The sequence below is a fragment of the Papaver somniferum genome, chromosome 6 (assembly GCF_003573695.1).
Source record: "Papaver somniferum cultivar HN1 chromosome 6, ASM357369v1, whole genome shotgun sequence".
NCBI classification, from domain to species: domain Eukaryota; kingdom Viridiplantae; phylum Streptophyta; class Magnoliopsida; order Ranunculales; family Papaveraceae; genus Papaver; species Papaver somniferum.
The window spans coordinates 54,995,258-55,139,436 of NC_039363.1; the positions used below are offsets into that span (position 1 = coordinate 54,995,258).

The 144,179-nt window shown below is 38.5% G+C and overlaps 1 long non-coding RNA gene across 7 annotated transcripts; it reads left to right on the forward strand.

The window, feature by feature from the left end:
* The first annotated feature begins 45,207 nt into the window (after positions 1-45,207).
* On the forward strand, positions 45,208-48,978 carry LOC113285674. 7 transcript variants are annotated; one of them, XR_003328861.1, is made up of 7 exons: positions 45,208-45,496; positions 45,578-45,627; positions 46,271-46,338; positions 47,702-47,777; positions 47,880-47,954; positions 48,370-48,452; positions 48,568-48,978. It is a non-coding gene; the product is annotated as an uncharacterized LOC113285674 (long non-coding RNA). The 7 variants fall into 7 exon arrangements; XR_003328857.1 differs by having other exon boundaries at positions 45,578-45,614; positions 45,696-46,338; XR_003328858.1 differs by having other exon boundaries at positions 45,592-45,808.
* The last annotated feature ends 95,201 nt before the right edge of the window (positions 48,979-144,179 follow it).

Consider the following 144,179-nt stretch of genomic DNA (forward strand, 5'->3'; position numbering starts at 1 on the left):
ATCCTTCTCAAAAACAAGAATAAATTCTCATAAGAAGTTTCCTAGGCATCAAGAAAAACTCGTATGCACATATAAGATGATTTGTCCTTAGAGGATAGAATCAATCTTTTTCGCCCGGATTTACACCAAGAATAGCTACCAAAGGCGTATTAAAATATTTTCTTAACAAAGAAGAACATACAAAGTCATTAACGACCATGCACCATAATTCACATATGATTGTGAACATTCAAGAATCCCATAGTAATGCGTGTTACTTCCCATTCTTGAACTTCCTTCATTGTGATTTACCAACAACATTCTTGTTAAATATACAAATGATCTTAGAAGAGTAGTACTCCACGAATAACAAGTGCCCAAGTCCAAGAGAAGTGGAACAAGTGCGACGAAACGGAGCAAAACACTCAAAAACAAGAGAAGGGACAAAAACCAATCTTAAATCATCCAAATACAATAATTCTCATATCCATTTTGAAGAGGATTCAAAGAGGAAGAGAATACAAAAAGAATGAGGTCATTCCAAGTTTGGACGAAGAAGTTACGGCCAATTTTGTTTTACCGAATATCGACGTCTACAGGCAAGTATGCATATGGGTTTGCAAGCGAATTTTCGTGACCTGGAGCAGTATGCAAACAGGTATGCGTACTTTAGTCCCTGAATTTTGATTTTAAATGATGGTATGTACACCAGGTATGTGTACCATGAAGTCCAAACATCCTGAACTACTATTTTCAAACCTAAACATTTAAGAACCTTAAACACAGATCAAGTTAGGTAGAAAAGAACGATAAGAAAGGTACGTGAATCATTATAAGTTCTCTAAGAAAATAAAAGCACAAATCTTGCTCAAGTTTATAGACATACCTTTTTAGATGAATCCAATTGAATTCTACAGCCTTACCAAACATAATCTGTGCGCCCCAATTTTCGTACTTCCCTCACCGTATACATAACAGGGCATTCCTTGGTGAGGATGCACTTAAAACACACTCAAGTTGTGTTGAGGTGAACAATGTCTTGCTCACCACAAGTAACTTTTGGATTATCATGAAAGAGATCACTTTTAGAATCTTTCACATCCAAATCCATCTTTCCAAAGAACTCTTTAAGTTCCAACATCATGGATAGTGCCATCTCCATAATCATGCAATTTTCTGGGAGATCATTCCTTTTCACACTCAAATTTTCATTTACTTTCTTTGGAACCCACTTATGAGTGCATTTAGAAACAACCTGAATCTTGTTCCCGTTACTCTCTTCAAGATTTCTCGAAAGAGGATTGGATTTACTATTCTTTTGCAAGTTAGTCTTTCTCCAACTTGGAACGTCGGATCTTGTCTTCGTCTTTACGAAGTTATCCTTTTGATAACCATTACGATTGTGAAAAGTATTTGTATGAGTTTTATAGGCAAAAATAGGTTTATCACAACACTGATTCCTTTTCCTAAAGGTTGGACAGTTACAACCTGTAGCATTAAGGGGATTAGCCTTAACATATGATCTTGGTTTCACAACTTCTTGTGATGCCCAAAGAAGAACATCATGAAGCTTCTCATTCCTCATACGGAAACGATATTTCCTTTCTAGGTGACCTTTATTTCCTCAATAGTGGCAAACATAAGGAATGTTCTTACCTCGATCCATATGTGCTGACTTTGGAGGTTGATATACTTTGCTCTTTAGAACCTTAATTGCCGGTGAAGGTATTTCACTTTTTTCATCAATGGAAACCTTTTGTTTAGAAGAATCACTAGCCTTGAAAATTTTTACCTCTTTGCTAATACTTGGAGCATCTATTCCCTAATAGCCCAATCCTCGTGTATCACGATGATTTTTACTTTCTCCTAGCATAGTGGTTAATTTGCTTGAACTAGTATTGAACTTTTCCAAGTCATCTTCCAACATCTTGATTTTATCAAGAACAACAGCTAAATGATCCTTAAAGCATTTTTCTCGAGCGAGACAAGCACTTTCTCTGTCATCAAAACTAATTTGTTGAGAGTTAAACCTTGCTTCAGATTCTGCAAGTTTCTCTTCCAACAAAAAGTACTTTTGATAAATATTATCACATTCAAGTGACTTCATACATAGGTTTTCCTCTAAATCTCTGAGGATCGATTCGTTAGAACGATTCGAAAAATAAACACCTGCGTAACATCTTCTCAATTTTTTGCTTTCTCGACTGAGAGGAGTCAGAAGAGGTGAGACATGAGAAGTTGTAATCCTATTCATATTCCACGAATCCAAAAACTTAACATACTCTGAGACTTCCTCATAAACATCTCTATCAATATCTGAATCACCTTCATAAGAAAGTTCATCCAACTGTTCTTCTAGGAGAGTTTCCCAATCAACAATTTTTACATCAAGAGAATGTTTAGATATTGACTTAGATGTGACAGTTCTCTCAGGTGAAACCAAGATTTTAGAATCATCTGGTAATTTCTGAACTGGTACTTTATTAGAGATAGACTCGTTCATAATGAGATCGCTACAAACACGTACTTATAAGGTCTTTAACGTGTTTTCCTACTCTGATACCAATTGAAAAAGCGGGGGTCTAACAATCACACCCAATATTTCACTTAGCAATCAGTATGGACAAACTCCAATATAATTTCTAGATAATCAACTAGACAGTAAGACTCAATCTAGATAAAAAGTATATCAAAGAGTTTATATGTCAATCTCTCGATTTGATATATACTCAAGAAAATAGAAATCTGCGAGTCTTTATCAAATATTAGAGAGATAACTTGGATGATACCAAAGACCAATATCCAAGTGTCAATAATTTAAATCAACAACCAAAAGGTTGGATATTCTAATTGATTGAACAACGCACAACCTGTGATATTTCAATTATATAACAAAATATAATGCGGAAAAGAAATAACACAGACACCAGAATTTTGTTAACGAGGAAACCGCAAATGTAAAAAAACCCCGGGACCTAGTCCAGATTGAACACACACTGTATTAAGCCGCTACAGACACTAGCTTACTTCAAACTAACTTCGGTATTGACTGTAGTTGAACCCCAACCAATCTCACACTGATCCAAGGTACAGTTATGCTCCTACGTCTATGATCCCAGCAGGATACTACGTACTTGATTCCCTTAGCTGATCTCACCCACAACCAAGAGTTGCTACGACCCAAAGTCGAAGACTTTAACAAAAAAATCTGTATCACACAGAAAAGTCTACAGTAATAGATAAATCTGTCTCCCCCTAATATACCTACGAGTTTTGTTCCATATTTTGATAAATCAAGGTGAACAAGAACCAATTGATAATCCAGACTTATATTCCCGAAGAACAGCCTAGTATTATCAATCACCTCACAATAGTCTTAATCGACGCAACGAGAAAAGATATTTTGGAATCACAAACGATGAGACTAAGATGTTTGTGATTACTTTTTATCTTGCATATCGGAGATAGAAATCTCAAGCCAATTATTACAATTGTACTCGTACGATAGAAACAACAAGATCAGATCACACAACTACGAAAAGTAGTATCAGTGTGGCTTCACAATCCCAATGAAGTCTTTAAGTTGTTAACGTGGTTTATAAGAAGAAACCAAAGGTTAAAGGAGAATCCACTCTAGGTTAGCACAACTAGTATCACACAGAATGTGTGATTGGATTAGTTTTCCAAGTTGCTAGAGTTCTCCCTTATATAGTCTTTCAAAGGGTTTGCAATCAAAGTTAGCTTAATAACAAAGCATTCAATATTCACCGTTAGATGAAAACCTGATTAGATTCAAGCTAATATTTATCAATTTTTAGATCAAAAACATAGATTGTTATACACAAATGAAATACACGTTCCTAGGCTTGTGTAACCGTACCCAAACTTGTACATTAGTTGGTTCAACAACAGTTAACCAAATGGTTAGCCATATGATCAATTTCATATTAACCATATTATTCTTCACCATAACTAGTTCAAATGACTCAAATGAACTAGTTGGAGAGTTGTTCAATTGCAAGGAAATATCATGTACTACACAAGACACGATTGAAGCAAAAACGATTTGATTCACTTGAATCGGTTCATGAACTCTATAGACACGGTTTGCAATTTCATTCCTTAGTTTATAAAGATAAGTTCACTAAACATCGTTTTTAGACATAACCTACTCAAGTTCGCGGACTGGGTTCCCGGATGGAGTTTACAAACTCTAGCAAAAATTCTCGGGTTTGAGAACATTGCCAGTTCGTGGACTGGGTTCGCGGACTTAGATCACGCACTACTCCGGTTCACTTGATCAACAAAGTTCGCAAACTTCGGTTTAAGTAATAAGGACTTATACATATATGTGTTTCCACAACAATGCTTATATCCTCCAAATGGTTATATAGTCTAAACTCTCATTTCAATCATTTAAACATTCTCAGAGGAGGTTATATAGTTGTTGTTCACAAACCATTTTTCGTCAGAACAATTTTCAAAGTGATTGAAACATAACATGACTTTCGTCACTAGGTAAAGATGAACTTCCCTAAAGCGAAAGCTTTACCAACACATATTTCGAGAAATAGATAGGCGAGGTAAACTCGGCTCGGAATACCAAATGTGTATAATCTAAGTCTATATAGCAAAACGACTTTTGTCTCAAGATAGGAGATAAATAGACTTTTGAGTGATAGATAAGTTCAAGTCTCCACATACCTTTTAGTCGATGAAGATCCACCAGTTCCTTGAGTAGTCCTTCGTCTTGTATGATGATTTCCATGGAGTTCTTTGGCTCAACTACACTTTCTATCCTAGTCCGAGACCTTAGCTATAGTAGACTAGAAATCAAGACTTATATATAGTTTTGATCACTAACATTGAAAAACATGCTTGAGATAGCGACGGATGCGAGTTCGACCGAGCAATGCTCTAACATCTGCAACCTTAGCTAAAAATTTCCATGCATCATCCACAGTTTTATCAATAAAATCACCATTACACATAGATTCAACCATGGATCGAGAATTAAAGTTTATTCCCTCATAGAGGATAATGACCAGCCTCTACTTCTCAAATCCATGGTGTGGACACTCAATCAACAAATTATTAAACCGTTCAAAATAATGAACAAGAGTCTTCCCATCTAACTGGACAAAACAATTAATATTTTGACGAATAGCAATGGTCCTACGATGTGGAATTTTTTTTCTGAGAAATTGATTTGTAAGTTGGTCCCAAGTGGTTATTGACTGTAGTCTCAAACCGTAAAACCAAGCATTAGCCTTTTCTTTTAAATAAAATATAAACAGACGTAATTTCAGAGAGTCTTCGGACATATTGTCAGATTGCATAGTCCTACAAATTTGTTCAAACTCTCTTACATGATAGTAGGGGTTTTCATAATCAACCCCTCGAAATTTTGGAATTATGTGTATCACGCTAGCATTCAATTCAAATGGGACATCAATCTGGGGTAAGACGATACATGATAACTGACTTGTTCTTTTGGGGTACATGTACTCATGAAGACTATAGGGTCTATTCATAATATCACCCATTGTCTCAACTTGGACAGGTGCGTCAGCAACTGAAAATGGTACTTCAAGTAGACAGTGTTGGTGAGGACTATCCAGACAATCAATTTGGTCGCGAAGATAAACAATCATAGCCTAGAAGACGTGCCAAAAACCATGTTATAACACCCAAAATTATCAACCAATGCCTAAGTCAGGCCACATATTTATGATAAACAGATTCGTGGATGTATGCAGACATAGTATTTCTTGGAGATTACAGTGAAATGAAAATTTCAGCAAGCAAGGATGTTATTACAAGTCATAGAATCATGCTCATATATACCATATGTTGCAGGGGTTTGATTAATGCTATCAACTAGTTCAACAAGCAAACATGGCAATCATTCAAGATAGAACATCAATCAAAATGTTATGGCTACCAGACAACCAAGCAATTCACAATACAGGAAGGAAATGCATGTGAGATTCCAAAGCAAGAAATATTCACATAGAATCAGTTCAGCACAGTGAAACGACAATTCCAGGTAGCACAGATGTTACTCAAAATATCACAGGGTCTAGTTCGTGGATCCCTAGATTGCACAGTTATGAAATGCTCAGGCTATCATGGTTTATCATTCACACTCTATCAAGAATAGCAAGTTTAGAAAGTGATACCGCCGGTACAGGACCGTGTTTAGGCACAATCACAGGTTGCTCCTTTCCTTTTCCTTCTCCTTTTTGGTTTGTTTTCTTCAAAAGTACCTGGTTACTCAAAAGAGAAGTTTAGTACCCAGAAAAGTAAATACCAGCAAATATAAAAAATTTACTGTGACTGATCGTGAATTGATATGTTGCAGGGAGATAAAAAGGGTGAGTGCAATAACAACTGCACGTAGTGCACTAATGGAAAGGGGATGGGATGCAAGAATGCTTGTATTGGTATAGTACAGGCTGATGACAAACTGTTAACTTCTAGCGAACTAGCAGTACCAGACTCTGTGCTACAACTATTTCTACAAATGATTGACCTACAGCTGCAAATTACATGCGATAAAAGTGAAAAATAAGGTAGGATGTTATAGCACAGCTGAAATGGGGACAAATCAGCTTTGCATGTTTGAGTTCATAATCAAGCTACCAGAATTCTACAAATTTGTAACTAGACCAAGTACTATGTAAAGCAACAAATATTAACAAGGTACAAGACACAGCTTAAACACTCCAAAGTATTTACAGGATCCTATATGACTAACTTACTGATGGAATCTACATGTGTATATATGCTTTCAAAGTATGAATTACAGACAAATGCACAAACTAAGCTACATGACTCCACTACCACTGAGGTGCTACAGAGTTAAGATACAAATAACAAATGGAAGAAACTACAAAGTTACAATGATCCTATAGATGCAAGATATTTGAAACAGAACTGCAAAAACCTAACTTATACTAAAATGCTTACACCTGCGATAACAATTTAAGTGCTAACAAGAGCTTCAGACGCACAGCAGTTTGAGAGCTACGGAATATTGATGACTATAGATGCAAATAACTTCAAACTAGTTTGGCAATGATGCAACCAATCTTATGAAAACAAGATGTTGTTATGCGATGACAGAAAGTTTAAAAGCTACAACTACTACTACAGAGGCCAGATGAAATTTATATTCATATGAAACTGATGAATAGTCACAGATGGAAATATGCGGTAAACTGAACAAATGCAAGATATATGGACATCCAGGTGACTGAAAAATTAAAGCAGACTGATGAGCTACAGGTAGAGAATTTCAAACTGAACAATCAACAGAAGACTTAATATGCTAAACAAAAATACAGGACTAAGATTATCTTGCAAGACAATGATGCTGGTAGAAAATGCACTTAAAACAGAATGTAAGTAAACTAAAAGAGAAAAACTGGAAGACGCAGATATGAACTTGAATGCAGAATGGTTGAAGCTTAAAACTACAGCTAAGATGTTACAGGTCTAAGCTACGACTTATAAGAATCAAAACTTTTACCTAGAACTAAGATGCAAGATATATATGCAAATGGATTATACTAAGGTGCAAATACATATATACAGAGCTAAAAAATAAAAACGAGTAAAGTTTACTACAGATTCAACTATGCCGCTACCAAGTCCCCGGGTGCCAAAAACTTGGTAGGTGGGTGTAGCGTTGAAGCTACGATGACCGCAAGTGCACAGTGCCAATTGTGTAAGGTGCAAATACAGTTTGATCCTCAGGGAAAAGGTGGGTGTAGCGTTGAAGCTACGATCTTACTACAACTGATTCAAACAAGAGTAATGTAAAGGGGTTTTGTTTGCCGATACGTCTAGATGTTGGTAAAGATGATGCTAATAATGCTATAAACGAAAATGAAAGCAACAAGTAATCTAAGCAGGCAGATAAATAGGGTGCTAGGGCAATCGAATTCACCGCTTAAGCTACACTAAGTCAATTCAGCTTTGATAATATTCTTGTCCCTTAAAATGGATCCCGGTGAACTTCTAGGTTCTGCCGATTATCAAGATAACGGTGAAGATTCAAGTCTGCCGTGTATCTAAGGGAAGTTTCAGGAGGATGGTTTAGTGTCACTAAGATAATTACCTAATCCTAGTATTATTTGTCCTCTCACAAAACAACTAACCGCAGATCAATCACTTAGATGATTAAACTAGTCCTAATATGGATATTCTAATCGCAACTAAGGTATCCCTCCGAAGTACTAACTGTTTGATTAAGGCACAACTAGTCAAAAGATCGAACAACACTCTGTTAAGCACGAGTTGCAACATATTCAACATAGAAGTATTTTAACTACAATGGATGCATGACATACATTGTAGAGTAAAATGATGAAGTGCTCAGATTATATTTATCCAAAACATTATAGCACAACAAGAAAAATATCAAAACTTGAATTAAACTTAACAATAGATTAATGGTTTCATCTAAAACCTAACTATGAAATCAAAATATGATAAAAATACTGAATCAAACCTAAACTGCTTGGTGCACCGGCTAATCCGGGCATGAGTTTTACATCACATTTCCTTCTCTATTTATACACAAAAATCCCCAGTTGGGTTTCAATTCAACAATAAATATCCATTCACTCACAAGTATATTCATCATCATCATCAATAGTTTACTCATCTGTTTTATTATAATCAATCTCAAGCCAATCAATCTGATTGTACTCGTACAATAGAAGATGCAAGATCATATCACACAACTACGATAAAAGTAGTATCGTTCTGGCTTCACAATCCCAATGAAGTCTGTAATTCGTTAAACTGGTTTTAGAAGAAGAAAACCAAAGGTTAAAGGAGAACCGACTCTAGTATGCAAACTAGTATCACAGTGAGGTGTGGGGATTAGTTTTGCACAATACTAGATGTATCCTTTACATAGTCTTTCAAATTAGGGTTTGCAATTAGGTTATTGTTGATGGTGGATTTTAGTTCAAGGCTAAAATTGTAAAACCAAATTTAATATGTTGACATCCTGCAAAGGATAAAGCCATTTTATAAGCGATGAGCGCAAAAAACCTCTCTGCCTTATTTATTTGAAGCAATTCAATAAATATACCAAATTCACCCAGAATGGTGCATGTAGCAACAATCCCAAATATTCTGTGAATTTATAACATTATTAATTAATGCATGATTTGCCTAGTATTTCCTGTGCGAACTCTCATTATTGGCGCGGCATGACGACTGAGTGTTTACTCTCAGCAGAGTAACATGAATCTCCAAGTGTCAATATCGAGATGTGCACGAAATACCCGTATAGGCCACACCATTCTCTAACGAATAGAATCTCGTGTCAGCGCGCTTTCATTATCCCGATCGAGCATGTTTAATTTCCTAAGGAAAATCTGGACTGTCCGTATCAGACTCAGAAACAATCACGGCCACACAAGTTGACCGCATGATTTAACCAGACTAGACGAACCCTAGCATGAGCAGGCAATCACCGTGATGACCACTGGCGGGCCCGCTTATGTCATAGCCGGTCGAACATCACGCTACACTCCCAACGCCCATTGAACACCATCCCTAAAATAGGGATGTTGCGCTGCTTTGGAAGAAGCTCGACGAGCTTAGACTGTTCAAGGCAGTCTTAAAATCATCACGACCGTCCAACTTCGCCAGCCTGGTTGGACGTCTTAGATCATCCTGCGAATGATAAGTGTAGCGCTAACGCACACGTTGGAGGACCCACTTCTCCCCTACCCGATCGATTTTCTCACGGAAAATCCATGGAGCAATGAATGTTTGCTCGAAACATGGCTGGCGTGATGCTTTAAAGGATCGCGGAAATTCCACTAGCGTCTTAAAAAGATCACAACCATCCAACTTAGCCAGCATGTTTGGATGGCTTAGATCACGCCTAGGACAATCAGGAAGGTGCACATATGTTCACCGTCAGCCCAACGTGGGCCCCACACGATCGGTTTCTCTAAAGGAGAAGCATGGCTTGCCAAACCGTTTGGCCAATGTCATGCGTGCGTGACTGTGTAAAAACCCTAATTAGGGTTTGCGGTGTTGCATACATGTCGTAGTTTGATCACGACCATCCATCTTCGCCAGCTTGGATGGAAGGTGCATATATAGACTTAATAGGTACCGAGAGTGTCAACGTGATCACAGTGGGCCCACCTTTGCATGTGGCTAGGCAGACTAGGACTCGGCATCTCGAAACGCCCCCCCCAAAGTGGCATGTCACACGGCTTCCAAATCCTTTGCGGCAATGGATTTCTGTCGCAAATCGATCACGATCACTCATCTTTGCCAGTCAAATTGAGTGTCCCATATCGAGCCTTCATGGGACGGAGAGGTACAGGCGTGCACAACAACAGGACGCCTGCATGCATGACCAATCGGTCCCACCAAAATTAAGGCCCATGCTTGAGTTCGATCAAGCCCAAGAGGGATGCTTGCGCACCTCTTAAAAACCCTAAAATTCCATCAACGGTCACAGATTTATGTCGTAAACCATCTCGCCCGTCCAACTTTGACAGCTTGGTCGGACAGCCTAGGTTGAAAGCTAGACGACCAATGAAATACCTTGATGATCACCTTCTACCACTCTTCCACATGGAGTGATCGACCAGGAGATGGCTCTCCCATGCGGCCTCCAAACGATCACTCGAAGATGGTTGGACGTGATGCTATTTTAAGACGCTTAATCAACGACTTATTCGGTTAAGACTTAAAACATCGATGATACGTACATGTTAATTGTTTTCGATGCATTACATGCATCGAGCATACACGATATTTCATGAATATCGATTTATTAAATAACTTAGTTATTTAACTTAGCACCGTATGCTACTTCCCGTGGGTCCCACGATCCACTCATTCGAGACATCAAGCATGTCACAAACAAGGGGATACTTACTGGGGTATTGGTCTCGTTTACAACGTGCAACGCGCCATTACAAGAACGTGTCAGGAAAAGTGGACGGTTAACATTGATGAGGGAAGTGGGCAAATATGTGATCGTGTGACAATCACCACTCATATACACGACCCCACTACTCCATCACTTCACCTCCTCCACTTCCTATGAGATGAGGGTTGCGCTCAATGACTTGTATAAATAGTTCCTTCACCTATTTCCAAACGACACAAGAAAAACCAAGTGTTGTCATCAGTATCCAGAAAACACCCATAACTAATAGCTTACATTGTGCAAGCCAGTTCAACATTCTGATACAAGTCATAAACAACCAACACCTTCACAATATCAACACCTTCTTCGCTTTCCTCCCTAAGATCAACCCCGTCTCCTTCACTTTGTGACCAAAGCAAGTCTGGAACGACCATTTCTTGGTTTAGGCTAGAATTGTATAGATTGATCTCTCGAATCAAAAGCACTCCCATGCAGTGCATTTGTTTAGGGTTTAGATTCGTTTCTCATCACACACACCCAAATTTACCAAAACCAGCAGAAACAGTTTTCACCCATAAACAATTGAGGACCACAGTGGGATATTAATCTCTCGTTTGTGAAGTCAATTTCTTCAATAACCTATTCCATTTGGTTGATTTCAAAATGGTTGGTCTTAGGACTTCCCCAACAACTTCAAATCCTGGTCGAAGTTCCTCCAATGGAGATACCCCTCTTCCCGATGGTGTATCTAATGGTGTAACCGGAATAATCCCAACATTGATCGAGTTAGCACGGGTGCAGCAGATTCACACGAAGAACATGGACCTGATCAAAGAAGCGATAAACGGCATACTCGATCTCCTCATCAAGATGACATCAGATATGAGCGATTCTCCTGTCACGGAGATTTTTACACTGGGGACTGATCCTCGCAACGATCCTCCTCAAGTCAATAGTTTCACTATGAACCATAGGACGGTGGATGAGTAAGTGGCTTCTCTAGTGGAAATCTTATGCGAACTTTTACATCTCTCGAAGAACCAGCAGGGGAAGACGTTTGCTGCAATAAACCAGATGGCCTGGACGTGCATTTAACTCCTTTGCGCCCAGAAGCCTCAAAAGCACCAGAGATGTCTGAGAATAATGTTACATTCACAGAAGAAGACATGATGGCGGAGGAAGGTCACAACCGGTCCCTACACGTTACTGCACGCATCAAGGATTCAGAGTTCAAGAGGGATATTATCGATACATGAGCGTCTTCGAATGTGATTACTCTCAGGACGGCCAAGGTTTTCCCAGGAAAGATCGTACGGAAGCCTACCACGATGATAGACTTTGAAGGAAACCAAACCAACACGTACGGGTATGTCAATCTAAATTTATCTGTAGGACCCGTTTAGTCAGAAGTGAAATTTGAAGTCATAGAAAAGGATACGGACTACCATAAGATATTGGGGAGACCGTGGCTTCATGGCAATATGATTGTCCCTTCGAATTATCGTCAGTGCCTGAAGACTATGCTGAATAAAGAAGTCGCTCGTATTCCTGCATCGTTGTCTCCTTACGCACCGATATGTGGAGTGGAATTATTTGAACCCAGAGAAGCTCCGCGGGAAGAAGCATACAGAGTTCATTGCATCCCACTCCCCACGTGGGCGTCAATCCAGGAGGAGGACCTACTTGCATCATTGGGGGCTAAGCCCCACAATGCATCTTTGCTGACCAGGCGTTCTTCTTCATCCGGTGAAGCCGCGACCCACGTTCACACTAAGAGGGAGCGAACTTTTATGGAGAGTCGTGATCAGAAAGGGAAAACTGTGTACCGACGCCGCTGTTAGCAATTAGCAGGGGAGACTGTTGCCCAGTCTCTCCGCCCAGTGGAATGCTACAACAACGACGAGCCACAGGAAGAGGTGTTGGATGCTCCACGACAGTTGCAAGACGGCACCAAATCCACGACTGATGAGCTCGAAATCGTTAATATCGGGAATGAAGAATCTCTCAGGCCTATTTCCATCGGCTCAACCTTGTGTACGGATGAACGCACGAAGCTCGTGGAACTTCTCAAAGAATACCGGGACATATTTGCTTGGACGTATGAATAAATGCCTTGTTTAGATGAAAAATTGGTCACCCATCATCTCTATGTCATACCTCGATCCAAGTCGGTCATCCGAAGCAGTTCATACACGAGGAAGAAGAGCAAATCAAGACTGACATTAAGAAGTTGCTAGTTGCTGGCTTCATCAAATCCATTCATCATCCAACCTGGTTGGCTAATGTGGTTCCGGTAAAAAAGAAAAATGGACAGATCAGGTGCTGTGTGGATTTCAGAGACTTGAACATATGCTGCCCCAAAGATGATTTTCCTCTACCTAACATCGACATGTTAGTTGATTCTACCAGCGGAGACGGCGGGTTCTCTTTCATGGATGGATATAGCGGCTACAATCAGATAAAGATGTATGAGCATGACGCGAGTAAGACATCTTTTCGAACTCCTCGTGTAAATTTTTATTATATTGTAATGCCATTTGGTTTAAAGAATGTCGGTGCAACATATCAACGCGCTATGACGGCAATCTTCCACGACATGATGCATAAGCAAGTTGAAGACTACGTGGATGATATAGTAGTCAAATCAAAAGATCGGGCGGCCCACACAGGAGTCTTACGACAAGTGTTCGAGTGACGTTAATACAAGTTGAAGATGAATCCTTTGAAATGCGCTTTCGACGTTTCTTCAGGCAAATTTCTGGGATTCCAAGTGACTGCTGAGGGAATCAAAGTGGACCCATCCAAGACCCAAGCTATCCTCACGATGCCGCCTCCGCGAACTGTGAAAGAACTCCAAGTCTTCATGGTCAAGGAAGCGTTTCGGAAGATTCAACGAATATTGTCATCTCCAAATCATCATAAAGGGTTCTCATATTATGTCAGCCCAGATGAGAGCGAGCACGCTACATCTTCAGATCTACTGAAGCCGTCACCTCAAGAGAGCAGCCTCAAGAAGATAACAATGTCCGCGCATTATGTCGAGAAAGAATCCGGGCGAATCACTCTGTCAGACGATGGTGCATGTCTATCGTGTTATGTTGGAGAATCTGCGCTTTTGGTCATCCTATGGACTTCGTGGAGGTGTTGAACGCTCATCTACAACAGCATGTTCCCTGCTAGAAAGAACCAGGACTGCCAGTAAAGAAGAGCCTCATGATGTTCGTGGAAGAATACATCTCACCAACAGGCAATACAACCTTCAGCCTTTCGTAAGCAGTTTCGCTGAAGCAGCAAGAGGAAAGCCACCGAGATAAAACATCCCGCGCGTCCAAAATCCCTCACTCCAACTCCAGTACCACATGCACGACTGCCATAATGATGAAACAACGTCCAAGATATTCCATACCTGGCTCGACGGCAGCAACATCAACGAGAGACGCTTTCAGAATTTTGTCTCCCGTAGGAGAAGTGGTTGCGTTACCAAAGGAGATTGCACCTGGGACTTAAGAGGTACATACAGAATCTCCATGTCAAGAAAATATTTGCATGAAGGAACTTTCCTACTCCTCAAACACACGATCCAAAGATAATAATGGCAAAGGAGTGTGACTGGGGACTGCTTAGCACTGCCCATCCCAAAGACGGTGAATTTAGAGTGATGCAAGCACGCTATCATTATGATTCCAAGATGTCCAAAGACGAGGATATACTCAAGAGAGCAGATGTATTGTCAAAGACCAGTAATGTTCCTGGACGTCTATGAAACGCAACGCAGACGTAAGGACGGCCTCATGAACCCAGCATGACAATGTCTATCAAGTCGAATGATCAATGGATGCTCGTGGGCAGAGTGATGTAATTTTGTAGTGGTAAGTAAAGTGTTCGTTTCTCAGATTTATTGAGACTGATTTCAGATTTAAAAATAGAAAACAATAAAAATAAATAAAATATATACACAAGGTTCGTTTCTCAGGATTCCACCAAACCTCATATCATGTGGTTCAAAAATAAATTCTTAGACAATTATAGCTCTTGTTTATTGACTCTAATTCTTTGCCATGGTAGATTTTAAAAAGATTAACTGTAAATCACTAGCATGATGCATCAAAAGCACTTAGACCAAGCATACATCATCATACGACTTTACAACTAATTAAAAAAAAAACGATTAAATTAATGAAAAAAGTCATAAAAATAATTAAATATAATTACCACACGCATGAAATATGGATTTCTCCGTCATCCCAGTGTTGGGGTTTAGCTCCTCATATTAATCACTTGCTCAAAATACATGTTTGTTGCTCAAAAGTTGATTAAAAGAGTGAAAGGTGTAAAGCACCTGATTTGCAACAGCGTAAAAGTGTTACAGATCTCTGGTACAAAGGGGAACAATGATTAACTGTTATATATAAACGTTACTGCTCTTCTGCTGTTGAACAACGACACTGTTCTGCGACTGTTTTCCGTGCGTCAATGTTCTTCGTGTTCTTGAGCTGTGCAGCAGCAGCAGAAACAGAGTTTGATACAACTCTGATTTCTTCTTATCTGGCCCTCCTCAGGTCCCCAAACTCCAGACACCCCTTCTATATGACCAAACAATCTATTTATATCAAAAATACCGATTAAGTCTCTCCCAAATCTTCCAAAATCTCTTCCCCTCTCTTCACGACAAAGTTGCGGCAATTTCTTGTTTTAGAATTTCTACACGTTTCTGAGCTTTCCTTTTTATTCTAAACTCTTCCTTAGATAGATACAAATCTTTGGGAAGGTTCATAGCACTTTAATCTCTCTAAAATTCCCTAAAACAGGTCACACACGTGACTTTCCATATATTTATGTTGTGATAAAAATTTGTCGATTGAGCCCAGTGTAATCGATTTCAACACCCATATCATATTCCTAGACCCATAAGGAGTCTATCCTATGAAAATCAGAGGTTTAATCGACCTCAAACTCCTCCAAATCAAGAACCCTAATATGTTCTTCACTGCAACAAATTTTCCCGCCTTTTTACCGAATTTGAATTTTGGAAGATGACCTCCCCCTATCCAGTTCCGGTTTTCCAATAGTAGTTTCCCTGGGGTCACCCCTTAGTAATTGAAGTGACCCTTATCCACACTGAGGATCCGAATAGTAATTTTCTCCCACGAGCGCAAATACCACTTTTCGAGCCAATATTCCCGCAAAAGCTTATTTCTCCAAAAACACCTACAAAGACATAAAATAACCAAATAAGTACAGAATCGAGAACTAACAATATATACAATTGAGATCAAAATAGACACATAAATGCGTCTATCACAGGGGACTGTCTCCCTATTTTTCATTCCATGAGGCAACATCAAGGGATCTATCAGTTCCATCATTATCTCCTCCATTTAATAACGAGACAAGCTCTACCACTATATGAAGACTGCCAATGCCCGAGCTTCACCATAGCAACAACCACTACGGACAGATTCAAGGACTTCTTCAACACAAGAGAGATGGTCAATCAAGGAGCATGTAATTCGCATGGGAAAATTAAACTGAAGAGGAAGCTGATTCAACGCTCGCCAGAGGAAGCCGCTTCAATGCTCTCTTCAGAGGAAGATGCTTCAACGCTCTCACCAGGGTCCTCCTCGTTCGCTTCAGAAGCTGCTTCAACACTCTCTCCAAGGTCAGCCTCGACGTTTGCTTCAGAAGCTGCTTCAACACTCTCTCCAGAATCCGGTTCGATGTTCGCTCCAGAAGCCGCTTCAACGCTCTCTCAAGAAGCCGCTTCAACACGCCTTACGGAAGCTACATCCACGTTCTCTTTGGGAGATGCTTCAATATATTTTCAGAAATTACATAAACATCCTTTCAAGGATATTTCTCATGATAGGGCTCGACCACATCAGAGTCGTGGATTATGACATAAACCGACATCATGCTAGGGTAACGCTTACCTGGACGCCTCTTGAACGTGACATGTTCCAAGGACAGGACGACCCATCTCTCCTAGTAACATCTAACTTTGTTTCATAAGTTTTATCTTTATTTGTCACCATCTAATGCCTACCCCACAATAGTGCAACTATTACGTGCTAGGCAGGAGACTTAATGTTGATGGTGGATTTTAGTTCAGGGCTAAAATTGTAAAACCAAATTTAATATGCTGACATCCTGCAAAGGATAAAGCCATTTGATAAGCGATGAGAGAAGAAAACCTCTCCGCTTTATTTATTTGAAGCAATTCAATAAATATACAAAATTCACCCAGAATGGTGCATGTAGATCGCGCATATTTGGATGGCTTAGATCGTGCCTAGGACCATCAGAAAGGTGCACATATGTTCACCGTCAGCCCAACGTGGGCCCCACACTATCGGTTTCTCTAAAGGAGAAGCGTGGCTTGCCAAACCGTTTGGCCAAAGTCATGCGTGCGTGACTGTGTGAAAACCCTGATTAGGGTTTGCGGCGTTGCATACATGTTGTAGTTTGATCACGACCATCCATCTTCTCCAGCTTGGATGGAAGGTGCATATATATACTTAAGAGGTACCGAGAGTGTCAACATGATCACGGTGGGACCACCTTTGCATGTGGACGGACGGCCTAAGAAGACTAGGACTCGGAACCTAGAAACGCGTGCGCCAAAGTGGTATGTCACGCGGCTTCCAAATCATTTGCGGCAATGGATTTCTTTCGCAAATCGATCACAACCACTCATCTTTGCCAGTCAAATTGAGTGGCCCAGATCGAGCCTTCATGGGACGGAGAGGTACATGTGTGCACAACAACAGACCGCCTCCATGCATGGCCAATCGGTCCCACCAAAATTAACGCCCATGCTTGAGTTCGATCAATCCAAAGAGGGATGCTTGCGCACCTCTTAAAAACCCTAAAATTCCATCAACGGTCGCAGATTTATGTCGCAAACCATCTCACCCGTCCAACTTTGACAGCTTGGTCAGACATCCTAGGTTGAAAGCTAGACGACCAATGAAATACCTCGATGATCACCGTACGCCACTCTTTCACATGGATCGACCAGGATATGGATCTCCCATGCGGCCTCCAAACGATCACTCGAAGATGGTTGGACGTGATGCTACTTTAAGACGCTTAATCAGCGACTTATTCGGTTAATCCTTAAAACATCGATGGTACATACATGTTAGTTGTTTTCGATGCATTACATGCATCGAGCATACACGATATTTCATGAATATCGATTTCTTAAATAACTTAGTTATTTAACTTAGCACCGTATGCTACTTCTTGTGGATCCCACGATCCACTCATTCGAGACATCAAGCATGTCATAAACTAGGGGATACTTACTGGGGTATTGGTCTGGCGGTTTACAGCGCGCAACGCGCCATTACAAGAACATGTCAGGAAAAGGTGGACGGTTAACAGTGATGAGGGAAGTGGGAAAAGATGTGATCGTGTGACAATCACCACTCATACACGACCCCACTACTCCATCACTTCACCTCCTCCACTTCCTATGAGATGAGGGTTGCTCTCAATGACTTGTATAAATAGGTTCTTCACCTATTTCCAAACGACACAAGAAAAACCAAGTGTTGTCATCAGTATCCAGAAAACACCAAGAACTGATAGCTTACATTGTGCAAGCCAGTTCAACATTCTGATACAAGTCATAAAAAGCCAACACCTTCACAATCTCAAAACCTTCTTCGCTTCCCTCCCTAAGATCAACCACGTCTCCTTCGCTTTGTGACCGAAGCAAGTCTGGAACAACCATTTCTTGGTTTAGGCCAGAATTGTATAGATTGATCTCTCGAATCAAAAGCACTCCCGTGCAGTGCATTTTTTTAGGGTTTAAATTCGTTTCTCATCACACACACCCAAATTTACCAAAACCAGCAGAAACAGTTTTCACCCATAAATAGTTAGCTTGGTAACAAAGCAATCAATATCCACCGTTAGATGAAAACCTGATTTAGATTCAAGCTCAAACTTTAGATCGAAAACTTAGCTTGTTATACACACTTGACAATGCACGCTTCTAAGTTTGTTAACCGTACCCAAACGTATGCACTTGTTGGTTCAACAACAGTTAACCAAATGGTTAGCCATATGAACATTTCATATCAACCATGTTCTTCTTCACCATAACTAGTTCAAATGACTTCAAATGAACTTGTTAGAGAGTTGTTCAATTGCAAGGAAATCTCATGTACTACACAAGAAACAATTGAAGAAAAGATGATTTGATTCACTTGAATCGGTTCATGAACTTTTATAACCACGGTTTGCAAACTGCATTCCTTAGTCTTTTTAAGTTTAAGTTCAGAAATCATCTTCATATATATAACCTAATCAAGTTCGCGGACTAGGTTCGCGGACTTAAGTTAACGGGCAGAGTTTACAAACTCCAGCAGAAATTCTCGGGTTTGAGAAGTTCGCCGGTTCGCGGACTTAGCTTCATTCAAGTAGTTTGTCAACTCCAGCAGAAATTCTCGGGTTTGAGAACTTCGGAAGTTCGCGGACTTGGCTCATGCCATTCTTCCGGTTCTCTTGATCAACAAAGTTCGCAAACTTTGGTTCAAGGAATAGGACTTATACATAAATGTGTTTCCACAACAATGCTTATGTCCACCATTGGTTATGTAATCTAAACTCTCATTTCAATCATTAAAACATTCTTAGAGGACGTTATATAGTTGTTACACCGTTTCTCGTCAAAACAATTTTCAAGATGATTGAAACATACTATGTCTTTCTTCATATGATAAAGATAAACTTGATCAAAGCGAAAAGCTTACCAACACATAGTTCGAGATATAGATTGGAGAGGTATACTCGGATCAAAATACCAAATGTGTATAATCCAAGTTTATATATATAGCATAAGACTTCTTGTCTCAAAGAGTAGGAGATAGAGTAGATAGACTTTTGAGTGACAGATAAGTTCAAGTCTTCACATACCTTTTTTTCGAGAAGTTCCACCGGTTCCTTGAGTAGTTCTTCTACTTGTATGATGAATCGCCATGAAGTCCTTGAGCTCAATTACACCTTTTATCCTAGTCCGAGACTTAGATATAATAGACTAGAAATCAAGACTTATGGTTTTGACCACTAACATTGACAAACATGCTTGAGATAGCAACGCATCCGAGTTCGACCGAGCAATGCTATAACAATCTCCCCCTTTATAAATTTTAGTGACAAAACTATCAATACATATGGAATACAAAAAAGATAAAGAAACTTTAGTAGCTCTTATTCCACATTGTAGGAGACGACCGTGCGAAGGAGACTCCTTGACCCGAGAGAAAATTTTAAACTCACACAGATGCACTGCAACAAGGGAGTGCTTTAAGCTCGAGAGATCAATCTGTAGGACTCCAGCCTAAACCAAGACAATGGACGTTCCAGAGTCAATTCGGTCACAAGAGAGGATGGGCTGATCTGTAGGAGGGAAGCTGAGAAATGTGTGAGATCAATGGTGATCGAGATTGTAGGTGTGTTATGTATTCTGCGTAAGAAAGTTCTGAATGATTGAATTTTACTCAGTTGAGAGTGATTGCTCAGACGATGAGTTCGTGTAGACGAAAGATTGTCTGTGTGAACTTGTTGAGAAATTCTTGTCCTTTCAATTAGGATTCAGAGACTTATATATTACTGAATTGAAAACACCATGGTCCCATGAAGTGTGACAGTTGTGGGATTCAAAGAGTGGGTAAGTGGAAAATCGTGTTGAAACCAGTTGCTCATCGTGCGGAAACTTGGTTAACTTTCCAACCACTACTTTGCTAACTCCTCCAACTGATTGCACGACTTGCTCACATTCTCACCGTGTGTATGAACACACGTGCCATAGACCGCCAGACCAAAACCCTAGTTAATATCCCCCCATGTGACACGATTGATTCTTGTGAATATGGAGTCTGCAAGGCAGACGTGTATTTAGTTAATAAGTTGCCGACTTTATGGGACGATGAGTCCTTTTATTGTGAGTTTAACATAATTTGCAAATGTTCTGAGACTCTTGAATTGAACATGTCTGTTGAGACAAAGATATAATTACGTTGATTGTTAAGGTGAGCAAATATTACTCGTATGAGAAAATGTTGCTCGTTTGATAAACTGTTGAACATTAATAGTCATAATTCATGGTCTGAGCAAGTATTGCTCATATGATGACTTATTGAATATTGATAGTCGAACCAATATTCATGGACTGAGCCAATGTTGCTCATCTGAGAAATTATTGATAGTTGAACCAATATTCATGGACTGAGCAAATGTTGCTCATCTGAGCCAATATTGATAGTTGAACCAATATTCATGGACTGAGAAAATGTTGCTCATCTGAGCAAACTTCAATTTAAGATGTTGACATCTGAGTCGAGCATAATTATTAAATTGTTGATTACAGGATCAACGTAAAATTATTAGTGTTTGAATCTGCTCAAAATTATGTTTTGTAGAGCTCTGGATTCGAAACCCTAATTTTGATCAAATTATCGAATTGATGATTTATTGAAAATCATTCATGAAAATGAAGTAGGGACCGGATACATGGGATGATGAACCGACCATATAGCGCCTAGATGCTCAAGTATGCAAAATACCAAAGTCTCTTGAAGATCAGTTGGTGAAAGGATGATTAAATGATGGTTTAATCATTTTTCAAATAGTGCTCGTGTGAGCGTCAGGTAGATGAACCTGATTATGGAGATATGAGAGACCGACCAAGGGATCATGAGATCGGCCCTTGGTGGTCATGGGACCAGATGATGGTCGTTTTAACAAACTCCCAGCTGTTTGGGGAGAGTTTGGACCCAGTATGAGCAATTGAGAAATTAGGTCAAAATTATTAAAACACGTGGGACCGGCTATTTTCAAGCCTCAGGGCCGGCTTTGGTATGTCAAGGAGACATGCCCGCGTCACCATAATGTCCACGTCTCAGTCCTGAGAGTTTTGATATTTTCCGGTGTGCGTTTGAGCAACATTTTGAGAAAATATGAAGAAATCAGGGATTTTGCTGAAACCGTGAAACTTGATGAGATGAATGAATAAAACTATAAAATAATGAAGGAATCATGAGGTATGGGACCGGCTAGGACAAGACATGGCCGTCCGGCCAAGGAGCCGGTCCCAAGGCATTTTTTCCTAATTTATAATATTTTCATGATTTTAGGGAAATATCATAAAAATCAAGAAGTTTGTTGAAACCAAGGAATTTGTTGAAATTAAGGAGTTTCCATGAGATGAGGGAATCATTAAAAAAAATAATAATGATAAAATAAGGGGCGTGTGGGACCGGATAGGGCGTGACCGGCCGGCTATGGCCCTGTCCCACGGGTTTCCCTAATTTTATATTATTTTTCATGAACTTGAGTGAAATTTCATGAATCCAAGGAATTTGCTGAAACTAGGGAATTTCCTTGAAGTTAAAGAGTTTCAATGGGATGAGGAAACAAATAATATTAAAATAATAAGACATGGGCATGTGGGACCGGCCATGGCTAGAGCATGGCCGGCCGAGAGCCCGGGTCCTGTGCGTTTTCTCCCTAATTATAATATTTCATGAATTGAGGGAAATATCATGAAATCTGGGAATTTTCATGTGATGAGGGAAATAATAAAATAATAAGGAGTCATGAGGTGTGGGACCGGCCACGGCTAGGGCATGGCCGGCCGGCTAGTGGACTGGGTCCCGCGACACCTTTCCTAAATTTTATTATTTCTTTGATACGAGGAAACACCATGAGACTGGGTAGTTTCCTTGAGACGAAGGAGATTTTCTCAAATCATGAGGTCAGGGAAAATAATAAAAATATGATAAAATATAAAATTGGACATGGGACTGGCCACAGCACGACCGACCGGCCGGTGGGCCCAGTCCCTAGCGTCTTGATTAATATTTTATTATTTATTATTTTCTTCCTACTTTGTATAAGTTCATCGTTCCTTCATGTTTTGGAATGCTCGTTTGCGCATTCAGGTGCCCGTTCGTGCATTATTGCTGAGTACACTAACACCATTTTGGTCAACGCTTACTCGATAGCTGCTCAGATGCCCGCATGTTGAATATTTATCACTAACCCGTGGAATTCTGCTGGGAAGAACCACAAATTGAAGTGACGAACTATTACTAAGAATCGTAGATTATTGTTGAATATTCAGTTAACGATGATAGATAATTAACTGACGGCTATATACTAGCAGACATGCTGTCTAGGAGCATTAATTATCTGATAATTGAGAAACATGAGCTTGTTGAAATGTCATATTTCCTTTATATAGTCAGGGAAAACCTTGTTGTATCCTGAAGACGTTGTCGCTCTATACTAGCAGGCACGTTGTCTAGGAGCCGTCCAATCTTTCGATTCTATATAGAAATAATTACTGATATTGCCCAGTATTCATGAGATGTGTCGTTGCCTCAGCTAGGAGACTACACATATACACATACTCTGAGAGACATCCTTCTCAGTCAGAGATTTTATGGCATGAGCTTTCATGCTTCAACGAGAGACACGAGCCTCAATACTCATCTGATTGCCGGATCAGGAGCATTTATAATTATGGTTTTACGATTTTAACCCTTGTCGAAAATCCACCATCTACATTAAGTCCCTTGCTTAGTGAGGGACAGTCATGTTCCTCAGTCAGCACTGAATGGTGATTTTCTACAGACAAAATAAGTAATTGAACTTTAATGAGAAAACCATGGCTTTAATGAAAACCCAATGGCATAATAGAGCATCATCCAACGAGCATAAATTGGTGTAGAACTATTGGTTTGGTGATGGGACCTTGATCGAATTAAGATTCACGAGCCCGACCCGAAAAGGAAATCCTTGTGAAATTAGGTTTTGGAAATAAAAATTGATAATCCCTCTTTTTTTTTCTTCCACGACCACCACCTTCATCTCGTCATCACCTTCACGCCATTAGGGAGGAGCAGAGAGATTTCCGTCGGAGCAGTCGATCGCCGGCGCCGTCCGACCGGTGAGTTTTTTTTTTTTTTCTGATTTCATGAGTTGTTCATTCTTTGATCATATTAAAATTTTATACATGTGTATATATGAGTGTGATTTTTGTTGAAAACCATTGTTTTATTAAATGTATGTCCGTTCGATCATTAGTTCAATAGACTAGCAACAATCCCTAGATTGAGAGATATTTTTCTTTTCCAGTGATAAAATTTTGTTTATGAGCTTTCATGGAAATCAAAACTTCATCTTAAAAGGTGTGAACTTTTCATAAAATCGAAATAAACCTTCGTTTCAAAGAAAGATGTTCGTACGAAGGAAAAGAGATTTTTTCTTTTTTTTTGTAAAACCGTGACCTGGTCACGAATTTTTTTTTTTTTACGTGAGTTCTTCTCACGTAAAATGTATTTTTCATGAAAAATATGTGAATAATTCGCGTCTTGTATATATATATATATAACATGCATATATATATATATATTTATGTTGACAAATAAAATATGATTTCGAGCAATCATTAAAGTAAACAATTATTTATGATGAAATATTGCTTTCATGTAAATTTTCATAACCTGGTCGTGACTGTTCACATGATGAAAATTATGTTCATGATTTTATGAAAAATCAGGTGCTAAAGTTTTTGTTCGTTTTTTGCAGATTCAAGCAAATTTTAGAGTGTTAACTCTTGCACTACCGTCACTATTGTTTGTGGAATTGTAAAAATGTAAGAGTTAAGGATTATCATTTTTGTAGTGGATTTATTATCAGCATGTCCATAATTTTATGCTCCTGGTTCCAGAAAATGGTAACTTCCAGTAGAAGCGATTATGATTATAGTTATTCCTCCAGCTCTTCCGACGAGGATTTCAAAGCTTCTGCAGCCAAATCGAAAACTAAGACAAATCACGCTGAGGAGGAAAAGCCTAACATTCTCCTTAATGACCGGAGAGTCACTTATGATGAGCTTATGAAGAGAAAAGCCGAGGATGATGAGGCGGACGACCGTCGGCGTAGAAAGGATCGAACCCGGCGCCGAATACTAGTGGCTGACGAAAGACGTCGATTTGCTGACAGTGTACCTTTCGACTCTGATGCTTCAGAAGATGAATCGGTGTGGGTTCCACGGGATCGCAAGATTAAGCCAGATCGTCGTACCAAAGAATTCAGAGAGATTGCATAACGAGTCAAGGATGAGGCGGAAGAAGACTCAGACTCGGGCGATCCTAATATTCATCCAGACTTCATCAATGGCCCTAATAGTGACTCCGACGAAGAAGAGGATACTGAGAAGGATAATGATGATGAATCTGATAAATTCGACAACTCGGATGAATCTGATGAGTAGCTTTACTCCTGGTCTTACTTAAACATTTGAATGTTTTCTTATCCTTCTTAATAGACATCTTCTTTATTTGAATAACTTCACTTCAGTATTAAGATTTTCCTTTTAAATGAGAAATCCTTTTAATAATGTCGGTTCTTCTTGATTGAATCAAACAGAGCCAATGCTCATGCACCAAAACCCATCATGATCCTTTTGGACTTGTCTTGGCGGTTTCCATCTGCAAAATATTATGGTACGCCGCACATGCTGAGAAAACATGCGACATACACAAGGCCGTGTGGCTTTGCTTTGGTCAATCCCCAGTACGTTATTTTCCTCCGCGTCTCCAGTATTGATCTTGTTTGAAACTTAGGGTTTCAGTAAAATTCGCAACTGAATTGACTACTCACAGAAGATAAGCACCTACCGTATCTCATATATATCTCCTAGACTTAGGGTTTCGCATTTACGCAAATACTTCTTCCGTTCCTGAGTTAGTTTCATTGCGCAGAGAAAATTTTGATTATCATACCTTTCATCACTATGTCTAGCAGTAGTACGTCTTCTCGAAACGAACCTCGGTCGAAGCATGAAGTGGAAGCGTCGGTCTCAGTAAGTTGTATATTTTTTTCATCTCCATTTGATCAGAGTTATTGATCATAGGAAAATAATATGTTGCAGGATAATCAGAAGAATCCATCTTCTTCTCATAATTCGAGACCCAAGCGAACTGTTAGAGCCCCTGCCTAGTATAGGTCAGCTCATAATGAAGCCAACACATTTGTGAGTATTTCTATGACTTCTTGATTGAAGTTTTACTCAACGGTTTATCCAATCTTCATCTGAAATTGCAAACTTCTTTACCACAGGTTGAGGTGCACGTTGTTGTTGATACTGGAAAGAGGAGGAACGGGGAGTCAGTGGTTGTGGTTGACGATAGTAACGATCGTGTTGACGAAGACTATAATGATTCCGTTGAGGCTGTGATTAGAGCTCGCGTTCATGAATATCCAACAACTGGACTCCCCTTTGAAGCTCCTATGATTAATACTAGCCCAAATAATGAAGTCATCAGTGGATTCGTCATTCCAAAATGTCATGCACCTATGTACACTAAAATTTGGAGACGGTACGGGCATATTGCTACGACGGAAATATGGAGAGGCTTTCTCCCAACCCTTCTGAATACGGTGGCCGGACTATTACCGATCATTGAAGAGATGAACGAGATGAATTTGCGAGATATCAAGAATCATGAACTTCATAGGTGGGATGACATGATCTCGAATTGAGAGACCCTGCGGTTCAACGTGAGTTGGCTCCGCCGTCGAATAGAGATGATTAAAATCGACAGGGCAGCGGCTGCTGCTGATGCAATTTCTACCACAACTGCTTTCTTGGAAGAGGAGAACGCACTCGCCTTAGAATCAGCAAAAGTTGAGAAAGTTTTCCAGGACTTGAAGGTGAAGACTCAAAAGTTTCAAAAGAAGCTTGACATGGCTGTCTATAAAAATTACTCTCTGCTGGATGGTTTACTCTGAGTGAGCATTTATGATTGTTGTTTTCGGATAGGTTTAGGTTTTTCTTTAGGAAGGATAATTGATCATGGTATGAAAGAATTTTTGCTCATTTATGAAATGTTTAATGATCAAAGGAGCATTTTGCATACTCTTTGGAGGAGTATAAATTACATTTTGAGGAATGCTTGAAATGATGAAAAGATAAGGGTTTTCTATGGATCAGGCATAATAAGATTTGAGCCATTTACCGTTGATGATATTTCCTTCCACTCCTCCATCAATAGCTAGGATCTTGTAATATCCACTGGACACTGCTTTGATGATGACATATGGTCCTTCCCATTTCGAGGAGAACTTAGGAGCAAACATAGCTTGTTGAATGTGTTTTTCGGTCTTTAGCACCAAATATCCTACTTGGAATGTTCGAGGTCTTACCATTTTGTTGTAAGCTCTAGAGATTTTTTGTTTGTATGCTTACACATATTTTTCTACCTTAGCCCTTCTTGACTCGAGCATGTCAAGTTCAGCAATTCTTGAATTGGACACTTCGGCTTCATCCCATTGTACTCCACTGGATATTGAGATCCTTGCTGAAGGAATATTGATTTCTGCTGGAAGTACGGCGTCAGCTCCGTAGACGAGGGAATATGGTGAAGTCCCAATCGATCTCCTTGGCGCAGTTCGATAAGCCCACAAAGCCATAGGAAAATATTCATGCCACGCTCGAGGATTATCATGAATTGTTCGGCTGAGAATCCGGATCAAAGTTTTGTTGGTGCACTCTGCTTGTCTGTTTCCTTGGGGATAATACGGTGTGGAGAAAAATTGTTTGATACCGTATCCCTCAAGCAATTCTGTCACATGTTTGTTGGCAAAAGGAGTTCCGTTATCGGTGACTATGTGTTTAGGAACACCGAATCTGCATATTATGTATTCTTTGATGAAGGCTACAATTGTGACTCCAGTAGTACTTCGAAGAGGAATAGATTTAACCCACTTGGTGAAATACTCAGTCACGGTGATGATGTATTCGTGCTTCTTCGAAGATGATGGATCGATTTTCCCGATGATATCCAGTCCCCGGCTATAGAAAGGGCATGAGCTGTTCACAGAATTCAATGGAAGACAAGGAGTGTGGATGAGATTACCATGGACTTTGCATTGATGACATATCTGAACGTGTGCATCTGCATCATCTTCCATGGTCGGCCAATAATATTTCTCATGAACTTGGAGAAATAATTTCTTCTTTTCTTGATGTTCTCCATCGTGCATTTCTTTCATAATTGTTGGGAATTCATGCCCAGTTAAACATCTTAGTAAAGTCCCGCCAACACTTTTGCGGTATAAGATTCCGTCAAGAAAGACAAATCTTTTGGCTCTCTGAATGAGCTTACTCATATCTTTCTTTTCCGACGGTAACTCATTGTCGTGAAGGTACTTGATATAAGGCTCCCTCCAGTCCCTAGCGTGATGGACTGTCAAAGCTTCCAAATGATGAGGAGGCGTATGAAAATTGGGACAAGATATTTGCAGAGCTCTTGACTAAGCCTCCATAGAAGGCCAATAGTATCCCATCCGTTGCATCTTTCTGTAAAGTGTTACCACCAACGTCTATCCGCAGATCTCTTCATGTATGCGTTTGAGTTTCTCGCCCGCTTCGTCGTTCCCGAGGCATCGTGATAAAGACCCATCAGGGTTCCGATAGTATAATGCTCCATGAAGCAAGAAATAATTCTTTAGTTCCTTGAGGCCGAATTTCCTTTCTGAAAGAGAATTGCCCAATTCATGAATAATAGGTGCCCGCCAATCGTTTTCTTTAATATCTTCGACTTGAGAAAGCCAGGTAGATGACACAGTACGCCATTGTACCGTGATTGTTTTTTATGCTCATTCGAATTGCAGTTTAGAAGCGAGGGTTGCTAGGCAGTCAGCATGCTTTTTGTTAGTTCGTCCAGTATGGACGATTGTTGCATCATCAAAATGAGCTAATATTGGCTGAGCTTCAGCTCTGAATGGGGAGAGCGTGCTTTCTTTGAGAGAATATGCTCCATTCATTTGATTAACCAGTATTTTCGAATCTCCTCTTATCTCGAGATGTGTTGCTCCTGCTTTCTTGGCCAGGGACAAACCTAATAAGAAAGCCTCGTATTCTGCTGAATTGTTGGTGCAGTGAAAATCCAGTTTGAATGAATGTGAGAAGACTTCACCAGATGGAGACACTAGCACCACGCCCGCTCCTCCAGTGTCGTTGCTAGGAGTGGCGGACCCGTAAAAGTATAAGAGCCATGTCTCTTCTTTGATAACTAAGATTAATGGAAAATCAACAAGTACATCTTCATGTAACGTTGTCATGTCTTCGCCTGGGAAAGCATCGAGTAAGTCGGAAATTGCTTGGCCTTTGATTGATCTAGGTGGTACACAAGCTATGTCGAATTTTGAAATATGAAGTAACCACTTTGCTGGTCTCCCTATCAATGCTGGCTTTGATAGTAAAAACTTTATAGGGTCAGCTTTGGAAACAACCATGACTCTGTTAGATAACAAATAGTGTCTGAATTTCTGAATTGCATGCACTAATGCTAGACATGCTCTCTCGGCTTTCGGGTACCTGAGTTGAGCATCTCTTATCGTACGGCTGAAGTAGTAGATCGGTCGTTCGATCCCTTCTTCGTCTTCTTGAGAAAGAAGTGCTCCAATAGCGACACCACTGGAAGCTGTGTAAAGTATCAGTGGCCATCCTTGCACTGGAGATTTCATGACAGCAGGTGATAACAATATTTGCTGTATTTTCTGGAACGCTTCTTGTTGGACAGTTGTCCATATAAAACTTGCCCCTTTGTTCAACATAGGGGTAAATGAAGCTATGAGTTGAGCCAGTCCAGGAATGAAGCGTCGAATATAGTTTACCTTACCCATAAAACTCTAGAGTTCTTTCACAGTGCATGTAGGAGGCATGGTAGTAATGGCCTTCGTTTTGTCTGTATCGACTTTGATTCCTTCTGTAGTGACCAGGAATCCTAGAAACTTTCCGGAGGAGACACCAAAGGCACATTTCAGAGGATTCATCTTTAACTTGTATTCTCTGCATCTTTCGAAAACTTGTCTCATAACTTCTAAGTGGGATGCTCGAGTCTTCGAATTCACCACCACATCATCAACATAATCTTCCACTTGCTTGTGCATCATGTCGTGGAATATAGAAGTCATAGCCCGTTGATAAGTGGCGCCTACGTTCTTTAATCCAAAGGGCATCACAGTGTAATGAAAATTCCCAATGGAAGTACGAAACACATTTTTTCTTTCGTCATGTTCGTACATATTGATCTGGTTGTATCCGCTGTAACCATCCACGAATGAGAACATACCGTGACCACTGGTTGCATCAACGAGCATGTCAATGTTGGGTAGAGGAAAATCTTCTTTAGGAAAACACTTATTCAGGTTCCTGAAATCAACACATCATCTGATTTGACCATTTTTCTTCTTGACAGGGACAACATTCGCCAGCCATGTTGGATGCTGAATAGGCTTGATAAACCCTGCTGCTAGTATTTTCTGACTTTCGACTTTGATTTTCTCCTCAACTTCGTGTCTGAACTTCCTAGGTGATTGTTTGACAGCTTTGGAGCCTGGAGTGATGTGCAGATGATGAGTGACCAATTTTTCGTCAAGACCAGGCATCTCTTCGTATGTCCAAGCAAAGATATCCTGATATTATTTTAACAGACTTATCAATCCTTCCCGCTCTTCTGGCGATAACGCGGAACTAATCCAGATTGGCCTTGGATCCTCCTCCGTCCCGATGTTGATCGTTTCGAGATCATCAGTAGTAGAATCCGTTCCATCTTGCATTTGTTGTGGAGCGTCTTGAATTTCTTCATCAGGTGATTGTTCACTCTGATGTGATTCTTCAGGGCGGGGAGACTTTTCATCGTTCTCCCCTGTTAATTGCTAATCTCTGCGCCGACAGTATGTGACCCTCCCCTCTGAATCGTGACTGACTATGAAGTGGGATCCCGGTATTGTGATCTGAAGTTTACAACGCTTGACCGGTGTAACAGATGAATGGATCGGTTTAGTGCCTGAAGATGATGGTTTGTCAGCAACTTTTTCAATGGATTCCTAGTCCGGGAGTGGAGTGTTGTAAATCTTCCTGTGAGGTTCAGGGATGTCCTTTTGAGATTCAAGGAATTCAGCGTCATAGACCGGAGCGTAAGGAGATGAGGAAGCCGCAATACGAACAATCTTGTTATTGAGCATAGATTTCATGCATTGATGATATGTTGAAGGAACCACTTTATTTTCATGAAGCCACGGTCTTCCAAGTATCATGTGGTAATCAGGCTCTTGTTCGATCACGTGAAATATGGCCTTTGATTGAATAGGCCCTACTCTTAGGTCTATGTATGCATATCCATATGTATGGATCTAGCTTCCTTCAAAGCCCGTCATCAAGGTGGGATGATGCAATTTTACTCTGTGGGAACTTGGCTGCTTTGAGAGTCTTCATGGTAATAATATCTGTAGAAGCGCCTGTATCGACGAGAGCCCTCTTGAATTCAGAGTCTTTGATAAAACTTGTCACGTACAAGGCTCGGTTATGGCCTTCATCTGCCATGCGTTCTTCTTCTCCAAGGTGATATTGTTGATCGAGTGCTCAGACGTTATGGACATTTCTTCGACTGCCGGAGACAATGAAGCTACATGCACATCAGACGATATCTGGTTAAGTGCGGAAATCGTGTCTTTACGCTTCTTCCTGGAAAAGTGTAAGAGTTCGCACAAGTTCTCGACTAACTGTGCAACCTCTTGGTCCACCGACTTCTCATAAGTAGTGAAGTTGTGGGTTTGAGGGTCACCATGTGACAAGTCAGTCCCCATCGCTGGGACTTCTGAAGTGGAGGTACTGCCTAACTCGGATGTCAGTCTGATGAGAAAATCGAGTATGTGGTTAATTGTATTTTTTATCAGATCCATGTTCCTGGTGTGTATCTCCAGGACCCGCGCCAACTGAGTCACAGTCGGGATCTCTCCGCCTCCCGTGCCATCAGATGTAGCATTAGCAGGAGGAATGTTTCCATTTGAAATATTCTGGATCGGGTTTGGAGTAGTTGAATTAGTCCTAAGACCAACCGTCTTGTGAAAACGTGAGATTGCAACCGAGAGATTAATCTCCCATTGTGGTCGCCAATCTATAGATGGGGAAAAACGATTTGCTGGTTTTTACGGGATTGAGGAGACGACCGTGCGGAGGAGACTCCTTGAACCGAGCGAAATGTTTAAACTCACACATATGCACTGCAAGAAGGGAGTTCTTTAAGTTCGAGAGATCAATCTATAGGACTCCGGCCTAAACCAAGACAATGGCCGTTCCAGAGTCAATTCGGTCACAAGAGAGGATGAGCTGATCTGTAGGAGGGAAGCTGAGAAATGTGTGAGATCAATGCTGATCGAGATTGTGTGTTATGTATTCTGCGTAACAAAGTTCTGAATGATTGAATTTTACTCAGTTGAGAGTGATCGCTCAGAAGATGAGTTCGTGTAAAAGAAAGATTGTCTGTGTGAACTTGTTGAGAAATTCTTGTCCTTTCAATCAGGATTCAAAGACTTATATATTGCTGAATTAAAAACACCATGATCCCATGAAGTGTGACAGTTGCGGGAGTCAAGGAGTGGGGAAGTGGAAAATCGTGTTGAAACCAGTTGCTCATCGTGCGGAGACTTGGTTAACTTCCACCCACTACTTTGCTAAATCCTCCAACTGATTGCACGACTTGCTCACATTCTCATCGAGTGTATAAACACACGTGTCCCAGACCGCCAGACCAAAACCCTAGTTAATATTCCCCCATGTGACACGATTGATGTCTCGTGAATGTGGAGTCTGCAAGGCAGACGTGTATTTAGTTAGTCAGTTGCTGAATTTATGGGACGACGAGTCCTTTTATTGCTGAGTTGAACATAATTTGAAAATGTTCTGAGACTCATGAATTGAACATGTCTGTTGAGACAAAGATATAATTACGTTGATTGTTAAGGTGGGCAAATATTGCTCGTTTGATAAATTGTTGAACATTAATAGTCAGTATTCATGGACTGAGCAAGTATTACTCATATGATGACTTATTGAATATTGATAGTCGAACCAATATTCATGGACTGATCAAATGTTGCTCATCTAAGCAAATATTGAGAGTTGAACCAATATTCATGGACTGAGCAAATGTTGCTCATCTGAGCAAATATTGATAGTTGAACCAATATTCATGGACTGAGCAAATGTTGCTCATCTGAGCAAACGTCAATTTAATATGATGACATCTGAGCCGAGCATAATTATTAAAGTGTTGATTACGGGATCAACGTAAAATTATTAGTGTTTGAATCTTCTCAAAATTATGTTTTGCAGAGCTCTGGATTCGAAATCCTAATTTTGATCAATTGCCGAATTGATGATAAATTGATGATTTATTGAAAATTATTCATGAAAATTAAGTAGGGACCGTCTATATGGGATGATGAATTGACCATATAGTGCCCAGATGCTCAAGTGAGCAAAATACCAAAGTCTCTTGAAGATCAGTTGGTGAAAGGATGATTAAATGCTAGTTTCATCATTTTTCAAATAGTGCTCGTGTGAGCGCCAGGTAGTAGAACCTGATTATATAAAGACGAGAGACCGACCAATGGATCATGAGATCGGCCCTTGGTGGTCATGGGACCAGCTGATGGTCGTTTTAATAAACTCCCAGCTGTTTGGGAAGAGTTTGGACCCACTATGAGCAATTGAGAAAATTAGGTCAAAATTATTAAAACACGTGGGACCGGCTATTTGCAAGCCTCAGGGCCAGCCTTGGTCGGTCAAGGAGACATGCCCCCATCACCATAATGTCTGTGTCTCAGTCCTGAGAGTTTCGATATTTTCTGGTGTGCGTTTGAGCAACATTTTGAGAAAATATGAAGAAATCAGAGATTTTTCTGAAACCGTGAAACTTCATGAGATGAAGGAATAAAATTATAAAATAATGAAGGAATCATGAGGTGTGGGACCGGCTAGGCCAAGGAATGGCCGTCCGGCCAAGGAGCCGGTCCCAAGGCATTTTTTCCTAATTTATAATATTTTCATGATTTTAGGGAAATATCATAAAAATCAAGAAGTTTGTTGAAACCAAGGAATTTGTTGAAATTAAGGAGTTTCCATGAGATGAGGGAATCATAAAAAAAATAATAATGATAAAATAAGGGGGGTGTGGGACCGGCTAGGGCGTGACCGGACGGCTATGGCCCTGTCCCACGGTTTTCCCTAATTTTATATTATTTTTCATGAACTTGAGTGAAATTTCATGAATCCAAGGAATTTGCTGAAACTAGGGAATTTCCTTGAAGTTAAAGAGTTTCCATGGGATGAGGAAACAAATAATATTAAAATAATAAGACATGGGCATGTGGGACCGGCCATGGCTAGAGCATGGCCGACCGAGAGCCCGGGTCCTGTGCGTTTTCTCCCTAATTATAATATTTCATGAATTGAGGGAAATATCATGAAATCTGGGGATTTTCATGTGATGAGGGAAATAATAAAATAATAAGGAGTCATGAGGTGTGGGACCGACCACGGCTAGGGCATGACCGGCCGGCTAGTGGACTGGGTCCCGCGACACCTTTCCTAAATTTTATTATTTCTTTGATACGAGGAAACACCATGAGACTGGGTAGTTTCCTTGAGACGAAGGAGATTTTCTCAAATCATGAGGTCAGGGAAAATAATAAAAATATGATAAAATATAAAATTGGACATGGGACTGGCCACAGCACGACCGACCGGCCGGTGGGCCCAGTCCCTAGCGTCTTGATTAATATTTTATTATTTATTATTTTCTTCCTACTTTGTATAAGTTCATCGTTCCTTCATGTTTTGGAATGCTCGTTTGCGCATTCAGGTGCCCGTTCGTGCATTATTGCTGAGTACACTAACACCATTTTGGTCAAGGCTTACTCGATAGCTGCTCAGATGCCCGCACGTTGAATATTTATCACTAACCCGTGGAATTCTGCTGGGAAGAACCACAAATTGAAGTGACGAACTATTACTAAGAATCGTAAATTATTGTTGAATATTCAGTTAACGATGATAGATAATTAACTGACGGCTCTATACTAGCAGGCATGCTGTCTAGGAGCATTAATTATCTGATAATTGAGCAACATGAGCTTGTTGAAATGTCATATTTCCTTTATATAGTCAGGGAAAACCTTGTTGTATCCTGAAGACGTTGTCGCTCTATACTAGCAGGCACGCTGTCTAGGAGCCGTCCAATCTTTCGATTTTATATAGAAATAATTACTGATATTGCTCAGTATTCATGAGATGTGCCGTTGCCTCAGCTGGGAGACTACACATCTACACATACTCTGAGAGACAGCCTTCTCAGTCAGAGATTTTCTGGTATGAGCTTTCATGCTTCAACGAGAGACATGAGCCTCAATACTCATCTGATTGCCGGATCAGGAGCATGCATAATTATGGTTTTATGATTTTAACCCTTTTCGAAAATCTACCATCTACACACATGTATAATCTTCAACATTCCTCGAAATCTTTGTCGCTTTTAAGTAATCCAATGATCCCAAAGGTTGTAAGTTTAGCATCATCGCTGTTGAAGATCCTTAGCTATAACAATGAGAAAGCATCGGTCTCGATCATTGTTATACAGTGTCATAGTATTATTACACAGTGTCAAAGTCCAATTGTATCACAACTTCAACAATAATACTATGGTGATATGTATCACTCCCCCTTAGTCAATACTCCATCTCACATGGAAACCACTCCCCCTTATACAATGATCCGAAAATCGTATGTATTTGTAGTGTGAACTACATATTAATTCTCCCCCTTTTTCTCAATAAAATTGGCAAAGGTACAAGAACGGGATCACAATGAAATTTTCGAAAGAGACATTTCATGACTAAAAGAAAAAATACATACCAACTAATTTAGATGCATTCATAAAGCCGAAGCTAAATGCATTCATCAAGGAGTTTAAAGATACAAGATAACCCCTCTAAAATTCAACAACCGCACATCCCTCAAGATATGACCATTAAGCACAAGTTCAAAAGAACTCTCCCCCATTTGATGTCATTCCCGAAAGAACAACAAGAGCGACCATAATTTCAAAAGAAAAGAAGGATTTTTATTGGACACCAAAAACCATGAGAATGATTTTCTATATCCAAAAACTCAATCAAATTAATCACAAGTAAACCCATGATTAATTTAATCGGAATACGCAACCAAACTAAACACAAAAAGTGATCAATTCAATTTATTGTGCTCAACATAAGAGAACTTATGGAGACACGAAAATACTCAACTAGATTAATTACAAGAGAACCCATAATTAATCTAATTGGAATACACAACCAAACTAATTACAAAAGTAATCAATTTAATTGTCATTTGTTTTGCTCGACATAAGAATACTTACGGAGCAATAACTAAATAACCAAACAAGATGATTAATTTAGTTCAATATGCTCGACATAACATATCTCATGGAACGACAACTAAGCTAAGAAAATCAACTTGGTTGTATAATGCTCAACATAAGATACATTATGGAGCCTCACAGTAATAATAAAATATGAATCAGGGATGATCAATACTGCGGAATACACAAGGATTCATTCTATATTCAATCACTATTTGCATAACGACAATATTAGACATAATCCTTGAAAACAAAAGATTTTAACCTATCTTCTATCAAATAATTGACAATATAGGCTTAACTTTTGTATTTGTCAAAAGTCCATTCATTCTTTTACCAGAAAGTGAATACCGATCATAAACGACTTTACTTTTGACAAAGTATGGGACAAACAAAGTTCACGGACATAAACACCAATATCCCATAACACATTGCAATATAACAACTCATAAAGTTTAATACTGCAAAAACATCATCCTCCAAATATTTTTAGAAAATAATACCAATACACCTAAAAACAAAAAATATGAACAATAATAGCTATGTGTAGTCACAATCATTGCTATTCAAAGCACTAGTTATTCTTCCAACTAAACCAAAAAGAAGACATACCATGCAACAATGTCTTTGAGAAATTCCTTATCATTCCCGAACTCCTTGTCGTCAACGTCCATTGGAATATAAGGTTCGTGGAGGAAGGAGTCAATACCAACAAGCCTTCTTGGATGATGATGTCGAACCATGGCCTTCTGAATTTCCAAAGATCTTAAAACGCAAGCCTTTATTTCACTAATCTCCTTTCTTACTTCCTTCAACTCATCACGAACATCATAAAACTTCTGAGAGTTAGAAGGGACAACTCTTGGCTTTCTTGTATTCCTCCTCTTTCTTTTCAAGGAAGGAGTTATTGGAGATTTCTCTTTTTCATTGATTGATGGCTTAACAATCATATTGACATCTTTTCCATTCAAAGACATGATGCTTAGAGAACAGTTATAAACAACTTTTTTTTTTGTGAGTGGAATTCTCAATCTCATCAAGCATTATTAAGATATAAAAGATATCAGAGAGGAAAAGGGAATGTACGGTTCGCAACCTTTAAACAGGTTCGTGGACACCCAACTCTAAACCCTATAAAGAGTAGAATTTTCGATAATAACCCTTTCTTTTATTTTGATAGACAAACAACTAAGAAAAGAAGAAGAAAATCTTTTCTTAAAGCCTGATATGTACACAACCTTGTCTCTTTTGATCGGGCACATGAGACATAGATTTACCTAACAACACAATCAATTTGTGTTGTGGTGAAAAACAATTTTTCCACCATTTTCCTTTAGAGAGGAATCCTCAGACTTCTGTCTATCAAAGCGATTTGACAATACTTTCTTCTCTAATGGTCTTATTTTGTCTTTGGAAACCAACTTCTTAGACGAAGATAAAATCCTACATACCTCAGCAGTCTTCTGAGCAAGTTTAAGCTTCTTGCCAATCGATTTTCTCTTCGTTGAAGTTTGTTGGCGTGCCTCACTTGATGTTTGTACTTGTAACATCTTGATAGTTCATGACCCTTCTGAGAACAAAACGAGCATGTCAAACTTGGATAGTATTCAGGCATCTGCGGTGTGAACGCAACTAGACACATAGTTGATCTTGAAACATTACAACCAGAGTTTCCAAAGGATGGGTCAATTGATTCTTCCAGCTTGATCTTTCTTCAGAGTATTCTCTCTTTCCTTCTTGCTAAGCCAATCTCCCTTTCTGATTTTACCCTTAAAGTCAAGAGATAATCCAGACTTAGTTTTAAGATGATCTTTCTGATCTTGCATCTTCTCCAGAGAAACCATTTGATCCAGACCCATAGTTCGGACAAGAAATGATCAAAATAGGAGAAGAGACTTTTTGTATTTTTCATACTTCCGAAAATATAATATTCCTAAAGATACGAATATATTAAATATCTTCAAATACTAGATATAATTTCCATAATCTACACAAAAGTCCCTTGATTTTTCTTCTTCCTCACTCAAAAATTGGCACACGAGATGAGGAAAGAATTCTAATACCGATCAAGTGGCATTAGTACGATATTCTTTCTAATTATGGAATTTTGAATAACCAGAGTGTTCTTGATCTAATATAGTATGAAAAGATCTCTTTCTATTACCCCGAACTAACGAAGTATTTTGGGATATATTGTTGCACATGCAACTTTTAGTAATTCTATTAAGACAGTTTTTGCATCTCGTCTTATTTGTCCCTTTAACATTAGATGATTTAATTACATCGGAAGACATGTCCATTCTTAAAATGGGTAAATCACTAATAGTGGAGGAAGGAATAAGATTAACAACTAATGTAACATCAGATGTTTCCTCATCTTCAGAATCGTATGACTCAGAGGACTCATCTAGAGTTACATCCAATGCCTTGCTTCCAGTGTATTTTTTTTAGATTGGGACAGTCTTTAGTAATATGACCAAACCCTTTACACTTGAAACATTGCGGATGATATTCATCACCTTTTTTCTGATCCCTTTTGACAGGAACCCGATCATGCGGTCGAGAAGATCGATAAGTATCCTTACCGAATCTCTTGTTTCTTTTCTTCAAGAGATCTCAAAACTGTCTAGTAATTAATGATAATGATTGTTCAATTTCATCATCAGAATTTTCTGCAATCAGTTCATTTGAATCATCCAACTGTCTATTCTTCTCCATATGAGCATTTGGAATTTTTGCTTTAAAAGAGATTCCTTTACTTTGAATAGACTGTGATTCATGATCAAAGATCTTTAACTTACCAACGAGTGTGCTTCATGTGAGAGTTGAAAGATCATTTTCTTCCATGATTGCATGTTTCTTAGAATCATATCTAGATGGCAACGGTCTGAGAATATTGCATACTATATCTTTTTCAGAAATAGTCTTTCCTAACGAAAAAGAAGCATTAATTATATCATAGAGCTTAATGTGAAACTCCTCAAAATTTTCGTTGTCATCCATTCGAAGGTTTTCCAACTCGGAAGTGAGGGTTTGAATTCTAGCTTCTTTCTCTGATGAGTTTCCTTCGAATACGATCTGAAGATTATCCCAAGCTTCTTTCGAAGTTTGACATGTAGACACATGATGTTGTAGTCACGGCTTACAGCATGAATAATATCATTCAAACCATCTGAATTCTGCTTTGCAAGTGCCTTTTCTTCGTTCGAAAACTCTGCTAAATGTTTGAGTTCGGTTTCTGAATTTTCTCTCTTTGGAAGAGTATAACCATCGACGACTAATAACCAAGTATTAAAGTCTCGTGATTGAAGAAAAGATCTCATAGCATATTTACACCATAGATAGTTTGTTCCGTCAAATATTGGCGGTACGTTAATTGAAGTCGATTCATGAGAACTCTAGTTCATTATTATAGGTTGGATCGCACCAAAACACAGATTGTTATATATTTTCGTGTTTGCCTGCTCTGATACCAATTAAAAAGGAGAGTTTACCCAAATATACCTCAAGCTAAAACTTTTCCTACCTATAAGTCCTTTCTCCGATAGTGATTGTCTATGGACTGAGTCGAGACAATACAACTAATCTGTTCACACTTCGTGTGATCGTCTATGGATACGATATCGATACAATACAAAAACGAAGTATGTTTACTTGATATAAAGGTTCAGACTTAACCAAACACAATAGGATTGCTTATCAAGTAAATAAGAATTAACGTTTGTGTAATTTACTTTAATTATAATAAAACAATTATAATGCGGAAAATAAAAGTAAATGACACAACAATATTTTGTTAACGAGGAAACCGCAAATGCAGAAAAAACCCCGGGACCTAGTCCAGAATTGAATACTCTCAGGATTAAGCCGCTACACAAAATTACACTTAACTTCATATAGTTGAGACCAAGTAACTAACCCTATAGTTCACCTAGTTCCGTCTGTATTCCCACGCCTCCGACTTATGAATAAGTCACGTACTTGGAACAATCCCTTTGGTTCGTATTCCAAACAATAAAGGAACAAGAAATCTATTTGGTATCAACTCTATTCAACCAAGTGATATGAGTCGTACAAAGGCTCTTCCGTTTATCTTAACATAAACTCCTTCGTCGGGTCTAGATCTATCTTCTGTTGAATCACCCAAAGGTAATCGATTAAGATTAAGCCAACAACACCTTTAATCCTAAGAACCATGTTGATGCCGATCTACTCAATTAATCAATCCAATCTACCACAAGGATAAACCGATTATTAATTGGATCCTCTTTTATCCAAACAAGTAGTGTGCACATCAAAGATTATAAAACCCAAGTCAGATCTTCAATATCTTCTTTATCTTCAAATCTTCTTAAATCTTCAATAAAAAACCCTGCACACAATCACTTGAATCTCTTGTGATCAATCACGCACAGAACGGAGTCTGTTAACAATGGATTATCACAAGATCGTCTTTAGAACTAACAACAGTCTAAAGATCCCTGTCGAAACTCTGAACTAGTTTGAGTAAATCTTATATCAGAAGAGAAGATTCTCAAGAATACAAAAACTAGGTGCAATCAGATTTCAACCACCGTTAGTCAATCAAATCAATCGAAAACAAAGATAAACCGCAATTATCTAGTTTTCCACCAACGGGTGGTGCTAGAGCTTCTCAATCCCAAAGAAGACTTTAAAACGAGCGGCCGTAAGAGATTTCACCTAATTAGATTACTCTCCTCTCCGATAGGCGGTTACACCAGTAACAAAGACAAAAGAAGAAGTCTGTTGTTACGAAGGATTAGTTTGCTAGAAAGGTAAACTTTGTGTATTTATAGACAAGGAAGTTTGGACACCAAGGAATTTCCAAAACCGAAAATATTCTCAAGATATTCATAAAAGCACAGATTCGGTTTTCATAATTCCTGGAAATGCTATGTGCAAAAATAACAATCGAAATCTCTCGGAATATCTAATTATTAAATGCACATTACTAATTCTGTAATTTCCCTACAAAGTGAAATTAATAACCTTAATTAAAAGATTATTAACTTACTTATGTTTCGATCCTGGGATTCTCTTCCCTTAGCCGTTAAGGAATATCTTTGAACAATTATAGAAATAAACATTCACAACACGTGTTCAAAGTTTGTCGACATCTTTACTTTGTAAGTTCTCTTTCACACTTACAACCTTGAAACCGATTTGCCACACTTCCAAACAAGTTTAGAATTGGTTCATCTGACTTTCAAGAACTATGTGATTGATCAAACCAATATTCAATCACAATCATGGGTTTACGGTTCTACCAAAACAAGTTTCGGTTCTACCTCCATGTGAGTACTGCGCATAGTCACACTAGATTCCCAAAGATTCGGTTGACTAGGTACTAGGATCGGTTCCCCATATATATATGGTATCTAACTTATATGTGTTTCACATGTCCATAGGATCGGTTCCCCTTTCTGCTATAAACCTTGCTGCAACCCATACAAGGATCGGTTCCCCTTGATGTACTGCACCCATTACAAGGATCGGTTCTCTTTCCCTTACTAGGATCGGTTCCCTTTCCTTTACTAGGATCGGTTCCCTTTCCCCAAGGAAGACATAATCCGATCATACCACAGCTGATTACTTAAGATTGGTTTTACTAATAAAAGTTATACCAATACAAAAGTCAGGACTTTGTGAATAGTTTGTACCAAGAACACAACAAGTTGTGAGCGGTTATACTCTATCACACATATTGGTTGTTTATAAGATATGCAATGAATAACAAAACCAATAACTCCTGGCAATTTCCTTTTCGGTCCACAAACAAGTTTATGAACTTACTTCCTTAGAACACATGTAAACATTGTTCCCTAGGATGAAATCCTCACCTCATACCCATACATAATCACAATAGCATTCAAATGATTATGACGATGTCTTATCTACAAAGTTTAATGGTTAAGCGATAAACCTCGTATTGTATTCCTTAATACTATGTCTATCTATATGCTTCGCAATTATGTTTTCAATATGCAAGACTTGAAATATACGTTAGGGAATGAAACAGTCACTAACCTCAAGTGGAAGGATGATTGTTGTCGTTGTAGCTCCTTGCTTCTTCACATATTCAAGACTTCGTAATACTTGTAATGTCTCATATCATAATGCTTTAAAGCTAACCTATACGAAGTTTAACTCTAGTACATAATCAAGCGACTCTGAACATGAGTTTTGATTCACTAAAATATGACAGCCAAACTTGACATACCAACGCTTGGTGGGTTCAACCGAGCAATTCTCTAACAATCTCCCCCTTTGTCAATTTTAGTGACAAAACTCTTACATCATATGGATAAACAAATTACAAGAATTCATTATACTCCGCTTGATTCCCGATTCAACAACACAGTAAAACTTCTTACATCCAATCCTTGAAAATGCCGTTGTTGACATTATAATAACAAAGCTAATACTCCCCCTAAGGAAGATAGGTAGATATTCAATACACACGTCTTTGTTATACCAATCAATATGACATGTTACTCCCCCTTAGTCTGTGCTCTCACTCTTTCGTTAGATAAAATATTCAAGTACCAATGTTCTTTTCCTTAGTGATACCAATTAATATATAATCAATGCCAGTATCACTTGTTTAATCCATATATTTTTCCCCCTTTTTGTCACAAAAATGACAAAGAAACGAAAAAATAAAGGACAACACGAAAAGAATCTTACAAATCTCAGAATAGACTTGCAAACCTGTAGAGTTAGGCATGAGGGTTCCATACATCATGTTCTGATAACCAATATCAAAACCAAAACTACAAGTAGTCTTATTTTCATATGTTACCAAGGAAACAATTGCCCGAAACAATTTTTCCCATTTAGTTTAGCAAACCAAAAACAACTAATCACATTAGTTCCTTTGCTAAACTGATTGTTCAAAAACAACCGCTTGATTCGATAAGACCAAAATAAAGATAACTCCATTTTTCTTATCAGGTTCTAATTGTCCATAAACTTAGACCTTTCAATTTTAAACAAACCAAATACTAGGTTAGTTAACTAGAATTTCCTTGTTTAGGCATTCGATTAGACTTGAATAACCGAAACCTCTTTGATAAGATAAACTAAGATCAGAATTAACTTAGTTTCTTATCCGGAATCGAATTGGACTAAACAAATCATCTGGTACACATATTATTTCGTTAAGCCATAAATAATTCATACAAACCAACATAAATCAACTTGCATAATTATTCACCTCAACCGGAAGCAATTGAAACAACATAGACATTAAAAGCACCGTAATTTTGTAAGCCTAAACCATTGAAAATATACAAAAGCAAGATAACAATAGTTTTTCTTAATCGGAACCAATTGAATCACACACACATCAATTGTAGCGAAATTTTGTAAGCCTAAAGCAACAAATATATAATATAAACTCAGGCTTTTCTTAAACAGGAAAATAATTAACTAACAAGATTGTTACCTCAAATTTCGCATCCACTTCTCCAATATGATAGCATCTTCTTCCAGGGAGAATTGATATCAAAATATCACCACGTTGTCATCCTTATGCATAAACAAAAGAATAACAACACACCTCAACCTTTACCAGAGAAAGATTGAAAACCGGTTTTAACAATTGCAAACAAAAGTTGAAAACCGTCGAAACACGTATGCTTTTATGCTAAACCAAAACCGATTCAACATATTGTGACTTTTTCACATACTGTTTCTATTAGAACCCCTCATAATCCTTTGATCAAGCCTACCTACTATGACTAGAACTTAATCCCGCTAAATCAAAAAGTCACCCAAACCACGAGGGTTCACCATATGAGATCGAATATTAAGGTAGTAAAACCGAAATCAAACATCCCATAAACATACATAACAATAAGATAAAAGAAATTAAGCACAAGCTATGTAAATCGAAAACTATCACAAGAAAAATTACTAATCAAATAATTTTATTTATAATAGTTTTATTCATAATATACCAATACAATCAATGAAAGAAATCAAAAAATTAATGTCTATTATTCCTTGCAACCTAGTCCTTCATGTCCGAGCTGAATGAAGGTGGATTACTACTATTCAGCTTTTGAATTTCTTTAAGTAGAAATCCTTGTTTCTTGACCAGAATCGCTTGCAGATGAGAAATTTTCGTGAAGGATTCTGCACGAGCATGTAATTCTGTCTTTGATTGAACACAAAAATGTGTCAATGCCTCAATACACTGATCTTTATTCAGAGTATTCTCTCTTTCCTTCTTGCTAAGCCAATCTCCCTTACTGATGTTACCCTTAAAGTCAAGAGATAATCCATACTTAGTTTTAAGATGATCTTTCTGATCTTGCATCTTCTCCAGAGAAACCATTTGATCCAGACCCATAGTTCGGACAAGGAATGATCAAAATAGGAGAAGAGACTTTTTGTATTTTTCATACTTCCGAAAATATAATATTCCTAAAGATACGAATATATTAAATATCTTCAAATAATGGATATTATTTCCATAATCTACACAAAAGTTCCTTGATTTTTCTTCTTCCTCACTCAAAATTGGCACATGAGATGAGGAAAGAATTCTAATACCGATCAAGTGGCATTAGTATGAAATTTTCTCTCATTATGGAATTTTGAACAACCAGAGTGTTCTTGATCTAGTATAGTATGAAAAGATCTCTTTCTATTACCCCGAACTAACGAAGTATCACTACACCAAATATGGGATTTAGCAACTCAGATTTGCAACAGCTTTGAAGCTTTTGCGAATTTTCAGTTGCTCATTTCAGTTGCAAAAATTCGCAACAGCTGAGAACAGTTACGAAACTCGGAACTGTTTGACTTTGTTGCGAATCACAATAAAATTCAGTTGTACGCGTGCGACTTGTGTATGTGCTGCCCACACTTTCAAGCTGACTCGGTTTCATCCCATTCAGATACTTGGAGTCAGCTTCAAAACTGACTCGGTCTTTATTGTTATCGAGAACATCTTTTCTTATCTTCTCCTGTACCTTTCATTCTCTTCTCCGTTCCTCTCTCGTTCTCATCTGTAAATCTTTGCTCATTTCATTCTCTTCTACCTTCTTCTATCGTTCTCTCTACTACAAGCCTCATCGTTATCAACATCATAAACCCCCAAATCCTTTTCCTTCTTTCTTTTCGAAACCCTAGAAATCTCTTTATGATTTCCCTAAACTTAAATCTCCACTGAAAACCCTAGATTTGGTCATGACCAAATTGAAAGCTTCATCTTCTTCACGTTTGAATGATTTTGATTCTACTTTATCTTCTTCGTTATGGATTCCACGAATCAACATCAGTAAGTATCGTTAGGGTTTTCAAAGTTAATTTTTCCATGTTTCTCTTTTTGATTTCAAGGTAGAAATTAATTTCTTTTCAGTTCCTTTTCAACAGGATCTCAGCATCATCCGTAGGATGTAAGATATTTTGGTATAATCTTATAATACTACTTCTTATTCAAATCTTGATGATTCCTCATATTTCTGTGGTTATTGCAGCTTGTTTTAATAGTTTCATTTTGATCATAAAGTCGTGTATTCAACGATGAATTATCAATTTTGTATGTTCCCTGGATGGCCTCATGGCCTCAACTATCAATTTTGATTGCAAGGTAGAAATTAATATCTTCTGTCATTCTTTTACTGGACTTCCAGATTCTTACGACAGCGTTTCTTATAAGCTTGGGTTAAGGAGATTTTAAACTCAGGGTTATGGTTTCACCTTGGGCTCATTTGTGTTCGTCGTAATCGACTTGTTGAGCATGTCTGAAGAGAACTACTAGTTTGTTATTGTAGTGTAATTTATGGTACACATGCATTTTATGGTGTTCATATTATCTGGTTTAGAGTTCAAGTAGGTAAAGACGATGATTATTGTGATGGACAACAATTCAAATGGTTTATTTTTCTTATTTTATTGCTATTTTTACTTTGATTTGGTGATCATATCCTATTCAAATGGTACCTTACATATGTTCATTATTGGTATATGTTTCTGTTCAGTAAGTATTCATAGACTCTTTAACTCCTCAACTCACCTAATTACTTACTCACATGTTTATCTTCTCTTACAGACAATATCAATCTCATATCCTAAGACTAAATGCATTCGATCGTCATAAGAAGTTCTAGAAGAATTATGGTGAGAATAAACTCTTTTTTTTCCTTCTGATTATGAATTTTTGTCTTAGTTGCATTCTCGGTTAAATCGTTTTTGTGATTGTAGTATTTGAAGTTTGTTGCAATATCAGAAATTATCTGTGCAAATATTGCGTGAGAGAAATCCACTTGAGCAGAATTTTTTGCCATGTTGTAAACAAAATCTTAATATCAGGTAGAGGTTTATGAACAATATTATGTCCAGAAATTTCACATGAGGGGTTGAGATACTAAACATGAGGCAGCATGAGAATTGCATTACATGGTGCTTCCCAGAAAGCACTGCCCATGGTGCTTCCCTAAGCAAATTTTTAGTTTGTCTCTTAGTTCTTTGGTTACCCTCTACCAGTAAGTATGCGTTCCTTTATGTCTTCAAGAGCTTTTACTTCAGTGCTAGAGAATTGAATTGCGTTAGTCTACCTAGTAAAAAATGGAGACTGAGAAAGCATGAAGATAATGAGATTTTTATTTGCTGGATCTCAGTTTCCTAAAGCAAAAGGATGGTGAACAATCTCCTTCATCCAAGAAGGAAGGGGGCTACACACATCCTTACATTCATATTTGTGCTTCGATTATAATAAGATTACATTAATAAAGATTCATAGGTTGAACTCTATTTAGTTTTTTCATGTGACCACGGATTTCCACTTTCTCTTGATCTCTATTTTACCTCAAGTATGAGTAAACTATGAACAGTAACCGGATTAATGATGAGATTACTCTCAACAAGGAAATTTGAATTTTAGTTACAGTTCCAGGTCTAGGTTTCCAAATATGTGCTCGTCATTTGCAACTTTGCTATTATTGTATTGATAGGTGCCTTATCACAAATTTGTGTTTGAAAAGAAATTAGAACAGACAAGTGCCAAGTAGTACAGTTGGTGCCTGGTGGTGTAAACTGTGAATAACAGTTTGGTCAGGGTTCAATCCTTGATAGGATCAGAGTTTGTTGACCTCTTAAATTCTTTACTGGTCCCTCAGAAAAGAAAATTGACCTAAAATTTTGATTCATTGTTAGTGAACTAGATAGACGAGTATCATATTTCAAACAGATATTGGAAAAAATCTCGTAAAAAAAAATATTGACCTAAAATCTCAGTATCATATTTTAATTATCTGCTATGCCTTATAAACTTGCCAATCTCGTAAAAAAATATGTTATATTCTACTTTTTTCCTCGTATGCGTAACCACACTGAAGCAAATTATATGATTCTATGAGATAAGTTTTTGTGGTCTAATTACTGGCACCTACATGTTCTGTTCCTTATAAAATTTTAAATACCTTCTTATTAAGTCCCTGATGATTTTATGTTTAGATACAATTGTTGTGTTGTTCTTTTGCAGTTGATTTTTACGGTACTGGAAGAAAAGTAGACTGTCCTTCTAAAACTAATCAAGATACTTTTGGAGAAGGTTACAGGTTCGATTATCTTGTCACTTATTTGTAATAGTACTTGTTCATTGGTTGAAAAACATAAATTTTGTCATGATTTGTTGTTTCAATTGTATCATGTCTTCTTAGAGATGAAGTGGACATGACTGTGCTGAGGAGGAGGAAACTAATGCCATCTAGAATCTAAGACAAACTAAATAATGAGTACGTCCTTCCTGACTGTCTATGAATTGCATAACCTGATTTTAGGGCCGAGGTATGTATTGGGTTATGTTGACCTAATCGTGGAAGAGATTTCTTATTGCATCTTTTAAGAATTGTTGATCGCTATGAGTCCTGAAATGTTTTTTTAAAATGGTAGTTATTAATGTGCATGTGATGATCTGTCCTGGTTCAGTTGAATTATCTATAATTTTTATCTGTTATGTATGAGCTGACTAATATGTATGAGCTGACCTCCATCTGATATCTCTGAGTCACCTATGAGCTGAGTAAGCTTAACTTTTTTATTGGTCAAGTTCAACAGAATTTCACATATAGGGTTCCGTAGTAAAGCTGCTGGCTATTTTTATATTTGGCTTTAACAACCATAAGCTTAACTTTTTTATTGGTTTTGCAGGCTGATATCTGGGAATGGATCATCATAAGGTGAATATTTTCCCGCAGTCGTGGTTAAAAAGATGGGCATGAGAATATGATGAGGTATACAACTGGTAGCCCCATAAATTTAATTATGTGCATATGATCAGTATACAACTGGCCCTACACCTAGTTTTTCACGCTCCATAAATTTAGGTTTGATCTCTACTTTGAACAGGCAAAACGAAGGGAAGATGAAATAAATAACCTTGAGGTATTTCACGAGGCCGGAATGAAAAGGTTGGAGGTAGTTGCATCTGCGAAAGATCTCAGATGAGGTGCACCTCTTGTAGGAAAATGAGGAATATCTGAAGAGATAGAGGTTCTCCATACCCAGGTGGATAGGAACCTTGAAGTGACTAGATTTTCCATGGAACTTCTTCGTTTGAAAGAAGAAGTTAGAAGGCATGTGTTTCTTTCTTCATCTCAATCTGAGTTTATACTCTTTGCACTAAAAATTATGCTACTCTTTGTCATGTGATGCTAGACTTTGTACTCAACATTCATATGATTTTTGTGGTATGCTTCATGATTTTGTGTATATGGAGTTTTTCATGGTATATCATAGTGAATCAACTCTAAGAACACTTTATTGATACTTTTGTTGGATTAATTTGTTTTACGATTAAACAGGGAAACTTGATTTTGTTACAGGGAATTTAATTTCTGACTTGGTTCAGTCAAAACCACTATTTCTTTGGTGTTGCGAAATTTCGCAATTGCTGTAAGCTGTTGCGGAATTTCAGTTTCGTAACAGAGATAAACTGTTGCTACCTCCTAGTTTCGTAGGAGATTGAAAAAGTTGCGAAATTTTGACGTTGCAACAGTAGTAAACTGTTGCGTCAGAAAATTCGCAACGGCTTTGAAGCTATTGCGAAATATTGCAACATTGAATTTCTTAACAGAGTTAAACTGTTGCGATCCCGTTTTATAACTGCCAATTACCGTTTTGAAACACTAAATTTGGTGTAGTGTATCTTGGGATATACTGAAATTGCACACGCAACTTTTAGTAATACTATTAAGACAGTTTTTGCATCTCGTCTTATTTCTCCCTTTAACATTAGATGATCTAATAACATCGGAAGACATGTCCATTCTTAAAATGGGTAAATCACTAATGGTGGAGGAAGGAATAAGATTGACAACTAATGCAACATCATCTGTTTCCTCATCTTCATAATCGTATGACTCAGAGGGCTCACCTAGAAATACAACCAATGTCTTGCTTCCAGTGTATTTTTTAAGATTGGGGCAGTCTTTAGCAATATGACCAAACCCTTTACACTTGAAACACTGCGGATGATATTCATCATCTGCTTCCTGATCCCTTTTGACAAGAACCGGATCATGCGGTCGAGAAGATCGATAAGTATCCTTAACGAATCTCTTGTTTCTTTTCTTGAAGAGATATCGAAACTGTCTAGTAATTAATGATAATGATTGTTTAATTTCATCATCAGAATTTTCAGCAATCAGTTCATTTGAATCATCCAACTGTCTATTCTTCTCTATTTGAGCATTTGGAATTTTTGCTTTAAAAGCGATTCCTTTACTTTGAATAGACTGTGATTCATGATCAAAGATATTTAACTTACCAACGAGTGTGCTTCATGTGAGAGTTGAAAGATCATTTGCTTTTATGATTGCGTGTTTCTTAGAATCGTATCTAGATGGCAATGATCTGAGAATCTTGCATACTATATCTTTTTCAGAAATAGTCTTTCCTAACGAGAAAGAAGCATTAATTATCTCAGAGAGCTTAATGTGAAACTCCTAAAAATTGTCCTTGTCATCCATTCGAAGGTTTTCCCACTTGGAAGTGAGGGTTTGAATTCTAGCTTCTTTCTTTGATGAGTTTCCTTCGAATACGATCTGAATATTATCCCAAGCTTCTTTCGAAGTTTGACATGTAGATACATGATGTTGAAATTCAAGGCTTACAGCATGAATAATAGCATTCAAACCATCTGAATTCTGCTTTGCAAGTGCCTTTTCTTCGTTCAAAAACTCTGCTAAACGTTTGAGTTCAGTTTTTGAATTTTCTCTCTTTGGAAGAGTATAACCATCGACGACTAATAACCAAGTATTAAAGTCTCGTGATTGAAGAAAAGATCTCATAGCAGATTTCCACCATAGATAGTTTGTTTCGTCAAATCTTGGCGGTACGTTAATTGAAGTCGATTCATGAGAACTCGAGTTCATTCTTATAGGTTGGATCGCACCAAACACATATTTTTAGATCTTTTCGTGTTTTCCTGCTCTGATACCAATTGAAAAGGCGAGGGTACCAAAATATACCTCAAGCTAAAACTTTTCCTACCTATAAGTCCTTTCTCCGATAGAGATTGTCTATGGACTGAGACGAGACAATACAACTAAGCGGTTCACACTTCGTGTGATCGTCTATGGATACGAGATCAAGACAATACAACAACGAAGTATGTTTACTTGATATAAAGGTCCGGACTTAACCAAACACAATAGGATTGTGATAGACGCATTTATGTGTCTATTTTGTCCTCAATGTTCAGTATTGTTAGTGCCGATTATGTAATAATTATGGTGTTTTATGTGTTTATAGGTATTTTTAAGAAATAAACTTTGGTGGAAATTTCGGCTCGAAAAGTTGATTTTGGCACCCAGAGGACGCGTGTTATTCGGACTCCTAAGTTTGGATAAGGGGCAGCTCATTTTGTTAAGGGGTAACCCAATTACTATTGACACCCAGCTGTTGGATAAGGGATATCCTCTTCTCCAATGTTTGAAATGGTTTTTGGAGGGAAAATGGAGCAATAAACTGGCAGAGTTTAGATTCACGAATTGGACGTAATTTCATGAGACTCAATGGCTGGTTTTTGTTGCGTAGGCTTAATTCAGCATGACAGGGGTGTTATGGGCTTTGGACTCAGCTAAAATTGGATGGATAATCAAGAAAACAGGGAACATGAGAATACCCGAGCACGAAGATATCTGGTTTGATTCCTAGGAATATTCGGTGAGACTTTTTCGTTCCAATCAGTCAATACCACTGTGTTACGTTGAAACAGGGATGGTAAATCTTGCGGAATCAAGAAAACAGGCATGTAACGTATCTTTTGGACTAAACAGAGCATGAGATATTCTCGATATTCTGTTGAACGAGTTTGTGAAGATTACGTGTTTGGAGTGTGTAGATATTCCCCTTTTACGAGCTTAACTCAATTATAGGCGAGCTTATGGCATGTTTGGAGTGTGCAGATGACAGGAAGACACGTGATGGAGGTGCAAATGGAAAGATATTCCCGTAACTGCATAGAGAATAATTATCTTCACTGTCCAGTTACCGGAGATCTTTTGGAGTTATGAGGAGTAATCCTTGGTCCTGTAGAGTATATATAGGGTTCTGGGGAATCACAGAGGGATATGGAGAGTGAGGGGTGAAGTGCTGGTTCGTAGAAGAAGTTGCAGACGAGTTCTGCACTTTCAGGAGAAGAAGAAGAGGAAGAACACAAAACAACATATTTAGACAGTCGCAGAAACCGTTGCCTATACATTCAAATATTTAGCATGTGGTTTACCCATGCTATAATACCCAGATTGATTTTTTTTTTCCCACCAAAGATTTTTTTTTTCCAATTGTGGGAACGTATAAGTTTCAGATGTGTCAATTATTAAGTTTTGAGACTAAACCTAATTACTTTAGGAGATTAGGGTCGACATATTTGTTTAAGGAAGACCACCATTCTTATTGTGGTCAGCTGTGTAAGTCAAATCTGATTGACTTAGAGGATCCTCAATTATTCAGGTTATTATTATGTGCTTCTAAGTTTTTATTTGAGTTTTTCCAGACTCTAGAACCTGAACATTCGGATCTAACTTATGAGGAAACGCAACCCATGGAAATATTTTATCTAGACCCAGTTATAGAACCTGAACCTGAACCACAGCTTGATGTAGTTGTCTTAAACAGGAAACTAGACAAGGGTGTGCTCTATTTGTTAATTTTCTTGGCATGTTGCAGATTCCATTTACTTGAGATAGCTCTATTTGGTTTTGATGACCCACATATATTCTAGCTATTATTTTATAAGGTGACTAATCCTTTCTTGGTATGGCTGAAGACGTTAAACTTAGCACTTCTTGGGAGGTAACCCAATCTCATGCAACACGGTAATATCTTTCCTTAACTCTTTTGCTTCAAATGGTAACAGTTTCTCCTTGTTCATGCTTTTAATTTTATCTTTAGAACATTGAGGACAATGTTAGATTTAAGTTTGGGGGTATGGGAGAAACTTTTTAGTTGCAATAAATAAACTCCAGAGCCTAGAAATTTATGTTTATTAAGGATGGCACTAACCAATTTAAATGGATGGAAGCATCTTGGTTGTGGGAGTTGAGGAACCAATCTGAGTTGAATGGAAACATCTAAATAAAGTCTAATCATAAAAGCACAGAGCTCAGGTGTTAGGGAAAAAATACATGGTAGTTTCGCCATATCTCGTTGAATCCTTTTCACTTCTGTTTTTATTTTATTTTAAACATGTTTCTAAGTGATTTGGTGGGGCACACGATTTAAGTTGTTACCACTGCTAGGGTGAAATAAAGTGATTGAGATACAAAAAAAAAGAAGAGAAATTGAGACCATACCAACCAGAATAAATTCAATAAAGTCGACCACTGGTGCCCTTGTATATGTCAGTTGTGTTGACCTAGAGTTAGGATTATCACCCGCTGGTCCCCTTGTATATTCCAGATGTGTTGATATTATCCAGACCGGTATCTCAGTCCATTAGGATAGGTTCATCCTAGTAGCGGCCTTCAGACAGATATGGTAAACACCGTTTACCTTAGTCAACATCAAAACCATCTACGTTTTTCTCTACATACATCTTCTTAATCTATCCATGTGATTGGTTGACTCCGGTTATGATGTCCAGGAACTATCTGAGTAGAGATCTGTCACTTATATATGAATTTTAGTATGTTTGAGTGCAAACTCGTGTACAGTAATTGGAATTTCGCATCAGGGTACTTCCTAATGTAGTCAATGAGAGTATACCAACCAAGGAGATTCTTTAGTGCCTTCCAAGGTTCTGCGTAGATAGCTAGGGTCTGGAGTAAAGGTTTTGTGGGTACACCTCTGGTAAACCCTCTCGAGACTATATCTCGGTCTCTAAGGCCACCTAGTGAGTTAAGATTTTATTTTCTAGATTAGAATTGCTCGAGGACTAGCAAATAATAAGTTTGGGGGTATTTGATAGACGCAATTATGTGTCTATTTTGTCCTCAATGTTCAGTATTGTTAGTGTTCGATTATGTATTAATTATGGTGTTTTATGTGTTTATAGGTATTTTTAAGAAATAAACTTTGGTGGAAATTTCGGCTCGAAAAGTTGATTTTGGCACCCGGAAGACGCGTGTTATTCGGACTCCTCAATTTGGATAAAAGGCAGCTCATTTTTTAAGGGGTAACCCATTTACTATCGACACCCAGCTGCTGGATAAGGGCTATCCTCTTCTTCAATGTTTGAAATGGTTTTTGGCGGGAAAATGAAGCACTAAACTGGCAGAGTTTAGATTCACGAATTGGACGTGATTTCATGAGACTCAATGGATGATTTTTAATGCGTAGGCTTAATTCAGCTAGACAGGGATGTTATGGGCTTTGGAATCAGCTAAAATTGGATGGATAATCAAGAAAACAGGGAACACGAGAATACCCGACCACGAAGATATATGGTTTGATTCCCAGGAATATTCGGTGAGACTTTTTCGTTCCAATTAGTCAATACCACTATGTTACGTTGAAACATGGATGGTAAATCTTGCGGAATCAAGAAAACAGGCATGTAACGTATCTTTTGGAGTAAACAGAGAACGAGATATTCTCGAGATTCTTTTGAACGAGTTTGTGAAGATTACGTGTTTGGAGTGTGTAGATATTCCCTTTTCACGAGATTCACTCAATTATAGGCGATCTTATGGCATGATTGGAGTGTGCAGATGGCAGGAAGTCGCGTGATGGAGGTAAAAATGGAAAGATATTCCCGTAACTGCATGGAGAATAATTCTCTTCACTGTCGAGTTACCGGAGATCTTTTTGAGTTATGAGGAGTAATTCTTGGTCCTGTAGAATATACATAGGGTTCTGGGGAATCACATATGGATATGGAGAGTGAGGGGTGAAGTGCTGGTTCGTAGAAGAAGTTACAGACGGGTTCTGCACTTTCAGGCGAAGAAGAAGAGGAAGAACACAAAACAGCATATTTAGACAGTCACAAAAACCGTTGCCTATACATTCAAATCCAATAACTTTGTAACAATTTTTGTAACAATTATTTCGAGTTCGCAACAGCCTGTTGGTGTTTCTCTGTAATACTAAGTTCCGTAACAGTTATATCTGTTACAAACGCACTGATTTATACTCTTTCCTCTTGCAAACACCTTTTTGAGCAATGAAATCAACTTTTGAGTGTATTTCCAAAATGAGGAGTTGAACCCAACATTGGGACAACGGGCGAAGATGGATTTCACCATTGGGGTAACTTAATTAATTGTTTATTTACTATTTGCATTGATTTTTAATGAATTATGATTTCTATTAACTACTCGTGACTTTGTTTGATGGAGCATGCTTAGTTCTAGGTAATTTTGATGCGCGATGCTTATGACCTACGTGTAATATATTATGAAATCTACTTTGGAAAATAATAGAGTTGATATTTCCTTTGTTTTGAGATATAAATGTCTACAATTAATTTTTGAACCCCATGAACATGAAAAACAGTGGAATCCTGAGGCTCCTGTCACCATATTTGTATATATTTTCCTTATTTTCCTTATTTTCTTTTAAATTCTTAAAACAAATTCTCAACAAGTCTGAGTGAACGACAACCTTTTACCACTATATGAAATTCGATCAATTTTTGGGGCCGCCAACGCGGACTTGTGTATAGATTTATTTTTATTTTATTTTTTATTATTATTTTTGCTTTTTTACGCCTTTTGGTATTTCTTGTTTGTTTCCAGATTTGGAACTGAGGTAAATAAAAAGGGAGAAAGTGCTGAAAACAAAAGCGAAGCCAAAGAAGGAAAGAAAAAAGGAATCCAAAAGGACTGAAGAAGAAGGTTTTTTGTATATAGATATTTTATTTTATTTTTAGAAACTATAAATAGTGTTTTATTTTTGTAATTTTTTATTTTTGAACTTTTTGAACTTTATTTTTGGAACATTGGACATTAATATTTTTAAAACCCTAAGGAAGGGTGAATTAAATAAAACTGCTACAGGGAAGGACGACAGTTACGATACTGTTTCGGCCCCTCGAGGTTCGTATACTGACATCGGAGTCAGTGGCCTGAGTCGACTTCAACGGTTCATCGCCCGTCTGGTACGGGAGGTAAGACTCTATCCTCCCACGAATCCCCTGTCAGTGGGTTTTATTTTTGCTGAGAATGTCAAACTGGTATTATAATAGCCAATACAATGAATATCCAACTGAGCAACATGAACATTATTCCTATTATGACCATAATGTGAATAGTGGTTGGGAACGCCAACCTTTTCAAGGTTTTGGGTCATACCATGGTGAGCTCAATTACTATCCACACACGCATCAGTCTTACGATCAAGAAGATTATAATACTAGTTCTTCGTATTTAGAGGATACAATCAAACTATTGAAAAGTAGTCTTTTTATGATCCTTCAGTTCCCATTCCTTCTCTAGAAGTGTCTCTCAGGAATTTAGCTGAGTCATCACGTAAGTTAGCTGAATCAACATACAAATTAGATGAGGTGAACAACGTAGTTATGGACGAAAGAACTGCAACAATGACTGAATCTTCTTTGGAAGATATCCTCAATAGGTTAAGTAAAAACTTAAATCCAACACCTAGGGATCTTTCTTTATAAGAGACCCTTGAGAGGATAGCTGAGTCGACACGTAGACTTGAGTTAGATACGAATGAAAGTATTGCTCGACATGACTTGAATTTCCAATGTAGTGTATCCAATAATACCCTTGAAAATGAGGATAGTTATTTGCATAATCAAGATAGTGAGGTTATAATTGGTAACACTCCTTGTGTAGATGAGGTTCAACCGTTTTCATGTTATTATAATGATGTGGACAATGTTGATGAAGAATTTGAAGTATTTAGGCATGGTGATCAGGAATTTGTTACTCCAATTGAGCTTTATAATGATAATGATATTTCTGGTTCAAATCCCGATAATTTTAATTATTATTCACCTATTCAAAAGGATAGGGATTTGACTAGAGATAATATCATTTTAGACGAAGTAGTACTTCCTTTTGATTTCGAAGCCAACAATGATTTAGAACTAGTTTATCCTGAGAATATTGTTTCTGAGTCTAGAAATTTAGAAACTCTACTCTTAGAAGAAGATAGACTCGTAACAATGAGTGAGGATGCACCTGGTTACAACTTAGAAGAATCAATCGACCATTTTCATGAATCTAATGATTTAGAAATTAGGGAAATTGTGACTATTCTACCTAGAGACACTGAAAGTTTGGGGGTGATTATCATTCTCTATGTGCCTTACCTTTAGCTCTCATAAAGTTCCCATGCGTAGGACTTAACATCTGTGCCTCAACCATTTTACAAGATCATCTTCATACTCTTTTTCTTGAACCTAGTTTTGTCCATACAGAAGTTCAGTTGTTAGAAACCCATCCTCTGGTTGATGTGGTTTACCCATGCTATAATACCCAGATTGATTTTGTTTTCCCACCAAATATTTTTTTTTCAATTGTAAAACGTATAAGTTTCAGATGTGTCAATTATTAAGTTTTGAGACTAAAGCTAATTACTTTAGGAGATTAGGGTCGACATATTTGTTTAAGGAAGACCACCATTCTTATTGTGGTCAGCTGTGTAAGTCAAATCTGATTGACTTAGAGGATCCTCAATTATTCAGGTTATTATTATGTGCTTCTAAGTTTTTATTTGAGTTTTTCCAGACTCTAGAACCTGAACATTCGGATCTAACTTATGAGGAAACGCAACCCATGAAAATATTTTATCTAGACCCAGTTATAGAACCTGAACCTGAACCACAGCTTGATGTAGTTGTCTTAAACGGGAAACTAGACAAGGGTGTGCTCTATTTGTTAATTTTCTTGGCATGTTGCAGATTCCATTTACTTGAGATAGCTCTATTTGGTTTTGATGACCCACATATATTCTAGCTATTATTTTATAAGGTGACTAATCCTTTCTTGGTATGGCTGAAGACGTTAAACTTAGCACTTCTTGGGAGGTAACCCAATCTCATGCAACACGGTAATATCTTTCCTTAACTCTTTTGCTTCAAATGGTAACAGTTTCTCCTTGTTCATGCTTTTAATTTTATCTTTAGAACATTGAGGACAATGTTAGATTTAAGTTTGGGGGTATGGGAGAAACTTTTTAGTTGCAATAAATAAACTCCAGAGCCTAGAAATTTATGTTTATTAAGGATGGCACTAACCAATTTAAATGGATGGAAGCATCTTGGTTGTGGGAGTTGAGGAACCAATCTGAGTTGAATGGAAACATCTAAATAAAGTCTAATCATAAAAGCACAGAGCTCAGGTGTTAGGGAAAAAATACATGGTAGTTTCGCCATATCTCGTTGAATCCTTTTCACTTCTGTTTTTATTTTATTTTAAACATGTTTCTAAGTGATTTGGTGGGGCACACGATTTAAGTTGTTACCACTGCTAGGGTGAAATAAAGTGATTGAGATACAAAAAAAAAGAAGAGAAATTGAGACCATACCAACCAGAATAAATTCAATAAAGTCGACCACTGGTGCCCTTGTATATGTCAGTTGTGTTGACCTAGAGTTAGGATTATCACCCGCTGGTCCCCTTGTATATTCCAGATGTGTTGATATTATCCAGACCGGTATCTCAGTCCATTAGGATAGGTTCATCCTAGTAGCGGCCTTCAGACAGATATGGTAAACACCGTTTACCTTAGTCAACATCAAAACCATCTACGTTTTTCTCTACATACATCTTCTTAATCTATCCATGTGATTGGTTGACTCCGGTTATGATGTCCAGAAACTATTCGAGTAGGGTTCTGTCACTTATATATGAATTTTAGTATGCTTGAGTTGAAACTCGTGTACAGTAATTGGAATTTCGCGTCAGGGTACTTCCTCCTGTAGTCAATGAGAGTATTCCAACCAAGGAGATTCTTTAGTGCCTTCCAAGGTTCTGCTTAGATAGCTAGGGTCTGAAGTAAAGGTTTTGTGGGTACACCTCTGATAAACCCTCCAGAGACTATATCTAGGTCACTAGGGCCCCTAGTGAGTTAAGATTTTGTTTTCCAGGATTAGATTTGCTCGAGGACTAGCAAATAATAAGTTTGGGGTATTTGATAGACGCATTTATGTGTTTATTTTGTCCTTAATGTTCAGTATTGTTAGTGATCCATTATGTATTAATTATGGTGTTTTATGTGTTTATAGGTATTTTTAAGAAATAAACTTTGGTGGAAATTTCGTCTCAAAAAGTTGATTTTGGCACCCGGAGGACGCGTGTTATTCGGACTCCTCAGTTTGGATAAGGGGAAGCTTATTTTGTTAAGGGGTAACCCATTTACTATCGACACCCAGCTGCTGGATAAGGGCTATCCTCTTCTTCAATGTTTGAAATGGTTTTTGGCGGGAAAATGAAGCACTAAACTGGCAGAGTTTAGATTCACGAATTGGACGTGATTTCATGAGACTCAATGGATGCGTAGGCTTAATTCAGCTAGACAGGGATGTTATGGGCTTTGGACTCAGCTAAAATTGGATGGATAATCAAGAAAACAGGGAACACGAGAATACCCGAGCACGAAGATATATGGTTTGATTCCTAGGAATATTTGGTGAGACTTTTTCGTTCCAATCAGTCAGTACCACTCTGTTACGTTGAAACATGGATGGTAAATCTTGCGGAATCAAGAAAACAGGCATGTAGCGTATCTTTTGGAGTAAACAGAGAACGAGATATTCTCGAGATTCTTTTGAACGAGTTTATGAAGATTACGTGTTTGGAGTGTGTAGATATTCCCCTTTCACGAGATTCACTCAATTATAGGCGATCTTATGGCATGCTTGGAGTGTGCAGAAGGCAGGAAGTCGCGTGATGGAGGTGAAAATGGAAAGATATTCCCGTAACTGCATGGAGAATAATTCTCTTCACTGTCGAGTTACCGGAGATCTTTTTGAGTTATGAGGAGTAATCCTTGGTCCTATAGAATATACATAGGGTTCTGGGGAATCACATAGGGATATGGAGAGTGAGGGGTGAAGTGCTGGTTCGTAGAAGAAGTTACAGACGAGTTCTGCACTTTCAGGCGAAGAAGAAGAGGAAGAACACAAAACAGCATATTTAGACAGTCGCAGAAACCGTTGCCTATACATTCAAATCCAATAACTTTGTAACAATTTCTGTAACAATTATTTCGAGTTCGCAACAGCCTGTTAGTGTTTCTCTGTAACAGTGAGTTCTTTAACAGTTATATTTGTTACAAACGCACTGCTTTATACTCTTTCCTCTTGCAAACACCTTTTTGAGCAATGAAATCAACTTTTGAGTGTATTTCCAAAATGAGGAGTTAAACCCAACATTGGGACAACGGGCGAAGATGGATTTCACCATTGGGGTAACTTAATTAATTGTTTATTTACTATTTGCATTGATTTTTAATGAATTATGATTTCTATTAACTACTCGTGACTTTGTTTGATGGAGCATGCTTAGTTCTGCGCCATGCTTATGACCTACGTGTAATATTTTATGAAATCTACTTTGGAAAATAATATAGTTGATATTTCTTTTGTTTTGATCTATAAATGTCTACAATTAATTTTTGAACCCCATGAACATGAAAAACAGTGGAATCCGGAGTCCCAACCTCTCTTCACCCTGTCACCATATTTGTATATATTTTCCTTATTTTCTTTTAAATTCTTAAAACAAATTCCCAACAAGTATGAGTGAACGACAACCTTTTAAAACTATATAAAATTCGATCAGATTGCTTATCAAGTAAATAGGAGTAAACGTTTGTATAATTTAATTTAATTATAATAAAACAATTATAATGCGGAAAATAAAAGTAAATGACACAACAAGATTTTGTTAACGAGGAAACCGCAAATGCAGAAAAACCCCGGGACCTAGTTTAGAATTGAATACTCTCAGGATTAAGCCGCTACACAAAATTACACTTAACTTCGTATAGTTGAGACTAAGTAACTAACCCTATAGTTCACCTAGTTCCGTCTGTATTCCCACGCCTCCGACTTATAAATAAGTCACGTACTTGGAACAATCCCTTTGGTTCGTATTCCAAACAGTCAAGGAACAAGAAATCTGTTTGGTATCAACTCTATTCAACCAAGTGATATGAGTCGGACAAAGGTTCTTCCATTTATCTTAACATAAACTCCTTCGTCGGGTCTAGATCTATCTTATGTTCAATCACCCAAAGGTAATGGATTAAGATTAAGCCAACAACACCTTTAATCCGAAGAACCGTGTTGATGCGGATATACTCAATTAATCAATCCAATCTACCACAAGGATAAACCGATTATTAATTGTATCCCCTTTTACCCAAACAAGTATTGTGCACACCAAAGATTATAAAACCAAAGTTAGATCTTCAATATCTTCTTTATCTTCAAGTCTTCTTAAATCTTCAATAAAAAACCTGCACACAATCACTTGAATCTCTTGTGATCAATCAAGCACAGATCGGAGTCTGTTAACAATGGATTATCACAAGATCGTCTTTAGAACTAACAATAGTCTAAAGATCCATGTAGAAACTCTGAATTAGTTTGAGTTAATCTTATATTCTCAAGAATAAACAAACTAGGTTCAATCATATTTCAACCACCGTTAGTCAATAAATTAATCGAAAACAAAGATAAACCGCAATTATCTAGTTTCCCACCAACGGGTCGCGCTAGAGCTTCTCAATCCCAAAGAAGACTTTAAAACGAGTGGCCGTAAGAGATTTCACCTAATTAGATTACTCTCCTCTCCGATAGGTGGTTACACCAGTAACAAAGACAAAAGAGGAAGTCTATTGTTGCGAAGGATTAGTTTGCTAGAAAGGCAAACTTCTTGTATTTATAGACAAGGAAGTTTGGACACCAAGGAATTTCCAAAAACGAAAATATTCTCAATATATTCATAAAAGAACAGATTCGGTTTTCATAATTCATGGAAATCCTCTGTCCAAAAATAACAATTGAAATCTCTCGGAAAATCTAATTAGTAAATGCACATTGCTAATTATGTAAGTTCCCTACAAAGTGAAATTAATAACCTTAATTAAAAGATTCTTAAATTACTTATGTTTTGATCCTGGGATTCTCTTCCCTTAGCCGTTAAGGAATATCTTTGAACAATTATAGAAATAAACATTCACAGCACGTGTTCAAAGTTTGTCGACATCTTTACTTTGTAAGTTCTCTTTCACACTTGCAACCTTGCAACCGATTTGCCACACTTCCAAACAAGTTTAGAATTGGTTCATCTGACTTTCAAGAACTATGTGATTGATCAAACCAACATTCAATCACAATCATGGGTTTACGGTTCTACCAAAACAAGTTTCGGTTCTACCTCCATGTGAGTACTACGCATAGTCACACTAGCTTCCCAAAGATTCGGTTGACTAGGCACTAGGATCGGTTCCCCGCATATATATGGTATCTAACTTATATGTGTTGCACATGTCCATAGGATCGGTTCCCCTTTCTACTATAAAACTTGCTGCACCCCATACAAGGATCGGTTCCCCTTGATGTACTGCACCCCTTACAAGGATCGGTTCCCTTTCCCTTACTAGGATCGGTTCCCTTTCCCCAAGGCAGACATAATCCGATCATACCCCATGTGATTACTTAAGATTGGTTTTACTAATAAAAGTTATACCAATACAAAAGTCAGGACTTTGTGAATAGTTCTACCAAGAACACAACAAGTTGTGAGCGGTTATACTCTATCACACATATTGGTTGTTCATAAGATATGCAATGAATAACAAAACCAATAACTCCTGGCAATTTCCTTTTCGGTCCACAAACAAGTTTATGAACTTACTTCCTTAGAACACATGTAAACATTGTTACCTAGGATGAAATCCTCACCTCATACCCATACATAATCACAATGACTTTCAAATGATTATGGCGATATCTTATCTACAATGCTTAATGGTTGAGAAATAAACCTCGTATTGTATTCCTTAATACTATGTCTATCTAGAGTTCATATATGCTTCGCAGTTATGTTTTCAATATGCACGACTTGAAAGATACGTTAGGGAATGAAACAGTTCAAGTCAAATATCACTAACCTCAAGTGGAAGGATGATTGTTGTCGTTGTAGCTCCTTGCTTCTTCACATCTTCAAGACTTCGCAATACTTGTAATGTCTCATATCCTAATGCTTTTAAGCTAACCTATACGAAGTTTAACTCTAGTACATAATCAAGCGACTCTTAACATGAGTTTTGATTCACTAAAATATGACAACCAAACTTGACATACCAACGCTTGGCGGGTTCAACCGAGCAATGCTCTAACAATTATCCTCTTCACTGAAACCATCAAGGTTGATATATGTATTGCTACAATTATCAAAATTATTGTTTTCACATAGAAGACCAACACTTGATTTCTTGTCTTCATCAGAATCATAGATCTCAGACATCTCATCAAGTTTTACAGCGAGACCTTTGTTCCCAGTGTATTTTCTACGATTTGGGCACTCGTTTTCAAAATGACCAAAACCTTTACACTTAAAGCACTGTGGTATGTCCTCGTCATCAGCCTCGTCAGCATCCTTATTTTTAGGAGGAACGCGATTGTGAGGTTTATCTGATGACCTAGGTTTGTCTCTTGAAAACTGTTTACTTCTCTTCAATAGAAGATACCTAAACTGTCTTGTTATCAAGGAGACTGATTTGTCAAGATCTTCATCCGAAAAATCATCCTCAGACCGATCATCCTCAGAGACATAAACACTTTTACCTTTATCAAGTAATTTAGTGTTCTTCTGTGCTTTAAAAGAAACATCCTTTCCGATTTTGGATGTTTGATCATGATCAAAGATCTTTAGCTTTCCAACCAATGTATTTCTGGAAAGATTATCAAGGTTATTTCCCTCAACGATGGCATGCTTCTTAGACTCGTATTTAGATGGCAGCTATCTGAGAATTTTCATCACAATGTCCTTTTCAGGAATAGTCTTACCCAATGCAAAAGATGCATTAACAATTTCAGACACTCTGTGATTAAACTCATCAAATGTATCTTCATATGCCATACGAAGGTAATCCTAATCAGAATTAAGGTTTTGAAGCCTAGATTCCTTTTCACTGAAGTTAACTTCAAATACGGTTTCTAAGATATCCCAAGCATCTTTAGACCTAGTGCAATTTGACACATGGTGCTGAAGATTTGGGGTAATGGAATGTATGATGACATTCAAACCGTAGGAATTTTGTTTTTGCAGCACGACAAGATTATATTCACCAATATTCTTGGGAACATTTACATCTCCAACTGCCACAACGGGAGCATCATAGCCATTAACAACATATACTCATGATTGAAAATCACGTGCTTGAAGAAAATCTCGCATAACAATTTTCCACCATAAGTAATTAGAGGCATCGAAGACTGGTGGTACGTTAATAGAGATAGCACCTATGTCCATAGAGTCAAATCGCTAAAAACACAGACTTGTAAGGTCTTGAACGTGTTTTCCTGCTCTGATACCATTTGAAAAAGCGGGGGTCTAACAACACCACCCAATATTTCTCTTAGCAATTTGTATGGACTAACTCTGAAATACTTTCTAGAGAATCAACTAGACAGTCAGACTTAATCTAGGTAAAAGTATCTCAAGGAGTTAATATCTCTCTCTTGTTTTGATTTACTCGAGCTAATAGAAATCAGCGAGTCTTTAATCAAACACAAGGAATAACTTGGATGGTACCAAAGACTATTATCCAAGGATCAATCAATGACAATCAACAACCAAATGTTGGATTACTCTAATTTATGATCTAACGCACAACCTGTATTATTTTAATTATAAAGATAAAACAATATAATGCGGAAACAGAAATAACACAGACACCAGAAATTTTGTTAACGAGGAAACTGCAAATGCAGAAAAAACCCGGGACCTAGTCCAGATTGAAAAAACACTGTATTAAGCCGCTACAGACACTAGCCTACAAGCTAACTTCGTACTGGACTTTAGTTGAACCCTAATCAGTTTCCCACTGATCCAAGGTACAGTTATACTCCCTACACCTCTGATCCCACCAAGATACTGCGCACTTGATTCCCTTAGCTGATCTCACCCACAACTAAGAGTTGCTACGACCCAAAATCGCAGGCTTTGACAATAAACAAATTTGTCTCCCACAGACAAGTCTATCAAAGGATCAATCTGTCTCCCACAGATAAACCCTAAAGGTTTTGTTCCGTCTTTTGATAATAATCAAGGTGAACATGAACTAATTGATAATCCGGTCCTATATTCCCGAAGAACAGCCTAGAGTTATCAATCACCTCAAAATAATCTTAATCATATGGTAGCGAAACAAGATGTTGAGGAATCACAAACAACGAGACGAAGATGTTTGTGATTACTTTTTATATCTTGCCTATCGGAGATATCAATTCAAGCCAATCAATCTGATTGTACTCGTAGGATAGAAGATGCAATATCATATCACACAACTACGATAAAAGTATTATCCGTCTAGCTTCACAATCCCAATGAAGTCTTTAAGTCGTTAACCTGGTTTTAGAAGAATAAAACCAAAGGTTAAAGGAGAACAGACTCTAGTATTCAAACTAGTATCACAAGTGAGGTGTGGGGATTAGTTTTGCACAATACTAGATGTCTCTTTTATATAATCTTTCAAATCAGGGTTTTAAATTAGGTTACCTTGGTAACAAAGCAATCAATATCCACCGTTAGATGAAAACCTGATTTAGATCCAAGTTAATATTTCTCAACCATTAGATCGAAACTTAGCTTGTTATACACACTTGACAATGTACGCTTCTAGGTTTGTTAACCGTACCCAAACGTATGCACTTGTTGGTTCAACAACAGTTAACCAAATGGTTAGCCATATGAGCATTTCATATCAACCATGTTCTTCTTCACCATAACTAGTTCAAATGACTTCAAATGAATTAGTTAGAGAGTTGTTCAATTGCAAGGAAATCTCATGTACTACACAAGACACAATTGAAGAAAAGATGATTTGATTCACTTGAATCAGTTCATGAACTTTTATAGCCACGGTTTGCAAACTGCATTTCTTAGTCTTTTTAAGTTTAAGTTCAGAAATCATCTTCAGATATATAACCTTCTCAAGTTCGTAGACTAGGTTCGCGGACTTAAGTTATCGGGCAGAGTTTACAAACTCCAGCATAAATTCTCGGGTTTGAGAACTTCGCCGGTTCGCGGACTGGGTTCGCGTACTGAGTTCGCGGACTTAGCTTCACGCAAGTAGTTTATCAACTCCAGCAGAAATTCTCTAGGTTTGAGAACTTCGACAGTTCGCGGACTGAGTTCGCGGACTTGGCTCATGCCATTCTTCCGGTTCTCTTGATCAACAAAGTTCGCAAACTTTGGTTCAAGGAATAGGACTTATACATAAATGTGTTTCCACAACAATGCTTATGTCCACCATTGGTTATGTAATCTAAACTCTCATTTCAATCATTGAAAGATTCTTAGAGGACGTTATATAGTTGTTACACCATTTCTCGTCAAAGCAATTTTCAAGATGATTGAAACATATTATGACTTTCGTCACATGGTAAAAATAAACTTGATCAAAGCGAAAAGCTTACCAACACATATTTCGAGATATATATAGGTGAGTTATACTCGGCTCGAAATACCAGATGTGTATAATCCAAGTTTATATATATAGCATACAACTTCTTGTCTGAAAGAGTAGGAGATAGAGTAGATATACTTTTGAGTGACAGATAAGTTCAAGTCTTCACATACCTTTTTGTCGAGAAGTTCCACCGGTTCCTTGAGTAGTTCTTCTACTTGTATGATGCATCGCCATGAAGTCACTGAGCTCAACTACACCTTCTATCCTAATATGAGACTTAGCTATAATAGACTATAAATCAAGACTTATAGTTTTGACCACTAACATTGACAAACATGCAACGCATGCGAGTTCGACCGAGAAATGCTCTAACAAGTTGACCATGATAAAGACATCATCTTGCATCCGTAATGGTGACTCTATTACTTCTTCCAAGTGAAACTAAAACATGGAGAAGTATGAATTACCTTTGTAGTGGTTGTTTCTATGGTAAATCTATGACAAACGAGCAACAATAGTTCTTGGCAGCAGATGTGATCGGAATAAATTACATCATCGTGGGAACCAAAATAGGTTGGATGAAATTGCATGGGCGTCCATGGAAGCAAAGGGATTGGCTGGATGTGTAAGCGAGTAAACTTCCCACGGCCACGAGGTTTGGCGGGATGGATCAAAAAGTGGCCACAACTACGAACCTTGGCTGGTTGTGATCACGATCCTTGACAGGGAGGAGCGTCGACTTCTGGAAAACGTTGAAGCGGGGCGGCTCTTGGAGAGAATATTTGATGAGGAGCGGCTTCTGGAGGTGATACGTTGAAGCGTAGCGGCTTCTGGAGAGAACGTTGAAGCGGCTCCTAGAGCGAAACGTTGAAGCGGAACATCTTCTGGAGAGAAATGTTGAAGAGGAGCGGCTTCTGGAGGTGAGACGTTGAAGCGGCTCCTTGAGTGAAACGTTGAAGAGGAGCGGCTTCTGGAGGTGAGATGTTGAAGCGTCTCATGGAGCGAAACTTTGAAGCGGGGCGGCTTCTAGAGAGAACGTTTAAGCGGAGCGGCTTCTGGAGCGAAAAGTAGAAGCGTCTCCTGAAGCAAAGTTCGAAGCGCCAACGCAACACGGCTGAGAGCTTGAAAATATATCTCAGCACTGCACCTTGGAGAAATAAAAAGTCTCACTCACATGCTCCGTCATATATTACATGGTTTTGTGAACAGAGTCCCCAGAAAGCATTAATGCATAACTCCAACAATCGATGTTCGGTCACATTTGGTTTATGACAATTCAACACCCGAATTCTGAATCCCTTGACTAATCATTCAGATGTTCATTTTTTCGCTCCTTTTGATTTGTGGCCATGTCTGTATGAGCCTTAGCAAAAACTTCTTGTATTTCCATCAAATCAGCAATGGTAATAAGGGATCGTCTTCCTCTGGCTCCCCCAGTCTCTCGTCCTGATGGTGGAGTAGCAGCGGCTCTGGTGACTGTTGGAGGTGTCACACTTGAATAAACGTTAGGATGGAGGCAGCGGCTCTAGCTCTGGTGACTGGAGGTGTAATTCCTGAAGGAACGTTTTCCGCACCGCTGGTGTTGACAGGTCGCGTATTAATGCCACTGGAAGAAATGTTAATACCAAGAGTAATCTCAGCGCTAGTGTTTTCAGGGTTTGTTGCTGATCCGGACCTGAGTTCTACCATCTTGAGATCGGGATTGAAAAAATGAAATTGGAAATTGGTATTGCAACCGAGAGATTAATGTCCCACTGTGGTCGCCAATTGTTTGTGGGTGAAAATCGTTTCTGCTAATTTTGGTAATTTTGGGTGTGTGTATGAGAAACGAATCTAAAACCTAAACAATGCACTGCACGGGAGTACTTTTGATTCGAGAGATCAATCTGTACAATCCTGTCCTAAACCAAGAAATGACCGTTCCAGGCTTGCTTCAGTCACAAAGTGAAGGAGAAGGTTTGGTCTTAGGGAGGGAAGCGAAGAGAATGTTGAGACCAGAATAGTTGATTTTGAAGGTATGGTTGTCTATGACTTGTATCTGAAAGTAGAACTGGCTAGAATAATAGAAGGGTACCAGGTGATTTCTAGGTACTGTGTTGTTGCTGACCAAAACTTGTTGTTTGGTGAAAATAAGTGAAGCCTATTTATACAAGTCATATTGAAACGTACCCTGGTCTCGTAGGAAGTGGAAACGATTGAGTGGTGGTGTTGATGGTGGTTTTTAGTTCAGGGCTAAAATTGTAAAGCCTGTATTTAATGCGTTGTCCCCCTGCAAAGGGAAAAGCCGTTTAAGAAGTGATGAGTACAGAAAACCTCTTCACTTTATTTGAAGCAATTCAATATAAACATGAAATTCACCCAGAATGGTGCGTGCAGCGGCAATCCCAAATATTCTGTGAATTTTATTAACATTATTAATTAATGCATGATTTGCCTAGTATTTTTCGTGCTATGTTCTCAGCCGAACTCTCATTATTGACATGACGATTAAGTGTTCACTCTCAGCAGAGTAACATGAATCTCCCGAAGTTCCAATATTGAGATACGCATGAAATACCCACACAGGCTACATTACTCCCTGAAAAAGAGAGTATCGAATCGATGCGCTTTTAATTAAAGACAGTTCGATCGAACATGTTTAATTTCCTTAAGGAAAATCTAGACTGTCCATATCAGTCTCAGAAACGATCACTGCCACACAAGTTGGCCGCGCAAATTAACAAGCCTAGTCAAACCCTGGCAGGAATAGGCAATTATCGTGATGACCACCGGAGGGACCACTTATGTCGTAGCCAGTCGAACATCACCATACATCTCCCAACGCTCAAACGCCAACCCTAAGTAGGGTGGCCGCGCTGCTTGGGAGGAGCTTGAACTGTCCAAGACAGTCTCAAAACCATCGCAGCCGTCCAACTTCGCCTGCTTGCTTGGACGGGTTAGATGATCCCACGAACAATTGGGGAAACACTGACATGCACGCCGGCGACCCTACTTTCTCCTTGCTCGAACGACTTGCCTATGGTGGGGCCATTGAGCAGTGAAACGCTTTTCCAAACCATGGCAAGAGTGATGTTTCCAAACCCTAAATTGGGTCGCGGAAATACACTAGCGTCTTAAGTCGATCACGATCATCCAACTTAGCCAGCCTATTTGGATGGCTTAAATCGTGTTTAAGACCATCAGGAAGGTACGCATGCGTTCACTGTTAGCCCAACATTAGTCCCACGTGATCTATCTCCCTAAAGGAGGCCAATGGAGTACCAAACCGCTTGGTCAAAGTCGCGTGGGCGTGGCTGTTTCAAAACCCTAATTAGGGTTTGCGGCAACACACATCTGTCGTAAATTGATCGTGACCATCCATCTTCACCAACCTAAACAGACGGTGTATATATATACTCAAGAGGTCCCAAGGATGTCAACGTGATCACCGTGGGCCCACCTTTGCGTGTGATTGACCGACCTATGCAGACTAGGGCCCGACGCCTCGAAACGCACGCCCCAGAGGTGGCATGCCACACGGCTTTAAAACCCTTTGCGGCAATATATTTCTGTCGCAAAACGATCACGAACACTCATCTTTGCTGGTCAAATTGAGTGGCCTAGATCGAATCTTTGAGGAACCGAGAGATGTAGACATGCACGCCAGCGGGTCGTCTCCACGCATGCCCGATTGGTCCATCCAAAATTAGTACCAACGCTTGGATTCGATCAGCCAAAGAGGGGATGTTTGCACACCTCTAAAAAACCCTAAATTCATTCAACAACAGCAAACATGTGCCGTAAATCATCTCGTCCGTCTAACTTTGCCAGTTTGGTCGGACGGCTTGGATTAAAAACTAGGCGATCAATGGAGTGCCTCAATGATCACCGTCCGCCACTCTGTCACAGGGAGTGATCGACCAGATGATAGCCCGCCCACGTGACCTCCAAACGATCACTCGAAGATGGTTGGATGTGCTGCTATTTTAAGACGCTTAATCCGCGACTTACTCAATCAAGCTTTAAAAGAGCGATGCTTCATGCATATCGGTTGTTTTGAGCTGCTTGCTTAAAAGGGATGCATTACATGCATCGAGCGTGCACAATATTTCATGAATATCAATTACATAAATAACTTAGTTATTTAATATAATAGCACCGTATGCTATTTCTTGCGGCAGGTCCCATGACTTTACCCATTCATTCGAGACATCAAACATGTCACAAACTGGGGGATACTTACTGGGGTATTGGTCTGGCAGTTTACAGCGCGAGAACGTGTCAGGAAAGGTGGACGGTTAACTGTGATGAGAGAAGTGGGCAAAGGCGTGATCGTGTGACAATCACCTACACGACCCCACTATTCCATCACTCAACTTCCTACGAGATGAGGATTGCGCTCAAATGACTTGTATAAATAGGTTCTTCAACCTATTTTCAACAAACACGAAAAAAAAACAAGTGTTGTCATCACAACATCCAGAAAACACCCAGAACTGATAGCTTACATTATGCAAGCCAGTTCAACATTCTGATACAAGTCATAAACAGCCAACACCTTCACAATATCAACACCTTCTTTGCTTCCCTCTCTAAGATCAACCCCATCTCCTTCACTTTGTGACCGAAGCAAGTCTGGGATGGCCATTTCTTGGTTTAGGCCAGAATTGTACATATTCATCTCTCGAATCTAAAAGTACTCCCGTGCAGTGTATTTGTTTAAGGTTTGGATTCCTTTCTCATTCACACACACCCAAAATTTACCAAAACCAGCAGAAACAGTTTTCACCCATAAATAGGTGGAAGAAAGGAGTAACGTGTATCCGTCAGACGTTATGCTTTCATGATGAAGGAAGTGAATTTGTGTAACTGTCAGACATTATGCTTCCATGATGAAGGAAATAAATTTGTTTACACCGATACTTTTCACCGTCACTAATTGTTCCGCTTCATGACACTTTCTTGTAATAGGCGTATTGCACGCCGCACGTTGTAAACCGCCAGACCAATACCCTGATGAGCATCCCCTAGTTTGTGACATGTTTGATGTCTCGAGTGTTTTCGTGGAAAACATGTAGCACTTTGCTACGTGTGGCAAGTTAAAATCAAGAGGCTTGTTGTAGGAAAATAGCATGCGATGCTATTAGGCTTCCCTTGGCTGGTCGCCTGAAACTTGCCACAAGCCTTCCGGCTCGGCGGCGAACTTTTATGGCTGAGATTGCATCTCATGATGAAGGGTAGCCGTCTATTATGGCTACCTTCTGTTGGCGCCTGGTAATGGCGCAATGGAACCTTTGGTGCATGCCGGCAGCATTGCAGCAATGCTTGGCATGGCTCGTGCATGCCAGCGGTACAGTGGTGCAAGTGGTGTCTGGCGTAGTCATGGCCACTAGACTTAGATGGATGGTCGCCTAAAATTTTTCCACAAGTCTGCTAGTTTGGTGGAAAACTTGGATGGCTGAGATCGCATCTCATGAGGAAGGGTAATCGCTGATTATGGCTACCTTGTGTTGGCGTCTGATAATGACACAATGGCGTTTTGGCGTATGCCAGTGTTAAGGTGGCATGGCTGGCATGGCCCGTGCATGACAGTGGCACGATGGTGTAAGTGGCGTCTGGCGTAGCCATGGACACTAGATTTAAGAGGCTGGTCGCCTGAAACTTGCCACAAGTCTGTCAGTTCGGTGGAGAACTTGGATGGCCGAGATTGCATCTCATGAGGAAGGATGGACATTGATTATGGCCGCATCTTGTTGTATAGCGGAGTGGAACCATTGGCATAGTGGCATGCTAGTGGTATGCCAGTGGCGTAGCCGTGGCATAGCAGCATGCCAATTGCGTAGCCGTGGCATGGCGGTGTGTCAATAGCCGTGGCATAGCAGTGTGCCAGTAGCCGTGGCATAGCGGCATGCTAGTGACGTTGTGGCATGACCACGCCTATGGTGTTGTAGCACGTCCAAAGCTAAGATTTGGCTATGTGGTCAAAGTTAGGGCTTGGTGGCATGGCCAAGGCTAGTGTTTGGCGCCATGGCCAATGCTAGGGTTTGGCGCCGTGGTGTTGGACCCACATGTGGCATGGAAACATTGGCCATGTTGCCATATCAATCCCATTGCTCTGGAAACGTTATTTGGCTTTGGTAGCAACTTGCCCAAATTAAGGTTTGGCATGTCGAAACCCTAATTAGTGTGTGTGGCATGTGGCCGCGGTATGGAGATACTTTTGTGCGAATGGCGCCATGGCTATGCCAAAGGAACTATGGCAAGGCCGTAGTGTGGAAACATCCACAGGAGTAGGGATTGCCGTGTGGTGGCTATTTATGGCAGGTTTCCACGAAGTGGCATGTTACCGCGGCAGAGTGGCCTGTTGGCATGTTACCGCGGTAGAGTGGCGTGTTGGCATGTTACCGCGGTAGAGTGGCATGTTGGCATGTTACCGTGGTAGAGTGGCATGTTGGCATGCCGATCAATATGTTGTCTTGGCAGGGCGCGTTTGGCTTGCCAGTTAGTATGGTGGCGCGGCAGGGTGCGTTTGGCCTTTAATGTATAGTGGAAAGTTTAGAGCAACTTGATTGGCCACGAAAAGGGGTCCAGCCAAACATAAGGCGCGGCTACACTTCTGGCGTGAGTATGGTGGCTCTAGAGCGACCCGATTGGTCGATGGGAAGTGGGGCTGGCAAGCATGGGCCCAGACACAACTTATGTGCGCGTGGCGAGTTTAAAGCCACCTGATTGGTCGAGGGAAATAGGGCCGGATTAGGATGGGGCGTGGCCAATGGAAAGTGGCTCCAGATGGCCTAAAGCAATGGCCACGCCTCCCTTTGCTGTTGCGGCTCCCTGTTTTTCTGGTTCCGGGCGAGGTTTTGCACCTGCTAATCCATGGCGGATTAATTACCTAGCCTAGGCTTAATTTTGACAAGCAAGGTCTGGTATACTGCGCGAGGCGCGAAACCCGAACTTCTGCAAGTTAGTCAGGACAATTGATTGAATTCTATGTGTTAACACAGAGTTCTTTTAAGTTCATTTCCAGAGAGCAGCATGCTTTTCTGATTGAATACCTTATGCAAAGATCTTATCCTTGATATTTGGAGATTCGTGCTACTCTGCTGCGAGTGAACACAAATCTTCATGCCATATCAACATTAAGGGTTCAACCGGAGAACATAGCATAGAAGACATTCAAAGGAACTTAAGTATAGGCAAGGCGCCCAAATTTATAGGACATCTGGGAAGGTTGCTACATTCGCCAGTCTGGGTAAATTTCATGTAGATATATTGAACAGCTCAATAAATATGTCGGTGGAGAGGTTAGCACTCACGGCACCGTTTCCTTGCAGAGTGACGTCACATCAGATGAAAGGTTTTACGATTTTAACCCTAAGCTAAAAACCACCATCAACACCTACTACACCTGGAACAATGATATGTGTCATTGATGTTATTCGGGAATATTTCGAATCGATTTTGAAAAAGAGGGGGTCTAACAACCACACCCAATATTTCGATTAGCAATTTGTATGGACTAACTCCAATATACTTTTAAGAGAATCAATTAGACAGTCAAACTCAATCTTAATAAAAGTATATCAAAGAGTTATATATCACTTTCTCGATTCAATACTTACTCAAGCAAATAGAAATTTACGAGTCTAATTGAATACAAGAGAAATCACTTGAACGGTACCAAAGACCAATGTTCAAAAATCAATCAATTTAAATCAACAACCAAAGGTTGGATTTCCCAATTGATTGATTCAACGCACAACCTATGATATTTCAATTATACAAACAAATATAACGCGTAAAAGAAATAACACAGACACCAGAAATTTTTTTAACGAGAAAACTGCAAATGCAGAACAACCCCGGGACCTAGTCCAGATTGAACACACACTGTATTAAGCTGCTACAGACACTAGCCTACTACAAACTAACTTCGGTCTGGACTATAGTTGAACCCTAATCAATCTCACACTGATCCAAGGTACAGTTGCGCTCCTTACATCTCTGATCCCAGCAGGATACTACACACTTGATTCCCTTAGATGATCTCACCCACAACTAAGGGTTGCTACGACCCAAAGTCGAAGACTTTAATAAACAAATCTGTATCACACAGAAAAGTCTAGGGTAATAGATAAATTTGTCTCCCACAGAAATACCTATGAGTTTTTGTTTCGTCTTTTGATAAATCAAGGTGAACAGGAACCAATTGATAAACCATACTTATATTCCCGAAGAATAGCTCGGTATTATCAATCACCTCATAATAATCTTAATCGACTAGCGAAAGAAGATATTGGGGAATCACAAATGATGAGACGAAGATGTTTGTGATTTCTTTTATATCCTGCCTATCGGAGAAATCAATCTCAAGTCAATCTTACGATTGTACTTAGTACGATAGAAACAGCAAGATCAAATCACACAACTACAAGAAAAGTAGTATCGGTCGGGCTTCACAATTCCAATGAAGTCTTCAAGTCGTTAACCAACAGGGTCTCGATAGAAACCTAAGGTTAAAGGAGAATCGACTCTAGATAATACAACTAGTATCACACAGGAGGTGTGGGGATTAGGTTTCCTAGTTGCTAGAGTTCTCCTTTATATAGTCTTTCAAATCAGGGTTTCCAATCAATGTTAGCTTAGTAATAAAGCATTCAACATTCACTGTTAGATGAAAACCTGATTAGATTCAAGCTAATATATTTCAATCGTTATATCTAAACTTAGATTGTTACACACAAATGAAATGCAAGTTTATTTAGGTTTGTGTAATCGTACCCAAACAGGTATACTTAGTTGGTTCAACAGTAGTTAACCAAATGGTTAGCCATATGAGCACTTTCATATCAACCATATTCTTCTTTACACTAACTAGTTCAAATGACTCAAATGAACTAGTTAGAGAGTTGTTCAATTGCTTAGATCTTATAGAAATATACAAGACACAATTGAAGCAAAAATGATTTGATTCACTCGAATCGATTCATGAACTTTATATCCACGGTTTGCAAACTTGCATTCCTTAGTTTATATAAGTTTAAGTTCACGAATAATTGTTTTTAGAAAATAACCAACTTAATTACGCGGACTTAAGTACCCGGAATAAGTTTGTTTTCAGTTCACAAACTCCAGCAAAAATTCACGGGATGTGAACTTCCGACAGTACGCGGACTGGGTACGCGGACTCTAGTTCCGGTTTTTTTGAGGAGCAAAGTACGCATACTTTGGTTCAAGGAATAAGGACTTATACATGTATGAGTTACCACACAATTCTTATATCCAACCATGGTGTTAGATCATTGCTCGGTTTAACCCACCAAGCGTTGGTATGTCAAGTTTGGTTGTCATATTTTAGTGAATCAAAACTCATGTTAAGAGTTGCTTGATTATATACTAGAGTCAACTTCGTATAGGTTAGCTTGAAAGTATTAGGATATAAGCAATTACAAGTATTTAGAAGACTTGAAGATGTGAAGAAGCAAGGAGACACAACGACAACAATCCTCCTTCCACTTGAGGTTAGTGATTTTTGACTTGAACTGTTTCATTCCCTAACGTATCTTTGAAGTCGTGCATATTGAAAACATAACTGCGAAGCATATTTGAACTCTAGATAGACATAATATTAAGGAATACAATACGAGGTTTATTTCTTAACCATTAAACTTTGTATATAAGACATCGCCATAATCATTTGAATGTTATTGTGATTATGTATGGGTATGAGGTGAGGATTTCATCCTAGGGAACAATGTTTACATGTGTTCTAAGAAAGTAAGTTCATAAACTTTTTTGTGAACCGAAAAGGAAATTTCCAGGTGTTATTAGTTTTGTTATTCATTGCATATCTTATGAATAACCAATATGTGTGATTGAGTATAACCGCTCACAACTTGTTTGTGTTCTTGGTAAGACTATTCACAAAGGCCTGACTTATGTATTTGTGATGCATCGGAAAATTACGCCCTTGGCACGTTGCCCCGCAGGTCGTAACTTCCCCGAAGCTATGATGATGCTATGATCCAGGCCTCAAAGCTTGGAAAACACACGTTCATTAGACCTGGCAGGCATGCTCGAGGAGCATGATGCAACTAACTTATCTTCCACACTGTTCCAACTTACCCTTGTTCCCTAAAGGGTTTATTAAGAAAACGTACACTTTCTTAAAACGGTAAAAACGGCCTTTTGAGGCCTTAAACGACGGAATTTGGCTAAATTTTGGTGACCATGTGAATCTATAGATCACATGTATTGATCTTTGGGCCGTTTCCCGTCAAAATGGACTCATATTGAGCTAAATTACGACACTCGATTTTATTTTATTTTGTAGCCTATGTCGAACGCCTTGATAGGAAGTATGAGCATCCAGTGAATGGAATGCAAATTGCCTCATCAAGTTTGGCCACAATCATCTCTTGCGTCGAGCTACCGATCTAGATGATATGAGAGGCCAGAATGTCGCAATCATCCCACAGTTAGATGAAATAAGCGACAAAGTGTTGGACCGGCAATGCTGCAACTCATTTCGGCTGCCTATGTACCTTCCCTACTCTAAAGGGATCAAGCACATACCGTAGATCATCACCGAAGGGACATAATATTAAGCCAACTCGTTTTCATAGCCGTGGCCAAGCAATAATGCTAACGGCCTGTCCGTATAGGCTATTCCATCAAAATGCAGCCAAGTGATGAATACTTGGTTTGCGGCATGGCATAGTGATGCCCATGCTTAATACGGTCCACTGGGAAGGTTATGCAACTATAAATGAGACTTAGGAATCATTTATACTTTTCCGGCTAAGCTATGAAGCTTACTTGGTGCATGGTCCGCATATGCACCTTCAACCAACTATCCCTCCCTATATATGCTAATTTGACATTTTTACAACTTTGATTGGGGGAGAAAAAATCTTTCACCAACTCCCCAGGCCGTGATGGCTTCACCTCACCATTCTGGCCAAATGCGATGTACGGCCGTAATGGCTGTACATTCAGTTCTGGCTCACAGGCCAGATCCAATGCGTGACCATGTTGGTTGTCCGCTTCCAACACGATGTCCAGCCATGACGGCTATCCACTGCCAACCCGATGTCCAGCCATGACGGCTGTTCGCTGCCAACCTGATGTCCAGCCATGTTGGTTGTCTGCTGCCAACCTGATGTCCAACCATGTTGGCTGTCCGCTTCCAACCCGACGTGCAACCATGTTGCTGAACATTGTCAACGCATTGGCCAAGGGCCAATGTTCCTTTTCCTACGCAACAGAAGCTTTGGATGAAGCTTCATCTCAGGCCATGATGCATCTTTTAGCATGCGCCATGCTAAAAACACGGGGTGTTACATTATTCACCCCTTTAAAGAATTTCGTCCCCGAAATTCAAAACAAAAACTATTGTGGACAATCTCTTCGGTTTGGATTCCTAAGCAAAAGTTCCATACCAAATGCTAAGAAATCACGGGTTTCTTCAAGTTGTCGTGAACATCAATTTAAACCTTCTGAGTAAACTTTCCATACCGCCTGCTCAAGAATCTAAAAGGAATCTACAACATTACCAAGAATCTCAATTGTCCAGTGCCAAAAGGATATCTCAACAAGGTATCCTAGATGGGGTCCCATACCACCACCTAAGAATCCCTAAGGTTCACAAGGTTGAAAACGTCATCGAAATGACATGCTAAATCTCAACACAGTACTGTGTGGAACAGATTCCAATTTCCCACCGCCCCTAGAGGTCATCCAGGTTGCCACTCATAAGTGGGATGTTAGCCTGGCCTCATAACGCACACCATTGGTCAGTTGCCAATGTGTGGGGATGATCAGTACCATTGTTTACCCACTGTCCCAAACGGTCTTCCGGATATCCACTCGTACGTGGGGTGCCACTTAATCCAGGCAAACTCACAGCACATGTACAAGCTCAACTCGATTCGCATAGTAACTTGCACAGCAGTTACAAACTCTTTACGCGCCAAAAGTTGGCCTACTCTCCAATTTTAAGTTTCCATTAAGTAAAATACTCGCCAATGAGTCCACTCCGCACAGTCCTTAGAGTTATCTCGGAACTTGTTCTGATACCAACTGTGACGGACCGGAAAATTACGCCCTTGGCGCGTTTCCCCGCAGGTCGTAACTTCCCTGATGCGCCATGATGATGCTACGATCCGGGCCTCAAAGCTAGGCAAACACGCGTTTATTTGCCCTTGCAGGCATGCTTGAGGAGCATGATGAAGCTAACTTAGCTTCCACACCATTCCAACCTACCCTTGTTCCCTAAAGGGTTTATTAAGAAAACGTACACTTTCTTAAAACGGTAAAAACGGCCTTTTGAGGCCTTAAACGATGGATTTTGGCTAAATTCTGGTGACCATGTGAATCTGTGGATTGACATGTCTTGATCTTTGGGCCATTTCCCATCAAAATGGACTCCTCTTGAGCTAAATTACGACACTCGAGTTTTTTTTTGTAGCCTATGTCGAACGCCTTGATAGGAAGTATGAGCATCCAGTGAATGGAATGCAACTTGACTCATCAAGTTTGGCCACAATCATCTCTTGCGTCGAGCTACCGAGCCAGATGATATGAGAGGCCAGAATATCGCAATCATCCCACAACTAGATGATATAAGCGACAAAGTGTTGGACCGGCAATGCTGCAACTCATTGCGGCTGCCTACGTACCCTTCCCTACTCTAAAGGGATCAAACACTGACCGTAGTTCATCACCGAAGGGACGGAAGCTTAATCCAACTCGTTTGCTTGGTCGTGGCCAAGAAATAATGGTAACGGCCTAGTCTGTATAGGTCATTCCATCAAAATGCAGCCAAGTGATGAATACTTGGTTTGCAGCATGGCATAGTGATGCCCATGCTTAATACGCTCCATTGGGAAGGTTATGAAACTATAAATGAGACTTAGGAATCATTTATACTCTTCCGTCTAAGCTATGAAGCTTACTTGGTGCATGGTCCGCATATGTAATTTCAACCAACTACACCTCCCTTTATATGTTAATTTGACATTTCTAAAACTTTGATTGGGGGAGCAAAAATCCTTCATCAACTCCCCAGGTCGTGATGGCTGCACCTCACCATTCTGTCCAACTGCGACGTACGACCGTAATGGTTGTACATTCAGTTCTGTCTCACAGGCCAGATCCAATGCCTGGCCATGTTGGTTGTCCACTGCCAACCTGATATCCAGCCGTGACGGTTGTTCACTGCCAACTCGATGTCCAGCCATGACGGCTGTCCACTGCCAACCCGATGACCATCCATGTTGGTGGGCCACTGCCAACCCGATGTGCAGCCATGTTGGTTGTCCGCTTCCAACCCGATGTCCAGCCATGTTGGTCGTCCGCTGCCAACCTGACGTGCAGCCATGTTGGCTGAACATTGTCAACGCATTGTCCAAGGGTCAATGTTCCTTTTCTTACGCAACAGAAGCTTTGGATGAAGCTTCATCTCAGGCCATGGCGCATATTTTAGCATGCGCCATGCTAAAAACACGGGGTGTTACAGTATTGGTATGACTTTTATTAGTGAAACCGATCTTAAGTAATCACTTGACATGGTATGATCGGGTTTGTGTTATGTCTTACCAAATTTGGGAAAGGGGAACCGATCCTAGTAAGAGGTGCAGTACATCACAAAGGGGAACCGATCCTTGTATGAGGTGCAACAAGATTTATAGCATAAAGGGGAACCGATCCTATGGACATGTGCAACACGTTTTTAGGCAAAGGGGAACCAATCCTATGGACATGTGCAACACATATAAGTTAGATTTTTTTTACTCGGTCAATAAAATAGATAAAAAAAGAAAATATTGTACAGGTCCTAGGCTATAATGAGCTAGCCATGGGCTACCAACAAAACTAGCCTATTTAAAACGAAAATAAACCTCACTCGGACATTCTACAGAAAGCGTAGAAATTGGCCTCCCCTCATAAAACTCAAAAATGTCCTCATCTAGCAAAAAGGCTTGCTTAGCCGAAGCATCTGCAGAAAAATTAACTTCCCTATATTTATGAATGTAGCGAATATTGGAGTAGAAATTCCTCGCCAATCTCCACTTCTGACTTAATTGCCAAGGTAAACCTTCATTTTAAAAAGATTGAATGCAACTCATCGAATCAGATTGCACGCAGATGTTCCGAAAATTCCACCTATTGGCCAACATAGCACCATATATAACCGCGCACACTTCCGCATAAAAGTTTGTCTGCAATCCCAGGCCAACGCAGAGAACTCCCAAAACAGCAGCATTTGCATCACCAAATGTAACGCCAGCACCAGCCGGGCCTGGATTCCCAAGGGACGCACCATCACAGCAAATCATGATTTCATCTTGGTTAGGAGGACACCACCTTACCTAAATTGGAGAAGAAACTTTGCACGATCTATGCTTCACTTTGAAATAATTCAAGATGCATAAATCCTCCATTGTATTGTTCATATGGCCCTTCATCCGTATTGAGTTATCTCGAATGAACTGATAAACTCTACCTTTAAAACCTATCCAATGCACAACAGCATCTTCAAAATAAACTTTGTTGCGCAGCCTCCATAACTCCGTAGTGATTGCAAGATTAGCAACCAACCAAAGATCCTTAATCATCCTGCTGCACCCTTTAGCAGACTTATACGAAGCCACCAAATATTCTCTTGGTTGCAGATTAAAAATAAATGCCGCCCAAGCCCAAATTCTCTTGGAAAATCTTCACTGCCAAGTAATATGGCTAAGATTTTCGCAATCCCGTCTACACAAACGTCACATTGAAGGAAAACACCTTCCAGTCTTCTTAATGACGTTATCATCACTAGCACAACACTGTTTTGCCCAGACCTTCCAATATTGAAAACTTAGAGTAGGGTGAAAAACTGGCCGAGAAAACAAAGTTGCAATTGGCAGAGTTTCTGCAATCTCTCTAATGGCAGCCTTTGCAGATTTAACTGAGAAGACTCCTTTGTTATCTAAATACCAAATCTTATAGTCATCGTCCCCAGCAATAATAGGAAAATTTTCAACATCAATATTGAGTCGAACCATAAAATCCCACGTGCTTTGAGGAATGGCCCAAGCACCATCAACAATGATATCACTAACCTTAGCCTTAAAATAATTAGGGCCTTTGGAAGTAATACCTAATCTCTTCGCAATCGAAAAATCACCAAGCCAATTATCAAAGAATAAGGAAGTATTAGCGCCATCACCTATAATTGACCTAGGTACCACATGGAGGTAGAACCATATATATGTGGGGAACCGATCCTAGTACCTAGTCAACCGAATTTTGGAAAGCTAGTGTGACTATGCACAGTACTCACATGGAGGTAGAACCGAAACTTGTTTTGGTAGAACCGTTAAACCCATGATTGTGATTGAATGTTTGTTTGATCAATCACATAGTTCTTGAAAGTCAGATGAACCATTTCTAAACTTGTTTGGAAGTGTGGCAAATCGGTTTCAAGGTTGTAAGTGTGAAAGAGAACTTACAAAGTAAGGATGTCGACATACTTTGAACACGTGCTGTGAATGTTTATTTCTTTAATTGTTCAAAGTTATTCCTTAATAGCTAAAGGAAGAAATTCCCAGGATCGAAACATAACTAAGCTAAGAATTTTTTAATTAAGGCTATTAATTTCATTTTGTAGGGAAATATAAGAATTAGTAATGTCCATTTACTAATTATATTTTCCGAGAGATTTCGATCATTATTTTTGGAAAGAGCATTTCCAGGAATTATGGAAACCAAATTTGTGCTTTAATGAATACCTTGAGAATATTTTCGGTTTTGGAAATTCCTTGGTGTCCAAACTTCCTTGTCTATAAATACTTGAAGTTTGCCTTTCTAGCAAACTAAGCATTCGTAACAACAGACTTCCTCTTTTGTTGTTGTTACTGGTGTAGCCGCCTATTCGGAGAGGAGTAACCTAATTAGGCGAAATCTCTTACGGCCGCTCAGTTTAAAGTCTTATTTGGGATTAAGAATCTCTAGCATGTACCATTAGTGGTAAACTAGATAATTGCGGTTTATATTTTATTTTCGATTGATTTGATTGACTAACGGTGATTGAAATCTGATTGCACCTGGTTTGTTTATGCTTTGGGATCTTCTCTTCTGATATAAGATTCACTCAAACTAGTTCAGAGTTTCGACAAGGATCTTTAGACTGTTGTTAGTTCTAAAGACGATCATGTGATCATCCATTGTTAACAGACTCTGTTCTGTGCGTGATTGATCACATGATATTCAAGTGATTGTGTGCAGGTTTTTTTTGAAGATTTAAGAAGATTTGAAGACAAAGAATATGTTGAAGATCTGACTTGGGTTTATAATCTTTGGTGTGCACAATACTTGTTTTGGTAAAAGAGGATCCAATTAATAATCGGTTTATCCTTGTGGTAGATTGGATTAATTAATTGAGCAGATCGGCATCAACGCAATTCTTTGGATTAAGAGTGTTGTTGTCTTAATCTTAAACGATTACTTCGGTAATTGAACATAAGATAGATCTAAGGACCTGATGAAGGAGTTTATGTTAAGATAAACGGAAGAGCCTTTGTCCGACTCATATCACTTGGTTGAATAAAGTTGATACCAAACAGATTTGTTGTTCCTTTACTGTTTGGAATACGAACCAAAGGAATTGTTCCAAATAATGACTTATTTATAAGTTGGAGGCGTGGGAATACAAACAGAACTAGGTGAACTATAGGTTTAGTTGCTTGGTTTCAACTATACGAAGTTAGGTGTAATTTTGTGTAGCGGCTTAATCCTGAGAGTATTCAATTCTGGACAAGGTCCCGAGTTTTTTTTTGCATTTGCGGTTTCCTCGTTAACAAAATCTTGCTGTGTCATTTACTTTATAGTTTCGCATTATAATTGTTTTATTATAATTAAAGTAAATTACACAAACGTTAATTCTTATTTACTTGATAAGAATCCTATTGTGTTTGGTTAAGTCCTAACCTTTGTATCAAGTAAACATACTTCGTTGTTGTATTGTCTCGATCTCGTATCCATAGACGATCACATGAAGTGTGAACTGATTAGTTGTATTGTCTCGACTCAGTCCATAGACAATCACTTTCAGAGAAGGGACTTATAGGTAAAAAAAAATTTAGCTTGAGGTATATTTGGGTACCCTCGCCTTTTGAATTGGTATCAGAGCAGGAAAACACGAAAAGATCTAACAATCTTTGTTTAATGAGATCCAACCTATAAGACATGACTCAAAGTAGAGTTAAGCGAGAACAAAAACTTAAGAAGAACTCAGTTGATGTATCGCAAGACTTTGAAATTGTTTATTTTAAAAAATGCTTAAAAGGGACATCCTCATCGAGTTCTACGAGCTCAATTGAAAATACTTCTGAGTATTCTCAAGATGAGATTAAGTTAAGTCATGTACTAATGACCAAGGACCTCGAGTCTGAAAAATCTTCTGTAGAAGATGAAAAGCTTGATCATGTGAGTGTAAAAACTTCCGAGATACAAGAGTTAAAACAATCTTTTGACTCTTGTGCAACTGAACTCACTCTTGGGTTAAAAAGAGAAGGAAAACTTCTATAAGAACTAGGTTGTTTGCAAGATGAAAATGAACAACTTGTTCATGATCTTTCCTCCTTGACATCGGAATTAGATTCTCTCAAGAATACACCTTCCTTGGAGATTCAATCCCTGGAAGAGAAACTTGTTGAATCTAAAGCAATGATTAACTGCCAACAAAAGAGTTTTGAAGAGAAAGAAGGTGAATATCTCTCCCGAGAAAAATGCCTTAAGGCTGATCTAGCTAGTGCTCTTGATAAAATCAAGATGTTGGAAGAAGAAAATTTGGACCTTAAAAAGTTTAATGCTAGCTCAAACAATTTAACCTCAATGTTAGAAGCAAGTAGAAATCATCGTGATACACGAGGATTGGGCTATAAGGGAATAAATGCTTCAAATATTAGCAAAGAGGTAAAATTTGTTAAAGCAAAACGTCTTCTAAACCAAAGGCGTCCACTGATGCAAAAAGTGCTCGTAAATATGTAAAACCAGTCAAGCCTAAAATTCATGCTCAATCATTCTCTTCAATTACGACAATCAAAGAAAGCACTTCTACTAATATCAAGGAAGCAACAAAGTTGAACAAAGATAAGAAGAAGAAGAAGAAGAAGAAGAAGAGAAAGAAAAATCATCGAGCTCCAATGCAAGAGGATCCACAAAAAGGTAAAATTAAAACTCACACTTCGTATGTTACTAAGCATTGTAGTTATTGTGGTAATAAAGGACATATGGAATGGGGATGCAATATTCGTAAGTTAAAAGACACTTTCTTATATATCAAACGAATCGGCTAAGATTGCTCCCCAAAGGAACTCAGATCGGTATTGTCCTAAGTTTAAGAAAAAGAATTATTATAATGATAGTTCAAATTTTGCATATCACTCGGCAAGGTCGTTTCATAAAAGACCCAATTATAGAAAGAGAGATGACTTTTTAAATGCAAAAACAAGATCTGATGTTCCAAATTGGAGAAAGGATGTTCCGCAAAATATTCAAAAGGACAATGATCCTAATGGTACGAAGGAGAAAGTTGCTCCTGCGAAACCCAAATCTAAATGGGTCCCAAAGTCCTCCATAGCCAAGAAGTGACCAAAAGTTAGTCACAAGAATGACTCTCAGCTGCTAATTGTCGATGACAATAATTACAAAAGTTTTCTTGAAAGATTAAAGAAAGACATCATATCTAAAATCTCTTATACCAGTGAACGTTGTGATAATGAATCTCTTCATGAATCTCTTCATCACAAGTCAAAGAAGAAAAACAAGAGATGGAACAAGAGAAAACAAACCAAGCAAGAGGTCAAGAATGATGATTCTGTCTTAGTCACTCGTGACGAACAAGACAAGGCTCAACTCAACACAACCTAGTTGTGTTAGAATGTGCATGCTCACCTTGGTGCTCTATATTTTGAAAGGTGAGGAAACACATGAAAAACTGAGCACATGATCTCTCGGTTATTATATGACTAATTAAAATTTTAGGGAGATTGCTTTTCTTATATACTCATGCCTTATTTATCTATATTTGAGCTTTTTATAGAAACGGTATTCTGAGTTTATGATGTTGATATCTACTGATCATATATGTGTAGCTCTTGTTTTTACGGTTAAAACGAGCCAAAAATCACTAAATTCATACATTGTATGCAAAAGTTATGTCAAAAACAGTTTAGTGTTGTGATCCATCACAAGTAACTACTGTAACCGATCCTAGTGAGAGGTGTAAGACATAATAGTGATTGGTGTGATTGGTCCATACGAAGGAGTGTAAAACTGTTTTTCCCATAACTTCTTCGGCCGAACTCAGAATGACCTCATTCTTTTTGCGTTGGCTTCGTAATTCAATTGTATACAAGATTGAGGTAATTGAAATACTTGATTTTATGTTTAATATTTATGGTGTATTGCAAATTGATTTATGAGATGTATGTTTTCGGTTTTCATAACCTTAATATTCGATCTCATATGGTGTGAACCCTTATGGTTTGGGTGACCTTTTGGTTTAGCAGGATTAAGTTCTAGCCCATGTTGGTAGGCTTTATCAAAGGGTAATAACGGGTTCTGATTGAAACAATATGTAAAAAAGTCACAATATGTTGAATCATTTGGTTTACCATAAAAGCATATGTGTTTCGGGGTTTCAACTTTTGCATTGCAATAGTTAAAACCGATTTTCAACTTTTCTCTGGTAAAGGTTGCTCTTTGTTGTTGATTTTTTTGTTTTGAGAGAGGATGACAATGCAACGGAGGAGAGTTCTATGTGAACTTGCGCTTAATGACATATCTTTCAGGGGAGAAGAGGATGCGGAATTTGAGGTAACGAATTTGTTATTTAATCATTTTCCTTTTTAAGAAAAGCCTGATTTTATTGCATATATTTATTGCTTCTGCTTAACAAAATTTCAGTACAATTGATGTTTTATTCCATTATTTGTGTATGGATGTGTGTGTGATTTAATTGTTTCCGGTTTAGAAAAACTATTGTTATCTTGCTTTATTGTTTGGTATCAATTGTTTAGGCTTACGAAATTAAGGTGCAATTGCAGTACTTAAATGTTTATGTTATTTCAATTGCTTCCGGTTGAGGTAAATAATTATGCAAGTTGATTTATTTGGTTTGTATGAATTGTTTATGGCTTAACAAAAGAAAAGGTTTTCGGGGATGAATTGTTTAGTCCAATTCGATTCCGGATAAGAGAAACTAAGTTAATTCTGATCTTAGTTAGACTTATCAAAGTGAAGGTTTTGGTTATTCAAGTCAATCGAATTCCTTAACAAGAAATGCTAGTTAACTAACCTAGTACTTGTCTTGTTTAAAAGTGAAAGGTCTAATTTATTGATGAGAATAACTAGAGCCTGATGAGAAAAATAGAGTCAATTCTGATCTTTATTTTGGTCTTATCGAACAAGCGATTGTATTTGTGCAATCGGTTTAGCAAAGGAACTAAGGTGCTTGGTCGATTTTTTGGTTTGCTAAACTATTAGGGAAAATTTCTTCGAGCAATTGTTTCCTTGGTGACATATCAAAATAAAATTACTTTGTAGTTTCAGTTTTGATATTGGTTATAAAAAATGGTATGTGGAACCATCACGCTTAACTCTTATAGGTTTTGCAAGTCTCTTTGTAAGATTTGTAAGATCATTTCGGATTGTCCTTTATTTGCTCGTACCTTTGTCATTTTGTGACAAAAAGGGGGAGAAATATATGGAATCAACAAGTGATATTGATTTGTATTGATTTGGTATCACTAAGGGAAAGGACAATGGTGCTTAAACGTTATATCTAACGAAAGAGTAAAGCATAGACTAAGGGGGAGTAACATATCATATGATGATGGAAATAACAAAGACGTGCAGATTAAAAATCTACATATTTTACCTTTAGGGGGGGGTATTAGATTTGTTATTATAATGTCAACAATGACATTTATGAATTGAATGTATACAGGTTATTGTGCTGTTGAATTTGGGAATCAAGCGTATGTGTAATAAATTCTTGTAATTTGTTTATCCATATGATGTAAGAGTTTTGTCACTAAAATTGAAAAAGGGGGAGATTGTTAGAGCATAGCTTGGTTGAACCCACCAAGCGTTGGTATGTCAAGTTTGGTTCTCATATTTTAGTGAACCAAAACTCATTTAAAGAGTCGCTTGATTATTTACTAGAGTCAAATTCGTATAGGTTAGCTTGAAAGTATTAGGATATGAGACATTACAAGTATTACGTGAAGACTTGAAGAATGTGAAGAAGTAAGGAGCTACAACGACGACATCATCCTTCCACTTGAGGTTAGTAATATTTGACTTGAACGGTTTCATTCCTTAACATATCTTTCAAGTCGTGCATATTGAAAACATAACTGTGAAGCTGTGAATGATTATACTCTAGTTAGACATAGTATTAAGGAATACAATACGAAGTATAACGTCTATCTTTTGAACTTCGTATATAAGACATCGACATAATCGTATGAATGGTATTGTGATTATGTATGGGTATGGGTGAAGATTTCGTCATAGGAAACAATATTTTACGTTCATTTACTTTATAGTTTCGCATTATAATTGTTTTATTATAATTAAAGTAAATTACACAAACGTTAATTCTTATTTACTTGATAAGAATCCTATTGTGTTTGGTTAAGTCCTAACCTTTGTATCAAGTAAACATACTTCGTTGTTGTATTGTCTCGATCTCGTATCCATAGACGATCACATGAAGTGTGAACTGATTAGTTGTATTGTCTCGACTCAGTCCATAGACAATCACTTTCAGAGAAGGGACTTATAGGTAAAAAAAAATTTAGCTTGAGGTATATTTGGGTACCCTCGCCTTTTGAATTGGTATCAGAGCAGGAAAACACGAAAAGATCTAACAATCTTTGTTTAATGAGATCCAACCTATAAGACATGACTCAAAGTAGAGTTAAGCGAGAACAAAAACTTAAGAAGAACTCAGTTGATGTATCGCAAGACTTTGAAATTGTTTATTTTAAAAAATGCTTAAAAGGGACATCCTCATCGAGTTCTACGAGCTCAATTGAAAATACTTCTGAGTATTCTCAAGATGAGATTAAGTTAAGTCATGTACTAATGACCAAGGACCTCGAGTCTGAAAAATCTTCTGTAGAAGATGAAAAGCTTGATCATGTGAGTGTAAAAACTTCCGAGATACAAGAGTTAAAACAATCTTTTGACTCTTGTGCAACTGAACTCACTCTTGGGTTAAAAAGAGAAGGAAAACTTCTATAAGAACTAGGTTGTTTGCAAGATGAAAATGAACAACTTGTTCATGATCTTTCCTCCTTGACATCGGAATTAGATTCTCTCAAGAATACACCTTCCTTGGAGATTCAATCCCTGGAAGAGAAACTTGTTGAATCTAAAGCAATGATTAACTGCCAACAAAAGAGTTTTGAAGAGAAAGAAGGTGAATATCTCTCCCGAGAAAAATGCCTTAAGGCTGATCTAGCTAGTGCTCTTGATAAAATCAAGATGTTGGAAGAAGAAAATTTGGACCTTAAAAAGTTTAATGCTAGCTCAAACAATTTAACCTCAATGTTAGAAGCAAGTAGAAATCATCGTGATACACGAGGATTGGGCTATAAGGGAATAAATGCTTCAAATATTAGCAAAGAGGTAAAATTTGTTAAAGCAAAACGTCTTCTAAACCAAAGGCGTCCACTGATGCAAAAAGTGCTCGTAAATATGTAAAACCAGTCAAGCCTAAAATTCATGCTCAATCATTCTCTTCAATTACGACAATCAAAGAAAGCACTTCTACTAATATCAAGGAAGCAACAAAGTTGAACAAAGATAAGAAGAAGAAGAAGAAGAAGAGAAAGAAAAATCATCGAGCTCCAATGCAAGAGGATCCACAAAAAGGTAAAATTAAAACTCACACTTCGTATGTTACTAAGCATTGTAGTTATTGTGGTAATAAAGGACATATGGAATGGGGATGCAATATTCGTAAGTTAAAAGACACTTTCTTATATATCAAACGAATCGGCTAAGATTGCTCCCCAAAGGAACTCAGATCGGTATTGTCCTAAGTTTAAGAAAAAGAATTATTATAATGATAGTTCAAATTTTGCATATCACTCGGCAAGGTCGTTTCATAAAAGACCCAATTATAGAAAGAGAGATGACTTTTTAAATGCAAAAACAAGATCTGATGTTCCAAATTGGAGAAAGGATGTTCCGCAAAATATTCAAAAGGACAATGATCCTAATGGTACGAAGGAGAAAGTTGCTCCTGCGAAACCCAAATCTAAATGGGTCCCAAAGTCCTCCATAGCCAAGAAGTGACCAAAAGTTAGTCACAAGAATGACTCTCAGCTGCTAATTGTCGATGACAATAATTACAAAAGTTTTCTTGAAAGACTAAAGAGAGACATCATGTCTGGATTCTCTTGTACTAGTGGACGTTGTGATAATGACACTCTTCATCACAAGTCAAAGAAGAAAAACAAGAGATGGAACAAGAGAAAACAAACCAAGCAAGAGGTCAAGAATGATGATTCGGTCTTAGTCACTCGTGACGAACAAGACAAGGATCAACTCAACACAACCTAGTTGTGTTATAATGTGCATGCTCACCTTAGTGGTCAATATTTTTAAAGGTGAGGAAGCACATAAAACTGAGCATATGATCTCTTGGTTATTATTTGACTAATTAACATCTTTAGGAGATTTCTTTTCTTCTATACTCATACTTTCTCTATCTATATTTGAGGTTTTGATAGAAACGGTAATATTGAGTTTATGATATTTATATATACTGATCATATATATGTAGCTCTTGTTTTTACGGTTAAAACGAGCCAAAAATCACTGAATTCGGACATCATATGCAAAAGTTATGTCAAAAACAGTTTAGTGTTGTGATCCGTCACTAGTAACACTTTGGGGTACCGATCCTAGTGATAGGTGCAATATGGGGAACCGATCCTAGTGAGAGGTCCCCATACGAAGAAGTGTAAAACTGTTTTTCCCATAACTTCTTCGTCCGAACTCGGAATGACCTCATTCTTTTTGCATTGTTTTCGCAATTGAATTCCCTACAAGATAGAGGTAATTGCAATACTTTATTATTTATTGAATATTTATGGTGTATTGCATCTGTGTTTATGGGACGTTTGATTTCGGTTTTCTAACCTTGATATTCGATCTCATAATATTGTGAACCCTTGTGGTTCACAATATTATGACTTTTTGATTTAGCAGTATTAAGTTCTATCCCATGTTGGTAGGCTTTATCAAAGAACCATGAGGGGTTCTGGTAGAAACAATATGTGAAAAAGTCACAATATGTTGAATCGGTTTTGGTTTAGCATAAAAGCATATGTGTTTCGACGGTTTTCAACTTTTTCTTTCAATTTTTAAAACCGATTTTCAACCTTTCTCTGGTAAAGTTTGGTTGTTGTTATTCTTTTGTTTATGCATAAGGATGACAACATGATTATATTTCGATATCAATTCTCCCTGGACGAAGATGCAAACATATTGAAGAAGTGGATGCGAAATTTGAGGTAACTATCTTGTTAGTTAATTGTTTTCCTGTTTAAGAAAAGCCTGAGTTTATATCATATATATTTATTGCTTTTGCTTAACAAAATTTAAGTACAATTGATGTTTATTCCATAATGTGTGTGTGGATGTGTGTGATTCAATTGGTTCCGATTAAGAAAAACTATTGTTATCTTGCGTTTGTATGGTATCAATTGTTTAAGCTTACAAAATTTTGGTGCAATTGTGGTGCTTTTAGTGTCTATGTTGTTTCAATTGCTTCCGGTTGAGGTGAATAATTATGCAAGTTGATTTATGTTTGTTTGTATGAATTATTTATGGCTTAACGAAATAAAAGGTGTACGGGATGAGTTTTTTAGTCCAATTCGATTCCGGATAAGAGAAACTAAGTTAATTCTGATATTAGTTAGACTTATCGAAGTGAGGTTTCGGTTATTCAAGTCTAATCGAATTCCTTAACAAGAAGTGCTAGTTAACTAACCTAATACTTGTCTTGTTTAAAATTGAAAGGTCTAAGTTTATGGATAATTAGAACCTGATGAGAAAAATAGAGTTATCTTTATTTTGGTCTTATCGAATTAAGCGGTTGTTTTTGAAAAATCGGTTTAGCAAAGGGACTAAGGTGCTTAGTTGATTTGTGTTTTGCTAAACTAAAGTGGAAAAATTGTTTCGGACAATTGTTTCCTTGGTAACATATCAAAATAAAACTACTTGTAGTTTCGGTTTTGATACTGGTTATCAGAACATGATGTGTGGAACCCTCGTGCCTAACTCTACAGGTTGCAAGTCTATTGAGATTTGTAAGATTCTTTTCATGTTGTCCTTTATTTTTCGTTTCTTTGTCATTTTTGTGACAAAAAGGGGAGAAATATATGGAGTAAATAGGTGATACTGGCATTGATTTTATATTGATTGGTATCGCTAAGGAAAGAACAGTTGTGCTTGAATGTTTATCTAACTAAAGAGTGAAAGCACAAACTAAGGGGGAGTAACATGTCATATGAATTGGTATAAAAAAGACGTGCGTATTGAATATCTACCTATCTTCCTTAGGGGGATTATTAGCTTTGTTATTATAATGTCAACAACGACATTTTCAAGGATTGAATGTAAGCAGTTTTACTGTGTTGTTGGATTCGGGAATCAAGCATATGTGTAATGAATTCTTGTAATTTTTTTATTCATATGATGTAAGAGTTTTGTCACTAAAATTAACAAAGGGGGAGATTGTTAGAGCATTGCTCGGTTTAACCCACCAAGCGTTGATATGTCAAGTTTGGTTGTCATATTTTAGTGAATCAAAACTCATGTTAAAAGTCGCTTGATTATGTACTAGAGTCAACTTCGTATAGGTTAGCTTGAAAGTATTAGTATATGAGACATTACAAGTATTGCGAAGACTTGAAGATGTGAAGAAGCAAGGAGCTACAACGACAACAATCATCCTTCCACTTGAGGTTAGTGATATTTGACTTGAACTATTTCAATCCCTAACGTATCTTTCAAGTCATGCATATTGAAACACATGAACTCTAGATAGACATAGTATTAAGGAATACAATACGAGGTTTATTGCTTAACCATTAAACTTCATAAATAAGATACCTCCATAATCATTTGAATGCTATTGTGATTATGTATGGGTATGAGGTGAGGATTTCATTCTAGGGAATAATGTTTACATGTGTTCTAAGGAAGTAATTTTATAATCTTGTTTGTGAACCGAAAAGGAAATTGCCAGGTGTTATTGGTATTGTTATTCATTGCATATCTTATGAACAACCAATATGTGTGATTAAGTATAACCGCTCACAAGTTGTTTGTGTTTTTGGTAGACCTTTCACAAAGGCCTGACTTAAGTATTGGTATGACTTTTATTAGTGAAACCGATCTTAAGTAATCACCTGAGATGGTATGATCAGGTTTGTGTTATGTCTGACCAAATTTGGGAAAGGGGAACCGATCCTAGTAAGAGGTCTAGTACATCACAAAGGGGAACCGATCATTGTGTGAGGTGCAACAAGGTTTATAGCAGAAAGGGGAACCGATCCTATGGACATGTGCAACACGTTTTTAGGCAAAGGGGAACCGATCCTATGGACATGTGCAACACATATAAGTTAGATACCATATATATGTGGGGAACCGATCCTAGTACCTAGTCAACCGAATTTTGGAAATCTAGTGTGACTATGCACAGTACTCACATATAGGTAAAACCGAAACTTGTTTTGGTAGAACCGTTAAACCCATGATTGTGATTGAATGTTTGTTTGATCAATCACATAGTTCTTGAAAGTCAGATGAACCAATTATAAACTTGTTTGGAAGTGTGGCAAATCAGTTTCAAGGTTGTAAGTGTGAAAGAGAACTTACAAAGTAAGGATGTCGACATACTTTGAACACGTGTTGTGAATCTTTATTTCTTTAATTGTTCAACGTTATTCCTTAATAGCTAAAGGAATAAAATCCCAGGATCGAAACATAAGTAAGTTAAGAATCTTTTAATTAAGTTTATTAATTTCATTTTGTAGGGAAATCTCAGAATTAGTAATGTGCATTTACTAATTAGATTTGCCGAGAGATTTCGATCATTATTTTTGGACAGAGGATTTCCAGGAATTATGGAAATCGAATTTGTGCTTTAATGAATATCTTGAGAATATTTTCGGTTTTGGAAATTCCTTGGTGTCCAAACTTCCTTGTCTATAAATACTTGAAGTTTTCCTTTCTAGTAAACTAATCCTTCGTAACAACAGACTTCCTCTTTTGTTGTGTTACTGGTGTATCCGCCTATTCGGAGAGGAGAGTAACCTAATTAGGAGAAATCTCTTACAACCGCTCAGTTTAAAGTCTTCTTTGGGATTGAGAAGCTCTAGCGTGTACCGTTGGTGGGAAACTAGATAATTGCGGTTTATTTTTTGCTTTCGATTGATTTGATTGACTAACGGTGGTTGAAATCTGATTCAACCTAGTTTTTTAATGCTTGAGGATCTTCTCCTCTGATATAAGATTCACTCAAACTAGTTCAGAGTTTCGACAGGGATCTTTAGACTGTTATTAGTTCTAAAGACGATCTTGTGGTAATCCTTTGTTAACAGACTCCGTTCTGTCCGTGATTGATCACAAGAGATTCAAGTGATTGTGTGCAGGTTTTTTTTGAAGATTTAAGAAGATTTGAAGACAAAGAAGATATTGAAGATCTGACTTGAGTTTATAATCTTTGGTGTGCACAATACTTGTTTTGGTAAAAGAGGATCCAATTAATAATCGGTTAATCCTTGTGGTAGATTGGATTGATTAATTGAGTAGATCGTCATCAACACAATTCTTTGGATTAAGGGTGTTGTTGTCTTAATCTTAAACGATTACTTCGGTAATTGAATATAAGATAGATCTAAGGACCTGACGAAGGAGTTTATGTTAAGATAAACGGAAGAGCCTTTGTCCGACTCATATCACTTGGTTGAATAGAGTTGATACCAAATACATTTGTAGTTCCTTTACTGTTTGGAATACGAACCAAAGGAATTGTTCCAAGTACGTGACTTATTTATAAGTTGGAGGCGTGGGAATACAGACGGAACTAGGTGAACTATAGGTTTAGTTGCTTGGTTTCAACTATACGAAGTTAGGTGTAATTTTGTGTATCGGCTTAATCCTGAGAGTATTCAATTCTGGACAAGGTCCCGGGGTTTTTCTTCATTTGTGGTTTCCTCGTTAACAAAATATTGTTGTGTCATTTACTTTATATTTCCGCATTATAATTATTTTATTATAATTAAAGTAAATTACACAACCGTTAATTCCTATTTACTTGATAAGAAATCCTATTGTGTTTGGTTAAGTTCGAACCTTTGTATCAAGTAAACATACTTCGTTATTGTATTGTCGCCATCTCGTATCCATAGATGATCATACGAAGTGTGAACCGATTAGTTGTACTGTCTCGACTCAGTCCATATACAACCACTTCCGGAGAAAGGACTTAAAGGTAGGAAAAGTTTTAGATTGAGGTATATTTGGGTAACCTCGCCTTTTCACATGGTTAAAAAATCTAAACTCTCATTTCAATCATTGAAACATTCTTAGAGGACGTTATATAGTTGTTGTTCACACACTATTTTTCGTCAAAGCAAGTTTCAAGTAATTGAAACATAATATGACTTTCGTCACTAGTAAAGATGAACTTGGCCAAAGCGAAAGCTTACCAACACATATTTTGAGAAATAGATAAGCGAGATAAACTCGGCTCGAAATATCAAATATGTATAATCAAAGTCTATGTAGAAAAACGACTTTTGTCTCAAGATAGGAGATAGAGTAGATAGACTTTTGAGTGATATATAAGTTCAATTCTCCGCATACCTTTTTGTCGATGAAGTTCCACCAGTTCATTGAGTAGTTCTTTGTCTTTGTATGATGATCGCCATGGAGTCTTGAGCTCAACTACACTTTCTATCCTATTCTGAGACTTAGCTATAAGTAGACTAGAAATCAAGACTTATAGTTTTGATCACTAACATTGACAAACATGCTTGAGATAGCAACGTATGCAAGTTCGACCGAGCAGTGCTCTAACAATCTCCCTTTTTGTTAATTTTAGTGACAAAACTATCAATACATATGGAAAACAAAAATAGATAAATAAACTTTTGTAGCTTCTCTTCCATATGCCTGATCTTCTTGGTTCTTCAACATTACTCTAAATCTTCGTCACTTCCAAGTATTCCAATGATCCCAAAGGTTGTAAGTTTAGTATCACCGTTGTTGAAAATCCGTATCTATAACAATGAGAAAACAAGAATTCTCAATCATTGTTACACAATGTCATAGTATTAATACACAACATCAAAGTTCAATTGTATCACAACTTCGACAATAATACTATGGTGATATGTATCACTCCCCCTTAGTCAATAATCCATCTCACATGGAAACCACTCCCCCTTACATAATGATCCGAAAACCGTATGTATTTGTAGTATGAATTACACATTAATTCTCCCCCTTTTTGTCAATAAAATTGGCAAAGGTACAAAAACTAGTGGGATCCTAATGAAATTTCCATATAGACATTTCATGATCAAAAGAAAGCACATATCAACTTTTTAGATGCAATCATATAGCCGAAGCTAAATGCATTCATCAAGGAGTTTATAAAGATACAAGATAACCCCTATAATATTTCACAGTCGCACTCCCCACAAAGATTTGGCAATTAAGCACAAGTTCAATTAAGAACTCTCCCCCATAAAATGTCATTCCCGAAAGAACAACAAGAGCGACCTTACTTTCACAAGAAAATAAGGATTTCTTTGGACATAACAAATCACATAAGAATATGAATTTGAATCCAAAAATACTCAATTAAATTAATCACAAGAAAACCCATGATTAATTCAATCGGAAATGCTCATCATAAGAGAACTTACGGAGCCACACAGTATATACAAAAAAATGGATCAGGGAAGATCAATACTGCAGAATTGACAAGGATTCATTCTATTTTCCATCACTATTTGCACGATGAAATACAATAGACATAATCCTCATAAACAAAAGTTCATCCCATCTTCCATCAATATTTGCATAATGACATATAATAGGCTTAAAACTTTTGTAATGTCAAAAGTTCATTCATTCTTTTATCAATACATGCATATCAACATGCGAAAGACTTAACTTTTGACAAGGTATGGGACAATCATGGTTCACGGATGCAAACACACATATCCCATAACAAATTTGCAATATATAAAACCATAAAGATTAATACTGCAAAAATCATCTTCCAAACAACTTTTAGAATTTAAACAAATAAACCTAAAAACATGAAGATGAAAACATTGGACATAGCTATGTGTAATCACAATAATGACTGTTCCAAACTCTAGTTATTCTTCCTAAAAACACAAGAATAAAATTCTCGTAAGCATATTTACTAGATGTTGTAGATCTTTCTCAGAACATCTACCGAGAATTCCTTCTCATTATTGAAAAAACCTTTGATAATGGGATCGTTCAATTCCTCTAAATCCTTAGAAATATCAGTCAACTCACTAAGTTCTCGTTTTAGCTCACGCAAGGTGTTCTTTGTTAGAGACAAAATTTGTTCATAGTGAGTTATCTCCTTTAAAGACGAAATAATTTAAGATTTTAAATCATTTGTTTTGTTGATGAAATCATTCACCAAACCTCTAAACTTATTATCAAGATGATAAACAGATAAGATGCAGTTAGAGTATGAACCTTCTCCATTATTTGTAGCTTTCACTTTCTTCACCCTTGAGGAAGAGATTCCTTTGCACAGATACACATTAACTGCTTTAACTGCATCCTTACTTGTGGTGCCTCTAGTTACAGGAGCCATGAAACTGTATCTTCTAGGGAGAAAAAGAAAATACAAAAAATTATAAATAGACTTATGAACGCCCAAACCCTAGAAGAATGTAAAACAAGTCTTCCGTGATTTAATGACCCAAAACCTAGGAGAATATTTTCTTAACAAAAATTAATACACCACTTGAGACACATAGACGCAATCCTCATTTTCCCAAGTTAAAGATGAGGATGCGAATGTCACTGATATTAGACAGTGACGACGTGAGCCAAACACTCCCCTCTTTTACCAAGGTTTGTTGTATAAACAGATTCCCTACCTCTTCTGACACTGGAAGCACTGGTTTTAGGAAAACCACGTTGATTATCCAGATTTATCTCTTGCATGTTCTTTTGAAGTTTGGAAATATTTTGTTGTTCCTTTTGAATCTCCAACACGTGCTTTGAACATGATTTGCATTTACACAAAACGAACAAATCAATAAAGATTCTTTGTCTTGTTGAATTGCCTTATGTTTATCACAACCATCAACCTTCATTCTTCCATGATTAATAGGAACAATGGGGTTGATTCTGCCTACAGTTTTGCCTTTAAATCCTAAACCATTTGTGTTTTCAAAGGATTTCTGACCGAATAGCATTGTTGAAATTTTGTCAAAAATTCCAGATATTCTTTGTAGATCATCCTTAAGAGTATTAATCTCTTTTTCCTTTAGAGCTATGGTTCTGGTGAGCTTATCATTAAGACAATCTATCTCAATATTTTTCACATGGATTTATGATTTAAGTTTCTTCAATGAAGCTCTTAATTAAAGATTTACTTGAAGAACCTCTCTATTCAAGAATTCAAAAATATTTGTGTCCGACTCAAGTTATGAATCAGAAATTGAGTAGGTGGATGTTTAGATGCAAGAGATGAGGGTTCATTACATCCATCAGATGTATCCAAGTCGTTGACACTTTGGAAAGATTTTTCTTCTATTGAATCATCTGAAGCAAAAGCTGACAAGAGATGTTGTGAATACCAATATTCTGCGGAGCACGTGTCACGATCTTAGTGATCGTATGCATAATAACTGTGTATCCCTCGATATACAGAGAAACCTGAGTAGCAGAGGATACCTTCGCAGATCTACTTTATCTCATCCCAAAAAGGGATACCTCGATGGTCAAGATGGAAAAAGTAAAGCCTAGTCTAGGGAGGGACAGCTGGTGAAGGGACGGAGTTAGATGACGCATCTAATCAGCATTAAATGCACAAATCTCTTATCTACACGCATAACCAAAGCACGTGAACATAAATGACGTGGCGGAATCTGACTGGCAAAGGTTGGCGGTGAACGAAGGTACAATCTGTACTGAGGCAAGGAAGTTCCTGAAGGAACGTGAGTCAACTGAGGTGGCAGAGTCCGACTGGAGAAAGCACGCGGTGAACGAAGGTACCATTTGTATGGAGGGTATATCAGGGAACGATGGATCCAAAGGTAGCAAAGATATACCTGTAGAAGAAGGGGCTATAAATACCAAGCTTCACCAACAAACCAAGGTCATTCAATATCTAGGAGAAGAAGATCTAGTCTTAAGCTTATACCTCTTTAATGTTTAGAACTTAAGTATTCTTCAACTTGAGTTATCTCTATTACTTTGGGAAGCATTTAAGATCTTTGTAACCACCACAACTTGATACAAACAAATCACTCATTACCCCATGGATGTGGACAAAAGTCGAACAACGTTATATCTTGTGTCTCATGATAACTTAAAAGTATTCACGCTACATTATTATTCTTTGTTATTATCGTGATCTTTGATATCATTTATTACTTAGTATCATCAGTTCAACAGAAGTATCATTACTACATAGTATCCGATCCTCTGAGTTGTTTACATTACATAGACTATGGAAAAATTAGTAGTCACAGTTTGGCGCTAGAAGGTTTTGCTCACCAGCTTGAGTTTTTATATTCCGTCATTTATTTCAACTTATGTATCTTCTTTAACGAAGAGATCTGAGTTCAACAACGATGAGTCTCACTCTCTAGTGATTTTTTTCATCCATTTTTTTCGTAAGTTCTAGGAGTTAATAGCCTCTAAAGACTCGCAATCTTATAGATCTACAAAAATTTCTCCAAAAACGCACTCACAAAACGTTAAAACTTTTGTTTTGTACTAAAAACAACCTTTTCCCACAGAGTATCCTTCAGATCTGAGTACCTCTGAGCACTGAGGAATCTCAGCGAGGATTTAAGGAAGAAAAAATCTTTTCAAGCATTTAATACCCCATCTTTCAATAATATCTGACACCTCTTTCAATTGTTTTCAACATTTAAGGTTGTTTTTTCCAAGGGTGTCATAAGAAATTTAATACATGTCTTTCCATACGTCATTTCAGTCCTTTTTCTGAAAAACTGCTCAGACGTCTTCTGCGTCAGAGCATTAAGTGCTACTTTTAACGAAGGCACCCAAGTAGCAAATTTTGTCGTTTTTTCTGTAACCGTAGGATAACAAAATCCGAAGGCATGCAGAAACCAAATGATGTACCAACAATCTCACAACCAGCAGTTACGAGAGGAAGATCTCAAATGCCATCTCAAGCGAACCAAAGAACAGAAGCAGAGGATGGGCAAAGTGAAATAGCAAGAAGAACAGTTGCTAACAAGCCACCTATTCCTGCTGAAGGGATGGGGAAAATCCCGGGAGCACAACCACTTTACGGTATGTCGTTGGCGGAGTATCTTAATGTAACAAAGCCACCTGCGGCCAACGTAGGGTTACCCATAACCTTGTCTCCTACAGGACGGGGATTGGGAAACCTAACCCCGATCCATCTAGATCCAGACGCTCCGGTCATAGAAGAAGGAGTGAATAACTTTGGGGATCCGGCCGACAACACTCCTCAGGGTGGTGGAATCCACAATGAAGATCAAATAGCATCGCGAGTAGTAGCTTTGCTACTCCGTAACAAGGAGCATGAGGATGCAATGCACGTAATGGCCCAAGAGAACCAGAACCTAAAAGATATGTTGGATGTACAGATCGAGGGTTCCCAAACTCACCCTCCGTTAAAGAGGCGTGAGAACGGAGCTATCTCAAGAAGACGAATAGTGGATCTTAACCCACCAAAGGCTAACCCACCAGGGGCAGCCAGGAGAACGCAGCATGATCCAAACGAAATGGATCCAACTTACAATCCCTCTCAGTCTTACTATGATGATACATTCTCAAGATATTCTCATAATGTGAACATGGTCATGGAGCAAATGGAGAAAATTCGAAAGGATATACAAGGATTGAAAACCGGTCACACGGGAGCAAGGCTAGAAGAGGTGCTCCAGGAAGCAAAAAAATCTCCGTTGTCCTTTCGCATTTTGAGGGAGCCTATCCCTGCGAAATGTACAGTACCTTCGTTTCAAGCATACAATAATACCTCTGATCCGGCAGCACACCTACGGTATTACACTCGTGTCCTTGCCCATTGAGAAAGAGATGAGGTAGTACTTTGTAGGTACTTTCCTGCAAGCTTAACAGGATCAGCATTGGATTGGTATGACGACTTACCAGCAAACTCAATTAACTCTTTCGAGCAATTGTCTACGGTGTTCTTGGAGACATACATGTACAACAAGTCAACAAAGGCAGGGTTAGATGGGATATTTGCTTTAGCTATCGGACCTTGGGAGACATTAATGCAATACACAAACAGGTGGAAAAATACATGCCAAGTAATCGGGAAAGTCAATCCATAAATTAGTATTAATTGCTATAAGTATGGACTTGACAGAACCTCAGCCATCTTCGTGGAGCTTCACAACCAAGCCCTTGATTCCGAAGGAGAGCTTCGGGTTGTCCAAGATCGCTACATGGTCGGTCGTCAGGCGACACAAATATAATTTAAGTTCTTTCACTTCACAATTATAAATAATAGTATAGTAATAAGAACAGATTCGTTCCACAAGGAGATATGGGTTGTTATTCGTAATTGAAAACTTAAGTAACCTGGGGGGGATTTTTGATTTGAGTCTAAAATAATTAAACTAATAATAAAAGCAAAGAATGAATAAAGAGAATCAATAAGTTGAGAATACTGGTTAAGGGTTCATCATCAATCATAAGACATGCACTTCGAATAATAACTAGTATTGTCACTCAATCATTCATTATCAAGAGTCCTAAAGTACCCCATCGAGAGCATACTCCGGTAAATTCCTTATATCATCACATACCATAACGATGAATATGTGAATACTACTCAACGAACAACCTAATGCAACGTGCTATTAGGTTTAATTCTCCAAGAGCTTTAAGTTCTATGAATTAGACTAATCCATGCAATAGAAATACTACGAGTAAACTATTTAACATAGGTCAAGCTTTTACATGCAATCACACAAAGGTTTTGAATACAATTGGTAATCACAATATGCTACTTATGACAAGGTTTATCAACAATTACGAATCTCAAAACCCTAGCCTAGCTTTAGAAATGCATTCATGCTCATTTAGTAGCGCTCCTAAACAAACAATCATACAATCATACACGATAATAAATAGTAGAACAAGACAATAATGATTTGATTGAGATAACAAAACCAATATATCAATTTGGTAGCATGTTTATGATATCCGACTACATCCTTAACCAATATGAGGTGTTTAGCTACTCATGGATTTCTTAAAACCCATATAAAAATATTAAAAAGAAATCAAATAGCAAACCCTAGAAATCGTGATAGCAATCGCAACTCCAAACCCTAGCTCCTATTTTTCTTCTCCAAAAGTATATTCAAAGATAATAAAAGATTCGATAGAAATCTCCCTTATAACTTCCGGAAACTCACGCTCAAACACTACTGCTCATGAGCAGTAATTCCCGAGACAGTCAATGGGCCTACGTACGAAGTCCAGCCCAGATCCGTTCATTGGCTCGTCAGTTATATGGAACTGACAACCCATTCGTAACTGCTCAACCCTCCGAAGCAATTCGACTTCACCTGTGTTTCTCTACTGGTGGAAAAACACCATCGTAACTTCAACTGAGATTGAATACGGTGGGAGTTCCTACCGTAAGCTGTCCTGCGATTACCTTCAGTGGGGAGTTATCACCGTAAGTCTCCCTAACTTCCCTTCCAACTTCCTTTGCCTGACTTGGTCTAGTTTCCGAGAGATATCCTCACTGTATCTCTCCAACCCTCCATCTAGTACACATCATCTCTGCAGACTACAGACCTTCAAAAATTATCACGAGACTCCCAGGCATCATTCTGGTCGCTGCCATCATCTTCTTACTCGAGACATCACATCGCCATCAAACCCACGAGCTCGGCTCTTTGTAATCGCCATCGTGATCAGCAGCTCCTTCCTGTACGAACTCCGTATTCATCTCTCCGTAGCAACAACATCATTATCTTTTTCAACTGCCAATGCCAGCAACAACTCCTCTTTGTTCTCTGTCTTCGTCTCATCACCATGAAACCACGTCCCTCATTCTCAGTTCTTCATTGCTTCTCCTCATCGTTAACTATAACAGCGACACTGCCATTTGAACTACTTTTCCAAGCTCAACTCCATTAACAGCAACCCACAATCAATCATCACCATCACTTCATCACTGCCATTCCGAGATTCATCAACAGTCACTGACAAATTCTGTCCCGAGTCTTCTCTACAGCTCGTTACAGTTCAGCTCCAGTCCACGATCACCAGCATCTCCTTCTATCGCTGGCAACAGTCACAACTCAACTCTCTTCTCAGTATTCTTTCTAGCCATCAACCGCTGTGGCTTGTCACCATGAGAACGTCAGCCACAGCAAACTCCAACGTCAGCAAGGATTATCATCACCTCGAGCTTCGTCCATCCCAACCCCAACAAACTCAGAACTTCTCGGGTTTTCTCCATCATCACAACACCACAGCCAACACACTGTCGGTCCCGAGGAACTGGCAATGAAAATGAATTGCTAGTGATGTTAATAAAGCACAGCTGCCCCGAGTAATATGAGTGTGTGCCTATATAAATTCTGTGCTTGCACACACTTCGCCAACTTCGACTCGCTTCAAGTGCTCGTAACTTCCTCATGCAACGTCGGAATCGCTCCATTCTTTCGCCGTTGCCTTCGTCTTTCGTCCTCTTCAAGGTGATGTGAAGAAATCCCGGATTTGAGCGAGTTCCACTTCTTTTTGGTTAAGATAGCCTCAAATACTTAACAAACTCAAAGCAAACGAAATCAAAGCATAATGATACAAAAACTACCAATAAAGCAAAGCATTTGAGTACCAAACTAGTGCAAATAATGCACCTATCACTATATCAGACTTGAAGAAATCCATAAGGACAACCCCAGGGCACAAGCAAAGACGACAGCATCTCCGCAACGAACCAACTCTCTAGAACCAATTCCGGAGATACCTAAGAGGCAAAATGAAGCCGGGGGTAGAACCATCTCTCGAGACAAATGATCCAAATATGGAGATGGCAAAGGCAAAGGCAAAAGAAGAGGAAGAGGATAATTTGTAGATAAAGTCTACACAAAGTTAAACACCACATTCTCCCACATTCTAAGCAAGGAAGGAGCGAAGCCGGGTTTTCCGTACCCTAACACTAGGGGAAAACAACCGGATAAAACAAATGAGGCTAAGGAATACTGTGAGTACCGCCAGTACTACGAGCATACAACTGATACATGCTATCACCTAAGGAACACGATCCAGAGGTTCATAGATGAAGGCAAGTTCATGGAGTACGTGCAGATACAACCAGCTGATACTGAGGTAGCCCCCAAGGAAAGAGTAGAACTACCTCAGGACGGCAAATACATCAACATGATTACCTTCTCCAGCGTAGGTCAAGAGGAGCTACTCGAAGACATCCTCGAGTTAGCTCGAAACAGAAGAAAGCTAGAATCCCACGAGGTATTCAAGATAAGCGGACCACCTACTAGCACTTGGGAAGAATGGATGGCTATGCCATTAACATTCACAACAAGAGATGTCAACCAAGAAGTTGAGATGCACAACAATCCACTTGTGATCACCCTTCCTATACACGGATGGAACGTCACGAAGGTCCTCATTGATGGGGGCAGCTCATTGAATGTATTACTCTATGAACCTTACCTACGTATGGGTTTGACAGATGAGCAAATGGATTCATCCACTTGCACAATATACGGTTTCAACGGAGCAGTCTCTAGACCAAAAGGAGAAATTGTCTTACAGGTGCGCGTCGGACCCTTAGTAACCAATACAACTTCAACATATCACCAGTACCTTCGATTACCTACACCTATTGGTGAAATGGAGATCAAAGGTGACCAGCAAGATGCAAGGTTATGCAATCTGGATAAGGTCAAGCTCAACGAAGAAAGAGCCGCTTCCCAACATCACGAAAGAAAAAGACGAAAGGTGAACACCAAGGAAGTGAAGGACGGAGCCTTCTTAGTACCCGAAGCCACCTCAGTTCCGGAGGCAAGCACCTCCGCTACTCCGGGGGAGAACGTCTCCACCAAATAACAGTTACAGAAATGCACTCCTCTACGACCTCAGAATCAAACCTTCTCCCCAGTGGAACCAACAAAGAAAATCAACATCGGCACTAAGAAGGAACCAAAGATGATCAACATCGGAATTTTTCTAGAAGAAGATGAGGAAATGCAACTACAAAGGCTACTACGGGACTACACAGATGTCTTTGCATGGTCGATGGAAGACATGCCAGGAATTGATCTAAATTTGGTCTCCCACCATCTTCGGCTCAAACCAGAAATGCCATCATTCAAGCAACGTATCTGCAAGGTGGCAGATATCTACCAAGAAACGGTAGAAAAGGAGTTGCAAAAGCTACTAGCAGCAGGATTCATACGAGAAGTCAAGTATCCCACATGGATATCCAATATGGTAATCGTACCTAAGAAGAACGGAGGCATACGAATCTGCATCGGTTTTAGAAATCTCAACAAAGCCTGCCCCAAGGACATCTACCCGCTGCCAGATATTGACCAACTGGTCAATGCAACCGAAGGCCACCAAAGATTATCCTTCATGGATGGATACTCCGGTTACAACCAAATCGCTCTTGCAGAAGAAGACCAGGATACTGCATTCTTTACCCCACGAGGCTTGTATTGCTATACAAGGATGCCTTTTGGACTAAAGAACGCGGGGCAACATACCAGCGATTGGTAGATAAGATCTTCAAGCCACGGATAGGCAAGATACTGGAGGTCTACGTGGATGATATGCTTGTCAAAAGCAAAGAGGCGAAAAATCACCTGTCAGACCTAAGGGAAATATTCGAAGCCATGAGAAGCTTCCACATGAAGGTAAACTCGGAGAAATGCACGTTCGGAGTAACCTTAGGAAAATTCCTAGGATACTTGGTAACTAAGTGAGGAATAGAAGTGGAACCCGAAAGGGTCAGAGTCTCATGATATATCTCACTATAGAGGATGATACAAAAGATGTTTATTTGTTTATAAACTCCCCCGGCAATAATGGAAATGCCATCTCCACAAACACTAAAAGGAGTACAAAAGCTAAATGGAATCTTAGCCTCCATGGGAAGATTCATAACAAGATTATCGGATAAATGCAAAGCATTTTTTGATACACTAAGGAAATGAAGTAGGTTCATGTGGACCACGGAGTGCGAGCAATCTTTCCATAAGATCAAGGAATACTTGGATTCAGTACCCATCCTACAGAAGCCGTAGCCAGGTGAAATTCTCACCTTGTACTTAGCAGCAACAAGCTACGTTGTGAGCGCAGTATTGGTATGAGACCAAGGATAAGGAGAAAAGCACATATACTACATCAGCAAGACACTCATTCAGCGGAGCGTAACTACACCAAGGTGGAGCAGCTTATATATGACTTAGTAGTGGCAACACAGAAACTAAGGATATATTTTGACGCGCATACCATCCGAGTCTTCACAAAGTCTCGGATAGGTCAAATCCTCGACAGCATGGAGAAAATTGAAAGAGTTGCAAAATGGAATTCCATGATCAAACAGTTTCACATCATCATTGAAACCAGGAAGGCTGAAAAATGACAAATCTTAGAAGACTTTCTGGCAGACCTACCTCTCAGCGACGAAGCAGAGATAGATGGTATCCCATGAATGGAGCAAGAAAAGCAAGATACAGAGGACTTGTTAGAACCTCAGAACTCGCGAAGGTGGGAAATATTCGTAGATGGATCCTCCAATGGAGAAGGCGCAGGCATTGGGATTGTAATAACAACTCCTACCGGAGACCGACTCATTTACGCATTCAGGTTAGAATTCGAACAATATACCAATAACATCACAGAATACGAGGCGGTCATACATGGTATACGCTTGGCACGGGAGCTAAGCATGTCAGATGTTCGTTTGACTAGTGACTCACAGTTGGTCATTTGACAAATCGAGCTCAAATACCAAACTTTGGATCCGGTTCTATCTTCGTATCTAAAGCTAGCTCGGAGCATGCGTAAAAGATCAGCAACGTAGCATTCAGGCATATCTATCGAAATAATAACATACACGCAGATTCCTTAGCATTCATATCATCAATGCTAAGGGACAGAAGCACCACCGCCGTACAAATTGGAAGAATATATGAACCTTCAATAGAAGGACCCATCTCAGGCACTAAGGAGTCTTTGGTCATTCAAACTCGAGCCACGAGAGAAGCTGAGAAAGAAAAAGAAGACGGAGAATTAAGAGAACCAGATAACGAAGCCGAAGAGTCTGACAAAGACTGATCCATGTCAGATGAAGACAACGAAGATGAAGCGGAGGATTACAATTCACTAATACCTCGACAAAGGTACCTTACCAGCAGATGTGAAACTTGAATCAAAAGAAGCAATGTACAGCCTTCGTGATGGGATACTGTATAGGAGGTCATTTCTTGGACCTCTGATACGGTGCCTCTCACGAACCAAAGGAAGGAAAATACTCCACGACATACACAGCGAGATGCCGACAACCATAGCGGAAGAAGGTCCTTGGATGTCAAAGCCAAAATGCAAGGATACTACTGTCTAAGCATGGACAAAGACTCAAAGAACGTGGCTAAGCTATGTTAAAGATGACAACGCTTTGCCAGGAATATCAAAGCACCGGAAACGGAGCTAAACTCGGTCATTAGCCCTTGGCCATTTTTCAAATGGGGGGTGGATATTGTCGGACCCTTGATAGATGGAACCTCGAGGAGAAAATATCTTATTGTGGCTACAGATTATTTCACCAAGTGGGTAGAAGAGAAGTCTTTGGAAAGAATTAGGGACACATATGTATTTAAATTCCTGTTTGAGCAAATCATATGTAGGTTCGGAATACCAGCCGCCATAGTCTCTGACAATGGCAAGCAGCTGCAAAGAAAGAACATCGACATGTTGCTCAATACTTTCAACATCCATAAAAACAAGTCCAATCCTATATACCCTAAGAGCGATAGACAAGCAGAGGAAACCAACAAAACAATAGCGATAAACTTGAAGAAAAAGATAGGAGCATACAAGAAAAGATGGTGCGAACAACTGCACAATGTCCTATGGGCCTACCGAACTACAAGAAGGGCGGCTACGGGAGAAACTCCATTATTGCTGACCTACAGAGCCGAAGAGGTCATCCCAACGGAGATAATACTTCCAACAACGAAAACGGAGGCATGGGAGAAGAATCTAACAACAAACCTAATGTTAGAGAAGCTGGATGATCTCGAAGAAAGACGAGAAGTAGATTTATAAAAAATGGTGAACTACCAACGAAGGTTAGCCCGCGAATACAACAAACGAGTTATCCCTAGAAACTTTGTGGTCGAAGAATACGTGATACGTCAGATACCACCATATCAAAGAAATAAGGTGTGGGACAAGCTAGCTCCGACATGGAACGGGCCCTACATCATACATGACATCGCCGTAAAAGGGTCATATTGCATAAGGACCCTCAAAGGTGAAGTATTGCAACACTCTTGGAATGCTATGTACCTAAAAAAGTATTACCCGTAAGAGAATGGTGATTACTCAGGAGAAGAAAGGAACGGGCCTTAACCCACCATGATCAGAGGTATTATAAACCTTATTAATCAATGAAAGAAAATTTTTGCTAAAGAATTAGTTTCGGTTAATACAATTGGGTTAGAATAGAAACCCACCGTCAGGATTGACGATGAGACAGGGCAAGACATAACTGCGCATATGTTAATACTCGGATCCTCAGGACAATAGTTCCCTTCATGAAGCAGTAAGAAAAAGTAAGATATCCTCTATAGAGATACCTTGTCGAAGTAAAGCAATCTCCGCGCTGAACGTGTAAGGTTACAGGAAAATTATTTCCCACATAGGAGCCTTCGCCACCACGGTACCTTCTGTCCAAAGGATACTTAGGTAGGACGATGAAAATTCTACCCAAGGTTAAGCATACCTTAGCACCTTGTGACGACTTGAATGTGTGATAAACTAGACACAATACGTCTACAAATAAAATATTTTATAAAATAACATAGGTAAAGTAATAACGTTACCAAAATACGACTGACATGTCTTAAAAAGTTGCAGATAAAGAAGGTTGAAACCATCATGAAGCAATGTTTCAAGAAAAGGAGACAACACAAGGGCACCTCAGATGAGGTCATAATACAACAAATAGTTCAGTTAAGATAAGCTGAATACGACAGGATCAAGGGTAAGGAAGACGAGGAAAAACAACTCCTTCAGCTTGGAGCTCGGCTTCCACAAAGGCAACATTGATGTAATCAACGTCCGATTGCTCAAATTGCACCTTCATCTGAGAGGACTGGGCCTCCAGATCCGAAGCCGATTTCTGACGAAGTTCCATCACCTGAGCACTAAGCTGATCGTTAGCTTGCTGGAGAGCCTCGCCTTAAAGTTAGCATCGGCATCAAACTGACGAGATATCTCCAGTGAGGATATTTGGCCTTCAAGACGGCTAATCTTGGCGTTTTCACCTACTAGCTGCTCCTAGAGACCTGCGGATACAAAAAAAGCAAGTGATGAGCAAAGGCAACAAAAGAAACAAAGAATGCTTCCAGAATATAAAGGACCCTAAGCTACCTCTTGCATGGCTAAGGGATTCTTCTAAACTATGTTGGGCATCAACAATGTCCACTTCAGCGGCTTCGAGATCTTCTACAAGGGTATCTCGTTCACTCCGAAGATCATCAACATCAATCCGGAGCGAAGCATTCTCAGAGGATAAAGCTTGGTAAGCATTCTCTAATTCTTCCAATATCTTAACCAAGGATGCATGGGACATGGAAGACGATGCGGAGCCAGCCTCAACAAGTATACTCTTAAGAGAGCAGACCTCAGAAGACAAAACATTATGCTCTGCATTCAATGAAGCACAAGCGTCTTCGAAATATTCATGATACTTCTTGCGGATGATTTCTTGGGATGAGAGGCGTCTCTCAACTAAAGAAATGTCCACCTTCTAAATGATACTCTCTTTCCACTTAAGGGCTTCGTCACATTCTTTACGAAGCAAAGCCATCTGCTTCACAAGATTCGTGTTATGAGCAGATTCAAGAGAAAGTTGGGCCTTGTTATGAACAGTCACGTTCATTAATCTGTCAGATTTTTTCTAATAATACCAGACATCGGATGTCAACTTGACTACCTGCTCCCGGAGATGTCTAAGCTCACTAGGCGTAGGTTGTCTCAGGACTATGCAACCAAGCAACAATGAAAATAAAGATAACGAAAAAAAGAAACTAACCTATAGCTTTGGAGGACTCAGCATCCAGGGCAGAATCAGCAGCTTTACGCTCATCCTCGGCAACTTTAGCAGCATTGTTAGATCTCTCGAGGGACAGAAAACAAGCCTCCAAGGATCTCTGAGTCTTTCTCAGATCATCCTCCAACGAAGATACCTTAGTAGCAGAAGCACGAAGGTTGTTGTGTGCTAACAAGGGCATATTCTTGACGAGCGCACTCCAACAGAGCATTCAAGTGAGTACACTTAGCCCTATAAAACTTGAACAAGGTACAAACCACATCTATTTGTTTGCAAAGCTCCAAACAATGAAGCATAAGAACAGACGAAGGTTCAAACCAAGGCATGAAACAGTCAAGTAAGAAATCACTTACTGAGAACACCGAAAGATGGGGAAGAAAATCAGCATAGGTGTCCATGAAAGCCTCCATCTCTTGGATACTACCCCTGCGGATTTCACCGAAGCTCTGACTAGAGCGAAGGCAGTCCGGGTCAAAGAAAAGATCCTTAGCCACACGATACTGAGCAGACAGGACGTCCAACTGCGAAGCTATCTCCAAAGAACCATCCAGATGGTGACGATAAACCTCAGCATAAAAGGGACCCTTTGAATCCCGCATGATGGATTCAAGAATAGCATCGTCAGAACTCCCAACCTCAAATTCTCAGGTAACTTACCCTTCTCAGATTCAGCAACGGTTCCACCAATCACTTGGGAGCGAGCGTGGGGCACGAGTACTGAGCCCTCACCACTGTGGAGAGACGTCATGGTGGATGAGCTAGGGACCGAAGAAATATCTTGAGCACCACCTAAATCCATATCACCAGCAGAAGGAAGATTACCCAGTACGGCCCAATCTGGTGACATAGACGGAGGTCCAACAACCTTACTAACAGGAGCAGTAGAAACAGACTGATTATAACAAACACATCACTTTTTACCACTTTTTGTAGATAGTGGTAAGGAGTATAAGAACAAAATGAAACTTATGCATGATAGGAATATTTTACGAAAGTCATTTTCTCCAGGTCAAAAAGTTATTCTGTATGACACTCGTTTGCATCTATTCCCCGGGAAGTTGCGCTCTCGGTAGACCGGTCCTTTTGTGGTCCGTACTGTTTTTCCTCATGGAGATATTGAGATTGAGACACCAGATGGTAGTAGTTCTTCAAAGGTTAACGGTCAGCGATTAAAGCCCTTTTTAGAGCCTTTTCCTACAGGTGATGTTGAGGAGGTCCCTCTGGAGGACCCTGTTTACCTTGATTGATCATCGAGGCGATTTTGTATGTTGTATAATATTTTTGTAGGTTTTTTGTTACACTTCACCCAGGTACTATCTTTCTGACTTCTCTCTTTACTATTTCCTCATATTACTTATATTTTTGGTACTGTTCTTTGATTAGAAACATTGAGGACAATGTTAGATTTGAGTTTGGAGGTGGGATAGAACTTTTTGTTACCTTTTTGTTTCAATAAATAAACTCCAGAGCCTAGAAATTTATCCCTATTAAGGATGGCACTAACCAATCTAAGTCGACGGAAGAATTTTGGTTGTAGGAGTTGAGGAACCAATCTGACTAGATGGCAACATCTAAAGAGTCTATTCATAAAAGCACAGAGCTCAGGTGTTAGAAATAACATGATAGTTTCACCATATCTTGTTGAGTCCTTTTCACTTCTGTTTTTATTTTGTTGTGTTTTCAAACTATGTTTCTCTAAGTGATTAGGTGGGGCTCACGATTCAAGTTGTTACCAATGCTAGGGTGAAATAGAGTGATTGAGATACAAAAAAAAAAAAATTCTATTAGGGTTTATTATTTTTGTAATTTTTCTTTACTTTTTTTGGACTTTTGGACTTTGGGACATTTTTTTTATTACCCTACGGAAGGGTACTTTAAATATAAATTGTTTGCAGAGAAGGAGGACAATTACGATATTGTCTCTACACCTTGGGTTCGTACACTAGACATCGGAGTCAGTGGCCCGAGTCGACTACAACCGATTTATCCCCCGTCTGGAACGGGAGGTAAGATTTTAAACACTCGTGAATCCCCTGTCAGCGAGTTACTGGACTCCTTCGTATGCATATATGTTGAGGACTGAATACGGACATTTATTTTTCTAGTAAAGGGCAAGGCCTGGCCATACAAGATAAGGGTTCGGATTTCATCCTCGTTCTCTTCTTGCCCGCTTTAGGAACATGTAACCTACGCGAACCTAAGCCTAAAATTTTGACTAGAACGAGACCGATAGGGTAACGAGCTTAACAGGAAAGTCATTCGAAAAATATTGATTACTCTTTCAAGCATACTTCGAAGTTCTTGACGGTTTCTGTAAGTTGAATGCGTGACTGCGCCGCCTTGTAATACCGGTGAGGCCTTGGGTATCAAAGCTCCACCGAGCTTCCCTCGCCTCTATTCAACTTACGTTAACTCGGATTGATTCCAGAGGGGTTTGCTTAAATTGTAACGAATTTCCGTTCGAAGGATTAGAAGCTGGTCTAGAAACAATCTAAGTGGAGCCATCATGCTTTTTTTGCTAGAAATCAATAGGTTTGATTTGGTTGAGTCGTCCTTGATCTGTGTTTGCTTATCCTTCCAATTTAGAAAATTCTATTGTATGCCTGAACGTAAAAGAGAAGCACTAGGTAGATTTTTTAAAGAGAAACCTAGTAGTTCGAAGCGTCTCGATTACCTTAATATAGAAAGTCCAACTTTTGAAGAGTCTGTTCTTTTTGCTTCAATCGAGACAAATCGGACACAAAAATGTGTCTATCACCACCTAAATCCATATCACCAGCAGAAGGAAGATTACCCAGTACGGCCCAATCTGGTGACGTAGACGGAGGTCCAACAACCTCACTAACAGGAGCAGTAGAAACAGACTGAGCGCTCCCCAATGAGGTGGGCGTAGCATTGAAAGAGAAACTAGGCAGTGAAAGCACAACCCTTTTCTTCGACTGAGATTCTGATCTACTAACCTTCACCACAGGGGCAACACCCTTGGATAACGAGCCACTCGATTGAAACGAAGTAGAAGGAGATGAAGGAAGACTCTTGGAAGCTACAACAGCAGCCCTAGTAGTAGCCGAGACAACAAGCAATACACCGCTAGGAGCATAAAACGAGGGTACCTTTGTAGGCGATGTAGGAGTTGGAGCTTGAACACTAAAAGGGCTCACCATCGAGACGTCACCACCAACTAGGAGGTTCTCACCCTCCACAGAGCCAGCATGAATGGGACTGGGGTTATCCTTGGAAAAATATTCCTCAATATCGTCCAAATGAGGGCCGAGGACAGTATCCTCAATTTCCTCCATATCTTCGTCACCGGCACCCCCTCACCAGCCTTGGGATCCTCATCAGATTCCTCAAGATCAATAACAGCCTTCAACTTGCCCTTTCTCTTGGAGGACTGTGAAAAAACACATGCGCCAGCTAAGGATCATGGTAAAAGTACTAAGGAACCTACGGAAACAAAGGTATGGTTATGATCCTTACCTCCGCAGGTGTTGGCATTGTTGTTTCTGTCGAAGCCTTTCTTTTCCTATTCCTAGTGGCTACGGAATTACCAGAAGAACCCGGAGCAGTCCTAGCAGCAGAACCTAGAGAAGTCGCAGTAGAAGAAGCAGGGGCAGGCTACAAAAAAAAGTCATCAGAATACTAAACAAAGGATGCAAAAAAGACACAAAATGAAAAACCTCCAAGGAAAACGAAGGTTACCTCATGAGAAGTAGCATGGTTGAAAACCCAAGGCTGATATCCATCATATTTTTCAGGCAAGGAAAGAGCTGTACGAGGGATGTTGGGATCAGCGGTAATAAATCCGTAGGCCCAAGGACCCACCACACGAAGAGGGGTACGAGCCCAGCGATCATCATGATCAAGACATATGCGATCAGACTTCGGCAAAGGTAGCCTAGCATAATAAGGGATAACAATCAAACCAGTATTATCAATCGCCTTCGGCAGACGAATGTTGTTACCTTCCCTAATTTTCCTAGCAGTAACATGGATACGACGAGGGACAACACTCCAAGGAATAAGATTACTCTTATGAATAGTATTAGTATATGTAGCATTGAAGTTGTGATGTGATTTTTAATTGTTGTTGTAGTAATAAAGATTCGAACTCTAAGACTTGTGAAGATTAAATTTAAAGATTTAATGAAAATGATAAATAAAAGCGAGAGTTACTGGGACTAGGATTTCACCGAATTCATATCATCAAGTTCAATTATTTATTCTTCAATAATTCTAGATCAATAAATAAAAAACATGGACTCTTATTTTTGCTAAGATACATTCTCAAAATATTAGTTGTAAATCCTAAGTATGGGACATCAAAACATCTAAGAAAGCATGACCCATCAAATAAAATGACAACTAATTAATCAAAATCATAGTTCTATTTTAATTAGTGCAAAAGTCATATAGAGAATAAAATAATTTTACCCATGTATGAAATTCGGCTTCCTCCATCGTCCCATTGTTGGGGTTTAGCTACTCATGATGTAGACACTCTCAAAATATTTTTTATATAGCTCAAATGGTGTTTACAATGAAGAAAAAGAGAAAAATAACATAAACCACTAAACAGGCGTTACAAACTCTCCCAACTCTCGATACCCATCTATGACTCCAGTAAACTCATTATATAGTCTCAGCAGCACCCAATATCTCTTGTTCAATGCCCAAATATTCTCTCTTTACTCCATTATTCTCCACGGGAATATTTTCCATTATTATCACGCGATTCTAAGTTGTTTGATTCATCCCAAAAAACCCCATTAGACATCCGCAAATATTAAAAGAATATCCTACGTAAATTCCTACTATAACTCAGAGAATCAAATCACTTAAACCCGAAAATATCTTCTTTTGACTTCTCTGCCAAATCATGGAGATTTTATTCTCCTTCCTTTTTCTGTTACGTCTATACGAGCTGTTGAACTATCTTCAGGATAATAACAAATCAATACAGAATATCTTCTTTCCATTTCCTTCCATATAACTCCTCTAATCAATGCAGAATATACTCCCACTGAAAATCTTCTCCAAATCAGCATGTAATAACACAAACAATATATTCACCTCTATTTTCTTCAAACCGAGAATTTATCCTTCTTTTTACAAATCAAAGGATATCGTCGATCCTCCCCTTATCCAATCCGGGAGTGGGAATATCAATTAAGATGCCCCTTAGTAATTGGGTACCCCTTATCCAAAACTGAGAGTCTGAATAACATGTGTCCTCCGGGTACAAAAACCACTTTTCGAGCAACTGTCTCCATAAGAGCTTATTTCATAAAAACGCCTACAAACAAGTTTATTAGTGATAAAATGAGTCTCAGCTAATGTATTTATGGGTGAAAATGCTTCGCACTTTCGTGTTCATCAAATTTCCCCACATTTACATTTTGCTAGTCCTCGAGAAAAACGGAAAAATGACCCGCTACACATCTGGTCATATAATAAGAGACAAAGAGAGACCCGCTACACAGCTGGTCTTATAATAAGAGAGAAAGAGAGACCCGCTACACAACTGGTCATTTTTTTTTATAACCGCTACACAGCTGGTCATATAATAAGATAAAGAGAAAGAGACCCGCTACACATCTGGTCATATTTTTTATTTTATTTTATATATATTTTTTTAGACCCGCTACACAGCTGGTCATATAATGCAAGAAAAAAGAAAAGACCCGCTACACAGCTGGTCATAACATGCAAGAAAAAGGAGCAGACCCGCTACACAGCTGGTCATGATGTGCAAGGAATTTCCTGAAAAAAATAAAGTGAAAAGTTAACCTCTCCCCCACACTTAAACATTACATTGTCCTCAATGTAATTGAGTCATCAAACACAAATATTAAGATGGGAAATGCAAAAAGTAAACGAAAATATAAAAAAAAAAATAATACACCTACTGGAATATACAAAAGGATCCCCATAAATTAAAAACCTGAAAATTTGGGGATCAACCGAAAATACAACATTTACAAATGACAGCTTCACACTTATGTTATCACGATGCGGAGACATTGAAACTATCAAAAACAGAGACTTACCTCCAAACCAAGTTTTTACAACACAAGGAAGTGTGTAAAGAACATAATATGAGGATATTATTGGGACTGAAAAATTTTCAATTGGCTCATGTACGATATCAGGAATAGGCAAGTCCTCTGGGTACTTAGATGCAAAGTAATCCAACAACACTTTAGAAGCACACAATTCTAACCCTAAATCAGGCAACTTTTGGAAGTCTAGGGGTCTAGAAACAACCTCTAAGTTGGGTGAATTATCTTGTGGGATGGATTCATCTATGGAATTAGGAAAATCATCCACACAATTATCCCCATGGTCATCTATATGTTCTGTTTGGAACAGAGAGTCACTGCAAGATGCATCATCAGCAGCATATTATCTTTGACATTCAAGAACTCTCAATATTTGTTCCAAACTAGGCGGTGTGTGTTTCTAATACTTCTCATATATTGTTAAAGGTGATTCTTCACTTACCACATGTGGAGTAGAAACTCCATACTGTTGCCTACGCTTATATTCAGCAAGCGTCATATCAGATGAGGTTTCCTGATAATTTGACTTTCTACGCTTATATTCCGCCAGCGTCATCTTAGATGCCATCTCCTCAGCAGAAGTCATCATCCTCAAAAAGTCCCTGAAAACAAATACAAAAAGAAACGCATAAAAAGGAAAAAAAATAATCTAAAATGAAATAAAAATACTTTACAAAATAAATAAAAATTAATCTAAAAACAAATCCGCGACGGCGGCGCCAAAATGATGTGATTTTTAATTGTTGTTGTAGTAATAAAGATTCGAACTCTAAGACTTGTGAAGATTAAATTTAAAGATTTAATGATAATGATAAATAAAAGCGAGAGTTACTGGGACTAGGATTTCACCGAATTCATATCATCAATTTCAATTATTTATTCTTCAACAATTCTAGCTCAATAAATAAAAAACATGGACTCTTATTTTTGCCAAGATAGATTCTCAAAATATTAGTTGTAAATCCTAAGTATGGGACATCAAAACATCTAAGAAAGCATGACCCATCAAATGAAATGACAACTAATTAATCAAAATCATAATTCTATTTTAATTAGTGCAAAAGTCATATAGAGAATAAAATAATTTTACCCATGTATGAAATTCGGCTTCCTCCGTCGTCCCATTGTTGGGGTTCAGCTACTCATGATGTAGACACTTTCAAAATATTTTTTATATAGCTCAAATGGTGTTTACAATGAAGAAAAAGAGAAAAATAACATAAACCGCTAAACAGGCGTTACAAACTCTCCCAACTCTCGATACCCATCTATGAATCCAGTAAACTCATTATATAGTCTCAGCAGCACCCAATATCTCTTGTTCAATGCGCAAATATTCTCTCTTTACTCCATTATTCTCCAAGGGAATATTTTCCATTATTATCACGCGATTCTAAGTTGTTTGATTCATCCCAAAACCCCCCATTAGACATCCGAAAATATTAAAAGAATATCCTACGTAACTTCCTACTATAACTCAGAGAATCAAATCACTTAAACCCGAAAATATCTTCTTTTGACTTTTCTGCCAAATCATGGAGATTTTATTCTCCTTCCCTTTTTTGTTACGTGTATATGAGCTGTTGAACTATCTTCAGGATAATAACAAATCAAAACAGAATATCTTTGTTCCATTTTCTTCCATATAAATCGTCCAATCAATCCAGAATATACTCCCACGGAAAATCTTCTCCAAATCAACATGTAATAACACAAACAATATCTTCACCTCTATTTTCTTCAAACCGAGAATATATCCTTCCTTTTACAAATCAAAGGCAATCGCGGCTTCTCCCCTTATCCAATCCGGGAGTGTGAATAGCAATTAGTATGCCCCTTAGTAATTGGGTACCCCTTATCAAAACTGAGAGTCTGAATAACATGTGTCCTCCGGGGTACGAAAACCACTTTTCGAGCAACTTTCTCCATAAGATCTTATTTCATACAAACACCTACAAACAAGTTTATTAGAGATAAAATGAGTCCCAACTAATGTATTTATGGGTGAAAATACTTCGCACTTTCGTGCTCATCAAGTTGGCAGGGGTAAAATCCTCCTGCTTAGACCTTCTGAAAAGGCGAGGGTACCCAAATATACCTCAAGCTAAAACTTTTCCTACCTATAAGTCCTTTCTCCGAAAGTGATTTTCTATGGACTGAGTCGAGACAATACAACTAATCGGTTCACACTTCGTGTGATCGTCTATGGATATGAGATGAAACAATACAACAACGAAGTATGTTACTTGATAAAAAGGTTCAGACTTAACCAAACACAATAGGATTCACTTATCAAGTAAATAGGAATTAACGTTTGTGTAATTTACTTTAATTATAATAAAACAATTGTAATGCGAAAATATAAAGTAAAGGACACAACAATATTTTGTTAACGAGGAAACCGCAAATGCAGAAAAACCCCGGGACCTTGTCCAGAATTGAATACTCTCAGGATTAAGCCGCTACACAAAATTACACCAACTTCGTATAGTTGAGACCAAGCAATTAAACCTATAGTTCACCTAGTTCCGTCTGTATTCCCACGCCTCCAACTTATAAAAAAGTCACGTACTTGGATCAATTCCTTTGTTTCGTATTCCAAACAGTAAAGGAACAACAAATCTGTTTGGTGTCAACTCTATTCAACCAAGTGATATAAGTCGGAAAAAGGCTCTTCTGTTTATATTAACATAAACTCCTTCATCAGGTCCTTATATCTATCTTATGTTCAATTACCGAAGTAATCGTTTATGATTAAGCCAACAACACTCTTAATCCAAAGAATTGTGTTGATGTCGATCTACTAAATTAATCAATCCAATCTACCACAAGGTTAAACCGATTATTAATTGGATCCTATTTTACCTAAACAAGTATTGTGCACACCAAAGATTATGAACCCACAAATCAGAAATCTTCAATATCTTCTTCATCTTCAAATCTTCTTAGATCTTCAATATAAATCTGCACACAATCACTTGAATCTCTTGTGATCAATCACGCACAGAACGGAGTCTGTTGACAATGGATTATCACAAGATCGTCTTTAGCACTAACAACAGTCTAAAGATCCATGTCGAAACTCTGAACTAGCTTGAGTGAATCTTATATCAGAAGAAAAGATTCTCAAGCATAAAAAAACTAGGTACAATCATATTTCAAACACCGTTAGTCAGTCACAATGAAAACAAAAGATAAACCGCAATTATCTAGTTTCCCACCAACGGTACACGCTAGAGCTTCTCAACCTAAAGAATACTTTAAACTGAGCGGCCGTAAGATATTTCGCCTAATTAGGTTACTCTCCTCTCCGAATAGGCGGCTACACCAGTAACAACAACAAAGAGGAAATCTGTTGTTACGAAGGATTAGTTTGCTAGAAAGGCAAACTTCAAGTATTTATAGACAAGGAAGTTTGGACACCAAGGAATTTCCAAAACCGAAAATATTCTCAAGATATTCATTAAAGCACAAGTTCGGTTTCCATAATTCCTGGAAATGCTCTGTCTAAGAATAATGATCGAAATCTGTCGGAAAATCTAATGTAAATGCAGATTACTAATTCTTATATTTCCCTACAAAATGAAATTAATAAATTTAATTAAAAGATTCTTAACTTACTTATGTTTCGATCCTGGGATTTTCTTCCTTTAGCTATTAAGGAATAACTTTGAACAATTAAAGAAATAAACATTCACAGCACGTGTTTAAAGTATGTCGACATCCTTACTTTGTAAGTTCTCTTTCACACTTACAACCTTGAAACTGATTTGCCACACTTCCAAACAAGTTTATAATTGGTTCATCTGACTTTCAAGAACTACGCGATTGATCAAACAAACATTCAATCACAATCATGGGTTTAACGGTTCTACCAAAACAAGTTTCGGTTCTACCTTCCATGTGAGTACTGTGCATAGTCACACTAGCTTTCCAAAATTCGGTTGACTAGGTACTAGGATCGGTTCCCCACATATATATGGTATCTAACTTATATGTGTTGCACATATCCATAGGATCGGTTCCCCTTTTCCTAAAAACGTGTTGCACATTTTCATAGGATTGGTTCCCCTTTCTGCTATAAACCTTGTTGCACCCCATACAAGGATTGGTTCCCATTTGTGATGTACTGCACCTCTTACTAGGATCGGTTACCCTTTCCCAAATTTGGTCAGACAAAATACAAACCCGATCATACCATCTCAGGTGATTACTTAAGATCGGTTTCACTAATAAAAGTCATACCAATACATAAGTCATGCCTTTGTGAATAGTTCCACCAAGAACACAAACAAGTTGTGAGAGGTTATACTCAATCACACATATTGGTTGTTCATAAGATAAGCAATGAATAACGAAACCAATAACACCTGGAAATTTTCTTTCGGTTCACAAACAAGTTATTAACTTACTTCCTTAGAACACATGTAAAACATTGTTCCCTAGGATGAAATCCTCACCTCATACCCATACATAATCACAATAGCATTCAAATGATTATGGCGATGTCTTATCTACAAAGTCTAATGGTTAAGTAATAAACCTCGTATTGTATTCCTTAATACTATGTCTATCTAGAGTTCAAATATGCTTCACAGTTTTGTTTTCAATATGCACGACTCGAAATATATGTTAGGGAATGAAACATTTCAAGTCAAATATCACTAACCTCAAGTGGAAGGATGATTGTTGTCGTTGTAGCTCCTTGCTTCTTCACATCTTCAAGTCTTCGCAATACTTGTAATGTCTTATATCCTAATACTTTCAATCTAGCCTATACGAAGTTGACTCTAGTACATAATCAAGCGACTCTTAACATGAGTTTTGATTCACTAAAATATAACAACCAAACTTGACATACCAACGCTTGGTGGGTTCAACCGATCTATGCTCTAACAATCTCCCCCTTTTTCAATTTTAGTGACAAAACTCTTACATCATATGGATAAACAAATTACAAGAATTCATTACACATACGCTTGATTCCCAAATTCAACAGCACAGTAGACTGCTTACATTCAATCCTTGAAAACGTCGTTGTTGACATTATAATAACAAAGCTAATACTACCCCTAAAGAAGATAGGTATATATTCAATCCACACGTCTTTGTTATACCAATTCATATGACATTTTACTCCCCCTTAGTCTGTGCTTTCATTCTTTCGTTTATTTTTTTTTGCTTAACAATCAATTTTATTAATAGCCAAAGAAGTTAAAAAAGGATTACAACCAAGGAAAGCAAAAGAAAATACAAAAAAGTAAACAAAAATGGAGCCATTAGTATGGCATATACTTAGCTAATCCTATAATATGTTTGATCTGGATTTTCCAGGCCACTTAAGAAAGTTGGTTGACTGTCAAAAATGATTTTTTTCTCCCCTGTTTAGGGTTGCTCCTTTCTTTGCTGCTTTATCAGCTGAGAAATTTACCTCCCTGTAGTTGTGTATAAAACTCCACTTTGTCACAACTGAGCATATCTTTCTCCACCTTGCTATTGCAAACCAAGGAAGTTTCTGAGCTGCAAAAGCCTGAATCACTCCCTTTGAATCTGTTCTGAAAACAATACTGAAGAATTCATTATGTATAGCCCATTCCCCTGCTATGATAACTGCATAAATATCTGCATAATAGTTTGTTGATACCCCAGACCACCTGAGATTGCTATAATGAATTCACCAGTGCTATTTATTCCAACAACACCATATCCATATGCACCTGGGTTTCCTCTAGAAACCCCATCACAACATAACAATAGTTTCCCCTGTGCTGGAAGTGAGAAGAAAACTTCTTTGACAGTCATTCTTTTAACTCTTCTTGATTTTAAACCAAGACTCCTAAGTACCTGCAGATCATATTGACTGTTCCACATCATTGCCTTCATTCTTACTTCATTGTCTGAAATGGTCTTCAATATTTTTCTCTTTATGACCAGTACATCACACTTTCCTTAATCATATAAGCATTCATTTCTTAGGAACCAGAGTTCTTTCATTGTTATAAATGAAGCCAATTTATAGGTTTCTTTTATTGTAGGACTTTTCTGGTTTGCTAATTGCAATATATCTTCAAAAGATCTTGGATTTCTGAAACTAAAAATGCCTCCAAGCTACTTCCATATTATTTCACTAAAATTGCAGTACCAGAGTATATATTCTCTTGTTTCCTCTTCATTTTTGCAGAAAATGCACCTTGAAACTATATTGAACTTTCTTTTCTTCATATTATCATCAGTTGCAGTTATATTTCTAGTTAAATTCCACAGATTACTAGATATACTTGGAGGAACTGAGTTATCACATACTTGTTTAGTCCAATGTATTTGAGGAAATTTCTGTCTAATGACTTCTACAGCAGAAGATACTGTGAAGTCCCCTGTTATTGTACCAGTCCATATTCTTTTGTCTCTATCACCATTTATAACAGGTAATTCATTTATTCCAATCATCTCCAGAAGTTCAGTAGGTAAGATCCACTCTTCATCTAGTATACAGTCTGAAACTTTCATGTCAGGAAATTGCTTTATGTAGTTATTTTCAGGATATATTTCTTTGAATGATTTCTCCATCACCCACTTATCATTCCATACAGATATGTCCTTTCCATTCCCAACTAACCATCTTGTATGCTCTTACACTTCATTGAATACCCATTTTATACCTGGCCATATTGAAGATTTCTTGTAGTAAGTAATCCATCCCCCCTTTTTATTTTTGAATTTAGATTGAAATAATTTAGACCAATCATCTAATCCATTTTGTATTTTCCAGCATAGCTTCATTAAAAGAGCTTTATTTATTACCTCTAATCTCCTCAACCCAAGTCCTCCTTCAACTATTGGAGCACAAGCATTATCCCACTTCAGTGTTATTGTTTTTCTGGTTGAAGGATCACCTGACCATAGAAAATTTCTTATTATTTTTTCACACTCTTTCATTACCCTCTTTGGCCATTTATACACTGACATTGAATAAATTAGAAAGCTGCAAAGAACAAATTTGACCAGAATGAGTCTGTAGATGGTGGATTTTCGACAAGGGATAAAATCATAATTATACATGCTTCTGATCCAGCAATCAGATGAGTATTGAGGCTCATGTCTCTCATTGAAGCATGAAAGCTCATGCCACAAGAATCTCTGACTGAGAATACTGTCTCTCAGGGCATATGTAGATGTGTAGTCTCTCAGCTGAGGAAACCGCATGTCTCATGAATACTGAGAAATTTCAGTAATTGCTTCTATATAGAATCGCAAGATTGGACGGATCCTAGACAGCATGCCTGCTAGTATAGATCCATAACGTCTTCAGGATGTAACAATGTTTTCCCTGACTATATAAAAGAAATATGACGCTTCAACAAGCTCATATCACTCAATTCCTGAATAATTAATGCTCCTAGACGATGTACTAGTATAGAGTCATCAATTAATTATTCCTAAATTATTAGATTCATTAACTGAATCCCTGGAAAATATTCTACATTATTCATAATGTTTCGTTACTTCAATTCATGGCTCTTCCCAGCATAATTCCATGGGTTAGTAATAAATATTCGATGTACGGGTGTCTGAGTAGCTATCGAGTAAGCCCCGACTAGAATGGTGCAAGTGTATTCAGCAATAATGCGCAAACGAGCACCTGAATGCACGAACGAGCATTCCAAAACACGAAGGAACGATGAATCTATGCAAAATAGAAAGAAAAATAATAATAATAAATTATTAGCAAAGGCGTTAGGGGACTGGGCCCACCGACCGTCCAGTCACGCCGTGTCCAGTCCCGCGCCCAATTTTATATTTTATCATATTATATTATTTTTCCCTGATCTCATGAAAATCCCTTCATTTGAACAAACCTCCTTCGTCTCAAGGAAACTCCCCAGTCTCATGGTGTTTCCTCGTATCAAAGAAATAATAAAATTTAGGAAAGGTGTCGCGGGACCGAGCCCACTATCCGGCCGATTCCCTAGCCGTGGCCGGACCCACACCTTATGATTCCTTATTATTTTATTATTTCCCCCATCCCATGAAAATTTCCTGATTTCATGATATTTCCTTTAACTCATGAAAAATAATATAAAATTAAGGAAAAGCTCACGGGAAGGGTTCATTGGCCGGCAGGTCATGCCCTAGCCGTGGCCGGTCCCACTCGTCCTTGTCTCATTATTTTAATATTATTTGTTTCCCTAATCTCATGTAAACTCCCTCACTTCAAGGAATATCCTTAGTTTCAACAAACTCTTTGATTTCATGATATTTCCCTAAAATCATGAAAATATTATAAAATTAGGGAAAGTGACATGGGACCGTACCCATTGGCCGGCCGGCCATGCCTTGGCCATATCCGGTCCCACACTTCATGAATCCCTATTTTATTATTATTATTTACGTAAATTCATGGAAATTCCTTAACTTCATGAAATTCCTCAGTTTCATGGTATTTCCTTCACATCAGGGAAAATACATAAAATTGGGAAAGGTGTTGCGCGACCGAGCTTGCTAGCTGGAAGGCCATGCCCTAGTCATGGACGGTCCAACACCTTGAAATTCCCTATTTATTAATTATTTTTCATCATCTCATGAAGATTCCCCAGTTTCAGCAAAACCATGAATCCTTCATATTTTCTCAAAATGTTGCTCAAACGCGCATCAGAAAATATCGAAACTCTCAGGACTGAGACATGGACATTATGGTGACACGGGCATGTCTCCTTGACCGACCAAGGCCGGCACTAAGCTTGCAAATATCCGGTCCCACATGTTTTAATAATTTGTTCAATTGCTCATAATGGGTCCATACTCTTCTCAAACAACTTAGAATTTTCTCAAACGACCATCAGCTGGTCCCACGACCACCAAGAGTCGGTCCCATGACCCTTGGTCGGTCCCTCATCTCTCCATAATCAGGTTTTACTACCTGACGCTCACACGAGCACTATTTTAATAAATGATTAAACCAGCATTTAATCATCCTTTCACCAACTGGTCTTCAAGATATTTTTGGTATTTTTCTCATTTGAGCATATGGGCGTGACAGGGTCGAATCCTCATCCCATGTAGCTGGTCCCTGTGGTTGATTTTCAATAAATCATCAATTGATCAGAAATTAGGGTTTCGAATCCAGAGCTCTGCAAAAACACAATTCTGAGCAAATTCAAACACTAATAATTTTATGTTGGTCCCGTGATCAACACTTTAATAATTATGCTCGTCTCAGATGTCAGCATCTTAAATTAACGTTTGCTCAAATGAGCAATATTTGCTCAGACGAGCAATATTTGCTCGGACTAAGGAATATTGGTACAACTATCAATCTTCAACGATACCAACAATTCATCAAAAGAGCAATATTTTCTCAGACGAGCTTGCTCAGATTAAAGAATATTGGTTCAACTATCAATATTCAACGATTCAGCAACATTTGCTCACCTTAAGTTATCAACATTTATTCGACAATATATCTTTGTCTCAGCAGACATGTTCAATTCCTGAGTCTCTGAATATTTGTAAATCACGTTCGACTCAACAATATAAGGACTCATCGTCTCATAAAGTCAGCAACTGACTCCACAATCACGAGATGTCAATCGTGTCTCATGGGGGATATTAACTAAGGTTTTGGTCTGGCGGTCTACGACACGTGTGTTCATGCACACGACGAGATTGTGAGCAAGTCGTCAATCAGTTGGAGGAGTTAGCAAAGTAGTGGATGGAAAATTAACCAAGTCTCCGCACGATGAGAAACTGGTTTGGACACGATTTCCCACTTCCCCACTCTTTGACTCCAGCAACTGTCTCACTTCGTGGGATCAAGGTGTTTACAATTCTAGCAATATAAATAAGTATCTGAATCATGATTGAAACAACGGACAATCTCTGGTCAAGCAGACAACACGAGATTAAGAAATTCAATCAATCAGAGCTTATCTTATTTCTTCACGCAGAATATACAACACACCTACAATCTTTGATCACCATTGATCTCACACATTTCTCATCTTCCCTCCTACAGATCAACCCATCCTCTCTTGTGACCGAATTGACTCTGGAACGTCCATTGTGTTGGTTTAGGCCGAAGACCTACAGATTGTTCTCTCGAACTTAAAGCACTCCCTTCTTGCAGTGCATCTGTATGAGGTTAAGCATTTTCTCGGTTCAAGGAGTCCCCTCCGCAAGGTCATGTCCTCAATTCCGTAAAAACCAGCAAATCGTTTTTCCCCATCTACAGATTGGCGACCACAGTGGGAGATCATTCTTTCGGTTTCAATCTCACATTTTCACAAGATGGTTGATCTCAGGTATTGAACGATTGCGGATCCTAACACAAATGATGCTAGCACTAGCAACGGTACTAACGATGATATTCCAGAAACCATTCCTTCTTCCAACAGTGGCGGTGGTGGTGTCACTCCTCCTCATCCTCTATTCGGTCGGCATCCCGAAGTAGTCAGAGAAAATCTGCCTACCATAGGCGATCTCATGAAGGTGCAAGAAACTCTCGCCAAAAATCAGACTGACATGGATGCCACCCAGAAGGAATTATTCAATTATCTTAAGACTCTTACAGACAAGGTGTCAGAGAAAACTCAAGAAAAGGGAAAAGCAAAAAAACATCCTCAGATGCTGACCCTGAGGTCGTTCCAGTTCATACAGTGGATGACAATGAAGTCCGCAAAACTGCAGACGATTCATCAGTGAAGGAATCATCAAATTTCGTTACTCGGGAAGATTTGGAACACCTCCTGGAGAACCATGGAAAAGATAAGACACTACATGTCGGCCACCAGCCTCCGTACCCTGTTGCTACGCATAAGATTCCACTACCAAAAGGTTATGTATCTCTAACATTCACCCTTTATAATGGAACAGGTAATGCTCGAGAACGTGTTTCTCGGTTTCTGGAAGCTTTGGGTGAACATGAACATAACCATGTTGTCCGCCTCAAGGAATTTTCAAAATCTTTGAAAGGAAGAGCATACACCTGGTACAACAACATCGCACCAGAAACTATAAAAAGTTGGGGAGAAATGATTAATACCTTCTACAGGAAATATTTCTTCGTTTCAGAGCAAATCACTCTCTCTGACCTTGGAAGGATGTTTCAAAGAAGCAATGAACATCCTAACGATTATGTGAAAAGGTTTAGGGTTCAAGCCCTAGACTGCCATGATCCAAGTGTTACGGAGCAACAACTTTTGGACTTGTGCATCAATGGAATGATCCCGGTCTACAGAGCTTTACTGAAAAATATACGCTTCCAGAACTTTTCAGAACTTCACGAAGCGGCTAAGAGATCGGAAACTACCGCACCCGCTTTACTAGAAAGGAATAAGGCTACAAAAGTTGAGGAACCGCGAGAGACTCGAAGTAACAGGCGTTTTATCAACAAGCAGTACAACCTCCAACCTTCCACAAATGCTGTTGCGAAAGGGAGCAAAAGGAAATCCGAACCGCAGCACAAGCCTGCATCTTCAGCTCCTCCAAAGGAACCAAGAAAGGGTAATCAAACCCGGGATGCACAAGCTCCAATTCAAAACGCAGATCAAGAGGCACCTGCCTTCCCCATTTCCATAGAAGAGGTGATCGAACTCCTGGATGTCTGGATCCAAGATGGTGCGATCAAGTTGTCATATGTCAAGAAAGAACCAACTGAAGAGGACATGGAAATCCCTCGTTACTGCCGCTTCCACAGGTTCGTCAATCATCCCACAAGTGAATGCAGAGTTTTGAAACACATATTCAGGGAAAAGGTTGAATAAGGAGAGCTTAACTTGGGGACTGAGGGAGTACACAGAAACCCCCTCCCAGTCAGAACTTTTACTCTCTATGAACCACCTGTCAAGGAAGCAGTTCAATACTTAATTGAACATGCCTGTGAATTGTTGTACCTATCAAAGGCTCAAAGGAAAGATATGTTTGCTGCATTAAACCACTTCGTGTCAGGAAAGCGTTCGGTGATCCATGAGATACTATCTGAGCCTTCAGTAACGGACAAAGAAATGTATGACTGGGGACTTCTCACCACAGTACATCTCAAAGGAAATGAATTCAGAAGAGTGTTCGTTGATGTTGGCACAGCCATCAACATCATTCCTTTGAAAACTCTTAGATCCGCTGGAATTACTCGACAAGAAGCTACACATGCTCCCATGTCAATCAGAGATCACGAAGGGACACTCAGAGATGCATACGGACATATCACCCTCAAGGTTAGAGAAAACTCGGTCTGTACTGAGACCAAGTTTTATATAATCCGGGAAGATCTCTTGGACGACCTTGGATTCATGCTGGAAAACTGACTTTAATGCCTTCAACTGAAGAAAGCTCTGACTCAGAAGAAATAGAAGATACTCCATAATTCGAGAATCTGGAGGAAGTTAAAGCCTTGGTGGAATCAGCACATAAACCTGGAGAAAGTGCACACTCTTTCATCAAAAGGTTCCGTACTCAGGAAAGTATGATTCCCCTTCATGCACCTATACTACCAATGTTTAATCATGTTGCCCTGGTCCGGGGACTTCTTCCCACTGACAACTTAGTTATCCCAAAGTTCTATGAGTGGATAACCTCACCACGAAAATATTACACCAAATGGTTGAGTACAGAACCTCTTCAAATTGATCATTATATCAAAATATTTATTGCTGGAGACATGACTAAGCATGATAGACAGTAAGCTGGATACTCCCCTCTGCACGAGTGTCCATATGTGCCGCAACCATGGAATCCCACCGCACGAGGAATTCCGAATCAGCAGAAGATATTCAAAATACGGACGACCAAGCCTAACAAATTTTGTGAAGGAGACCTAGTTCTCAAAGCAACTCAGCGCAACCTCCACTCTGCAAGAAACTCCAATTGGGAAGGACCATTTATGGTTGCTAAGTCCATAACAGGAGGATACTACAGGTTGATCAACACAGATGGCAGGACCATGCCGGTGATTCATGAGAATTGGCTTAAGGCATTTGAAACGTGAAATTATTGGGCATTTGAGGTACTGGGCGCTTGAGCATTCATGATGTCTAGGATTTGGCATTTAGGATTTTCTTTCATTGTATTTCAATTTCTCCAAAATGTTTGCAATACTTGCATTCAGTATTTGAATTCAACAATTTATCAAAATTCAGTTCATTTTTCTTAAAAGAAAATCTGTATTAAATCCAAAAGAAAATCCTCAGTCATCTACCAATCCAAATCCAATCAATACCAAAACCAAAATAAAACCTCAAATCTCTCAAAAGCTCAGAAGTTCAAGAGATTATGAAAAATAAATCAAAGAAAATCAGCAAAGAAAGATTTTCGCTCCTCTGCATCCTTCAAGGCTTGCAAAGCCTCCTTCTCCGTGCTCAGCTCTTCAGTCAGCCTAGCAATCTTGTCTTCCTTCTCCTTCACAGCATCATTGGAAACGGGTATGTTGTTCTCACATGAGTCCTTGATAGCATCTATTTTCTTACGAAGCCACTTCACGTTGAATCCAAGTCTTTCAAAGTTCTCCAAATTGAACTCCCAATCAAAGAGTACATATGGAGTCACAGTATTTCTGGCCCTAGCGCATATATCACTTACAACACGCAAGATGACACTTACATGCATTGTTAAAGCATAAGCGCGTCCAGGGTCTCTGGTAATAATGATGTGACCAAACTTCCTCCATATCTTCTCGTACAAGCATGCGTATCCAATAGGAACACTAAATCCACAAACTAGTTCATGATATGGGAGCGATGCATCAAATGGAGGATCAAAAGCAACTCCTTCACTTGGATATTCATGCACCACTATACGTTTCTCAATTACTGGAGAAACTTCTACGGTCATGGCAACAGTTTCTTCAGCCTTCTCTACTTGTGGCTCGGTTTCTTCTATCACTGAAGTAGCAACAATCGAGGTTTCCGTAACTTCAGTGACAACTCTCTCATGGACTTGAAGTGCAGGTATGGTTGTCTCTTCATAAATAACTCCAGGGCTGCTCGAATTGTCCTTATTGGTTTCAGTATCCTCAACTTCGGTATTTGGCACCTAATACGGAGATTACATGAGGTTAGAGCAATCTAAACATGGAAACCAAATGGGATCATAAACTACAGCATAAAAACTGTCCAACATCATCAAAATCCATCATTATGCACTCAAGACACGAACAAATAGCGTGAAAGTCATAAAAACACGTTTTGTGGCAAGCTCATCTGAAGAGATTTTACTCTGCCCTGTACTAGATGACGAACTGGGATCAATCTACAAGGAATCTGAGGATGTGTTATATACCATTCTCTTCGTATTGATGTTCTCTGCAACACATCAGAATTTCATAGTAATCCGATGAACGAGCAAGGAGATATGGTCAAAACATTGGACAACATACAGTCTGAAAAAGTTCTGAAAGTCTCCTGGAATTTTATTGTTCCGCCTTTTTCAGACCCTAAACATGCTCAAAACTTAAAAATCGTCTGTGAAAAATCTTGGAAATTTCCCGGGCTTGAAGATACATATGCAGACCGTGAAATCCGATTTCATACGAAGATTTTATGGCGTTTTTGCTAAAAACCTGAGTTCTGAATTTTCTGACGACGTATTTCAGCAAAGTTTTTCGTATATGCACATGGATTCTCGTTCGTTCATTCATAAATCAACATTTTTATGCTTCTATAGATAAAATTCAAGGTAAATACTTACTTGGGTGGTCTCTGAAACGTTCAAAGAATTAGAATTGCTCGTGTCAACATCAAGAGTCTCATTACTTCTATTCGGTTTTGAACCTTGGGAATTTTCTTTATCTCCATTCTCCGAAGATGAACGAGCATCAGCACTCTCCACTTCCATGGATACATCCTCCTGGACATATTCTCAAACAATTAGCACTTTATCTACGAAGCATCATATTTGGCTATGTGGAGGAGTACTCACATCATTCTCTTCTTCAACACTCAAGTCAGAAACCGTTTGCCCAGCAGCAGAAAATTGAAGAGCATCAATACTTGATGGAGCAAAATTCTGTAACCAAATAACGAATATTGGTTTTACGATCCTAGTAATACGGATGGGAAAAAGTCACGGCGGAAAAGTATCGACAACTCACCAAAGAAACAACCGGGGACTTTATGATGTTAGGCAATAACTTGCAATTCTTGTTCCTTCCCTCTCCACCATGAACAATTGTTTCTGCTTCTGAGAAATACAGTATGACCGTCCTGCAAAAGGAAATTGATGCGATAATCAAAAGCAATTATTTTAATTTTAGGAAGAATATGCAAAAGATACATACTGGTGAACATCCTGGAGATGTCTTTCGCTTATCGCCACCAGAGATATGTTTCAATCTTGGTCGAGAAGCAATCATCTCAGCAGAAGGAGGCTCTTTCACTAAGGGTTGGCCAACCATTACAAAATCATGTAAACGCTCAAGCTGTTGATCCCAGAAATCTATGTAACCTGGAGTTACATATGTAATTCATTCATAACAAGGGAACCAGTTGAGCTTCCTTCCACATGTGTACGATCTAAACAAGTCTTAAGTTGTTCCACTGATAGTTTCCTCCTTCGAAAAGTTGGAACACATTGATCCATACCCGTTTGACGATCTGCTCTGTCGATGTTGTATTATTCTACTGAAAAGGCTCCATACATTCCTGATATCAAATGACCTGGAGTACAACTCAACATGAAGGATCTCTCGCCATCACTCAAGTCAGCACCAGATTTCAAAGTCATACTTTCTTCAGTAGTATTAAAGGTTGACAACTGAGAAACATAAGAAGGAATCGACACCCAGGGGAGAAAATTAAACTCAGATTCATTGTCTAACACATCAATGAGACCTGTCTTAGATTGAGGTTGCTTTGTGGACCAGCGCATAATCCTAGCATTATCCTTCTCAGGGAAAATACGACGATCATCGGCAGCATTCAGCCCTTGCAAAGTATTACGAGGAATAGGTGCATAATTCTTGAAGCGTTCCCACATCAAGGCTTGGAGAAACATCGTATTGGCGTAGCATTCTATCTTCATAAAGTCATTCGAAACGTTGGAGTCTATAACCAAAGAGTCTAGGTTAGAGTACAAAGAACCCAAGAATAGACTACCTATGGGAAGTTGTTCACCTTGAGCCATCTTAACGGCAAAAGGAACTACAAACGAATTTAGCAAAGTTCTAACATCCTCAAATACGTCCCTGGACAGCCATAAACACAAGAGAGAAGCAATAGATAACATACCATCGACAGGTCTATCAAGAGGAGTATCTCTCGGACACCAGTGTGTTAACCAGTGGTCATAGCAACCTTTGTCATACACTTTATTAATTCTCTCCATCTCACGTTGTTAAGATGTTAGAAACTACTATCACCTCTGCTGAAATCTTTCCAGAGAAGTTACCCGTAATTGGGAGATGCAACAAAGCAACTACATCCTCCAAAGCGATGGTAAACTCTCCTCATCTTCATATGAAAGTATGAGTTGGAATGCACCAGCGAGCAAGTAGATCTACAATACCTCGCGCATCATGAAAAATGAACAAGTCTCCAGATGTTTGGATAGCCCTGGTCACCTGTGCATTATCCAACATGGCTCTAACACGAGGAAAACCCAGCATGTGTCTCGCCCATCCCGAGAATTTTTCTAAAGGTCGTCGAGAAAGCTTGCATTCTATGATCGATGCAAGAAAAAGTCCTCGTTCAAGACAAAATCGAATGGCTGCTCGAGGAGTCACCAATTTCTTCTGAACAACCTCCCTGGGATTTATCAGAAGACGAAATGCTGGAGTTTTGAGGCGTTTTTCAGTTCCCTGCTGAACCTCTAAGAATGCATCATCTATGTCTGGAACGTTTTTGATTCCAGGAGTTTCTTCTTCTTCATCACCAATGGAAGATTCATCCATACATGTGTCGTCTCTGGAGGCATCATTTTCTTGGAAGTCAAACATCCTTGCGAAGTAGCTGTAATGTGTACAAAACACTCTACTTCAGTACATCATCATACAAGATGCAAACTTCGACAATATGATGGAATTCTACAGTCTAATGACAAAATACTCATGCAAGCATCTACAAAAATGGTAATTCTTAACTCTCGCCTTTTTACGATTCCACTAACAGTAGTGATTGTGATGCAAGAGTTAGCACTTCAAAACTTGCTCTTCCTTCGAATCTACAAAAGACGAGCAAAACTCAGGTTTTCATAAAATCATGAACACTTCCATCATGCGAGCCTTAATCACTGGATTATGAGAACTAAACAAATATTTCATCATGAATAATTGTTTGCTTTTAAATATTGTTCAAAGTCAAGCTTTGAGTTTTTGAAAATATATAAATACACACATATATGTATAAAAAATAGAAAATTTTTACGTGAGCCCAGGCTCACGTGAGTTTATCAAAAAAAAAAAAAAAATTTCCTTCGTACAATTGTCTTTCTTTGAAATGAAGGTTTATTTTGGTTTTGTGAAAAGTTCACACCTTTTAAGATAAAGTTTTGGTTTTCATGAAAGCTCATAAACAAAATTTTATCACTGGACACAGGTCTATTTCAAAAGAAAAATCTCTCAAGCTAGGGGTTGTTGCTAGTCTCTTGAACTAACGATCGAACGAACATACGTTTAATAAAAATAAGGAATTTCTACAAAACTCACACTCATATATACATATGTATAAAATTTTAACATGATCAAAGCATGAAAAACTCATGAAATCAGCAAAAAAAAAAATTGTTGCATACCTGGTCGGCGTCGGCCGGAAGTTGGTCGGACGGTGGTTGCTCCGGTCGGACGACAGTGACGCTCCGGCAAAATTTTCTTTATTCTCCTGCTGTTGACGTGAAGGAGGTGAAGGGGATGAAGATGGTGGTCGGTCATGTGAAGGTGAAATAAATAAAAAAAGAGGATTAATCCCTTTTATATCAAATTTTATTTCCAAAACCTAATTCCACAAAGATTTCCTTTTTGGGCTCGTCCCTGAATACTAAACCGACCAAGGTTCCATCATCAAATCAGCGGTTCAACACCAATTTACGCTCATTAGACGATGCTCTATCATACCGTGGGATCTTCGTTCAAGCCGTGGTTCGCTCGCACGGTCGAAAATCTGGTAACATCTTATCTTATGACTAAGTTCAATTACTTATTTTGTTTGTCACTGGAAAATCACCATTCAGTGCTGACTGAGGAACATGACTGTACCTCACTAAGCAGGGCTACTTAATGTAGATGGTGGATTTTCGAAAAGGTCTAAAATCGTAAAACCATAATTATACATGCTCCTGATCCAGCAATCAGATGAGTATTGAGGCTCATGTCTCTCATTGAAGCATGAAAGCTCATGCCACAATAATCTCTGACTGAGAATACTGTCTCTCAGGGCATGTAGATGTGTAGTCTCTCAGCTGAGGCAACGACATGTCTCATGAATACTAAGAAATTTCAGTAATTGCTTCTCTATAGAATCGCAAGATTGGACGGCTCCTAGACAGCTTGCCTGCTAGTATAGAGCCATAACGTCTTCAGGATGTAACAATGTTTTCCCTGACTATATAAAAGAAATATGACGCTTCAACAAGCTCATATCGCTCAATTCCTGAATAATTAATGCTCCTAGATGATCGTACTAGTATAGAGTCATCAAATTATTATTCCTAAATTATTAAATTCATTAACTGAATCCCTGGAAAATATTCTACATTATTCATAATGTTTCGTTACTTCAATTCATGGATCTTCCCAGCAGAATTCCATGGGTTAGTAATAAATATTCGATGTACGGGCGTCTGAGAAGCTATCGAGTAAGCCCCGACTAAAATGGTGCAAGTGTATTCAGCAATAATGCGCAAAAGAGCACTTGAATGGACGAACGAGCATTCTAAAACACGAAGGAACGATGAACCTATGCAAAATAGGAAGAAAAATAATAATAATAAAATATTAGCAAAGGCGTCAAGGGACTGGGCCCACCGGCCATCCAGTCACGTCGTGGCCAGTCCCACGCCCAATTTTATATTTTATCATATTTTATTATTTTTCCCTGATCTCATGAAAATCCCTTCATTTGAACAAACCTCCTTCGTCTCAAGGAAACTCCCCAGTCTCATGGTGTTTCCTCGTCTCAAAGAAATAATAAAATTTAGGAAAAGTGTCGGGCCCACTAGTCGGTCATACATGCCCTAGCGATGGCCGGACCCACACCTCATGATTCCTTATTATTTTATTATTTCCCTCATCCCATAAAAATTCCCTGATTTCATGATATTTCCCTCAACTCATGAAAAATAATATAAAATTAGGAAAAAGCTCATGGGACGGGCTCATTGGCCGGTCGGCCATTCCCTAGCCGTGGTCGGTCCTACACTTCCTTGTCTCATTATTTTAATATTATTTATTTCCCTCATCTCATGGAAACTCCCTCACTTCAAGGAAAATCCTTAGTTTCAACAAACTCCTTGATTTCATGATATTTCCCTAAAATCATGAAAATATTATAAAATTAGGGAAAGTGACATGGGACCGTGCCCATTGGCCGGCCGTCCATACCTTGGCCATAGCCGGTCCCACATTTCATGACTCCCTATTTTATTATTATTATTTACGTAATCTCATGAAAATTCCTTAACATCATGAAATTCCTCAGTTTCATGGTATTTCCTTCACATCAGGGAAAATACATAAAATTGGGAAAGGTGTTGCGGGACCGAGCTTGTTAGCTGGCCGGCCATGCCCTAGCCGTGGCCGGTCACACACCTTGTAATTCCCTATTTTATTAATTATTTTTCATCATCTCATGAAGATTCCCCAGTTTCAGCAAAACCCCGAATCCTTCATATTTTCTCAAAATGTTGCTCAAACGCGCATCAGAAAATATCAAAATTCTCAGGACTGAGACACGGACATTATGGTGACATGGGCATGTCTCCTTGACCGACCAAGGCAGGAACTAAGGCTTGCAAATATCCGGTCCCGCATGTTTTAATAATTTTGATTTAATTTGTTCAATTGCTCATGTTGGGTCCAAACTCTTCTCAAACAACTTAGAATTTTCTCAAACGACCATCAGCTGGTCCCACGACCACCAAGAGCCGGTCCCATGACCCTTGGTCGGTCCCTCATCTCTCCATAATCAGGTTTTACTACCTAACGCTCACACGAGCACTATTTTAATAAATGATTAAACCAGCATTTAATCATCCTTTCACCAACTGGTCTTCAAGAGATTTTTGTTATTTTTCTCATTTGACCATATGGGCGTGACAGGGTCGACTCCTCATCCCTGTGGTTGATTTTCAATAAATCATCAGTTGATCAAAAACTAGGGTTTCGAATCCAGAGCTCTGCAAAAACATAATTCTGAGCAGATTCAAACACTAATAATTTTATGTTGGTCCCATGATCAACACTTTAATAATTATGCTTGGCTCAGATGTCAGCATCTTAAATTAACGTTTGCTCAAACGAGCAATATTTGCTCAGACTAAGGAATATTGGTACAACTATCAATCTTCAACGATACCAACAATTCATCAAACAAACAATATTTGCTCAGACGAGCTCGCTCAGATTAAAGAATATTGGTTCAACTATCAATATTCTATAATTCAGCAACATTTTCTCACCTTAAGTTATCAATATTTATTCGACAATATATCTTTGTCTCAGTAGACATGTTCAATTCATGAGTCTCAGAATATTTTAAAATCACGTTCGACTCAACAATACAAGGACTCATCGTCTCATAAAGTCAGCAACTGACTCCACAATCACGAGATGTCAATCGTGTCTCATGGGGGATATTAACTAGGGTTTTGGTCTGGCGGTCTATGGCACGTGTGTTCATGCATACGACGAGAATGTGAGCAAGTCGTGCAATCAGTTGGAGGAGTTAGCAAAGTAGTGGGTGGAAAATTAACCAAGTCTCTGCACGATGAGCAACTGGTTTTGACACGATTTCCCACTTCCCCACTCTTTGACTCCAGCAACTGTCTCACTTCGTGGGATAAAGGTGTTTACAATTCTAGCAATATAAATAAGTCTCTGAATCATGATTGAAACAACAAACGATCTCTGGTCAAGCAGACAACACGGGATTAACAAAATTCAATCAATCAGAGCTTATCTTATTTCTTCGCGTATAATACACAACACACCTACAATCTTTGATCACCATTGATCTCACACATTTCTCAGCTTCCCTTCTACAGATCAACCCATCCTCTCTTGTGACCGAATTGACTCTGGAACGGCCATTGTCTTGGTTTAGGCTGGAGTCCTACATATTGATCTCTAGAACTTAAAGCACTCCCTTCTTTCAGTGCATCTGTGTGAGGTTGAGCATTTGCTCGGTTAAAAGAGTCCCCTCCGCAAGGTCATCACCTTAATTTCGTAAAAACCAGCAACACATTTTCCTTATCTACAGATTGCTGACCACAGTGGGAGATCATTATCTCGGTTTCAATCTCACATTTTCACAAGATGGTTGATCTCAGGTATTGCACGATTGCGGATCCTAACACAAATGATGCTAGCACTAGCAACGGCACTAACGATGATATTCCAGAAACTATTCCTGCTTCCAACAGTGGTGGTGGTGGTGTCACTCCTCCTAAGCCCAATGTCGGGAATCATCCTCTATTCTGTCGGCATCCCGAAGAAGTCAGAGAAAATCCTCCTACCATAGGAGATCTCATGAAGTGCAAGAAACTCTCGCCAAAAATCAGACTGACATGGCTGCTACCCAGAAGGAATTATTCAATTATCTTAAGACTCTTATAGACAAGGTGTCAGAGAAAACTCAAGAAAAGGGAAAAGGAAAAAAACATCCTCAGATCATGACCCTGAGGTCGTTCCAGTTCATACAGTTGATGACAATGAATTCCACAAAACTGCAGACGATTCATCAGCGAAGGAATCATCAAATTTCGTTACTCGGGAAGATTTGGAACACCTCCTGGTGAACCATGGAAAAAAAAAGACACCACATGTCGGTCACCAGCCTCCGTACTCTGTTGATACGCAAAGAATTTCACTACCAAAAGGTTATGTCTCTCCAACATTCACCCTTTATGATGGAACAGGAAATGCTCGAGAACATGTTTCTCGGTTTCTGGAAGCTTTGGGTGAACATGAACATAACCATGTTGTCCGCCTCAAGGAATTTTCAAAATCTTTGAAAGGAAGAGCATATACCTGGTACAGCAACATCGCACCAGGAACTATCAAAAGTTAGGGAGAAATGATTAATTCCTTCTACAGGAAATATTTCTTCGTTTCAGAGCAAATCACTCTCTCTGACCTTGGAAGGATGTTTCAAAGAAGCAACAAACATCCTAACGATTATGTGAAAAGGTTTAGGGTTCAAGCCCTAGACTGCCATGATCTAAATGTTACGGAGCATCAACTTGTGGACTTGTGCATCAATGGAATGATCCCGATCTACAGAGCTTTATCGGAAAATCTACGCTTCCGGACCTTTTCAGAACTTCACGAAGCGGCTAAGAGATCGACAACAACCGCACCCGCTTTACTAGAAAGGACTAAGGCTACAAAAGCTGAGGAACCGTGAGAGACTCGAAGTAACAGGTGTTTGATCAACAAGAAGTACAACCTCCAACCTTCCACAAATGCTGTTTCGGAAGGGAGCAAATGGAAAGCCAAACCGCAGCACAAGCCTGCATCTTCAGCTCCTCCAAGGGCACCAAGAAAGGGTAATCAAACCCGGGATGCACAAGCTCCAATTCAAAACGCAGATCAAGAGGCACTTGACTTCCCTTTTTCCATTAAAGAGGTGATCGAACTCCTGTATGTCTAGATCCAAGATGGTGTGATCAAGTTGCCATATGTAAAAAAAAGAACCAACTCAAGAGGACATGGAAATCCCTCGTTACTGCCGCTTCCACAGAGCTTATCTTATTTCTTCACGCAGAATACACAACACACCTACAATCTTTGATCACCATTGATCTCACACATTTCTCAGCTTTCCCTCCTACATATTAACCCATCCTCTCTTGTGACCGAATTGACTCTGGAACGGCCATTGTCTTGGTTTAGGCCGGAAACCTACAGATTGATCTCTCGAACTTAAAGAACTCCCTTCTTGCAGTGCATCTGTGTGAGTTTGAGCACTTGATCGGTTCAAGGAGTCCCCTCCGCAAGGTCATCTTCTCAATTCCGTAAAAACCAGCAAATCGTTTTTCCCCATCTACAGAGTCTTTCTTGGAATGATAGCAATTTTCCTTTCCATCCAGCCAATCTTTCATGCATCATTTCTACCACATTCCATACATGATTATGATTTAATATTACCTGGTACCAACATCACACCCAAGTATTTGTTTGGGAAATCAGCCAATGTTACTTTGCATTCCTCTGCAATCTATAATTTTATAACTTCAATAATAACTCCAATGAAACATTTACTCTTCTCCAAATTTACTAGTTGGACAGAAGAATTTTGATATGCTTGCAGCAGATTCATTAATTTCCTGACATTCCTTTTTTCTGCATTTATGAAGAGGAAAATATCATCTACAAAAAAAATATGACATGGTTGTATCCCCTCTCTATTTACCATTTCCTTTAATCTTCCATCTTTAATAATTGTAGAAATATTCCTACTAAGAACATCTTCAGTTATGACAAATAAGAAAGGTGAGAGAGGATCCCTCTGTCTCAATCCTCTCTCAACTTTAAAATACCCTTCTGGTCCTCCATTAACTAGCACAGAAATTTTAGCTGATTGTAGTAGAACCTTTAACCAATGCAACATTTTATTTGTGAAGCCAAATCTACTTAACACTTGAAACATGAACTTCCAGCTTAGTGAGTCATATGCTTGGGTGATGTATAACTTCAATCGAAAGTTTCCTCCCCTTCTTTTGACTCCCATCTCATTAATCATCTCAGATGCTAAGGAAATTTTCTCCTGGATAGTTCTACCCTTTATAAAAGCTCCTTGCTGGGGTGACACGATCTTGTGTATAAATTTCCCCAATCTTGTTTCCAGAATTTTTGTGAATATTTTGAAACTAAAGTTCATAAGTCCAGTTGGCATGAACTGTTTTTCTTTTTATTGCATTATTCACTTTAGGAAGAAGCTTCAGAAAGTTAGCATTTAAACCCGGGGGTATAAATCCTCTCCTCCAACAGAACTGAATAGCCTTTATTAAATCTGCACCAATGATATCCCATGAACATGTATAAAACCAACCTGCAAAACCATCTGGTCCAGGAGCACTTTCTGGATTTAGTTCAAATACAGCTCTTTTTATTTCTTCTGCAGAAGGAACAGAATCCATAATGCAATTATCTTCATCAGTCATCACTTTTGGTATATTATCCATGATACCCTCTTCTATATTTACGTCTTGATTCTTGAACTTGTCTTCAAAATGGTTAACTAGTTCCTCGGCAATTTTCTTTTGATCAGTTATAATATTACCAGTTGTATCTTCAAGTTCAGTTATCATATTTTGAGATTGTCTTATCCTCATATTAACATGAAAAAAACTAGTATTTGATGCTCCATTGTTCAACCACGTCACTCTTGATTTATGCTGGATAATTTCTGTCTTCTGCTGCTCAAGGATTTCCTGCTTACCTCTTGCAGTTACAAGTTTGTTTAGCAACAAAATATCCTCAGGATTGTTATCAGATTCTATTGTTGCTTCCCTAACTTCATCTTCAGCCAGCTTAAAATTTTTATTTACATCACCAAAAACTGACCAATTCTATTCTTTCAAACCAACCTTCATTCTCTTCATTTTTCTCATGAAAACAAAAATAGGATTTCCTTCCATATATTGTTCCCAAGACTTTTTAATAACTTCCAAGAATTCAGGATGAGATTTCCAAACCTTTAAAGCTCTAAATGGAGTATTACTTGGTTTTGGAATATCAACATTAGACCCATATAATGTATTATGATCAGAAATATTTCTTACTCCTACTTTATATCCCCAACTTGGAAATTTCTCTAACCATTTCTCATTAAAAACTGCTCTATCAAGATTACACAAAATCCTTTTTTTTCCAGCTCTGTTATTGCACCAGGAGTAATCCAAACCTAATTTAGGAGCCTGTACTAAACCACATTGATGTAGGCAGTTATTGAATTCTAACATAGCTATCCCCAATGGTCTTAAACCACCTTGTTTTTCTTCCTCTCTCATTATGGTGTTGAAATACCCTAGTGCTAACCATGGTTTTCTTATTATGCTAACATCCACCAATTCCTCCCATAAGCTTCTTCTATGAACTGTTAATTTTGCAGCATGAATACCAGTAATCGTTATATCTCCAACTTCCACTGTTATAGCTTGGATAAAGAAATAATATTAGGTTTCTGTAATGAAGAATTCCAAAAAATCCAGATGTTCCCTTTCCTGTCATCTCTTGAATTATGTATCACATCATAGTGCATTCCTGGTAACTTCAATTTTTTAACAAAATCAGCAGAATAATAAACTTTCGGTTCTGCAATAATTACTAAAGAAGGATTAAAAGACTGTACTAAATTCCTAAGTTTGTCTTTGGCCTACAATCTTCTCAGGCCTCTGACATTCAAGAATATTACTTTCATTTAGAATTTAGAGAATGAGAAGTATTTCTTCTCAAAGTCTCTTTTTTACCACCATTAAGAACTAAATTTGCTGCTTGTTTTCTAGTAGTAACACTACCACCCTGTGGTAACTTCTTCTTTACTTTTGGCCCATTATAATTTTTAGCTCCTTGTCCCATAGGTGGTACATAGAACTGACATTATTAACAGAAGGAGCACTTGATGCATTACTTAAAATGTTTTCTACTGAAAGAGCAGGAAATTCAACATGAGAGTTAAAAGAATCTTCGGTCAGGTCTTGTAATAGATGAATTTACCTGAATTTTTATTTTGCCCTTGAGTTGTATCAGAAGTATGAATATCAGAAGTTATTTGCACTGGATTTGTATCAGTAGTATCATTAGCAGGTGTACTTGGTTCACCCATCTCATTTGTTGAGTAGCATATATCAAAACCAGGAGTATTTTGAGTCTGTCTCTTTGGAGTAACTTTTCTCCAAATTTTCTTTTGCTCTTTAGGAAACATTGCAGTGTCTTCATCTTTGTCTTGTTCTCTTCTTTTATTTCTACATTCTTCAGTAAGATGACCAACAATCTTGCAATGGTAACAAAATTTAGGTAGATTAGGAATGTTAACTGCTTGTTCAAACATTCCATATTTAGATTCCACAAAATTCTTGCTTGGAATTACCTTATCCAAATCCATTTCTACCAAGATATTTGCATAAAATCCTACTTCCTTCTTGAGAGTATTTTCATCAGCTTTAATTGGTCTCCCTAGAGCCTTTCCAATATGAAGTAAGATTTTCTCCTTCCAATATTCAATACTCAGACCTGGAAATTGAACCCATACACAAGCCATTGATGTTTTAAGTGATTCTGGGTTGAAATTTGGTTCCCATTTCCTAATTTTGAGATCCTGATCTTCCACCACCCAATATCCATCCCAAATATACTTCATATCAGATTCATTCTCTAGTTTAATAATGAAAAAGCCTTTTCCAATTGGAATTAATTGAACTTTACCTGAAGTACTCCATTGTCTTCTTAAAGATGATTCTGTTATAGAAAATTTTAATTTCACCAAATCTAATCTGCCAATTAAACTGAATTTCCATTCTTCTAAGCTTTCATCAATATCATCATCAGGAATGAAAGATCAAAATTCATCTACCTTATTTGTATCACGATTAAGAATTTCTTCAGATTTATCATCTGTTTTTGTTTGAGATCTGGAATCAGTTTCACCTGATCGATTACCTCTTATTTCCGACATTGATACTTATTTATTTAATCGGAAATGGATTATTATTACCACTAATCATTGAAAAAACCTAGAAAACCACCTGAATTAATGATAAACCTTATGAAAATCGAAGAAAAAAAATTACCGAGTCAAACCGATTTTTTTTGCCTGAGTCATAACTGATTCGCATACCACTTATTAACCAGTTGCACTCAACGGATTACTCTTTCGTTTAGATAAAACGTTTAAGAACCAATGTTCTTTTACTTAGAGATACCAATCAATATAAAAGTATCACTTGTTTACTCCATATATTTCTCCCCCTTTTTATCACAAAATGACAAAGAAACGAAAAAATAAAGGACAACACGAAAAGAATCTTACAAATCTCAAAATAGACTTGCAATCTGTAGAGTTGGGCACAAGGGTTCCACACATCATGTTATGATAACCAATATCAAAAACCGAAACTACAAGTAGTTTTATTTTGATATGTACCGACGAAACAATTGTCCGAAAAAAAATTTCCAATTTAATTTAGCAAAACAAAAATCAACTAAGCACCTTAGTCCCTTTGCTAAACCGATTGTTCAAAAACAACCGCTTAATTTTATAAGACCAAAATAAAGATAACTTTATTTTTCTCATCAGGTTCTAATTATCCATAAACTTAGACCTTTCAATTTTAAACAAGACAAGTACTGGGTTAGTTAACTAGCATTTCTTGCTAAGGCATTTGATTAGACTTGAATAACCGAAACCTCACTTCGATAAGTCTAACTAAGATCAGAATTAACCTAGTTTCTCTTTTCCGGAATCGAATTGGACTAAACAACTCATCCCGTAATCCATTTATTTCGTTAAGCCATAAATAATTCATACAAACCAAAATAAATCAACTTTCATAATTATTCACCTCAATCGGAAGCAATTGAAACAACATAGACATTAAAAGCACCGCAATTGCGCCGAAATTTTGTAAGCCTAAACAATTGATACCACATAATAAAGCAAGATAACAATATTTTTTCTTAACCGGAACCAATTGAATCACACACATCCACACACACATCATGGAATAAACATCAATTGAACCGAAATTTTTTTAATCAAAAACAATAAATATATATGAAATAAACTCAGGCTTTTCTTAAAAAGGAAAACAATTAACTAACAAGATTGTTACCTCAAATTTCGCATCCACTTCTCCAATATGATTGCATCTTCGTCCAAGGAGAATTGATATTGAAATATCATCATGTTTTCATCCTTGTGCAAAAACAAAATAATAAGAACAACCAACCTTTACCAGAGAAAGGTTGAAAATCGATTTTAACAATTGCAAGCAAAATTTGAAAACCGTCGAAACTCATATGCTTTTATGCTAAACCAAAACCGATTCAACAT